At 36.4% G+C, this 144,179-nt stretch overlaps 8 protein-coding genes, 1 non-coding gene and 3 pseudogenes across 11 annotated transcripts; 3 read left to right on the top strand and 9 right to left on the bottom strand.

Moving 5' to 3' along the window:
• The first annotated feature begins 19,191 nt into the window (after positions 1-19,191).
• LOC132641551 (putative late blight resistance protein homolog R1B-12) lies at positions 19,192-23,916 on the top strand. Its single transcript, XM_060358592.1, is given in 6 exon segments — positions 19,192-19,580; positions 20,322-21,670; positions 21,834-22,962; positions 23,264-23,339; positions 23,453-23,517; positions 23,520-23,916. Coding segments are annotated over 5 exon segments (2,478 nt in total). The 5' UTR covers positions 19,192-19,580; positions 20,322-20,528; the 3' UTR covers positions 23,586-23,916.
• Positions 23,917-25,071: 1,155 nt separating this feature from the next.
• LOC132642727 (AAA-ATPase At3g28580-like) lies at positions 25,072-26,442 on the bottom strand (annotated as a pseudogene).
• Positions 26,443-26,448: 6 nt separating this feature from the next.
• On the bottom strand, positions 26,449-28,228 carry LOC132642725 (AAA-ATPase At3g28580-like; annotated as a pseudogene).
• Positions 28,229-53,666: 25,438 nt separating this feature from the next.
• LOC132639798 (putative late blight resistance protein homolog R1A-3) lies at positions 53,667-65,857 on the top strand (annotated as a pseudogene).
• Positions 65,858-70,329: 4,472 nt separating this feature from the next.
• Positions 70,330-72,194, bottom strand: LOC132641552 (AAA-ATPase At3g28580-like). Its single transcript, XM_060358593.1, has one exon. The coding sequence runs from the start codon at positions 72,116-72,118 to the stop codon at positions 70,529-70,531; it is 1,590 nt and encodes a 529-aa protein (XP_060214576.1). The 5' UTR covers positions 72,119-72,194; the 3' UTR covers positions 70,330-70,528.
• A 15,427-nt stretch (positions 72,195-87,621) lies between these two features.
• On the bottom strand, positions 87,622-92,520 carry LOC132641550 (sphinganine C4-monooxygenase 1-like). Its single transcript, XM_060358591.1, has 2 exons — positions 91,677-92,520; positions 87,622-88,416 (listed from the first exon to the last, which is right to left on the bottom strand). The coding sequence occupies exons 1-2, from the start codon at positions 91,908-91,910 to the stop codon at positions 87,862-87,864; spliced, it is 789 nt and encodes a 262-aa protein (XP_060214574.1). The 5' UTR covers positions 91,911-92,520; the 3' UTR covers positions 87,622-87,861.
• A 2,209-nt stretch (positions 92,521-94,729) lies between these two features.
• On the bottom strand, positions 94,730-98,186 carry LOC132641549 (origin of replication complex subunit 6). The gene is made up of 10 exons (XM_060358589.1): positions 97,980-98,186; positions 97,852-97,898; positions 97,001-97,105; positions 96,794-96,874; positions 96,141-96,252; positions 95,965-96,027; positions 95,785-95,872; positions 95,612-95,679; positions 95,154-95,250; positions 94,730-95,062 (listed from the first exon to the last, which is right to left on the bottom strand). Exons 1-10 carry the CDS (start codon positions 98,097-98,099, stop codon positions 94,989-94,991), a joined length of 855 nt encoding a protein of 284 aa, XP_060214572.1. The 5' UTR covers positions 98,100-98,186; the 3' UTR covers positions 94,730-94,988.
• A 1,303-nt stretch (positions 98,187-99,489) lies between these two features.
• On the bottom strand, positions 99,490-101,235 carry LOC132639797 (uncharacterized). Its single transcript, XM_060356216.1, has 2 exons — positions 101,115-101,235; positions 99,490-100,988 (listed from the first exon to the last, which is right to left on the bottom strand). The coding sequence occupies exons 1-2, from the start codon at positions 101,233-101,235 to the stop codon at positions 99,490-99,492; spliced, it is 1,620 nt and encodes a 539-aa protein (XP_060212199.1).
• Positions 101,236-105,009: 3,774 nt separating this feature from the next.
• On the bottom strand, positions 105,010-106,107 carry LOC132639796 (uncharacterized). Its single transcript, XM_060356214.1, has one exon. The coding sequence runs from the start codon at positions 106,105-106,107 to the stop codon at positions 105,010-105,012; it is 1,098 nt and encodes a 365-aa protein (XP_060212197.1).
• Positions 106,108-111,458: 5,351 nt separating this feature from the next.
• LOC132641548 (uncharacterized) lies at positions 111,459-119,822 on the bottom strand. Its single transcript, XM_060358588.1, has 9 exons — positions 119,666-119,822; positions 118,759-118,881; positions 116,961-117,158; positions 115,598-115,676; positions 113,804-113,946; positions 113,444-113,557; positions 112,346-112,477; positions 112,033-112,146; positions 111,459-111,937 (listed from the first exon to the last, which is right to left on the bottom strand). Exons 1-9 carry the CDS (start codon positions 119,717-119,719, stop codon positions 111,887-111,889), a joined length of 1,008 nt encoding a protein of 335 aa, XP_060214571.1. The 5' UTR covers positions 119,720-119,822; the 3' UTR covers positions 111,459-111,886.
• A 12,873-nt stretch (positions 119,823-132,695) lies between these two features.
• LOC132641546 (probable hexosyltransferase MUCI70) lies at positions 132,696-139,414 on the top strand. 3 transcript variants are annotated; one of them, XR_009582889.1, is made up of 9 exons: positions 132,696-132,853; positions 133,495-133,760; positions 134,797-134,895; positions 135,894-136,252; positions 136,664-136,875; positions 136,967-137,223; positions 137,324-137,502; positions 138,706-138,932; positions 139,014-139,414. XR_009582889.1 is itself a non-coding variant. In XM_060358586.1 (8 exons), exons 2-8 carry the CDS (start codon positions 133,538-133,540, stop codon positions 138,781-138,783), a joined length of 1,407 nt encoding a protein of 468 aa, XP_060214569.1. In that variant the 5' UTR covers positions 132,696-132,853; positions 133,495-133,537; the 3' UTR covers positions 138,784-139,414. The 3 variants fall into 3 exon arrangements, 2 of the variants coding, with proteins under 2 accessions (XP_060214569.1, XP_060214570.1); XM_060358586.1 differs by having other exon boundaries at positions 138,706-139,414; XM_060358587.1 differs by lacking the exon at positions 132,696-132,853 and adding an exon at positions 132,978-133,002 and having other exon boundaries at positions 138,706-139,414.
• On the bottom strand, positions 138,354-138,456 carry LOC132642954 (U6 spliceosomal RNA). Its single transcript, XR_009583424.1, has one exon. It is a non-coding gene; the product is annotated as a U6 spliceosomal RNA (small nuclear RNA).
• Positions 139,415-144,179: the final 4,765 nt, after the last annotated feature.

The following is a 144,179-nucleotide window of genomic DNA, read 5'->3' as shown; positions in this document are numbered from 1 at the left end:
GTCATAGGAAGCCAACTCTTAGTCAGCCTAAGATAGAGCAAAACCAACACCCTTTATTAAGAGCACACAATTTATGACCTAGGAGGTTTAATACCCTTGGTGTATTAAGTCCGTTAGATGACTTTACCCAAACGTCCAAGCGGGTTCACGACCCCGAGTGACACTAATCATACTTTATGTGCATGTTTGAAGGATAATTGTGCCTAAATATTGACTATTTGCTCTAATTAATCAAACTTTAAGAGGGAGGGAATGACTAACGTTTCTATGACAGGTATGGATTTGCATTGGAGTACAATGAATGACGAAGATCAATGACATCACAAAACGGAGTTGAATTTTAGACATAGGAAATTGTATTTACTTCACTTAGATTAGGAAACACTCTATGTTGTATTCATTTGACATATAATAAATATTACACTACTTTTGTACTTTATTTTGGGGAAATAGAATTTGTTTAATTAATCAAAGATATGGGATGACGTATTATGGCACACTTTACCTTTCAAACAAACAATAGGCCTACCTCTGGCACAAAGAGGTCACATGCATATTAGGACGCGTTATTGTTTGATATACTTGTTTGACAACTTGGATGAATTATTTGCTACATGCCTTACTTGACTTTACGTGATCATGACTTTACCTAGATATGTTAATGAGACTAACATCATTTACACTTTATGTTTCTTTCATCTTATTCCCAAAAAGTTGATTCGTGTTGACACTCGAGCTGGCTGACCATCCTTACCTCACAAGGTCAAAGACATCATCATTTCCGCGACGTAGTTGGGCTATTCAAGGAAAAGAAATTATTATGTCTGATCCAACCGCATCTATTTCAACTGGTTTGGAAAACATCGTGATCCCTGGTGATCCCCCCGAGACTTGTGAACCCGGAACTACTATTCAACGTGATGAACATATTGCCCGCCTGACTCAAGAGATCAAGGATCTACATGGAGAACTAAATCGGGTTAGAAACATGACCAACTCATCCATTACGCTCCAAAGTCCACCTCCTGAACCTAGGAACGTCGCACCAAACCTGTCTCATTTTCCATCACTTGAACCTTCAGTTCCTGAACATTTTCCTCCACAAAACAATGCACCTACCAACAACAACTTACCTCCAATCACCCTCGCAAATCCACCAAATCCATCACCCGTCTATACTCCTCCACAAAGTCAGCCACCCACTTACACTAACTATACTCTTCCACAAAATCAACCACCCACTTACACTACTTATGCTACTCCTAATCCACCACCCGTCAACCCACCAAATTAATCACTAGGTCATACTCCTTACATTCCTTTACCCACCAACACTAACCCACCACCTATAACTACTCCTCTAAACCCACCAAACCAAGCCATTACATACTTTAACCATCCACAACAGCCTTTCTACCCTTACCACTATGCTGAACCTTACCAAGCTCCGCTATTCCCTTACCCTGTCTACAACATCCAAGCAAATTACCACCAACCTCGAGCACCTCACTATCAAACCCCACCTGTTCGAGCTCCCACTTACCAAAATCGACCACATACCACACATAGAGCCCGTCCAAACCCTGTCATAAAAAACACCCGTAATTACACTCGGTTCGCTGAACCTTTGGCTCAATTGTTCGAAAGACTGAAAGCCGCGGGAATGGCACAATCTATTGAAGGGAAAATTCCCGACCCTATTCCAAAATGGTTCGATGGCTCCAAGTGTTGTGCATATCATTCTGGAGTTGCTGGGCACGCCACTGTGGATTGCTATGGCCTCAAAAACAAAATCGAATCCTTGATTAAGGAAGGAGCAATCCAGCTCACTGGAGCTCGGCGTAACACGGATCACAATCTCTTTGCCTACTCACGAAAATGCCAACGTGAACATGATAATTATCGAAAAGTTAAGAATCTGAAGGGGGCCGTTGCGCCAATTGGAAAGATGGAGAGGGGCATGTCATCAACTTTCGTTGCGCCAGTGGGGATGATCCAAAAACAAGTGCCAGTGAAGATTGCTGCTACAACTACTTACAACACTGAGACACCAACCATCCAGGGTGCAGAACCAGGAGAGACTCTGAAGAATTGGACTTGTACTCCGTCTCTGATTCGCCGGTGGTAGACTGAACATGTAGTGAACTTTTATTTTTAAAGGCTTGAATCATGCAAAACTTTTGTTTGCTTTGCCTCATCGTTTGGAAGTTTAAATTGCAAAAAAACTATGAATGCATTTCTATTATTGTTATTTTCTACTTTACTTATCAAATCTGCCAACTCTACGATTGTGACATGAAATGTACGGATAGACAACATACATCCCAAGAGAGTAACAAAGAAACTAGGGGACAAGACAAGATTCCGCTAAAAAAGAATTGAAATAGCCGATAGGTGATGACATAAGCCTGAAAGCTAGCAATCCAAGAAGAGATCAAAGGACGACATTAGGTAAGACAACCTAGTTTGCAACCTTTCCTTTAACAGACGCTACGAACTACGTTCTGACCTGATTCCCATGGGGGGATACGTAGGCAGCCTACATAGGGTTCGGTTGCTTTATAACCAAAAAAATCCAAAATATCTTATGCGTACGAACTACGCTTGACCTGATTCCTCGGTGGATACGTAGGCAGCCCATACAGGGACTCGGTCATACTAGGTTAGAATTTCTCCCATTTGCATGCATACGAACTACGTTCCGACCTGATTCCTGTGGTGGGATACGTAGGCAACCCACATAGGGTTCGGTTGCGCTATAACAGAAAAATCAAAAATCCTTATACAAGGAAAATCACACAGGGCCTGATTCCCTCGGCGGGACCTAGATAAAAATCCAACAAACCTTTTACCGTTTATATAACAGAACTACGCTGACCTGATTCCCTTGGTGGGATACGTAGGCAATCCACATCGGGTTCGATCCCTTTATCAGAAAATTTCAAACCATTTCTATGTACCTTCCGAACTACGTTCTAACCTGATTCCTTTGGAAGGATACGTAGGCAACCTAAACAAGGTTCGGTCACACCACAACATAAGTTTAGCATACCCTTTTGAACCCAAAACTAGGGCATATTTTGAAAAGATATAGACGAAAGAACGGTTGGACATCGGCAATATTGAGGCTATCAGACAGGAAGTATTATAGACCAATTACTTTAGAAGTGTCACAATCCGAAGTTGGCAGAATATTTTACAACTTACATATATATACATTTACATATACATATTTCACAACTTATATACGCATAGTTACATTTCCTTATACATATACTTACATACCTACCTTTCAAATGAAATACTTTCTTTCAATTATTTCACTACTGTTCATCTACTGAGGCTTGAACGGAGATCATAAGATCCAAACAAACAAGACAAATGGAACGCCAACAACGTCAAGCTTCGAGTCAACACGAATCAACTTCCCCCTCCCAAACTAAGAATTTTTCTTTGAGTGCAGGAACCTAAAAGCGCGAGATCAACAGTCAAGTCTATCAATCATGGCAGAAAAACATCCTTTGGCCCATTGTGGCCTCGCCTCAAAAATCCATACGGCTTTACTTCCAACCTTATTTTAATTTATTTTTATCACAATAATTTTATGACTTTATATACCTGTTTTTGTAGGTTTACGTGTCCTGAATTTGGCCTGTCACGATGCCATCAACATCATAAGCCAAACGGCTATTCCACCACTTTACTCCACACTTTATCAATTACTTTATCATATACTTTACCAGCTTTAACCATTTTGCTCTGAACTTTGCAGGAATCATTGTTAAGTCTCCGAAGACAGCTGGAGGCATCAATATCACACTCCGAGGATAACTACACACTTTAGGCTCGTCCGCCTTTAATAGGACACTTTAGGCTCGTCCGCCTTTAAATATTCTCGGTTTAGCTCATTTTACTTGTCATGTTGTCTTTTGCATGGTTTTTTAAGAAAACGTCGATTAGAATTATAATTTGACTAATTTACCTTATTCATTATTTGATCTCCATTTGATATTTTTTTTACGACATTAATCTCTTTTCACATTTATTAGGGTAAGAATAAAAATAAAAAAGTAATTAAATTCTATCTTACTTTAAAATATAAATATTTTAAGTATATTTATTTTAGTAAACCTAACAAATAAATGACAGGGCAGAATAACAAATACAACAGTTTAATATCTAGATTAGATCTCAGGCTAATATAAAAAAAAAAAAAAATTGTATGGTCTGACTACTTAACCTTTTGAACAAAAACAGTTTCATTTGCTCCTACTAATGGATTGATACGCATGTGGCAATGAATCCATCATTATTGACTTAATGAGATACTTTGGAAATTACATGAATATTGTTTGATTTTTTAATATGGAGTACACTTTTTTTTTTGACATTATTAATTTGCACTACTTTTATGCATATATATATATATATATATATTTAATATGAGGTTCACTTTTTTTTATATTGCGTACAATAGACCCTTGTGGTCCGGCCCTTTCCCGAACCCCGCGCATAGCGGGAGCTTAGTGCACCGAGCTGCCCTTTATATATATATATATATATATATATATATATATATATATATATATATATACACTATGTTCAAAACACGATTAATATAACATTGTAATTTATACTCTGTATCTAAAACTTTATTATATTAGTGTTTACTACAAATACAAAGTCTACACTTTTTTTTTTACATTATTTATTTTTTTTAATATGGGGTTCACCTTTTTTTTTATATTGCTTGATTTGGTTAATATGGGGTCCACTTTTTTTTACCGTGAGTTTGGAGATGGTGGGCTCCACTTTTTTTTTTATATTGCTTGATGTTGTTTAGTATGGGGTCCACCCTTTATGGGGTGCACTTTTTTTTTTTGGACATTATTAGTTTACACTATTTTTATGCATATAATATATATATACATATACTATGTTCAAAACACGATTAATATAACATTGTAGTTTGTGCTCTGTATCTAAAAAAATATTATATTAGTGTTTGCTACGAATACAAAGTCTGCACTTTTTTTTTAACATTATATTTTTTTAATATGGAGTTCACTTTTTTTTTTATATTGCTTGATTTTGTTAATATGGGGTCTACTTTTTTTTTTCCCATGAGTTTAGAGATGGTGAGTTCCACTTTTTTCCTCCTTTTTTTTAATTGCTCGATGTTATTTAGTATGGGCTCACCCTTTTTTTTTAAGGGACAACGGACGACGAAGCATCGGTCTAAACCCATGCTTTATATAGTTTTTTTTTTATACGGAAAAGGGCCAAAATTACCCCTGAACTTTGGAAAATAGTTCATCCATACTCTTCGTTATAATTTAGGACCAATTATATCCTTACCGTTATACAATGGGGTCAATTATACCCTTATGTCTAACAGCTGCCACGTGGCATCATCCCAGCCCTTCAAAATTATTTTCCCCTCAAATAATCTTTTAACCACTAAAATAACCCAACCCGACCCGATTTTTTTTTCCAGCCAAGGGGCAATGGGTTGGGTCCGTATCACTTTGGCTGGAAAAAAAATCGAGTCGGGTTGAGTTATTTTAGTGGGTAAAAAATTATTTGAGGGGAAAATAATTTTGAAGGGCTGAGATGATGCCACGTGGCAACTATTAGACATAAGGGTATAATTGACCCCATAGTGTAACGGTAAGGGTATAATTGGCCCTAAAGTATAACAAAGGGTATGGATGAACTATTTCCCAAAGTTCAGTGGTAATTTTGGCCCTTTTCCGTTTTTTATATTGCTTGGTGTTATTTAGTATGGGGCCCACCCTTATATATATATGTATATATTATATAATGTTCAAACACACGATTATTATGACATTGTAGTTTGTGCTCTGTATCTAAAACTTTATTATATTAGTATTTGCTACGAATACAAAGTCTGCACTTTTTTTTTTTGACATTATTTTTTTTTAATATGGGATTCACTTTTTTTTTATATTGCTTGATTTTGTCAATATGGGATACTATGTATAAAGTACGATTAATATAACATTTTAGTTTGTGCTCCGTATCTAAAACTTTATTATATTAGTGTTTGCTACGAATACAAAGCCTGCACTTTTTCTTTTTTTGATATTGTTTGTTTGTTTAACATGGGATTCACTTTTTTTTTATATTGCTTGATTTTGTTAATATGGGGTCCACTTTTTTTCACATGAGTTTGGAGATGGTGGGTTCCACTTTTTCACTTTTTATTTTTTATTTTTTATTGGTTGGTTTTTTTTTTTAATATTGGTTGATGTTTAATATGGGGACCACACTTTGTTTGCTACGAATACAAAGTCTGCACTTTTTTTTTTTGACATTGTTTGTTTTTTTAATATGGGATTCACTTTTTTTTTATATTGCTTGATTTTATCAATATGGGATACTATGTTCAAAACACGATTAATATAACATTGTAGTTTGTGCTCCGTATCTAAAACTTTATTATATTAGTGTTTGCTACGAATACAAAGTTTACACTTTTTTTTTTGACATTATTTGTTTTTTTAATATGAGATTCACTTTTTTTTATATTACTTGATTTTATTAATATAGGGTCTACTTTTTTTTTCTCGTGAGTTTGGAGGTGGTGGATTCCACCTTTTTTACCTTTTTTTTTTAATATTGGTTGGTATTTAATATGGGGACCACATTTTTTTTAATGCTTAACGGACGACGAAGCATGGGTCTCATGGGTTGAGACCCATGCTTCTATATAGTATAAATAAATATAAATATAAATATAAATTCAAGGGTAAGGTAGTATAATCTTTACTGGTTCATTAAAGAGTAGTATTAAATAAGAGATAAGGATCACATTGGATGTTGAAAGAGCCATAAGTTTTTATGTTAGCTGGATTGCCCATGGAAGCTGAAAGGACAAAAATGTAAAAAGGCTATAATGTAAACAATGTAGACATGTAATTTTGACCCTCCCGTGTGTTTCACTTTATAGTGTTTAAATATTTCTTTTAATTTTAATTTTTGATGTGTCGATTGCATTCTATTTTTATTTAGTAGGCTTATTTGCGAAAATCAAAAAGAACAAAAAATATTTGCTATTTTTAGAATATAAGTTATGTTTTAATTTGCAACAAAAGAACGAAAAATTCCCAAAAAATATGTTTTCTTAGTTTCTAAAGTTCTCACAACTTTTGAGTTCTATAAAATAGTTTTAAGCTACTGTAATAGTGTTATTTAGTTGGGAGAATTATTTTCTTGTCATTTTAATTTCGTTTCAATATTTTGGGTGATATTTTATTTCATTAAATTAGTTAGTATATTTTATTTTAGTTTAAGTTTTCTTTTAGATAATTCAAGAAATATCTCATTACTTTTGTCTTTTTCCCTAACCAACTCACACATGATACCACTCCCATTTTGACACCTCACCTAGAATAATTCTTGCTCACCACTCCACTCTTCCACAAAAATATACCACCTTAACACAAAATGACAAAAGTTATAACAAACCTTATCACAAAAAGGGGAGGGGTCACGTTTTTAGGGAAATATTATTGTTAGGGGTGGAGACCACAAAAACACACAATAAAAAATCAGCCACACTGAGCCCCTTCAGGTGAGAAAAAGAAACCCATTAGTCGCAACATCCAGGAAAATACTCATCTTCCTCGTCACTCATCACCAAAGAGCTACCATTGGAACCTCATCTTTACCACGTAGACCACCCTTCAAAACCGACCCTCTCCTCTGCCTAAAAGTATCCACCATAACATCGCTTAAACACTGCCATTCTCATTGGTTTCTTCTGGTTCGATTGAGGTCTCGTTTGAGGTCGGTCGTCGGCGAATTTTCCGGGCAAAAGGTTCTTGCTTTTTCTCTATTCGAATGTAGTTGCTGTCCATTTCAGCTTTTGTACACAAAGTTTGATGTTTCTTATCAATATTGCGAAGTTTTAATTCGTTTAAGTTTTGGTCCCTTGGCTCTCTTTCCATCATATTTCCTTTTAACTTTGTCTCGTATTTGTGGTGTAATGATTCTGTGATTTATATTAAAAATGATTTTTTGTGGTTCGTTATACCACAGAAATGAAAAGATCATACTAAAATGGCTAACTTGTTGACCCTTGATCATCCTATTTTAATACTAATGTGATTAGAGAGATGAAGATGTTTATGCATTTTAAATGCCTTGTTTCAGTGATTTGCATGCAGACTAAATATATAAAATCATATGTATAGCATCAGTTAAGTAGCCTGCGTGGATATCAATTATATTTGTTTGGCTGTTTATTTCTTCTTTGTTCTCAAATATGAGAAGTGGCCTTTGTTTGGTTTGATGTTGATTAACTTACACTTAATTCTAGTTTCTGATTTTGAAACGTAAGAATGCAGCTTTTCGTGATTTAATCAGGTTTTGTTCTTTTAAGCATGTTTCTCTATAGTAAAATTGACTAAGTTTGAAAAAATATATAAAAAAAATATCTTATTGTGAGTGTGGTTTCTTCTCTATATGTGCATTTTCATAGCATAATGTTTAATCCCTTCACTGTTGCGTTGTAATTTTGATGATCGCTCACAAACTCTGAGTATTCAAGTAACGTAACTATTCTGCCGATGTCCGAAAGAGAGAATTGTATTGGCTCAAACGTGGCGGTGTTTGGTTAAGAATAAAATCCAGGGGAGGGATGCCAATTCAAGCGTTTAAGGACTTATTAATTAATTGTGAGATGAGCGAGACGAGATATGAATTATTTCAAATCTCGTTGTCAAAGAAAAAGAAAAAAGCGGAAAAACCAAATTGTAAGGGAGCGAGATGGGTTGCGAATTTATTCAAACCCATTGTTAAAGAGTGAAAATGACTAAAAAAATATGAACAAATAATTTTAGGTCTCGGATTTTAGAGACAAATAATTGCCCTTAACGCTAGACGAGCTTTAGGCATGTTTTAAGATGTTTGTTTCGATTAAGAATGCGGTTACGCATCTTATTTCGAGACGTTTATAAATAACTCAAGGATGCGGTTACGCACCTTGGCCGAGCTCATTTTTAACAATTAATTTTGTTTCAAGTAAGAATGCAGTTATGCATCTTATTTTGAGACGCTTAAAAGATTCAGAATGCGGTTACGTATCCGGTTTAGGACCAATAAAATGTTCAACAATAAAAGTACGAGCAAATCAAGGCTCAAATACATAATATATTCAAAGATTAATTTAAGCTAAGTATAAGTCGATAAAGCGACCGTGCTAGAACCACGGGAGTCGGGGAATGCCTAACACCTTCTTTCCGGTCAACAAAATTCCTTACCCGGTCTTCTGTTTTCGCGGACCATAATAAAAGAGTCATTTCCTTTTGATTAGGAATTCATAAGATGGCTTGGAACACCAAAACTCAATTCCAAGTGGCGACTCTGTAAATAAAATAATCCCTTTTCAAAACCGTCACTTCAAATGGAAAAACCCTTTAATAATAAAAACCTGCGTACCTGCGCGTTTATAGCGCGGGGGCGCAAAAAAAAAGGGGTGTGACAAACAATAACTGAAAATTTTGCACAATATCGAGTCCGGAACCAAAATAACCTCAGAAAAAAGTTTTTGAACTAAACTACCCCAACAAAAAAAAAAGTTACAAAACTGCCTTTAGCGCAGTAAATTACTGCGCTAAAGCACTTAACGGGGACGGCACCGTTAACTGCTTTAGCGCAGTAATTTACTGCGCTAAAGGGGTCCATGTTTTTTTGTTTGTTTTTGGCCCTTTTGGTTAACCCCTCTTTCATTACACTTTTAACGTACTTTGACCATAGATTAATCATGTTTCGGGACCCCGAAACTTCAATATTTTATATAGAACCCTATTTATTTTTGTGCGATTAATAAGGTAGGCTCAATACATCAAGGATAAGAAAGTCTTTGGATGGCCGTTTTAGTGGTTGAAAAGTGCTCGAACGTCATTTTTGTTTGAAGGCTTGGTGTCATTAGCTTTAAGTTCTTTATGAATACTTAAACTTGTTCATTAATAATAAACCAAAACTAGTAAAAATACAATCATAAAAATAAAAATAAAAACTTAAAATACATTCATCAATTCATGCCCTTGAGTTGAGGAAAAACTAAACATACTAATATTCTTCAAAATAACAGTATCATCATAAATTAAACTTAAAACTAAAATCAGAACATTCTTAATCATCATCAGAATACAAGTTCTCAATATCGTCCTCAGAAAAATATTGGCAGTTTCTTAAGACACATTTTTTTTCAGTAGATGTTAGTTCTCTACCAATTGATGATACTTATTCTTCGGTCAACTTTAGCATGTAAAAACTACATCGTCTTGCCAGCATTCTGTTATTTTCTTTTCTAATCTTTTGCACGGCAAGCTTGCAAGTTTCTGGACCTACTTAAGGCATGGTTATGGAGTACCTTGTTGGGATTGGAGCGTTGAAATTTTTCAAGTCACGAACAAGACGTTCTGATTCGGCAAGCCGATGTGACCATTCTCGGCATAAATTGCAATAATATTCGCGTGGATCTGAATATTTCACACTGTAGAAATCATCATTACGCTTTATAATAAGGTGGGGTTAGCTCATTTAGTTTGAAATCACTGGTATCGCTCGAAAAACTGCTATGATTTGAACTCTCATCATCACTGCTATTTGGTTCTTTTGGAAGGAGTAAAGACCAAGCTGAGTTTCTACTACTCGACATTGAATATGTTATAGTCTAATAACAAAAGAAAGTGTTACTTATATAGTTGCAAACCCCCATGTACTCCTAGTTGGGGGGGGGGGGTGTCTTTATGACCCTACCTACTTACTTTATATAAAAAAATATTAATCTTCATCGGACATCTCACAGTCCGAATCCCACTTGGATCTAAATCTTGTGCTACCATGTACACCATATTCTACCGTAAGGTAACGTATTTGCATCCGATTGTTCTCTTCGCGAAAACGGTTAAGAGCAAAATTATACTCTTGTGGAGTTCCACGAGGCATTGATATAACACGTTTTTTTGGGCGTTTAAGCCTTACTGAAATAAAATAAAAAAAAGTAGTCTAATAATGTGGCCAAGTAATATGAGACGGAGGGAGTACTTCATTTATTAATTCTTAAAGAACTTGAAAAATAAAAAACGAACAAGTAAAAGTACACGGAGGAAATAAATATGTCGGAGAATTAAAATTGAAGTGCATACATATATACGTTAGAAGAGAATAAATTTTTAGTACTATAACATATGTCCACCATGGGATACAAAAATAGTTAATTAAAGCGTACAATTTATATAGCTTTTGGTAAAAGCATTGAAAATTTTTATTATGTGCGACGCTCAAATATGATGTGGTAGACAAAACTTGTGTGAGTCTCCTTTCATATTTTGCCAAGTGAATTTTAGGTCCCACTTCAACAAACATTGGCAAAAGACTCGTCCCTACATAATTACTTGCGTGGAGGAGAAATATAAACATGACAAGTGGAATATGATGGGTCCACTGTCAGCACACTCTCTTTCACTTATTTTCCTTCCTTCTCTCCTTTGTACTTATCACTTGTATGCTGCTTCTTCTTCTTCTTATTATTATTTATTTATTTTTTATTTTTATGATCTTGTCTTCTATTGTAAAATTATATTGATACTAGCCAAAGCTTTTGAATTTTTCTCTTATTTTTCCCAATATTTTCACCGATTGTGTTTCCAATATATGCAAAAGACTAAATTTCAATATATGCAAAAGACTGAACTTTCTTTTTGTTTTTGGAAAATTAAATGTGGTTCTAGATTTGACAATAAATACATAATCAAAAGAAAAATTAGAAAAAGTGAAGTTTCAAGTAATACCAAGAGTTTCTAAGTAGGCATTTGGCCATGAAAACCAAATATTTTTCACTTTATTTGGTATTTTGAAGTTGGAGTTGAAGATAGAGTTGTATTTGGTTAAGTTTTTGCAAAAAATATTTGATTGTTTGAATGTGTTGAAAGTGAAAAAAGTGAAAACAAGCTTTTTGGTGTTTTTCAAATTCTAAATACAACTTCAAATTGTATTTAAAATTTCTATGGCCAAACGTTGATTTTCAAATAAAGTGAAAACGATTTCCGAAAAAAGTGAAAAATTCTCAATGGGATTTTGCTTCATCATTGTCATGCTCATTATATGAGATTAACAATCAGCTTCATTTTTTTTCTTTATGTAATTTTAATTTAAAAGTAATTTACAAGTTTTAGGAACTGAAATAAATTACAACTAAAATCTTGACAGTGTGCACTTATTAGTGAATGTTAGGAATAAAATTAAGAAAACAAAGAATTCTTTTTTAAGGTAGTCTCAATCCATTTTTCTATTTTATTTTAGAGGTGAAGATATGATGTAAAAGTGAGGAAAAATATAAGAGAAGAAAGAAAAATAAATAATAAAATAAAAAAACCAAAAGAAATGGAGGTAACAGAGAGAGTACTGATAGCGGTCCCATCAATTTCACATGGCAAATTTTGAGAGGAATATTACATAATTAATATCTGTCCAGTTGGTGTGCCTCGCTCGTGATAAAATTTCTCACTTATAATTAATGTTGATAAAGTAGTGATGTGCTACACGTGAATATCTAAAGAAATTGGAATCCACGTGGCCTTACATGGCAAAGTTAATAGTACAAGATAATAAAATTGAATAGAAGGTGTAGGTCAAGGGTATAATTGACAAACAACAATGAAATCATTTAATGAACTGGGCCCAATTACACTGTACAATTCACAGACTCTATAACAAAATACATTTCGTGTAACTATTTGTACAAGTTGGTACAATGATATTTAATTAATTTTATCTTGATTTTATAAATGAATAAGTAATTTAGATAATATATTTTTAGTAATGTGGCCAAATAATGTGGGACGGAGAGGGTGAGATGACAAAGATTTAATTAATTTTATCTTAATTTTATAAATGAACAAGTAATTTGGATATCTATTTTTAGTAATGTGGCCAAGTAATATGAGACGGAGGGAGTGCTTCATTTATTAATTCTTAAAGAACGTGAAATGTCTAAAGTGAACAAGTAAAAGGGCACGGAGGAAATAAATATGTGTCGGAGAATTAAAATTAAAGTGCATAAATCTATACATGAACAACAACAACAACATAATCCCACCGTGTGGGGTCTAGGGAGGGTAGAGTGTACGCAGACCTAACCCCCACCTTGAAAGATAGGGCGGCTGTTTCCGAAAGACCTTCGGCTCAAGAGAGGAAAACAAGATAAAAGGTCAGATAAGGACAAGCATATCGAAAACAAGATGAAAACAAGAAATAACAAAAGAGAGAAAGTCATGGTAGAACAGTACGGAAAGAAAGAAGCATTAACTACTATAAATAAATAAGATAATCAAAGTACAACGACCCCACAAATATAAGCAGCAATAAAATGCAGAAATCAAATGGCATTGAACAAATGAGCAGAACTACAACTACTATGGTGGAAGGATAAGTCACCTAGCCTTCTATCATAATCTGAGTCCTCCACAACCTCCTATCTAAGGTCATGTCCTCGGTGAGCTGAAACTGTGTCATATCCTATCTAATCACCTCTCCCCAATACTTCTTCGGCCTCCCTTTGCCTCTCCTGAAACCGTCCATAGCCAGCCTCTCACACCTCCGCACTGGGGCATCTGTGTCTCTCCTCTTCACATGCCCAAACCACCTCAGCGTCGCTTCCCGCATCTTATCCTCCACCGATGTCATTCCCACCTTGTTTCGGATATCTTCATTCCTAATTCTATCCCTCCTAGTATGACCACACATCCACCGCAGCATTCGCATTTCCGCGACTTTCATCTTCTGAACATGAGATTTTTTGACTAGCCAACACTCCGCCCCGTACAATAAAGTCGGTCTTCTCATGCATACATCAATACATGAGAAGAGAATAAATATTCATAACTATGACATATGTCGACGTGGGATAAAAAAGTAGTTTAATAATGTGGCCAAGTAATATAGGGCGAAGGGAGTACTTCATTTATTAATTCTCAAAGAATTTGAAAAGTCAAAAGTGAACAAGTAAAAGTGCACGGAGGAAATAAATGTGTCGGAAAATTAAAATTAAAGTGCATACGTATATACATTAGAAGAGAATAAATATTTAGTACTATAATATATGTCAATCATGAGATGAAAAAATAATTGATTAAAGCGTACAATTTATATTGCTTTTGGTAAAAGCATCTGTTGCTGTGTTAGTCAGAGGACAGACACTTATAATTAATATTGATAAAGCAATGATGTGCTACACGTGAATATCTAAAGAAATTGAAATCCACGTGTCCTTACATGGCAAAGTTTATTGTACAAGATAATAAAATGGCAAAATACATCAAATCACCCTTAAACTATATCCAAAATGTCGATACCACACCTAAACTATACGGACGACCTATTACACACCTGAACATCTAAAAACTGAAATTATTTGCTCCCTGAGAGCTGATGTGACATAAAATGTAAAAATAATTAAAAAATAAGCGCGTTTTAATTAAAATTAATTAATTTTTTTTAATACCAACAACAACAATAACAAAAAACCCAATATAATCCCACCGTGTGGGGTCTGGGGAGGGTAGAGTGTACGCAAACCTAACCCCCACCTTGAAAGGTAGGGTGGCTGTTTCCGAAAGACCCTCGGCTCAAGAGAGGAAAACAAGATAAAAGGTCAGATAAGGACAAGCATATCGAAAACAAGATGAAAACAAGGAATAACAAAAGAGAGAAAGTCATGGTAGAACAGTACGGAAAGAAAGAAGCATTAACTACTATAAATAAATAAGATAATCAAAGTACAACGGCCCCACAAATATAAACAACAATAAAATGCAGAAATCAAATGACAATAAACAAATGAGCAGAACTACAACTACTATGGTGGAAGGATAAGTCACCTAGCCTTCTATCATAATCTGAGTCCTCTACAACCTCCTATCTAAGGTCATGTCCTCGGTGAGCTGAAACTGTGCCATATCCTGTCTAATCACCTCTCCCCAATACTTCTTCGGCCTCCCTTTGCCTCTCCTGAAACCGTCCATAGCCAGCCTCTCACACCTCCGCACTGGGGCATCTGTGTCTTCCTCTTCACATGCCCAAACCACCTCAGCCTCGCTTCCCGCATCTTGTCCTCCACCGATGCCATTCCAACCTTGTTTCAAATATCTTCATTCCTAATTCTATCCCTCCTAGTATGCCTACACATCCACCGCAGCATTCGCATTTCCGCGACTTTCATCTTCTGAACATGAGATTTTTTGACTGGCCAACACTCCGCCCCGTACATAAAGTCGGTCTAACCACCACTTTGTAAAACTTGCCTTTAAGTTTTAGTGGCACTTTCTTATCACACAGCACTCCGGAAGCGAGCCTCCATTTCATCCACCCTGCACCAATACGATGTGAAACATCGTCGTCGATATCCCTATCTCCCTGTATAATAGACCCAAGATACTTGAAACTTTCTTTCTTTTGAATGGCCTGGGCACCAAGCCTCACTTCCTCGTCAGACTCACGCGGTAGGCCACTGAACCTGCATTCCAAATGTTCTATCTTGGTCCTACTCAATTTAAATCCTTTAGACTCCAACGTCTGTCTCCAGCCCTCCAGCTTATCGTTAACTCCATTGCGAGTCTCGTCAATCAGGAATATGTCATCCGCGAACAACATACACCAAGGCACCTCACCTTGTATTTGTCGCGTCAATTCATCCATCAGCAAGGCGAATAGAAACGGGCTAAGAGCTGATTCCTGATCCCTGATGCAACCCCATCATAACAGGAAAGTGCTCCGAGTCTCCTCCTTCCGTCCTTACCCTGGTCTTAGCTCCATCATACATGTCCTTTATCGCTCTAATGTACACCACAGACACACCTTTAGCCTCCAAGCATCTCCATAGGACCTCTCTTGGCACTTTGTCGTAGGCCTTTTCTAGGTCAATGAATACCATGTGCAAGTCCCTCTTCCGCTCCCTATACTGCTTCACCAATCTCCTTACAATATGAATCGCTTATGTAGTCGAGCGCCCCGGCATGAATCCAAACTGGTTCTCTGAAATAGACACACCTCTCCTCACCCTCTTTTGCACCACCCTTTCCCACACTTTCATAGTGTGACTTAGCAGCTTGATACCCCTATAGTTGTTGCAGCTTTGAATGTCTCCCTTGTTCTTGTACACGGGAATCATTGTACTCCACCTCCATTCTTACGGCATCTTCGTTGTCTTGAGAATGACACTAAACAACTCAGTCAGCCACTCCAATCCTACCCTGCTTGCATTCTTCCAAAATTCCCCAAGGATCTCGTCAGGTTCGGTCGCTCTTCCCCTGCGCATCCTACGAACAGCTCCCTTAACCTACTCAACCTTTATACCCCTATAATATCCAAAGTCGCGACCCTTATCCGAGTGCTCCAAGTCTCCCAACACAATGTCTCTGTCCTATCCTTCGTTCAAGAGTTCATGAAAGTATGACTGCCATCTCTGTCTAATGCGGGTTTCCTGTACCAACACTTGGCCATCCTCGTCCTTGATGCACTTCACTTGATCCAAGTCGCGTGCCTTCCTCTCTATCGCCTTGGCAAGCTTATATAGCTTCTTATCCCCACCTCTGTCCTCTAGTTCTGCATAAGGCGTTCAAAAGCTGCCATTTTAGCCGCCGAAACTGCCAACTTCGCCTCCTTTTTCGCCATCTTATACTTTTCCTTGTTCGTCCGCTTCTCTTCATCGTCCTTGCTATTTATAAAATTCACATATGCCTGCTTCTTTGCCTCTACTTTCTCTTGGACTTCTCCATTCCACCACCAATCCCCACAGTGCCCACCACGGCTGCCTCGTGAAACCCCCAATACTTCTCTAGCTGCTTCCCAAATGTAACTGGCCGTCCTATCCCACATACTGCTCGCATCACCACTACTATCCCACGTTCCCATAGCCATCAACTTCTCCCCCATCTCTAGGGCACTAGACAGAGTCAAACTCCCCCACCTAATCCTCAGTCGGTCATCCACGACCCTCTGCTTCTTCTTCCTTCTTATCTCCAAATTCATCACTAATAGTCTATGTTGGGTCGTAAGATTCTCACTCGGTATGACCTTGCAGTCCTTACAAAGGCCTTTATCATCTTTTCTAAGAAGTAAAAAGTCTATTTGCGTCGCAGCCACCGAGCTACGAAAGGTTACCAAGTGCTCATCCTTCTTCGGAAAACTCGAGTTGGCTATCACCAATCCAAAAGCTTTTGCGAAATCCAGGAGTGAGACTTCTCCACCATTCCTGTCCCCGAAGCCAAATCCTCCATGCACCTCGTCATAACCTCTCGAAACAGACCCAATGTGCCCATTGAAATCTCCTCCTATGAATAACTTCTCAGTAGGCGGTATACTTACCACCACTTCATCTAAGTCCTCCCAAAAGCGCCTTTTTACCTCCTCGTCCAAACCCACTTATGGCGCGTAGGCACTAATAATGGTCAGGGTGAATCCTCCAACAACTAACTTAATCGTCGTCATCCTGTCATTGATCCTCCTAACCTCTACCACTTGATCTCTAAGCTCACTATCTACTAAGATCCCTACCCCATTCCTATACCTCGACTTGCCCGAGAACCAAAGCTTGTACCCATCCATCTCCTTAGCTTTAGGTCCTACCCATTTAGTCTCTTGGACGCAAGCTATACTAATCCTCCTCTTCTTAAGAATCTTAACTAATTTTATGGACTTACCCGATAAAGTCCCAATATTCCAAGACCCTACTCTCAACCTAGAAGCTCCCTCAACCCCCTTATCCCCCCAACCAAAGTTATATTTTTTTTAATCCCAACCCTACCCGTCCCTTTCTCTTCATTTCCCCACCCCTCCCCCCACCTGTCCCTTTCTTCTTCAAGACTCAAAACACAAAGTCTTTGGGTTTTCGTACTGAAGAAGAATCAGCATCTCTACTTTGCAGCTCATCAATTCTTTCTTCCTCTTCAGGTACTCTTTCCCTCTAATATATTTGCTTGTAGGGTTTCATTATTTGAATTCTAATATCCTTCCTTCATTTAACATGTACAAAAACACACAGTCCTTTGATTTCTTGGTACCTTTATTATTTTCTTTTTGAACTTATCCATGAGTTCATTCAAGGGCTTCCAGTTGGAATTTATGCATGAGATTCATATAATTGATAATTTGGGATTGGTGTTTAGTTGATTGTTGGGATTTCTGTTTTTTTTTCTCTTTTGATCAAATCAGTTATTGCTGCTACTACTGTAGGAAAATTTTCTATTTTACTCTGGAAATTCTTCAGTTTTCTGGCTGCCTTTTGCTTAGTGTTCATGTTCTTTGATGGGTATTTTTTCCTTTGCACTTTACTTTCTTGAAAAAGATTAGTGATCTGAAATTGGAGGTGATGGTAGATGAAACTAATGGTAATGATATCGTGACTTTTTTGGTGTTGGTGGTTGTCTGAAATTGCAGTGGTGGGGGTGGCGTGACGGTGGTGCTGGTGGCGTGAAGGATTTGGGGGGTGCAGGTGGAGCTGGAGATGAGCGCTAGCCAATGGTTAAGACTTCAGAAAGCACCTTAGCAATTACCAGTAATGCCCCTATCGACCTCAGTCTTGTTTTTTGCTAGCGTGAGTTGAAAGATTTGGGGGGTGGGGGTAGCCTGAAGTATTTAGGGGGTGGGGGCGGCGTGACGGTGGTGACTGGTGGTGTGAAGGAGTTGGGGAGTGGGGGTGGCGTGAAGGTGGAGAAGAAATCGGGGGCGGGGGTGGGGCGGGGGCGGGTGAACTGAAGAAGAAGGTGGAAATTTAATTTTTAACTAAAAGAAAAGAAAAATAATTTAAAATTTAAAATTTAAAAGAAATCTGATTTGGCGCTGACGTGATGCTGATGTGGCAGACGAGTGTATTACACTTTCCATTGTGTAAGTGGTCATCAGTTTGCAGGGGCAAATAATTTCAATTTTTAGATGTTCAGGTGTGTAATAGGTCGTCCGTATAGTTTAGATGTGATATCGATATTTTGAGTTTAGTTTAAAAGTGATTTGATGTATTTTGCCGTAATAAAATTGAATAAATGGTGTCAGTCAAGGGTATAATTGACAAACAACCATGAAATCATTTGATGAACTGGGCCCAATTATACTGTACAATTCACAGACTCTGCAACAAAAGTACATTTCGTGTAATAACTATTTATACAGGTTGGTACAGCGGTCTTCGTCCTCTTTCATCGTTTATAATAATAGAAGAAAAGAAATAGAAATACAGCGTACCGTCATCCCTCCATTGGTAGCTGTCAATTTCACCAAACAAGTTTTCAACCACTTCAAAAAACCAGCATTTTAAACACCTTTTTCAACCATATCTTCACCTCTGTTGAGGGTTATTTTGGTCGGAGTTGAGGAAGTTTTCAGCTTATAAAATGTTCCGCTGAGTTTTTCGAGTGCGTCGACGTTTCCGATGAGGTTCTTCGATGGTGGTGTTATTTACGGTAGATGTTCAATGCTGAATTTGGTTGTATTCTTCTCTACCTGGACAACTAGTGTTTTTCTTTAATAAAAGCAAGGAGGTTTTTGTCTTAAAGGTGCAATCTTTTCCATTTCAATTATTATCTCATCAAATGTCTTCTTATTTTTCCTTCTTTGTAAAGCATTTTGCTTCGTTTGTTGTCTCAGCTATTTGTTAACTTTTTTTTTGAAATACTAAGTTTTATGTTAATAAGGTAACTGACCTTGCTTCAATTAAGTTATGAAAATACAGTAGTTTGACCATTCCCATTTACTATTTGGCTTCTTGTTTAATTGGACGTTTGCAGTGAAATGGTTTTTGATATATTTTTAGGTTTTTAATTGACAAGGTAGTTTATTTTCATATTCAAAAGGTAAAAAATGCATTCTGTGTATGTTCAGTTAATAATTGCAGTTAGTAGTCTCTTAGCTTAAATCAATAATCCCTTTTCAAAATCGTCACTTCAATTGGAAAAACCCTTTCTAATAATAAAACGTGTGTGTTTATCGCGGGGGTTGGAAAAAGGGGTGTGACATCCGCTGCACCACATGGTTAGCTTTTGTATTCTACTATATGAAACATCAGAGTTGAAAAATGGCCAAATTAAAAGCAATGTCTGTGTCTTCAACATTTCAAGTCCACTGTTTCCAAATCCTTCAACTTGATGATTTAATAACGTACAAATGTACCAAGCTCATTGATTCATTATTATTCACAGCTCTCTTAAAATTTGTGTACTTAGATCTACCTATACCCATGTGAAATGAAAAGATGATCTACTTAATTAATAATGATTCTGTATTTAATATGAATGCAGTACAAAGGAAAGGAATCTCCGGTCACATGGATACAGTCATACAGGGAACAAATAGAGCAAACTTATTTACAATAAGTTGACTTGAAGATTGTGCTACACAATTGATTAGCAAAGCATATGAGGTGGAATATGTTGTTGATGCTTGTATAAACAAAGGCGTTCCGTATTGGTGCCTCGAGCGTTGGCTCCTGGATATTCATAAAGGAGATGACTAGTATCAAAGCGGAGATTCAGGGAAAGAACATGGTTGTGGATACAATGAAGACTGTCACTGCTCGTACGTCATCACATTTGGCAAGGACTCCAAGGATTAATGAAGAAATTGTGGGGTTTGAGGATGTAATAGAAAATTTAAGAAATAAACTACTGAATGGAACCAAAGGACAAGATGTCATCTCAATTCACGGCATGCCGGGTCTAGGTAAGACGACTTTGGCCAACAGACTCTATTCTGACAGGCTAGTTGTCTCTCAATTTGATATTTGTGCACAGTGTTGTGTGTCTCAAGTATATTCGTACGAGGACTTGTTATTGGCCTTGCTACGTGATGCTATTGGTGAGGGTTCTGAACTTAGAGAACTTCATGCCAGTGAATTAGCTGATATGCTTCGCAAATATTTATTGCCCAGAAGGTACCTTATCTTTGTTGATGATGTGTGGCAAAATAGTGCTTGGGATGATTTAAGAGGCTGTTTTCCGGACGCCAATAACAGAAGCAGAATCATTCTGACAACGCGACATTATGAAGTTGCCAAATATGCTAGTGTTCATAGTGACCCCCTTCATCTTCGTATGTTTAACGATGATGAAAGTTGGAAGTTGCTAGAAAAGAAAGTGTTTGGTGAAGAAAGTTGTTCCCCTCTGCTAATAGATGTTGGGAAACGAATAGCAAAAATGTGTAAACAACTCCCTCTTTCAATTGCGTTAGTGGCTGGTATTCTCAAAGAGATGGAAAAGAAAGAAGAATGTTGGAAAAAAATCGCTGACAATTTAGGTGTCCACATTCGCAGTGATTCAAAGGCCATTGTAGAACAAAGTTATCAGGATTTACCGTCTCATCTTAAGCCTTGCTTCCTTTATTTTGGAGCATTTTCTGAAGACGCTGTGATTAACATCTCAAAGTTGACAAGGTTATGGATATCAGAAACATTTATAAAAAGTTGTGAAGGCAAGAGTTTGGAGGATATAGCAGAAGGTTACTTAGAGAATCTTATTGGACGAAATCTTGTGATGGTTGCTAAAAGGGTTGATTCAGATGGTAAGGTCAAAGCATGTCGTCTTCATGATGTATTGCTCGACTTCTGCAAGGAAAAAGCAAGAGAGGAGAATTTTCTACTATGGATAAAACGGTAATATGCTAATTAATGGTACTTTATTTATTCAATCAATCAAGTATTTCAAGTTATATGTGAAAATTACTATCATTTTACAAATATATATTTACAGTAATCAAGTATTTCAAGTTCTAATTGAAAATCAATGCTATGGTTTTGCTAATTTATATATTCACAGGGATCAGAGTGCCAATCCTTCATGTATTTACCCTTACACGCAGTATGCTCGCTTGGCCTTTACTGAAGTGCATAATCTTCTAGAATGGAGCTCGTCTTGCTCACTTGCCAGCTCTATACTTTCCAAGAAGGACGCAACATACTTTGCCCATCATCGCTTATCCTCACGCACTTTTGCAATTTCACGTATTTTACAGAATTTCAAGTTTCTAAAAGTGTTGGATTTGGAGCACCACATTGTTATTGATTTTATTCCAACTGAGCTTGTTTACTTGAGGTATTTCTCCGCACATATTGATCAGAATTCAATTCCTTCAACCATATCCAATCTTTGGAACCTTGAAACTCTTATATTAAAACGTAGAAGATATTTTCCGCGTTGCGTGCTACTACTACCTCATACAGTTTGGGAGATGGTTAAACTGAAACATCTGCATATTCCCGACTTCAGCAGAGGAAAAGCAGAAGCATTACTCGAGAACTCCGCAACACTTTTTTATGTGGAAACCCTTTCCACTCCATATTTTTCTGGTTTTGAGGATGCGGAACTGATGTTGAGAAAAACACCTCATCTTCGAAAACTGATATGCGAAGTCGAGGGTGAGTTAGAATACTCTCAGTACCATGTTTTGGATTTTCCAACACCGCTTGAAATACTAAAGATTTATCGTTCAAAAGATCCCTTTAAATGCATCCCCTTTTGCATCTCCGCACCAAACCTCAAGTGCCTGAAACTATCTGGATTTTACCTGGATCCTCGATACTTATCAGAAATTGCTCAGCTGAAGAACCTTGAGGTACTCAAACTGTACTACGTTGAGTTTGGCTACCATAGGGAATGGAAAGTGAGCAATGAAGAGTTCCCTCAACTTAAAGTCTTGAAACTAGTTTGGTTAGCTTTCTTTGATGAATGGATTGTCGCAGATGATGCCTTTCCTAACCTTGAACAATTGATTTTGCGTGGATGCCGGGATCTTAAGGAGATCCCTTCTTCTTTTGGGGAAATCTCTTCTCTAAAGTACATTGAGGTAGAGAATTGCAACGAGGCCGTTGTCAATTCAGCCAGGGATATCCAAGAAACACAAGTTGAAGATTATCAAAATACTATTTTCAATCTCGTCATAAGCAAGGTACCACTACTCAGAAAATACCTTAACTACATTCAGTCTCATTTTCCCTACTATAATAAGTTGCCTTTTACTACCTTTTCTTTTTGTTTCGAAATTTGTTTAAAACTTTATTATTCAGATTTGGAAGTCTGCCAGTGAGCTTTCTGCATGATTCTGAGCTTTCAGAAATCTCCTTGTTCTCAAGAATTTTTGGGGCTTAAACTTTTTGAACTGTTTTCACAGTTATCTTTATTATGAGTCATAATTTATGACACTCATGGCCTCATTTATATCTAGGATTTTCTCCTTTGTTTTCTTGCAGAAAAAGGTGCTGAAATTAGATATTTACGATGATGAAGAGGTATTTAAGGTATTTAAAGCTATATGCGGTATCTCAGGTACTAACTAGACTGATTATCTTTTCTTTCCTTTATTTTCCCTTGACTTGTTTTAGAACACCAAATAACTTTAATTCATCAATGTATATTGGTTGTCTTATTCTATATAACAGGGGTAGAAGCTATTGCACTTGATAGGAAAGAGAAGAAAATATTAGTGACAGGAAATGCGGATGCTTATCAAGTTCAATCAGTTGTGGGGAAACTGAGAAAGTTGCGGAAACTGAGAAAGTTGCGCAACTGTAACCCTTGGTGGACTAAACCATGGCGGATTTGCAGAAAATAAGATTGAAGATGGGAAAAGAAAGAGATCATAAGGTGTAATTTCATTCCTCACATCCCACACCTACGATTTACTGTGATTTTTATATGCTAACAATCTAGAGCTTTGAAAGGGACTTAAATGAAAACTATTCTGAAGTAAGGACTAAACTGTAAACATAACTTCCTAACAGGTCCTAACTTGTCAACACCAATGTGATATAGTCCTTGTGCACAAGTTGAGGTGCCTACTTGTGCACACCCAAAGTTGGAGGGCATAATTGCCAGCTGAGGCCGAGTTTGAGGGCCTATTTCAGTTTGCGTCTTCATTATCATTTGATTTCATACAAATTTACTGAATTTGGTACTCGGCATTGCAACGCTTACTAGCTAAACACTGCAGTGCTGGCTCCTAACTTGTCAACACCAATGTGATATAGTCCTTGTGCACAAGTTGAGGTGCCTGCTTGTGCACACCCAAAGTTGAAGGGCATAATTGCCAGTTGAGGCCAAGTTTAAGGGCCTATTTCAGTTTGCGTCTTCATTATCATTTGATTTCATACAAATTTACTGAATTTGGTGCTCGGCACTGCAACGCTTACTAGCTAAACACTGCAGTGCTAGTTCGTTGGAATGCGCTAGGCAAAATGTGGACTGCAATCTAAAAATATGGTTGCTGCATCCAAACCAGAAGAATGTATCAGGTATTACAGTCATTTCTAAAATTTTAAAAGTGCATGCAATGGAAAAGAGAAGTTCCATAGCAGTTGTATCATTATCAATACTTAAAGAAAGAGTAGAGCAGTGATTAAAGCCAATAGGTAATAGACTTGTCATTCAATAACTGTTCATTTTCGAGATGGATGAAGAGGTAGAAGATGTAAATTGCGAAGATAGGTACACTAATCCTAATTTGAATGCTTTTACAACTCAAAAGTATTAAGAAGATCTCTTATGTAATTATCATTTATATTGCTTAATTTTAACTGATACACAAACATCTTTTCATAAATTTCATCTTAAAAAACGGTTCACCAAATCTTTTTTCTACTAGGATCGGAACACGTGCAGTACAAGTACCTGGATCTTACCGGATTCAGCCCAACAACATATAAACGCAAATACATTTTAGCATTATACACATTTGGACTTTTAACAAATACAAACTCACACAAGCCATATTTCATTTGTTAATCATCAAACCACTTTAAAATCATATTTCACTATGAGTCTGCTACACGTGAACCATATTAAAATGCATAATTGCTGAAAAATGTAACCAGTCCCTTATGCTACTGATGGCTATACATATAACTTATTATTAACCTCACAACTGCGTGAAACCACTTGCATAATTACCAAACATAGACTAGATTTTGTACAAGCACCACTAAACATAAAATAAACTTATTGCAAATACAACTAATAACGCTAATTGTAGAAAATATAAAGCTAAAACACCACCAAAACTTTCATATATGTGTAACTTTAATTCTTATTAATCAAACATTTCCAAAATAAACCTTTGCTAACATCACCATTTTCCTTAGCACCATTACTTTCTGACTTGTCTTTTTCGTTTACACCACCAGCATTTTTGGCTTCTTTAGTAGCTGCTAATTCTTTCTTTTTCTCCTCTCTCTTCCTTCTCCTTCTCAGCCTTTGCTCTCTCTTCTTCTTCTTCTTTCTCAGCCTTTAATTTCGCTTCCTCCTTTGCGGTTTCAAGAGCTTTAATCAATCTCTCGAAGCAAGTGTCTGCATTTTCCTTCGAAGACTTAGGCATCAAATTCTCAGCAATATCAGCAGGAGTCGTATTAGTTTCCCCCAATAAGCGACGAATCTCAGGAAAGTGAACATGAGATTCGACGTCAAGATAATTATTTGCAAGCATCTTGAAGGACTCAAAGCAACAGTAGGATAGCACAATATGTTTATCCATCGTCCCCCTCCGAATTAGAGCAGGATTAAGATTTTCCACATAGTTGGTGGTGAAGACAATAAGCCTTTCACCACCAATAGCTGACCATAGACCATCAATAAAGTTCAAAAGTCCAGATAAAGTTACCTCACTTTGCTTTTCTTTCCTCTTTTCTCCTTGATGGCATCTTTCTCAACTTTTTCTTTATCTTCCTCGCCTTTCTTCTTATTCTTCTCCCTTTGATCCGTAAGGTCAAGGGAGCAATCGATGTCTTCAATCACAATAATAGATTTACTTGTAGCATCTAGCAGCAATTTCTTAGCTCGGTGTTGTCCTTAACCGATGTCAGTTCGAGATCATAGACATCATATTGCAAGATTTACCCGTTCCTGGGGGACCATAAAGAAGATAACCGCGCTTCCACGCCTTTCCAATCTTTGCATAATAGTCTTTTGACTTGCTGAATGTTTCGAGATCATCCATAATCTCTTACTTCTTGTGTGGATCCATGGCCAGAGTATCGAATGTTGATGGATGCTCAAACACTACTCCACTCCACATCCTCCACCCCCTATATCTGTACCCACCACCTGTCTCTCCCTTATTGTTTGTGTACAACTTTCTGTGTCGTTCTCTCACAGATATCGCCTTCCCTTCATCCAACACATACTTCAAGTATGACTCTGTGATAAGCTCGCGATTCTTTCTGTGAAATTTGAGCTTCAAAAACCTCTTGTCATCCTCCTTCCACAAAGCAATTGTCTGTTTGTTGGCTGCTAATTGGCTCGAAATCCACCAAATCTTCTCATATTTATATTCATCGATTATCTCCTCATAATCATGCATGGTTAGGATAAGCGATTGACCATCTTTCACCGTGTTGTCTTTGAGGCGCTTAGCTTGTGTGCAAGAGTTCTTGCTCATGTACCTTTCGATTGCTACGTAAGCTTTGCTTCGCTCGAACCACCCCTCACTTTCACACTCATGACCATTTTCCTTACCGAAATCAACCTTTGCTAACATCACCATTTTCCTTAGTACCATTACTTTCTGACTTCTCTTTTTCGCTTACACCATCAGCATTCTTGGCTTCTTCAGTAGCTGCTAATTCTTTCCTTTTCTCCTCCTTCTCTTCCTTCTCCATCTCAGCCTTTGCTCTCTCTCTCTTCTTCTTCTTCTTCTTCTTCTTCTTCTTTCTTCTCAGCCTTCAATTTTGCTTCCTCCTTTGCAGTTTCTAGAGCTTTAATCAATCTCTCCAAGCAAGTGTCTGCATTTTCCTTCGAAGACTTAAGCATCAAATTCTCAGCAATATCAGCAGGAGTCATATTAGTTTCCTCCAATAACCGACGAATCTCAGGAAAGTGAACATGAGATTCGACGTCAAGATAATTATTTACAAGCACCTTGAAGGACTCAAAGCAACAGTAGGATAGCACAATATGTTTATCCATCGTCCCCCTCCGAATTAGAGCAGGATCAAGCTTTTCCACATAGTTGACTGTGAAGACAATAAGCCTTTCACCACCAATAGCTGACCATAGACCATTAATGAAGTTCAAAAGTCCGGATAAAGTTACCTCACTTCGCTTTTCTTTCCCCTCTCCTCTTTTAATCTTCTTCTTGATGGCGTCTTTCTCATTTTTTTCTTTATGTTCCTCGTCTTTCTTCTTATTCTTCTCCCTTTGACCCGTAAGGTCAAGGGAGCAATCGATGTCTTCAATCACAATAATAGATTTACTTGTAGTGTCTATGAGCAATTTTCGTAGCTCGGTGTTGTCCTTAACCGATGTCAGTTCGAGATCATAGACATCATATTGCAAGTAATTAGTCATAGCAGCAATCATGCTAGATTTACCCGTTCCTGGGGGACCATAAAGAAGATAACCGCGCTTCCACGCCTTTCCAATCTTTGCATAATAGTCTTTTGACTTGCTGAATGTTTCGAGATCATCAGTAATCTCTTGCTTCTTGTTTGGATCCATGGCCAGAGTATCGAATGTTGATGGATGCTCAAACACTACTCCACTCCACATCCTCCACCCCCTATAGCTGTACCCACCACTTGTCTTTCCCTTATTGTTTGTGTACAACTTTCTCTGTCGTTCTCTCACAGATATCGCCTTCCCTTCATCCAACACATACTTCAAGTATGACTCTGTGATAAGCTCGCGATTCTTTCTGTGAAATTTGAGCTTGAAAAACCTCTTGTCATCCTCCTTCCACAAAGCAATTGTCTGTTTGTTGGCTGCTAATTGGCTCGAAATCCACCAAACCTTCTCATATTTATATTCATTGGTTATCTCCTCATAATCATGCATGGTTAGGATAAGAGATTTACCATCTTTCACCGTGTTGGCTTTGAGGCGCTTAGCTTGTGTGCAAGAGTTCTTGCTCGTACCTTTCGATTGCTACGTAAGCTTTGCTCCGCTCGAACCACCCCTCACTTTCATACTCATGAAAAATTACGTGCATATAAGGGTAGAAATAGCTCACGGTTTTATCCATATACCTCCTAATAAGACCACGAAGTTCGTGAGGAAAATAGTTCTGGTACATGGTCCAGGAGAACATGATTGTTGCAATGGCTGGACCCAACTGAGTCCAAACATCTTGCATCATCTTGAGATTAATAGGAGTACAACAGCAATTGAAGAGTATGTGAATGGTTTGTTCAGTACTAAATGATATATGGCCTCTTATATATAGAGATAGAAAACACCAGAGCGTACGTAGTTATCATTTCCTTGGTCACCAAGTTTGAGCGTGCACAATGCGTTTAAGAAAAGACATACTTGTGATGGAAAACAACTCATAGATATTTGTGTGATTGCAAATCATCTCGTATAAAGGCAGCGGGAAGGAAAGTGTTATAAATCATGAATAAAACGTGCCAAGTTCCAGGCGGTTTGTAGGTATTCTACCTTCTTATTTTGATAGAATAAAAAGGAAAGTACATCGTATAAATTGGGACAGAGTCAATATTTCTTTTCTTTTATAATTTGGGTATGCTCATGAGTCATGACCATATATATATATATATATATATTCAAAGAAACTGCTTTGTAAATGCCAAGACGTTTCTACGGCCAATGTTGAAATACTAGTCTTGTACTGATCAGGAGGCTTATTCATTATATAGATATATATATATATAGGTCCCTAGAGAAGTAGGAAGGTTAAATTAAGATAAATTAAGATTCAGAGTTGGATCCACTAATATACTAATGCATATGGACATTGTCTTTTTCCAAGGTGATAATATATATACACACACAATATATGTATATACCATCTATAAGGTGTCGTTGTGCTTACGCATGGGAGAATGACTAATGATCATATATCATCTAAGATGTCATTATGTTTAAAGGAAAAATTACAGCCAAATACCATTCGGCCATCTAGTTTACAAAATATGTACACAGTGCATAGGTAGTGTATAAACTATACTAAATATACATATAATCTACATACCTATACAGCCAAAGTGTATAGGCAATGTATACTTCGGCCATATTTGATAAACTTGATGGACAAAGTGTATATTTAAGTGAATTCCCCAATTACACTATCTGGTATTCGGTATAAAAAATTCACGGACTCTATTACTAATACAAATTCACACTTAAACGACCAAACAGAGGGTCACAAGCATTAGAAAATTAAGGTTATGTGGTTCAGGAACAGAGCATAATGAGGACTACTTTAGATATCAAGAGGAACAATTGGGAGGAAAATCGAACCAAAAGCCTTCAACAAATTAAAGTACATTTGTTTGTTGAACCAAGTCTCTCAACAAATTATTTTATCCTTAATAATTAAGCCACCTCTTCGTTGGTACCTTGCATAAAGTAGTCCTCATTATTGTCTTTGTTTATTACATAAGACGACCTTTGTGTTTAGGTGAAGGCACGCCCGCCCACATTATTTAATTCATAAGTTTACAATTATTTTCATGTCGAAATTTCCACTCTTAATTCACAATTGTTAGTACTCATATTGTCTTTGTTTATTACACTAGTGTTATTTGGCCCGTGCTAAACCCGGGTCCAAAACTAATATTAAAATTAAATTTGCAATTACTTTTTTTCTCACTCTTTGTGATATTAAGTTATTGAAAGATTAGTTCGACTTTTTCAGCAAATACCTAAAAACTAAAGGCTCTCCAAAAATTAAAATTGCACCCAAAGTATTTAAAAATTGAATAAAGACTTTTTTGTCCTTATTTTAGAGTTCTTTTTAGCATTATTTATTTATTGAATTTTATTTAGATCTAGACTTTGGAAATTTCTTGAAATCCAACTTAGCTGTAACATTTGTGTGATTAAAAACATCCATTATGAACTACAATGCTTTCTTTCAAAAAGAAGAAAAACCATTTGGTTTAAGAGACATCAATTATATATGCTACATTTATTCTTATAATGAGATGTTAGTAGATGTTATTTTCATTTAAGATAAGATATACAAATTATAATGAAAATATGAAGACAATTAATGACTTTTCTTAATACAATTAAATCCTTTTGCTTTCCAAAACTTATGTGATGAGGAAATGGCATTTTTTTTCCTTTTGATTGTTTATAAGTGGCACATTATTTTATAAAGTATACATTCTAATCATTTTTTAAACAAAAATAAAGCTTCAATGCTTCATGCTTAATATAATCATGTGTCCCTATGCTAAACAAGCACCGCCTAATCCTTTTTTAACCCCCGCCCCCCGCCCCCCAACCCCACAAATGGGAAAAAAAAATACTAAAAAATCTTAAATATGATTGCACCCTTTTGTTACAATTGTTTGATACTCCTTCCGTCCCAATTTAAGTATCTTACTTTCCTTGTTTATTTATCCCAAAAAGAGTGTCTCTTTCTATATTTAGTAAGTTTTTGGCAAGTTTTAGACCACTAGATTTAAAAAACTACACATATCTTTAATTTAAGACCACAAGATTTAAAAGTCTCCCTTTATTTCTTAAATTTCGTGCCTAGTCAAACTAAGACACTTAAATTGAGACGGAGGAAGTATTACTATTGTTTGGAAAACTAAAAATTATGTAATATTTAGGTACACAGGCATAAAAGATGTCATTCTCTTTAATTATACATATCAGTTATAGTTGGAACGATTTTAAGGATTTATAGGTTATTGAGGCTAATGCGTGTGTGTGTGTGTGTGTGTGTATATAGGGGATGACATATTTTAAATAGTTAACTTATATATGTAATAGACATTTGAAAATACACACAAAAGTATTTTTAAATTTTAAATAGAAAATGTCCAACATAAACATATATATTATCATGTGTTCGGATACTTAATTGAAATAAATCGTAATTTATATGTTCATTTAAAATTTACTGACAAATTTTTGAAAAACTATTAAGCCAATAAAGCAATATATAGTAGAAGAAAAACGATTCATATAAAAGAAGGTATAATACATTCCACATCACCCTCTCAAGTAGATAAGCAATAAAGGACAATTAAAAAATTGAATTTGGAAGAGACACCTTTTAATGTTGACATATTGTTCAATCGTAATTCTTTTTTCCACAAAGCACATGGTCATATATATATATATATATATATATATATATATATATATATATATAATATATATGAGTTTTGCTAACTTACAACACGAATGTTGTAGGATAGCAATGTACCCATCTTTTAATTCAAAAAAATACCCCTACTAGTTAATTAAAATAGGGACTTTCAGGGGCCATTTTGGTCTTTCCATCAAAATTCCTAATTTCCCTCCAAACATTCTGACCCAATCTTCCACACCCCCATCCCGGTGTTCATCCTTACAAGCTGGTCCCCCAAACGAGTGAATCAATACTAAATCGATTCACTTAAAAAATCCAAATTTCCTCCGCACAATTCCAAGACCCAAAAGTCCAAAACCGTAGAAACAGTGATTCAATGGGGCAATTAAGCAATTCTCCAATATATATATATATGAAGAGTATTTTGTGTTTGAACTTTGATTTTGTTATTGTGTATTGTTGTTAGCATTTTCACAGTTTGAAACTGTTATATAGAGGTGAAGTCTGGAACATGGAAAAAAGAAATTTAAAATATTTTGGTTCAATTTATTATTTGTATATATTTTGTTAATCACATAATTTACACCAATTAGAGGAAACCAAACCTCTAATTGGTCCTGTGTGAAGCTTCACGAGATAGAAAGTAAATTGCAGAGATAAGAGGCAATGGACCGAAATGGTTTCCAAGAGAGATAAAGTAGTGAGTGAAGGAGGAGTGAGAAGATTCTGAAAATTGGCGGAATTTGGGGTAAAAGACAAGAAAGCCCATATATTTATGAGGTGGCAGGGGTATTTTTGTGAACCAAAAGATGGGTACATTGTTATCCTACAACTTTCATGTTGTAGGTTAGCAAAACCCATATATATATATATATATATATATTATCATCCTCATTTGTAATAATTAATTATTTACGGAAGGTCCGTGCTAAATTCGAGTCCAAACTTAAAATATAAAAATAGAAATTCTTATTAAATACGTATAACGTGACACATTTTCTACCGCATAATTAATTTAATGTATTTGCAAGTTAATGTTATCTTATTGATAAGTTTTATAATTACTAAAGTTTCTTCGCCACACAATTAGATGATTATAAATGAAAAATTTATTTATGAGGAAGAAAGTTAAGTAGAAAAATTAGCAAATCTCAAAGGGACACAATGACTCGATATCCTATACTAACATTGATTATGATAAAGTATGATAATTACAAATTGCAAAGCCCATAAATCAAAAAAAAAAAAATTCATCTTTTTGTGAATTTGTGAGCATGTGATTTTATTCATAGATGAAAATCGATTTGTTTTTACATTTATTAAAATTTCATTCATTATCTTGCGTCAAGGGTTTATGCTTGTTAAATGTGATTTTTCACCTTAGTTTCAGACGAAATTCAAGAAATAACCTATATTTATTAAATTGAACCTCAAGATTCAATAAAATTTAATTCTTCATCTATTCTCTATACTAAAAAAAAAATTAAATTTAGTTAACCAAACAAGAGATTTTAAAGATAACTCGATCTCAATGGATGACATTGTCTTTATTTTCAACACTATATGACATCATTTAAAAAAATTACTTTATGTATTTATAATAAATTATAGATTTCAAAGGCGACATATACAATTATCTATAACTTTTTTATTAGGCTAAAATTACATTCTTAAAAAAATTATCTTATAAAATAAAAAAGGGCCTAAAAATAATTAATTGAAAAGTTTGACATTAATTTGAAAACTTTTGTGAGGGCTACAAAAGTCCTTTGATTATCCCATATATATAGTAGTAATAAGATGACACTTTGTGTTTAGGTGAAGGCGCCCCCTTTTTCCGCCCTCATTATTTAATTCATAAGTCTACAATTATTTTCATGTCGAAGTTTCCACCCTTAATTCACAATCGGTGGTCAAAATACAAATATTCTTGAAAAAGAATGAAGAAAATAAAAGTTGTAATGCTGATGTATGCATATCTTCGTTTCTTTAAGGAGATTAAGGGTAAGGTAGTATAATCTTTACTGGTTCATTAAAGAGTAGTATTAAATAAGAGATAAGGATCACAATGGATGTTGAAAGAGCCATAAGTTTTTATATTAGTTGGATTACCCGTGGAAGCTGAAAGGACAAAAATGTAAAAAGGCTATAATGTAAACAATAACTGAAAATTTTGCACAACATCGGGTCCGGAACCAAAATAACCTCAGGAAAAAGTTTTTGAACCAAACTACCCAAAAAAAAAAGTTACAAAACTGTCTTTAGCACAGTAAATTACTGCGCTAAAGCACTTAACGGGGACGGCACCGTTAACTGCTTTAGCGCAGTAATTTACTGCGCTAAAGGGGTCCCCTTTTTTTTTGCCCTTTTGGTTAATCCATCTTTCATTACACTTTTTAACGTACATTGATCATAGATTAATCATGCTTTGGGATCCCGAAACTTCAATATTTTATATAGAACCCTACTTATTTTTGTGCAATTAATAAGGTAGGCTCAATACATCAAGGATAAGAAAATTTTCGGATGGCCGTTTTAGTAGTTGAGAAGTGCTCGAACGCCATTTTTGTTTGAAAGCTTGGTGTCATTAGCTTTAAGTTCTTTATGAATACTTAAACTTGTTCATTAATAATAAACCAAAACTAGTAAAAATACAATCATAAAAAAAAAACTTAAAATACATTCATCAATTCATGCCCTTGAGTAGATGAAAGACTAAACATACTAATATTCTTCAAAATAACAGCATCATCACAAATTAAACTTAAAACTAAAATCACAACATTCTTAATTATCATCAGAATACAAGTTCTCAATATCGTCCTCAGAAAAATATTGGCGGTTTCTTAAGACACATCTTTTTTCAGTAGATGTTAGTTCTCTACCGGTTGATGATGCTTGTTCTTCGGCCAACTTTAGCATGTAAAATCTACATCGTCTTGCCAGCATTCTGTTGTTTTCTTTTCTAATCCTTTGCACGGCAAGCTTGCAAGTTTCTAGACCTACTTAAGGCATGGCTATGGAGTACCTTGTTGGGATTGGAGCGTTGAGATTTTTCAAGTCACGAACAAGACGTTCTGATTCGGCAAGCTGATGTGACCATTCTCGGCGTAAATCACAATAATATTTGCGCGGATTTGAATATTTCACACTGCAGAAATCATCATTACGCTTTATAAGAAGACGGGGTTAGCTCATCTAGTTTGAAATCACTAGTATCGCTCGAAAAACTGCTATGATTTGAACTCTCATCATTACTGCTATTTGGTTCTTTTGGAAGGAGTAAAGACCAAGCTGAGTTTCTACTACTCGACATTGAATATGTTGTAGTCTAATAACAAAAGAAAGTGTTACTTATATAGTTGCAAACCCCCATGTACTCCTAGTTGGGGGGGGGGGGGGGGGGGGGAGTCTTTATGACCCTACCTACTTACTTTATATAAAAAAAATATTAATCTTCATCGGCCATCTCACAGTCCGAATCCCACTTGGATCTAAATCTTGTGCTACCATGTACACCATATTCTACCCTAAGGTAACGTATTTGCATCCGATTGTTCTCTTAGCGAAAACGGTTAAGAGCAAAATTATACTCTTGTGGAGTTCCACGAGCCATTGATATATCACGTTTCTTTGGGCATTTAAGTCCTACTGACGATAACTTTTGCTCCAGTGCTGCAGCCTCCCTAACATGCCAATCCCACTCCTCTCTCATTTTATTATTGTATTCTCGATTGAATCTGTTGTTAGGATTGTTTGAGTATTCAAAATCTTCACCCAATTCCCATGTCCTACCCATTGCGTCGAATATGTTTTCTGGAGTGAACGATATAACATGACTAATATCTCTAAATTGGTCAAAAAATGACATGGTAACTCAATTTTGTGTGGAATTTTGTGTGGTTGGTAACTATTCGTCAAATTACGTTATATAACACTTAAAGTTTGATTTGAATTAGGACGTTTTTCTGTATGATAGTTGAGGTGACAACATATTGCAGTTGTATAGTGCAGTAAAATACTGCGTTATGACAGTATAACGCAGTAAATGACTGCGTTATATACGTATAACGCAGTAAAATGCTGTGTTATAACAGTATAACGCAGTAAATTAATGACAGTATAACACAGTAATTTACTGCGTTATACGTATATAACGCAGTCATATACTGCGTTATGTCAGAATAACGCAGTATTTTACTGTGCTATTCTGCCAGGGATTGACATAGCGTGGTTAATTCATGCGTTATGCAACACTCCATACTTAATTTGATTTGACGTAACACTGCAAGACACACTAATTGCATGCATGCGTTGGTTCAATAATCAAACTTCAAATCTTATTAATACAGAGTTTGAATGAGAGAAAAAATTCTAAGTTTCATCCAATTTTTAACACAAATTCTAAGTTTCATCTAGTTTTTGCATTTTATATTCCTCCTAAATTAGAGTTTCTTTATTCTGGGACAGACAAATTATATTCGAGGAAAATAATTTGTGCTATGATTCTCCCCCAAAATACCATGTTATGTTTCCACTTGACTTAAAATTCTCAAAACTATCCCAAGCCTTGTATAATAGACTACAAGTTAGTAGGAGTGATTTTGATTTAAATATAATTGGAAAATATCCAATGTCATTTACGCCGCAAGGTGTAACTGGTTATGGACAGTGGTGCATTCAAGATGATGGTTTTTTGACTGATTATTTGAAGGCGCCTTATGATTATAGGAAATGCATAACTTTAAACATCCTTGAAATGTACATAGAGAAGGTCCCCGTTAATCGACTTGAATTTATGGCTATGGCTCTTCGGGAAGCCCGAAATAGACGTCGTCGGAAAGCCCCGTCTAGAATTCAGGCCGAAGTCACTCAAGCGGAACTTACTTATGAACACAATTACCCTGACATGAGTACTTATGGAGGCATTTTGACGAGCCAAATGCCTCTGGATAGTTTAAGTCAGCAATTTGATGGGCAGTGGTAAATATTCATTTTTTACAATATTATAATTATTATTATATGTAGTGGCACTTGAATGCTACTAATGATGTCGATTATATTATTTAGGGGTAATACACCTGATATGGATCATATCGGATGGTCTCCTCAATCGGGATGGATGAATCAGATTGGAACATCCTCAACCTATCCTACTACTCAAAACGATGGTCCTTCCTTAAGTTTTGGTGCAGTTAATTACTATCGATACGTCTATTTTTTTTTAACATCAATAGTATTATTTGATGTGTAGTAGTTAAAATACTCTAATTTCTTATGTAGGGAGAATGTGGTGGTTGCACCAAATTATTGGCAAAGACTTGCTATGGATGGTCCGGATTATCTGAATTATATAGTGACATCATCCAGCGATAGTGAGGAAATACCTAATGCGGAGGAAAGTGACGATGAGGTTGAGGTTGGAACTAATCCTCAATATCAAGTAGAACTGTTGCAAGACATGATGAACAGTCCGACACATCAGGAGGAATTGAATTCACAACAACTATTTGAACAGCAAGAGTCTACTCCGGTTCAGCCGCAAAGCCAATTTCAACAGCAAGAGTCGACCCCGATTCAGTGGCATTCCTATCTTTATCATATTCAAGATTGCCCAGATGCCTTTGTCTTTACTAGGGACGATGATCATATTCGGTGAAGTTTGTAGAAAGAGCCAGTGGATCTTTTAAAACAAAAGGCTCATATTGAAAAAGGCATGATTTTCAGCTCGAAAAAATCATTGCAAAGGGCTATTAGGATTTATTGCATCCAGGGGATGAGGGAGTTTAAAGTTGACGATTCCACACGAAAACTTTGACGATTGGTCTGCAAGCGAAAATATCAAGGCTGCGAATGGATGCTCCGTGGTAAGGAAACTGTTGAAAAGATGTGGACTATTTCAAAGTTCTACACAAAGCAGACTTGTGATATGGGTGACCTCCCAGATGATCATTGCAATCTAGATACCAATATGATTGCTCGTGTGTTAGTTGGCAACATTGGAAAAACCCCAAGGTATCCCTTTCGCCTATGTTTATTTTATTTTTGGTGTTATTATAATGTTCCTCGTTTCTATATGCTGATATTTCAACTTTTTCAGGTTCCCTATTAAAGATTGTATTACAGTCGTCCTGAAAGTATATAGCAAAATTGTTAGTAGGAGGAAGGCATATCTTGGGCTTAGGTGTGTACATGAGATAGTCTACGGCAATTGGGAGGGCTCTTTCAAGATGTTTCCGAGATACATGGCGGCTCTACAACACTTCAATCATGGTACTATTGTTGAATGGAAGCTCAAATTGAAGCCTGGTATGCTCGGTAATATTTTTGAGTTTGTGTTTTAGGCATTCAAACCATACATTGATGGTTTTGCTAATTGTCGGCCTGTAATATCAATAGATGGAACACATGTGTCCGGGGTATACGACATAAAGCTGCTAATTGCAATGGGAATGGATGCAAATGGAGCTATATTCCATCTAGCTTTTGCAATTGCAGCTAATGAGAGCATTAGTACGTGGGGTATGTTTTTGGACTACTTAAGGCAACACGTTATTAAGGATCGCATGGGAATATGATCTCAGACAGAAATGCTGGCATATTGCTCAATATGTTCAATTTGCAGGGGTGGTAGCCGCCCTTTGCCTACCATCGTTATTGTTTAAGGCATTTGAAGGCAAACTTCCAAAAGGCATATCGAATCCCATCACTTTGCAATTGGATGTAGGCGGCTGCAACAGAGCATCAGGAGAAGAAGGTTAACCTACAAATGGACATTATTAGGCGGGCGAATGAGGGAGTCTTCCACTGGTTGAATGCCATTGATAAAGACAAATAGGCAATACACCAGAATAAAGGTAGGCGATAGGGTATGCTGACAAAAAACAACTCTGAGTCATTCAATGACTTGTTGAAATCTGCACGGGGACTACCCGTCGCCGTAATTGTGAGAATGACTTTTAAGCAGGCTGTGGAGCGGTTCGTCATTAGATCAAAAGTGGCCAAACCACATGCAGCAGCAGGTATAAGATGGATGCCAAAACCGTCACAACTGTTCGAGTACCACAAATATAAGACTCAGCAACATGACCATATGGAGTACAACTCTGCAGAGCGCATATTTGAACTCACAACAAATGTGCACCAAGGTAAAGGAGGTAACGCCCACACAATTTGTGAGATTCCAAGAACATGCACATGCGTCAAGTGGCAATCATATCACATGCCATGTTCTCATGCCTTCAAGTGTTTTATCGCAATGGGAAAGAACACCTCCGAGTACATGGCTAAGGAATATACAGTTGAAAATTATGCAAGAATGTATGCTGGAAGGTTCTACTCACTTGGTAGTAAGAGTTATTGGCCACCGGATCCATTTTCAATAGTTGCAAATAAAACATTTATCCATAAATTCAAAAAGAAAGCATGCTCCCGTATTCATAATGAAATGGATGTTTCGCCAGGGAGATACACTCGAAAGTGCTCATTTTGCAATTATGTTGGTCATGATAAGCGCAAGTGTCCCGTACGGCATGGTGGTCAAACTACATATCGCGGTGGAAGTACCTCTCGTGGTGGTAGATCTAGCAGTGGTGGCACATCCTGCGATGGTGGCGGATGATCAACTCAAGGACATCAATTGATGAATATTTTTTAAGTTTTTTTTCTTTCTTTGATGATTGTATTTTAAAAAGTTTGAGTTTCTTGTTAATGAACAAGTTTCAGTATTTTCATATTGTTATGAATGATGCAATTTAATTATTTTGAGATTTGCATGAATGCTGCAATTTTGACTAAAAAACAGTAAACTTAAATCTAAATTTAAGTATTCGTAAAGAACTTAAAGCTAATGACACCAAGCCTTCAAACAAAAATGGCGTTCGAGTACTTTTCAACCACTAAAACGGCCATCCGAAGATTTTCTTATCCTTGATGTATTGAGCCTACCTTATTAATCGCACAAAAATAAGTAGGGTTCTATATAATATTGATGTTTTGGGGTCCCGAAGCATGATTAATCTATGGTCAAAGTACGTTAAAAGGTGTAATGAAAGAGAGGTTAACCAAAAGGGCCAAAAAAAGGGACCCCTTTAGCGCAGTAGATTACTGCGCTAAAGCAATTAACAATGTCGTTACCTTTAAGTGCTTTAGCGCAATAATTTACTGTGCTAAAGGCAGTTTTGTAACTCTTTTTTTGTTGGGGTAGTTTGGTTCAAAAACTTTTTTCTGAGGTTATTTCGGTTCCGAACTCCACAACATCAGCACCCTATAATAACTATTGGAAGATGAAACAATTCTTCCCATTGATCCGATTCAACGTAGCATTTTGTTTTTTTCTTGTGAAGGGTAGATTTTTATATGACTACTTTAGTCTTTTAACTTTTCTCGTTGAGGCTTTCTACTTTTTCTATAACACTTGTCTCTGGTTGCACGTGTATCCCATGCTAATCAGTATAAATATTTTAAAATGGTATAACTAATATCATCTGATTTTCTTTTGATTAAAATTGCTAGTAGTTTTTTCTCATTCGTAACATAAATAAATTGATGTATTATCCAAACTCCCATGTTAGGAGAACCAAGAACAAAGATATTAATATGAGTAGCGAAGAAAAAGGTTGCACAAAAGCACCATAGAAAGCAACACGAAGAAGACATAAACTCTTCGAAGTATCTCATGAGACAATTCCATGGTTTTGCTCTTCTCTGAGAAACCAAGAACCACCTAGTTCATCATCAATGACTATTCTCACCTAGATCCAATATTATAAGACTCTGAGGATTAATTAGCAATTACTCGTCCACTTGATTAACTAGTTAATTAGATTAAGTTTTCTAAGTTATCTTTCTATGTTGATTTGTCGTTACATCAGGATGAGCCCTTCACTACAAAAAAATCTCTATTAGATGCATCAGACTTTTAAATCTCATCTCGTGTTATTATGTTATGTTGATATTTTCATCTTCTTTAAGCCTAATCCGCAAAATGGATGGAAAAAGGGAAAACAGCCAAATATACCCCTGTACTATTAGGAAAGGGACAAATATATCTTTCGTTGTACATTGGGTCCAATTATACCGTTGTCGATAGGCTTTATCAGATAGCAACTGTTTTTTCAGTTGAACCATCTCAACATAAAGCGTTATAGCAAAGAAAACATACAGCTACTCAAGATTCATGAGACGTGGCAAGTGACCCAATGACCAAGTTTCAGAAGGAAAATTTGAAAGTTGAGGTCCAGTTCTATTGCTAATTTTCATCAAAACATTTAAAGGAGCAATATGTGTTAGTAGGTTGAACTAATGTAGTAGCAGACCTGTAACTGGCAGTGGCAGAATCAGAATTTTCACTAAGGGGGTTGAAAAATATTAAGTAGTAAACAAACGAAGAAGCTAAGGGAGCTCAACATCTATTATATATATATAGAAAAAAATAATTTCAACCTTGTATATACAGGGTAATTTTTGCCGAAGGGGGTTCCAATGAACCCCCTAGCCATTACCTGGCTCCACCCCTGGTAACTAGTCAGAAAAGATCATAGTAGAAAGAGTCAAAGACAAGCTCATAGAATAAGCATATTTAGTCTAAGTCGGTCTTAAGGTCCAATTGGTGGTAATAACGGTAGAGGGTTAGTGGTGGAAGAACAAATAGAGGGGAGGGGTATAATGGTTAGGGGTGCTGAGGTGGCATGCCACATGGTATCCACCTCATCAAATGTTAGTGTCATATAGGATTGGATGTCCACCTTGAACAACTTTAACGGTGAAAGGGTATATTTGAACCAATAGCATAACGACAGGGGTATATTTGGACTCAAAGTATAACGAAGGGTATATTTGGCCTTTTTCTACTAAAAAAAGTGGTACAAAGTTCGTAAGAGAGGAGTAAGGGCTGTAAACATAGATTTCTTACCACTCTTTGATGTCCTAAAATCAACTCAACGTGCTATTAGTTGTCGGAACATCCATAATCAAAAGATTACATTCAAACTATACTCAATTTAATCCCAAAACTTATTTTCATAATCAATCCATAACCACAACTTCATATAATCCCTTATACCCTCGTATATGACAATTCCTTAACATCATTATTATCCCTCATAAAATATTATGCTCAAAACGTACTGATAATTATAACTCAAGTTAATTCACAACTCAAAATATCATCAAATGTATATTTGAACTTTTCCTCCAATTTTCTTCTCCTCAAATCTTAACATAATTACCATACAAACTTATAAACATGCAACTAAGATGAAATCTTACCTGAAAATTCAAGAACACTTCAATTCCATGATTACTCCACCTTAAAATACTCACCCAAACATCTTCAAGAAGATGAGACAAGTGTAGACCTCAGTTGGAACCCCTAACCACTTTAATATTTACTTTGATCCTTGGTTTAGGCTTGAAAATATGTTGGAATATGTTTGGAGAGGCTTCTAGGACTTGGGGTTATGTTAAAAATGAAATAAAAATGACCAAAATTGTCAAATAGACTTATAAGAATATATGTGCATGTTGTGGAAGTTGGGGGAATGTTCTAAAGGATTTGGGATATGTTTTTTTGGGGAGGGGGGGGGGTTTGGATGTATAAATAAGGGTTAAAACCCCTTTTACCCCTTTTATAGTGCTCTAGAGCCAGTTGGCACTGACCTAGAACTTTCCGCGCACTGTAGCTGCGCGTTTCTGCTCTGCCAGCCTGACTTGTAACGTCCATAATTCTCTACTTCGATGTCGTATCAACGAGCGGTTTGTTGTGTTAAAACTAGACTTCATGAAATTTAATTTAGTCTTTTTCTTTACTTTAAAACTCCTCATATACTAAAATATATTCTTTCCCCAAGTTAGCTCATACTTTGTTGTTCAAAGTAACGTTCATCTTTTTCCAAAGTCATACCAACTCAACTCCTTCCACTCAATTCCTTATAGGACCTTCAAGAATTCCTCATATGAATTCTTTACTCATAAAATATAATTAATAATGCTTCATCCCTTATACTCCAAAGTTGTTTTACTTAGCCATAGTTCAACATACTTATGCTCAATTTGATCACTGCTTCTCCGCAAGTACGGGGTGTAACACTCTTTATCACCATTGTTGATATGGTTTCTTAATTCATCTAAATTCAATGCATTTATTATCGTCTGTAACTTGACCACCTCCTTACTGTACATCACTGAATTAACTACGTTTTTATATGCTGGTGATAGTGAAAACACCATAGTGCGCGCTAGTTCTTCATCTCCCACTTTAATATTAGCACGAGTAAGATCCATAGCCAATTCATTAAAAGTATCAAGATGATCCTGTAAAGTTGTACCTGTCTTCATATTGAAGGTGTGTAAACGCTGCCTTAACAACATTCTAGTTGTTACTGATTTCTTCTGGTAGAGATCTTCAAGTTTCTTCCACAAACTCGCAATTGTTTTCTCGGTACTGATTTCACATAACACGTTGTCTGATAAAGATAATTGAATTGTGCCAAACGCATCTATCTCAATCTTCTGCTTCTCGTCCTCTTTCGTATTTTCGGGATACGAGTCGTCCAACGCATAAATTGATCTTTCTCTCCGTAACAACGCCATGATTTTGATCTTCCAGATGTTGAAGTTATTGCTTCGCCCATCAAAATTCGCTACCTCAAACTTCATAGATGTTATAGTCTCCTCGTCTCCTAGATCTCACGACTTGTAGGCTTCTGACACCAATTGTGTCACACCCCGACCTTACTAGGGTGTGATGGGAACCCGACCCTTACTTAGGGCTGAGCGAACCCTCAGACTCTTGTTGCGCATAAAATCACGTCAAACTTTTTAAATTAAATGAGATAAGATACATAGTACAAAAAATTTCTTTCAGAAATATTCTTTCTAGTAGCTTCCAAGCCGAACAAATCTATGATCATACAAAATTCAGTACATAATGCAGACCGACATATCGGCTGACGGAGCCGCTTACAGACTGACAACCAATACCCACGACGCTGTCTGCAAAGTCTCTAACATCAATCAGAAACCTTTACATATGTACTCTGACTCGGCAGCGCTCCAGTAGCAAATGGAGCCTGCCAACTCCGCTGGATCATCTTCTATAATAACTTCATCTCATCTGGGAGTACCTGCGCGGCATGAAACGCAGCCCCCGAAGAACAGGGGGTCAGTACGAAAAATGTACCGAGTATGTAAAGCGAAAATGTAACAAATATAACCATAATCCGAACCAGGAGTACAGAAATATAGCGGACAGAATCGAACCCGAATCCGAAACAGAAATACAGAGTGCATGGACAAAACCACAATATGTATCGTACGTACGGGGTGTAGCCGACAGAGTCGTGATATGAATTAGAGGTACAGAGTTTAGCTGGCAGAATCATCGTACGGATCAGGGGCACAGAGTGTGACTGACATAATTGTAATGAGAGCTAGAGGTACAGAAGTGTAACAGACTGAATCATAGTCCGAATCAGACATACAGAAGTGTAACAGACAGAACCATGCATGCAGAATCATAAGCTTACACAGATACAGATAGCATATATATGTATCAGATCCCGACCCTCTAGTGAGGGGCGCGGTAAACAATGCAGTGGAATGTGCACGAATAACCAGAATACCAAAGTGTTACATCTGACGTACAAATCATACATAAGAGGTTCCGGCAGACAAATACGCAATCAGAATGCCAAATTGCTTTGCTTTATTTTGAAAAACATTTTCGTTTCATACACATAGAAAATCAAACACACAATTGTCGAGGCCAAAAGTCCAGCGGTCACTATCACACATACCGCGGCCAAGTACCCCGCGGCTAACATCCCAAACCCGACATACCGCGGTCAGGAGTCCAGCGATCAATGTCGCAGATACCGCGGTCAGGAGTCCAGCGGTCAGTGTCACAAGTCCGGCATACCGCGGTCAGGAGTCCAGCGGTCAATGTCGCACATACCGCGGTCAGGGGTCCAGCGGTCAATATCACATAGTGCGCACAATAATATAACCGGCCCGGGACTTGGAAAAAGAGGTAATAACAGAATGCCAAATTTATTACCTTCCAAACATAAATCACACATGCCAGGATCATGCATCACACAAGATTCATGTATGCCAACATCGTATATCAGAAAAATACAGAAGGTAAGTAGCTTATCCAGAATATCAGAATAAGATTTCCAAAAACGTTCCAGATGTCGAAAATATTTTATGAGGCTCTTGGAGGTAGTCATAACACTTATCGCATAGTAACAGAATAATAACCAAAAGCTACCCGTGAATTCCGGACAAAAATGAGTTGGCTAAAGCCATACAGAAAGTATCAGGATTTGTGGGCCCACCTTGGGCCGAACCGAGGTGGCGTACGTAAATTATGGATCATAGGTCTTATGGAGTCATCCGTGAGAGTCTTAGGGCATTCCGACTTCATTTGTGAAAGTTGCATACATATAGGTCATTTTACCGACGAAATGTTAAGAAACCAATTCAATCTCATTGAATGAAATGGAGCCAATTTCAATCTCGGATTTCTAGGAACAGGGTCGTATCTAAGGCTCGCGACCGATCCTATTATGTTTAGAACATGCCAAAGAATGAAGGGCAAGGCTTTACATACCTTAGCTGCGCCTTACGCTCGCTCAAATTCAGTTCCCGTTTCGCCCAAAATCTACAAATGGTCATATTTACCAATTGTCAATAGCAAGACTTTTAGCATTCAAATCTTTAGTTCATTACTTATCTACAAAAATTTGGGCAGCATTTCCCCTAATTATATAGCATCCCCGAGACTTAGCTCGGCTCAATATATCAACAACAACAACCCAATAATCTAACAACATCAACAGTTATCACAAAACGCACTATAACATAAATAGTCCTCTTTTCTACGTAAGGCGACAACTTCCGTTCCAACTTCACATTATCAAACTAATATCGACATTTTCCATATCCATTAACTAATTCAAGATTATTCAAACATATTCCACGAACTTCCCAAACAATATTCATGAATTCAAGTGTTTCCGCCAATTCCATATTCCACCCGAAACTCCTACGAATGCGACAAAACTACTAAATCGCATTGTCTTCTTCCAATTTCCACAACAATAACATCAATTCACATTCTAGAGTCCTACTTTCATAATTATATCAAAATCATATAAAAATCACATAATTCCCCATAATGACATACAACCATTTTCAATACCAACTTGATTCATTAAGCCCTTATCTACTTCCCAAACACCCCAACAACACAACTAACAAACTAAATGGAATTTAATCCATCACTTTCCAACATCACCATGGCGCACGGCCATGCACCTACTCACACACACACACGGCTTCACACACATACACATCACAACTCCATAATTCTCATCTAATTTCAATCCTTACAACATATATGCTTATTCCATAACACAAAAGAATAGATTCTTACCTTTTTATTTAAACTTCAACTTGCCACAAACATTGCTCTCTCACTTAACTAATTATATCACGTCGAAGAGCGTCTTTGTCACGCCCCGAACCATGGCCTGGACGTAACACGGCACTCGGTGTCTGACTACATGTGACCGAGCGAACCACATGACTTGCTGAATCATCATGATGCATAGCATAAGCGGAATATAACGTGAATGCATGATGAGCCTTTGTAAAACATAATAATTCATAATACTTAATAAAGTACTTGTTTAAACATGAGTGAGCCAAAATGGCTATGCGACTCCGATTAACTGTCATGACATAAATGTTTGTTCTAGTCTATGAAACCTCTATCATAAGTCTGACTGAAAAACATACTTAATGGGACAAGGCCCCCAGCATACCTTTACATGCAAAACTAAATAGAGAAATACAATGCTTAAAACCCCGAATGAGATGGGGCTCACCAATAAGCTGGTACGAGCAAATCCTAGTGATCAGAAGCGTCGTCCTGTAAATCCGTACCTGCATCGTGAAATACAGGCCCCCGGGCAATAAAAAGGGGACGTCAGCACATTGAATGTACTGGTATGTAAAGCAACCGAAAGAAGCAACATGGGACATGGAATAACATGATAAGAACTGAAACTGAAAACTTGGACATGAACATGAGCATGAGCATGAGTATATATACATATATAACATGAAAAAACATGATAAGTAGGGAGAGCATTTCATAAACCGACACATGATATCACCACGTGGATACGTGGAGTCTGGTACCTCGCCGGACCAGCAGAGCCCCTATACCTTGCCAGGGTATAAGGTAATAATGTACCTGATGGAACCATTCAGTGTGAAATTAAGGTATCGTCCTAACTGGGCGGAGCGATCCTTGTCCTATGGTGGCTACATAGTTTCAGGCTATCTGAGCCTTCTCGGTAATTCGTGCAACTCCCAAAAACATGAACATAATATAGTTGGCTAAGAAGCCCATGAATTTCGTGAATTTACTTGTACTTGTCTTGGAATCATGATTTCACGAAATAACTTGTAAACATGGTTTCATGAAATAGCTTGTAAACGTATTCTTGATTTATGAGAAATACAATAGTTCAAAATTATATATTTGTAGTTGACTTGAAAACATGTTTATAACTTGTAAAATAACTCGTGCAGTTTCATATGAACATAATAAGAACACATGAGGAAGAATTCATGATTCATGGATTAAGCTAGGATTCCTAGTGTCCGTAATGGAAAGTTAGGAACACAATGACGAGCATATATATACGTAAATTCATGTACATACATACATAATCACGGGCTACCAATATGTTGGGTTTAATGCCCTAGGATTTGAACTTCATAGGTTTTACGAAACGGAATCATGGGAAAGAACATAGAGGTTCCCACATGTGGATGGAAGTTCTACATACCTTAACTTCCCACTTTTGAGTGTATCACAATGTCCTTCAATCCCTTCAACTTCAATCTATGGCAATACAAGTCATAGGGATTCTATATTAGCAACAATATTCATGTTTTGGTCATCTAAGCATTTTATCAAACACTTGGTGGGCATGAAGCTCCACAACCCTCATTAATGGTGTTTTCTTCACCAAATCCCCATTCTATTACAACTAGCAAATTCTAAAATCTCAATTAGATGTAATTAACATCATTTTTCATCACCCATATGAATACAACAATCCTAAGTCAACAATCCAACAACTCTAGCATAGTTCATATAATTCTCTTTATCAAACCCATTTACTATTCTCCCAAGAACTCATCAACACTTTAATCATCATGAGAAAGTCATGAAACTTACCTTAGATAGTTGTTGAACAAGTCTTGAGTGGAGTTACTCCTCTAGCACCAAAACCCTACTTCACTTCCCTTGGGTTTTCTTGAATTAGATGAACTTTGGCTAGGTTTCATTCACTTGGGTTCATGGATTTGGTGTTATTGATCATGGATTCCCCTTGAATTTTCGTGTGGATGAATGTTAGAGAGTATTTTAGAGGTTTTCTTGACCAAGAATGATGAAAAATATGATTTTGGTCGAGTTGGGTCTTTTTTAAAGTAGTCCAGAAAATTATGGACAAAATCTCTCTGGCACACTTTGCGTCGGAACTGCGGAGCCACATGTCGTGTCTGCGGGCCGCATCTTGAGCCGCATAGTGTGACAGAGGGTGATATTCTGCCGAACAGTCTGTAGTAAAATGGTCATAACTTTTTGTACATAGCTCCGTTTAAGCCCCATAATATACCGTTGGAAAGCTATTTCAAAGGGCTACAACTTTCATCAAGGAAGTTTTCCCAAATTTTCAATTAATAAAGGGGTTATGGTCGTTGGAAGTAAGAACTTCTATAAACTCACATGTAAACATGCCCCGTAGAGTGGCTTCCCACTTTTCTTTGCCCAAAGACATTTCTTATGACTTAATTGGTTTTCAAAACACTTCTTATACCCCTCATATTGGTTCCATTATATTATCATCTTATGAGTCAAACTTTCGCCCGAAGCTACGAGGTGTTACAGTCTTGGACTTATTAGGAATTCAAGAAGAAAGAGATTTTTGGATTGAAGTTAAAGGGCTAGGAATTTTTTTTTTCTCATGGAGGGGGCCGAAACCCCTATAGCTCTTGCTCTCCATTTTTTGTGTTCTTGAAAGTTCTTCCAAGTGAAGACTTTGACCTCTTACCAATATTTATCTCATGAATTTAATGATTCATGGGCTTGGGTCTTTTTTTTGGTCCATGGCCGTTTGGGCCTCTTAATTTGGCCTAAGTTTTTCTTGTAATTTTTTTGAGCCCAATTCCATAGAAATCTTATTTTTTTGTAATTCCCGAAACTAATTTCCGAAATTCCAATTTTCGCCCTTGGCCTTCCTTCGTATTTCCGCATCAATATCTTTCATGAGTAACACACACATATTGGCTAGAACCAAAATATGGCCTCATTTCTTACAAGCCAAATTTATTTCGAATTTTTCGAATATTCAAAATTACGGGATATAACATCCTCCCCCCCTTTAGAACATTCGTCCTCGAATGTTAAACTGACCTTATGGGGTCTTTCACTACATCTGGGGAGGTCCCCGTCTTTCCTTCGAAGATTTCCAAATGTTACAGTTGCTATCTCTTTTTCTTCCGTTTACTTGCTTTTCTCTTCTTCCTTACTATTGTCGTATCAGAAGCTTATACCCTTATTGTAGCGAGGTCAGTACTCGTTTACTTCATAACATCTCTATATCACACCTTTTACTTGTCTCCCAAATTCCGTTTAGCTAACATCTTTCATGTGTCGCAACACTGGACAGTGGGGCCCACCGCGGATCGGTATAGTCATAAACAGGATATCATAGGTATACTTATGCTTTTACTACCATTTGCTCATAAAACATTTCCAAACGCTTATTCAAATTTACTCTGATTCCAGAACTGCATTGCGTTTCCTTTCTCTTTCCCCAGCCGAGTCTGCCTTGGCCTACCCGACCTATTTAGGGTTTCTGATCATTCAGTACATTCTAATTTCCTTTGGGTTACCCCAGATTTCCCATCTGTCTTTTTATATTTACATTTGTGAAAGTTTGGGTATACTTCCCAGGAGGGTCACCCATCCCAAAATTACTCTGGCCCTAGCACGCTTAACTTCGTAACTTTCACACATTTTAACACGTCAATGCCGATATAATTGCGTCGACTGCCCCGCACAACCTTTGTCACATAATTTAAGGTAAGTCGGGGTTCTAACAACTTTCAAAACGTTATCGTAGCGGGTTCCACCCCGATCTAGAGAGGATTCTTTTACTTTTCTGACTATATAGTTACCGTGTCGCCCCCCTGTAAATTCTCAATATTCACCTTCATGTATATATATAGTTCTAGACAGCCCGCGAGTATAAGTTTTTATTCCCCTGTAAATACTAGTAATTCATTTATTCAAGTTAGACTCTCACAAGCTCCAATAGCAATTTCATATCTCGTTCTCCTTTTTATATTTCTGAAAAAATTTGGGCAGAGGTTCCTCTGTATTTCTTACTATCCCAAAACCTGCGCACATGAAATACCAACCATGCCTCACAGGGCCAACACATATACGCATATATATATCATATCATATTGTATCATAGCCACACAGGGCTAACAATTTCAAATAAAAGTGTAAAGACGTCGAGACTTACCTCACATGCCCAACTCAAACGGCACCGGTGACACATTCCTATTTACTTTCCTTTTCAATTTTCAACCTTATGTTTCAATCATACTTCAAATACCTTACCCGGCATACGTCTTTCATACCATTGCTTACCTGTGTACTGTGTAGCTTCCAATATCATCAATCACTGCCTTACGTCGATACCGTTCTCCAGCTGAAATCAAGGGTTAGTAAAAAGAAATTCATTTCCTATAGTTGGATCTATCGCACGGTCTAAGATTCAAAGAAGATCAATAATCCTTGGATGCTCCGTATTCTCCTGTTTATAAATGTGGCGCGCTACACACCATAAACAGGACTCTACCGGACACGACTTTGCAGAAAACCCCTAGGACAGACCTGCTCTGATACCACTTTGTCACACCCCGACCTTACTAGGGTGTGATGGGAATCCGACCCTTACTTAGGGCTGAGCGAACCCTCAGACTCTTGCTGCTCATAAAATCACGTCAAACTTTTTAAATCAAATGAGATAAGATACATAGTACAAAAAATTTCTTTCAGAAATATTCTTTCTAGTAGCTTCCAAGCCGAACAAATCTATGATCATACAAAATTCAGTACATAATGCAGACCGACATATCGGCTAACGGAGCCGCTTACAGACTGACAACCAATACCCACGACGTTGTCTGCAAAGTCTCTAACATCAATCAAAAACCTTTACATATGTACTCTGACTCGGCAGCGCTCCAGTAGCAAATGGAGCCTGCCAACTCCGCTGGATCATCTTCTATAATAACTTCATCTCATCTGGGAGTACCTGCGCGGCATGAAACGCAGCCCCCGAAGAACAGGGGGTCAGTACGAAAAATGTACCGAGTATGTAAAGCGAAAATATAACAAATATAACCATAATCCGAACCAGGAGTACAGAAATATAGCGGACAGAATCGAACCCGAATCCGAAACAGAAATACAGAGTGCATGGACAGAACCACAATATGTATCGTACGTACGGGGTGTAGCCGACAGAGTCGTGATATGAATTAGAGGTACAGAGTTTAGCTGGCAGAATCATCGTACGGATCAGGGGCACAGAGTGTGACTGACATAATCGTAATCAGAGCCAGAGGTACAGAAGTGTAACAGACTGAATCATAGTCCGAATCAGACATACAGAAGTGTAACAGATAGAACCATGCATGCAGAATCATAAGCTTACACAGATACAGATAGCATATATATGTATCAGATCCCGGCCCTCTAGTGAGGGGCGCGGTAAACAATGCAGTGGAATGTGCACGAATAACCAGAATACCAAAGTGTTACATCTGACGTACAAATCATACATAAGAGGTTCCGGAAGACAAATACGCAATCAGAATGCCAAATTGCTTTGCTTTCTTTTGAAAAACATTTTCGTTTCATACACATAGAAAATCAAACACACAATTGTCGTAGCCAAAATTCCAGCGGTCACTATCACACATACCGCGGCTAATATCCCAAACCCGACATACCGCGGTCAGGAGTCCAGCGGTCAATGTCGCAGATACTGCGGTCAGGAGTCCAGCGGTCAGTGTCACGAGTCCGGCATATCGCGGTCAGGAGTCCAGCGGTCAATGTCGCACATACCGCGGTCAGGGGTCCAGCGGCCAATATCACATAGTGCGCACAATAATATAACCGGCCCGGGACTTGGAAAAAGAGGTAATAACATAATGCCAAATTTATTACCTTCCAAACATAAATCACACATGCCAGGATCATGCATCACACAAGATTCATGTATGCCAAAATCGTATATCAGAAAAATACAGAAGGTAAGTAGCTTATCCAGAATATCAGAATAAGATTTCCAAAAACGTTCCAGATGTCAAAAATATTTTATGAGGCTCTTAGAGGTAGTCATAACACTTATCGCATAGTAACAGAATAATAACCAAAAGCTACCCGTGAATTCCGGACAAAAATGAGTTGGCTAAAGCCATACAGAAAGTATCAGGATTTGTGGGCCCACCTTGGGCCGAACCGAGGTGGCGTACGTAAATTATGGATCATAGGTCTTATGGAGTCATCCGTGAGAGTCTTAGGGCATTCCGACTTCATTTGTGAAAGTTGCATACATATAGGTCATTTTACCGACGAAATGTTAAGAAACCAATTCAATCTCATTGAATGAAATGGAGCCAATTTCAATCTCGGATTTCTAGGAACAGGGTCGTATCTAAGGCTCGCGACCGATCCTATTATGTTTAGAACATGCCAAAGAATGAAGGGCAAGGCTTTACATACCTTAGCTGCGCCTTACGCTCGCTCAAATTCAGTTCCCGTTTCGCCCAAAATCTACAAATGGTCATATTTACCAATTGTCAATAGCAAGACTTTTAGCATTCAAATCTTTAGTTCATTACTTATCTACAAAAATTTGGGCAGCATTTCCCCTAATTATATAGCATCCCCGAGACTTAGCTCGGCTCAATATATCAACAACAACAACCCAATAATCTAACAACATCAACAGTTATCACAAAACGCACTATAACATAAATAGTCCTCTTTTCTACGTAAGGCGACAACTTCCGTTCCAACTTCACATTATCAAACTAATATCGACATTTTCCATATCCATTAACTAATTCAAGATTATTCAAACATATTCCACGAACTTCCCAAACAATATTCATGAATTCAAGTGTTTCCGCCAATTCCATATTCCACCCGAAACTCCTACGAATGCGACAAAACTACTAAATCGCATTGTCTTCTTCCAATTTCCACAACAATAACATCAATTCACATTCTAGAGTCCTACTTTCATAATTATATCAAAATCATATAAAAATCACATAATTCCCCATAATGACATACAACCATTTTCAATACCAACTTGATTCATTAAGCCCTTATCTACTTCCCAAACACCCCAACAACACAACTAACAAACTAAATGGAATTTAATCCATCACTTTCCAACATCACCATGGCACACGGCCATGCACCTACTCACACACACACACGGCTTCACACACACACATCACAACTCCATAATTCTCATCTAATTTCAATCCTTACAACATCTATGCTTATTCCATAACACAAAAGAATAGATTCTTACCTTTTTCTTTAAACTTCAACTTGCCGCAAACGTTGCTCTCTCGCTTAACTAATTATATCACGTCGAAGAGCGTCTTGGACTTATTAGGAATTCAAGAAGAAAGAGATTTTTGGATTGAAGTTAAAGGGCTAGGAATTTTTTTTTTCTTTTCTCATGGAGGGGCCCGAAACCCCTATAGCTCTTGCTCTCCATTTTTTGTGTTCTTGAAAGTTCTTCCAAATGAAGACTTTGACCTCTTACCAATATTTATCTCATGAATTTAATGATTCATGGGCTTGGGTCTTTTTTTTGTTGGGCCATGGCCGGTTGGGCCTCTTAATTTGTCCTAAGTTTTTCTTGTAATTGTTTTGAGCCCAATTCCATAGAAATCTTATTTTTTTGTAATTCCCGAAACTAATTTCCGAAATTTCAATTTTCGCCCTTGGCCTTCCGCATCAATATCTTTCATGAGTAACACACACATATTGGCTAGAACCAAAATATGGCCTCATTTCTTACAAGCCAAAGTTATTTTGAATTTTCCGAATATTCAAAATTACGGGATATAACAAATTGTTAGCGCGAAAATGATAAAAACACAGTAATTAATGTGGTTCAGATCGATATGATCCTAGTCCATGGAGAACGACTGACACTTTTATTAATATCAAGGGAGAAAGTAAGTTACAAGATTGAATACTCTTAGGTTCTATATTCTGTCTTTAATAAATTCTAACTAGCATGTATTTATACAACTAGGTCTAATCCTTTCCTAAAAAGGATCTAAATACCAATAACACTCAAAAACCATCAAAGAAAAAAGTTTCCTTTTATTTCTTTCCGCTTTTGAGTAGGAATTGACTAGAATATCTTCTCAACTTCACATTATCAGATACAATGAAGACTGGCACTGCTCATACTTCATTACAATTGCCAAGAACACCAAGCGTGAACGAAGAAATTATGGGGTTTGAGGATGTAATAGAAAATTTATGAGATAAATTACTAGGAGCAAGATGTTATCTCAATTCACGGCAGGCCGGCTCAAGGTAAGATGACTCTGCCCTACAGACTCTACTTTGACAGTTCAGTTGTCTCTCAATTTGATATTCATGCACAGTGTTGTGTGTCTCAAGTATATTCATATACGCAGAGGCGGAGCTAGGTAGGTGTCACACCCCGACTTTACTAGGGTGTGATGGGCACCCGACCCCGTATTCGGAGCCGAACGAACCCGCTGACTCTTATTACATACTTAACCTCTTTGGACTCTTACATCAATAAGGAGTGGAAAACATAGTAAAGCTTTCAATTTTTTTTCATCGTACTCAAATCAAATATAATCTGTTATCATATGGACTCTATAACATAACATAAAATGACACATAGGCTAGTAGAGCCGTTCACAATACCGACATCCTGTACCCACGACTCTGTCTGCAAAGTCTCTAACATTTATCACACATCGTAGCACATGTACTTTGACTCGGTAGCACTCCAGGAACAAGTGGAGCTTGCCAACTCTGCTGGAATATCTTCTATATTAGCTTCAACTCATCTGGGTGCACCTGCGCGGCATGAAACGCAGCCCCCGAAGAAAGAGGGGGTCAGTACGAGCAATGTACTGAGTATGTAAGGCAGGAATAGTAACATAGTAAGAAATGAGCGTATGAACAATAAATGCATGGAAACATGGAACATGTCATAGGATAAAAGAGTAACCTGTACATATGAGTGCCCCTGGGCACGAATGCCATGCATGCTTGTCTGGTCGTATCATATCATGTCATGTCGTATCATATCATGTCATATCATATCATGTCATGTCATATCATGTCATGTCATATCATATCATGTCATGTCATAGCGCCGAACAACGTCGGCTCGCCCACATAGCGCCGAAATACGTCGGCTCGCCCATATATCCCGCGTCCGGGATGATAACGCTAGCTGACCAGGTGGCAATGCAACATATGTCCCTTCCCCTTCCCCATATATCCCTTCCCCCCACCCCATGTACATATACATATCTCATATACATATGTCATATAAGCATGCAGGAGAGCCCAAAGAAAATCATGTGTCCATCGGAGTGACGTAAGGTCGGTAACCTCCGATTATATTATGGAATAGCCATGGACGTCGTGTCTCACCTTGAAGGGACAATTAATATAAGGCGAGACTATCAATGGAGAGTGTCATCATGAGAAAACATAGAACCGGGTCATAAGGCATCGTTTCACATACTTGGAACCTTTAAAATAGTCCTTATCCATAATAGAATTGAGAAATCAAGAAATAACTTAACATTTTCATATTGTCATATTCATGGTAGGAACATATCGTCAACATATCTATCATAGACATTTTCTCATATTTGACTTCATCGTTGTCATTATAAGATCATATTCATCATCTTAGTCATAAGAGCTTCCAATCTCTTAAAACTTGGTTTTCGAAAAAATATAGGCATTTTGAAGAAAAACAATTATGAAATTTTAGGAAAAGACTTATACCTTGGAGTCATAGACTTATAGCTTTTGCAAGTAAAGAAGATATATAAAAAAAAGACATTTGAGACATTATGACTTGGGGATCATGCCTTTGAAAGAAAAGGGACGAACCTTAACATACCTGTTCCACGTCCTATTAGCTACAGTTATGTGTCCGAGCTTGTAAGTCTACATTTAAGATAATTCACACTAATGTTAGCCTTTTCATCATACACTTGTACCATAATTCAAATTATACTATTTTATATTCTGCCGAAAATCGGGCAGCATCTCCCCTGTTTATATGCCTAGCCCAAATTTTTAACTCAGCAGCCAACAACACAATAACAGTACCAACATCAATAATATCTTTTTTTCCATATCAACATATTCCATAAAACAGCCCACACGCTGTTTTCCAACTTTTATAAGTAATTAACTCAGTATACAATTACTTAATCGCGCCTTCTTCGTAAATAAACTAGTATTAACACAAATAGGAAGAGATTCATACATTTCTCCTTTTAATATTGTTGTATCTTCCCTTTTTGACCTTATTTTTATGCCACAGCGCACCGCCATACGATTCTACAGTGAAAACTATACGCTATCCAGACTGAAATTGGGAAATTATACCTGGTTTAGGCTAAAATTTGGTGGTGGAAAGTTGGGAAATTTTCTGGAATATTTGGGGTGTTTTTCGTGGTTTTGGATGAAAATGAGGGGGTCTCCCCTTCTTTATAACCATTTTGGAAGCTGCCAGAAGCAGCTGGAAAAGTGTTCAGCGCGATCGCGCTGCCTTCTGGCGCGTTCGCGCAGAGTTAATTAAATTCCTTCTGCGCGTTCGCGCCCCCTGTGGGCGCGTTCGCGCAGGTTTAAAATTTCTGACTGGATGTTCGTTCAGTAAAACGGTCATAACTCTTGATCCCGATATCGTATGAGGGCCCACGACCTATGGTTGGAAAGCTCTTTCAATTATCTACAACTTTAATTTCTGGGGGTTTTCCCAAATTCCAAACTTATAATGCCGTTGTTTCCCTTTCAAGTCAGATCATCCGAAAACGTTTCCTTAAATCGTCCTTGTGGAGGGCTTATGCCCATTTTTGGCTTATGGGTCCTTCTTAGGACTTGTTCAACTTTCCATATACTATCCGTATGTATCTTCATATGTCATTTATAAAACTCCGACATCTGGGCCCCACTTAGCTTGCAGCAACGAGGGCTTTTCGTCAATTAACATATGAACTAATTTACACCATATGGTCTCCAAATGTCATATATATGCTATTATTACCTTCTTATAACACAACCTTCATTCTGAAATTGATTTTCAGATTTTTGTTCAGTGCGTTCGCGCTGTATTGGCCCTTTGGCCCATTCTAAGCCGTCTACAGTTTTTGGTAACACGAAATTTTTCCGGGGTGTAACAGTAGGCTCCAGGGGGTTCACCCTCGGTGAAAAAATTACAGTGTATATACAAGGTTAAAATTATTATATATATATATATATATAGTAGATGCTGAATCACCTTCGCTTCTTCGCCTATTTACTTCTTCATTTTTTTGAACCTCCTAGATGAAAATTCTGGCTCCTTCACTGCATATACAGACTTATTATTTGCATTGCTACGTGATGTTGTTGGTAAGAATTATGAATGTAAAGATGCCGATGAATTAGCCGATATGCTTCGCAAAACTTTATTGCCCAGAAGATACCTTATCCTTGTTGATGATGTGTGGGAAAGTAGTGTTTGGGATGATTTAAGAGGTTGTTTTCCAGAGGCCAATAGCGGAAGCAGAATCATTCTAACAACGCGACATCATGAAGTTGCCAAATATGCTAGTGTTCATAGTGATCTCCTTCATCTTCGTAGGTTTACCAAGGATGAAAGTTGGAAGTTGCTAGGAAAGGAAGTTTTTGGTGGAAAAAGCTTCTCCCCCCTCCTCATAGATGTTGGGCAAAGGATAGTAGAAATGTGTGGACAACTCCCTCTTTCAATTGCTTTGGTGGCCAATATTCTCAAAGAGATGGAGAAGAAAGAAGAATATTGGGAAAAAGTGGCTGAGAATTTAGGTTCTCACATTTAAGGTGACTCAAAGATGGTTATTGAACAAAGTTATCAGAATTTACCCGATCATCTTAGATCATGCTTTCTTTATTTTGGAGTAGTTTTAGAGGACAGTGTGACTAAGATCTCAAAGTTAACAAGATTATAGATCTCAGAAGGATTTGTAAAAAGTTGTGAAGGCAAGAGTTTGGAGGATATAGCAAAAGGTTACTTGGAGAATATTATTGGAAAAATTTAGTGATGGTTGCTCAGAGGTCCAGTTCAAATGATAAGGTCAAAGGACACCACCTTCATGATCTATTGCTAGACTTCTGCAAGGAAAGAACTACTAAGGAGAATCTTCTACAATGGATAAAACAGTAATATGTTAATTGATTATGGTTTATTTATTCATTTAATCAATCAAGTATTTGAAGTTATATTTGAAAACTAATGATATGATTTGACAAATTTATATATTTTAAAGGAATAAAATTAAGAAGAAAGGATTGAGATAAATTTTCTCTGTGTATTTGATCACCATCACTGTACATGTATTTATAGCTATTTAAAAGAATATTTCTATTAATAACCTATACAGGTGTCCCACTCCTATTTGTATGTGTGTAGCTGACTAATATTTACAAATACTGAGAAATAAAATAATAGGCTAAATATTTACATAGATGAAACATTAGGAAGCTTCTGGTTGGTTTCTTGTGTATGATGAATGGACCTGTATGAATAAAATGGTCCCAAACCACTTTACTCTTTTTCATTTTCCATGAACAGCAAACCGAACACACCTTAACTCAAACACCTTATTCTTCATTTCTCCATGGTTATCGTCTACTCCATTACCCCCCCGCCCTTCAAGTTGGAGGCTGGTGTACGAACCCCCAACTTCTTCAAAAGAAAATGATGAGATCGACCCGGATGTGGTTTTGTAAACAAATCTGCTAACTTGTGATGAAGAAGGGATGAAAGAAAAAAGAAATGAGACCATAGAGATATTGTTGATGGACGAAGTGACAATCAATGGAAACATGCTTTGTTCGTTCATGAAAGACGGGATTTTTTGCGATATGTATGGTAGCTTGGCTGTCTGAGTCAAGAGAAATAGGAAGTGAGGGTGAAAAGGACATATCTGAAAAAAGACGAACGAGCCAAGTTAATTCAGCAACTACCCTACGCATCGATCTGTATTCGGCTTCCACCGATGATACTGAAATCGACGACTATTTCTTAGACTTCCAAGAGATGGGACTACCACCCATGCTAATAAAAAATCCGCTCACATAATGTCTGGAGTCTTGACAAGTGGCCAGTCTTATTCGCAAAAAGCAAGCAATTTGAAGGATGGAGAGCTATTTAGAAAATTCCTAATCTAGGGTTGAAGAGTAGGTAACGAAGAACATTCTTAGTAGCAGCAAGATGGCCATGGTGTGGAGATCGCATATATTGACTTAGATATTATACTGAAAAGCACAGATCTGGTCGAGTATGTGTCAAGAAGTTCAATTGCCCAATCAATCGACAATAAACAGTCGGATCTGGTAACGGAGAGTCCATCTTGGCTGTCAATTTCTGAGTAGGGTCCAAAGGAGATGAAGCAGGATTCAGATCGTGACAATGGTATTTATCAAGGAGTTCCAAAATGAACTTCCTTTGACTAAGTATAAGACCCTGGGGTTCACGAATGATCTCAATCCCCAAAAAATAGTGTAAGTTCCCCAAATCCTTTATCTTAAACTCTTTGTCAAGAAATGATTTTAATTCATCAAGTTCTTCTTTGTTGTTACCCGTGAGCAAAATATCATCCACGTAGACTACTATAAGAGAAATAGATGAACCAGAACATTTGTAAAACAATGAATATTCATTTAAAGAATGATGAAAACCCTTGTAGCTCAAAGCTGACGTTAATCTTGAATACCACTGTCGAGAGGCTTGTTTGAGCCCGTATAAAGACTTCTATTATCGACAAACGAGAATAGGATCACTGACTTGTAACCCATCTGGAAACTTCATGCACACTTCTTCGTCTAAATCCCCATGTATAAATGCATTATTAACATCCAACTAATAAAGTCCCCATCCTCTTTTAATGGCAATTGCAAGTACACATCTAATTGTAGTGATTTTGACTACTGGAGTGAAAGTCTCAGTAAAATCGATACCTTCCTCTTGTATATCACCACGTACCACTAATTTGGCCTTTAATCTCTCCAAAGTACTATTAGAGTCGAGCTTAGCTTTATATACCCATTTTGAAGGCAATACCCTGTTTCCAGTAGGCAGGGGTACAACTTCCCAAGTGTCATTTGTGATCAAAGCCTCGAGTTCCTTTGTTATAGCATCTTGCCAACCAGGGTATAAAATAGCTTGAGAAAATTTTGGTTCAAAATTTGAGAAATAGAGTTATGGTAATTTTTGTTAGTTGGAGACAAGGTATTAAAAGAAAAATGAGAAGGAGAAACAGAAGAATTAAAACATGAAGAAGCAACATTGGAAATATGAATGGTATTTCATATGTAATCTTGTAAATAAGCTGGGGTATTGACTGATCTGAGTATATCTCCTTAGGGAAGTTTCAGACTCAGGAATAGGTATAAAAGGATCAGATGTGTTAGGGTCTTGAGAAGATGAGTTAGGTGACAAAAGCAATGATGTAGGAAGAGTAGTAGGAGATTGTGGTATGAGTGATATGCTGGGTGGTGAACTAGGTGGATCATGGGAATTGGAATCTGTAGATGGAATTGAATGACTAGAAAATGTGGGAATATCTAGTGTAGGACTGTTAACTGTGTCATGGAGAGGAAAAATAGGACTGTCAGTGTGAATGGAACTAAAAGGATAGATGTTCTTATGAAATACCACATTTCTAGAAATTAAGAATTTCTGAGATTGTAAATTGAAGAGCCTGTATCCTTTCTGTCCAAAAGGATAACCAAGAAATACACAAGCTTGTGCTCTAGGTTTTAGTTTATTTCTTCCATTGGATAATGTGTATGCAAAACAAAGACAACCAAAACATTTCAAATGAGAGTAGGAAGGAGGATGATCAAATAATTTCTCATAAGGAGTTTTAAAAGATAAAATTCTGGTAGGACACCTATTAATCAAATATGTGGTTGTCATAAGGCAATCACCCCAAAACTTAGGTGGTAAGTGAGATTGGAATAGTAAAAGCCCTACATACCTCTAACAAATTCCTATGTTTCCTTTCAACTACACCATTTTGTTGTGGTGTGGCTACACAAGAGGTTTGATGAATTATTCCTTGAGTGGATAAAAAATAAGATGTTTCTATACTAGAACCCAATTCCCAAGCATTGTCAGACCTGATTGCTTTCACTTTCTTAGAAAATTGTCTTTCTACCATGACAAGGAAATATTTTAGAATAGGGAATGCATTAGATTTTAGTAGATAGAAGGAAAGTCCAAGTACACCTACTAAAATCATCAACTTTGGTCAAAAAATACTTATAAACATCATAAGTAGGTATCTTATAGGGTCCCCATGTATCAATATGTATAATATCAAAACATTTCTTGGAAGATATATGGCTATTAGGAAAAGGTAATTTACTTTGCTTTGCTAATGGACAAACAGAACAAGGAGTCAAAAATTTAGAACAAACGCTGAAAGGAATTCCATTAATATTCTTCATATTTGACAAAGGCATATGGCCCAATCTATGGTGTCATAATCTACTCTTAACATCTGAAAAAGAAATACAACTAAAATTGGATGATACATCCTTTAGGGAATCAACAACATAACTAGGTGACTTAAAACTAGACCTAGGCAAGAGTGGAGTTTTTGGATTCCTATTGTTGAGCACATATAGTCCTTCTAAACAGTGAAAGGGAGAAAAAATAATGAAGTTAGAAAGTTGTTGGCAAAGTCTATGGACAAATAAAATATTAAAATGAAAACTAGGAATAAACAAAACATTGTAGATAGTCAAGTTTGAAAACAACTTGACAGAACCAAACTGAGAAACTGAAACTCTTTGAAAATTTTGTAATTCAACATAGACAGGATAGGGAAGTGATTTCATATTGATAAAAAATTCTTTGATGTAACTCATGTGTTCTGAAGCCCCAGAATTAATTGACTAAGTTTTGTTAGTGATTTTTGTAATATCAACCTTAGAATTTAAAAAGAAAGGGCTCAAGCTTATACCAGCACAGTTTGCATTAGCTATGACATTAGAACTGTTGGATTGATCAATTGTTTTCACCTATTGTAGCATCTGCATGATTTGTGTCAATTTCTCAGGACTAAGAAGTTTTCCTTGCTCACTAGACTGAGCAATGCCAAGAAAAGGCTCAACAGATTCATCATTGTAGGACACTGCATTACTCTAAGCTGATTTCTAGTAGTTTATTTGCTTAGTAAACTTGCAATTAGGAGGAAAACCATGTAGTTTATAGCATTTTTCAATAGAGTGGCCAGGTTTCTTACAGTACTTGCAAACAAGTCCAGAATTCTTGTTGTCATTGTATCCTCTTTGAGCTCTGAAATCAGTGGTAAAAGTCCTTTGTCCTGTGATGTTCAGTTGAACAGCAGCAAAAGAGGAAGATTCACCAGGGAATCTAGGAGATTTATGCATCTCTCTTTGTTTTTCCTCTTGAATCAACAATGCATAGGCATTAGCAATGGTGGGTAATGGTGAGATCATAAGTATGTTTCCTCTAGCACCACAGAAAGAGTCATTAAATCCTATTAAAAACTTCGCTAGTCTTTCATCTTGTTTGAATTTGACATTCTTTTCTTTTTCTCCACAAGAACAAGCACAAGAACATGGGATGAATGAATCCACAGTATCCAGTTCATCCCAGAGTCTCTTGATTTTGGTAAAGTCCCCAGCCACATCAGATGACCCTTGAACAAGGTCACTCAAATCCTTCTGGAGTTAATACAATCTAGTCCTAGAACTTTGTCCAAATCTGGTTTCTAATTCAGTCCAGATGTTCTTAGCAGTGTGATAATAAAGCACACTGTCAGAAATATCCCTGGAGAATGAGTTTAATAACTATGAAATCACCATGTTATTGGATCTAGACCAAGCAGAATGAAGGTCAAATCCAACAGCAGGTTCAGCTATAGTTCCATCTGCTTTGTTTTTAGCAGTCAAAGCAATCTACATTGCCCTTTTTCACCCCCTAAACTTTTCCCATCAAAAATAGTGTTAACTAAGAGAGTTCCTGGGGAATCTGAGGGTGAAATAAAGAAAGGATGAAGATTTCTCACCCGTAGTCTCAGAAGTTTGTTCACCCATTTTCACGAAGAAACAAGATGAAGAAGATGAATAGAGAAAAAAAAAGTGAATACTATCACTGCTCTGATACCATAAAGGAATCAAATTAAGAAGAAAGAATTGAGATAAATTTTCTTTGTGTATTTGATCACCATCACTGTATATGTATTTATAGCTATGTAAAAGAATATTTTTGTTAATAACCTATGCAGGTGTCCTACTCCTATTTGTATGTGTGTAACTAACTGATATTTACAAATACTGAGAAATAAAATAAAAGGCTAAATATTTACATAGATGAAATATAAGGAAGCTTCTGTTGGTTTCGTGTGTATAATGACTGGACCTGTATAGTGGCCACGTGTCTGCTTCTCCTTGTATGAATAAAATGGTCCCAAAACCACTTTACTCTTTTTCATTTTCCACGAACAGCAAACTAAGCATACCTTAGCTCAAACACACCTTATTCTTCGTTTCTCCATGATTATCGTCTACTCCGTTATAATTTCAGTGATCAAGTAACCAAGTTATATTTGAAAATTAATGTTATGATGTTGCTGATTTATATGTTTCACGGGGATCAAAATGCTAATCCTTCTTTCTATGTTCACAAGAAACATGCTCAATGTCGCTTGGCCTTCTCTAAAGCGGATAATATTGTAGAATGTAGCTCGTCTTGCTCACTTGTTGGCTTTGTACTTTGCAAGAATGATGCAGCATACTGTGCCCCTCATAGACCATCCTCACACACCTTGTCAATTTCGCGCATTTTACAGAATTTCAAGTTTCTAAAAGTGTTGGATTTGGAGAATTACGTTGCTATTGATTTTATCCCAACTGATCTATTTACTTGAGATATTTCTCTGCAGGAATTGAACAGATCTTAATTCCTTCATCCATATCCAATCTTTCAAACCTTGAAACTATGCTATTAAGATGTAGGAAAAGAGAATTTAAAATTACAGTACTACCTTGTTGAAAACAGTGCGTCCACCAAACAGTATATGGAGAGACCTGGTTGTCTACCAGTTCTCTCAGACGTTGCAGTAAGTAAATAACATAAGATTTTACCGTAGAAAACTTCTTGCTCAAGGGATTAAAAATCCCGACCTACCACGTAGGATTTCAACTCCACTATCACCGAGAAACTTCAGATTACAACCGTTTGCAATCTAGGAATTTAACTCACATAAATCCTTCACCCTTACAATACACCTATTGTAAGCTACACCTCTTGACTACCCTTAGCCAAGCTCACAACCACGTTTGACTAACTCTAGCCAAACCAACTAATACACTTGACTAACTCTAGCTAAGGGTACCACTCGATCAATAGATTGAATAGGTAAACTGCCTGACAACTACTGAGAATTTACAACACCTACAATAGCTTCTTGAAATAAGAGTAGGTTTATAGTTTAAAGAGCAAATGAACAAAGACTCACAACAACCTAAAGAACTTAGACATAATCTGATGTCTGGATCAGGTTCTTCAGCTTGTAAGTGACTTTGTTCTTGAGAACACTTCAGAACTTGTGGCGGCAAGAATTTGCACAAGATAGTTTAGGTTTTCAAGTGATACCCAATATGTTGGAACAAGTTGTATATATATTGAGGAACATGTGGGTGAGATAGAGACCACTCATGCCATGTTTGACTTGACGCATGGGCCGCAACATTGTTGTACAGTTGTGCAGTTAGCAGTGCAGCTTTACAATTGTTGTTGCTGACTGTACGACATACAGAGAAAGCAGATCGCGAACCAAGTCTCTCTCTATTTCACTCACAGTTTGACAATCATCAAAACATAGAATGTGCTTTGTTTTATCGTACCCGGTACAGTTTGGGAGATGGTTAAACTCAGACATCTGCATATTTCTAACTTCTCCATAGAAGATGCAGAAGAATTACTTGAGATAGTTCACGATCTTGAAACTTTTTCCTGTCCATTTTTTGCTTGTGTCGAGGATGCGGAACTGAAGCTGAGAAAAATGCCTAATCCTCGAAAACTAATATGCACATTCGCGAGGGTCTCCGACTTTCAGCACCATGTATTGAATCTACCGAAAGGGCTTGAAATATTAAAGATTATTCAATTATATTTCCCTAAAAATATTCCCTTTTTTTATCTGTGCACAAAATCTAAAGAACTTGAAACTATCTGGCTTTTACTTGTATCCTGAGCACTTGTCAGAAATTGCACAGCTTCAGAACCTTCAGGTACTCAAATAGTACTTGGTTAAATTCATGAATATGGAATGGAAAGTGAGCGATGACAAGTTCCCTCAACTCAAAGTCTTGAAGCTAGATAGCTTAACTTTCTTTGAGGAATGGATTGTCATCGATGCTGCCTTTCCAAACCTTGAAGGCTTGGTTTTGAGTGTTTGCCAGGAGCTTAAGGAGATCCCTTCTTGTCTCGGGGACATCTCTTCTCTGAAGTCCATTGAGGTAGAGAACTGCAACGAGTCTGTAGTAAAGTCAGCTAGGGATATCCAAGAAACACAAGTTGAAGATTATCAAAATACTAATTTCAAGCTCATCATCAAGGTACACTACTGAGAAAATACAACTACATTCAGTCTCATATTCCTTACTATAATAAGTTGCCTTTTACTAACTATTCTTTTGTTTGAAACCTTGTCAAAAGATTTATTATTTATTATCTTATTTATTAGATAGAGTACTATCAATAAGAAAAGACCAAAATAAATGAAGTTTTTAGCCATGAAAGTTACATGAACTCGTAAAAGCCTATTACTTAACTACGAAATTCCATCCTCATATATATTCTTTGGTCAAAACAAAGCTTAGATGGTTGGTTCTGGTGATGATTTTAAAAGCAAGGTCGTGGGACTGGTTACTGAAGCTAGGACCTGCGGTTTTATCTATATTCAATTGAGATTTCTGTTGAATGATAAATGAACAGTAAGGCATATCTAGTGCAAAGTAAAATATCTATGAGAGATGCCATTTTTCCTTATCTATTGGTCTAGAACTGTAAAAAGTATATTCCTCAAGGGAAATACCTTAATCCAGAAAGAGAAAGAAAAACTTTTCTAGTCATTTATTTATGTTTTGTAGCTCTAAATATTACAGTTCATACTACTTTTGAACCATTAACTCATTGAGCTTCCTTTTGACAGAGTACGGACGGTAGCAGGAGCAATTTGGGAGATCAACATGTAACTTTTTAAGTAGCTTTTTTCGTTATTATACACAGTAAAATTGTCCATCTGCTGGTTGCATTCAATGGAAACTATATTTCAGAGCTTAACAATTTGGAACAAGTAATTCAGTCAATCGTTAATGTTTGGTTCAAGTTATTAGAGTTTGTTTCTTAAGGTGAATGGTTTCAGCTTTTTCTTTTTGTCTTACTAGTTTTCAGGCACGTGCAACTTACCTCATATCAATTGTCACAACATGAGTATCCAAATGTTGATGGTCACACTCGTACAAAATGCCAACATTTCTATTAATTCTATAAGAATTGAAGAATTCAATTCCTAGCACTTTCTATGAAGCTTCCTCCAAATTTATGAATGACAAGGGAAGCTTCATAGCACCTAGGAGTCACCTTCCTCTCACCCACCATTGAAGCTTCCTCCAAGCTTCCTCACACCTTCCTCCTAACTTCCTCCTACCTAGTTTTGGTCCTATAAATAGAGAAGCTTGTAAGGCTTTCTATCATCAGACATTAGATCATCACAGCACAACCAAGAAGAGTTGTGTAATATCCTTGAGAGATTTGTGAGGTGTCTTTTGAGAGTTTTTTGTTTTTGTTAGAGCTTGTATGTCTCTTCTTTCTATTCTTGAAAGTAATAAAAGTATTTTTCTCTCATATTAGCTCGATACTTTAATTCCCCCCAACATGTTTCTTAAGGTGAATGGTTTCAGCTTTTTCTTTTTGTCTTACTAGTTTTCAGGCACGTGCAACGTACCTCATATCAATTGTCACAACATGAGTATCCAAATGTTGATGGTCACACTCGTACAAAATGCCAACATTTCTATTAATTCTATAAGAAATTGAATCAGAGAAGAAAATAGAAAATTGAAGACGTCGATACAACCGCCACAAGTGAAAGAAATTATTGTCAATCTAGCATCAAAATCTCTAATTTTTCTCCATCATCTTCCTCCCATTTTTGTCTCTTGATCTGACAATCCAACCAAAGAGGAGTCAAACTCGCTGAGTTGTTTTTTACTATCTTTTTTTGAATTTTAGCTTCCTCTCTTATTTGATGGTGTGAAAATGTGAGAATTGCCTCATTGAATTTGCATCTGACCAGATTAAGTAGCTCCTTCCTTTTGACATATCTTTGTACTAATCTATAAAAAGAAAGCACGAGATTATCATTTCAAATTTAATAGAGAGGATCTACACTAACTAAGATTGCACCAGAAAATAGAATTATGCATAACATCTACTTACAAATATAAAATTATACTGAAAAAATATAAGAGTATGTATACGTTGGGTTGATGTACCCATTCGAATCTCATACGCTGGAGATATACGTCTAGTTATAGTGATGTGCCCTTCAAATACAATAGAAGTCTTTTTTCATCCACCCCTTCTGATTCCATAATTCTGTGATACAGTCTTTTAAGTTTTCAAATTAATTAATTGTCAGAATATGATCATTTCAAATTAATTGAATGAATAAGTTCAACCGTTGCTCCCAAGAAAATTCAGCTTACGTGAAATAGCTTTGTTTATGATATTATATGTTTTCCAATTAACAGCTCATTATAGCCATTATCTACCATTTAATAGTATGCTCATTTAATAGCTTAACTTAATTCCATGTGCTTTAATGCGTTCAAATGATTAATGACTAAGAACAACCTAGAATAATTAGAAGGTGAACAGCTCTTTCTATTAAGTGATAGGTTGTGAGAGGTAACTTTACTTGTTGAACGTGTAATTCAATTAACAGGTAATTAAAATATTACCATTTAATATTTAATTAGATGTTTTATTGAATTTGATTTACTGCAAGAGCAAAATTGTAATCTAATTTTGAAGGTTAGAGCTTTTCACTTTTAGTATTATATGATGATGACGACTTATGTCACCGCTATGCATCTTATGATTTCACCAAGATGCAGTGTTGTTACTCTGCTAAAATATTGTTTTTGCACTGTTCCGTAGACCTGTTTTTTCAAACTTAATGCCAGTTTATGTCCTCAACTTGGAAAATCCTTCTTAAACATTATTCATATGTTATGTCAATTTCCTGAAGAACATGCAACAGTAAGGAATCTTTTTTTTTTTTTTAACCCCCACCCCCAGGAGTTCCCCCTTTTGCCTCCCTTGGTGGCTCGAACCCACAACCTTCGCAACTGTAAGGAATCGGACCTGAATCTTGGTGACTTTTTAAGTGTCAGTTGAAGCATATCAAGAAACAAATCCGGAGTAGCCGATGTGGTAGATGAACTTATCCCACCAAGCTACTGGCTATAGCCGAAGGGGAATTGAACTCAGCCTTTCTCTACTAGAGAGCTTAACGGAAACAGCCTCTCTATCCCACAAAGGTAGGGGTAAGGTTTGCGTACACCCCACCCTCTCTGGACCCTACTTGTGGGATCACACTGGCTATGTTGTTGTTGTAATTGTTGTTTATGCTCTGTTGAGAAGTTTCATCGTTTGAAAAAAAAAGGTGTATATTTACCTACCAGACATCTTACACATGATCAGACTTTCTAGACTCTTGAAACAAACATTTGGGGGTGATGGATAAATTCTGGATAGCATTAGGCTATTAGCGATCTTCTTATTGATAGATAGTTAGATACTGGTCTGCTTTCCGTGGTCACAACAACTTTTGAAGCATGATACGTCAGGACTATTTGATGATACAAATACAGCTTCCCGAGCTTCGTTTAAATAACTTCGCTTCTATTTAACCAGGATTCCCAACATTTCTTTTGGGAATATGCCTTTAATTCAAGTAAATATAGTGTCTGTTTGTCCGACGACTGCAAACATGCTTTATTTCTTTTCCTTCTGATTCCATCTAAGATCTCTCCTGCATTGTTCTTTCAGCTATTTAAAGCATTCTTCTCGGGTCTGGATTCTATATCAAGAACAACGGGTACCTACTTCAGGGCCGGCCAAAGCGCCAAGCCACTAAAGCGGGGGCTTTAGGCCCAAAATTTTGGGGGCCCCATTTTTTTAATCTGGTGTTGGATACCTGTATTGAATTTTTCGATTTCGAGACATGCAAGGCCGGTTAAAGAGGGAAGCATACCCTAGCAAGATTTTTTTGTTCTGAGTCTCGAACCCAAGACCTCTAGTTAAGGGAAAAGAGGCCTAATTTTTACCTACAATAGATTTATAGGTTAATTTTTCTTTTAAAGAATATTGAGCAAAAAAAATAAGATCCCCCGTTAAAGTTGGCTTTAGGACCTCGATCTTATTGAGCCGCACCTGACCTACATTTGCGTAAGAAAGAAAGCATAAGTTCCCAAAAGTTTTAGTCTAAGCATTTTGCGTCTTGAGAAGTAATTTGTCCAAACTACAGTAACAAATTGGAAGGATTAAGTGAATTACTTAGAGATAAACTGATTAAGTCAATTCGAGTCCTTTATGCAGTAGTCTTTTCCCAATGACTAGATTCCTTTTTGAAGTACTAATGAGGACACTGTTGAAGATAAACGGAAACCACAACTACATGTAAGAATTTACCATGTTATTATCATTTGATTTAATACAAATATAAACAATTTGGTACTGCGCACTGGAACGCTTACTAATTAAACGCTACAGTGCTGGCTCGTTGGGATGCGCTAGGCAAAATGTAGACTGTAGTGCTAAAATTTGGGCATTGCATCCAAACCTGAAACTTTATCAGGAATTACAGTCTTCAGAAGATTTTTGCAACAGAAGGAAATAATTGTTCATTATGAAGATGGATGAATCAGAAAGATAGTGTACACAGTTTGTCCTAATTTGAATCCTTTTACAGCTCAAAGTAGTAAGAAGATCTCTTATGTAATTATCACTTATAGTACTTACACCAGTTCTAACTAATACAAAAACATCTTTTCATAAATTTCATGATAAAAAAACATGTTCACCAAATCCTTTTTCTACTAGGATCATAACACGTACAAGTACCTGGTTCTTACCGGATTCAGCCTAACACCATATAAACGCAAATATATTTTAGCATTAAACACATTTGGACTTTTAACAAATACAAACTCACACACAGGGGCGGAGCTAGGTAGGCTCTAGGGGGTTCGGATTAAAATTATTTTTTTATGTATATGTGAGGACCCACAGCTGGGCGCTGACCATACTGTGACCCTTGTGCCAGCTGGGCGCTAACCATACTGGACACCATGAACATGATCTGCATGACATGACATACTCAGGTATTGTAGCAGTGAAATCACACATAGTTCGCTACGCGCTGCAGCACTTCGAACCCGTGACCTCAGGCCTTTTGTTCTCCCGAAGGAAACGACTTTCACCAATTGAGCTGCCCAGTATGGTTAGCGCCCAGCTGTGGGTCCTCACAGTATATATAGTAGATGTTGGACCCCCTTGGCTTCTTCGTGTATTTACTTCTTCATATTTTTGAACCCCTAAATGAAAATCCTAGCTCCGCCACTATTCACACAAACCATATTTCATTTGTTAATCATCAAACCACTTTAAAATCATATTTTACTATGAGTCTGCTGCACGTGGACCATATTAAAATGCATAGTTGCTGAAAAATGTAACCAGTCCCTTATGCTACTGATGGCTATACATATCACTTATTATTAACCTCACCAACTGCATGAAACCACTTTCCTAATACCATACTAAGACATAAAATAAACTTATTACAAGTACAACTAATAAAGCCAATTGCAGAAAACATAAGGCTAAAACACCCCCAAAACTTTCATATATGTGTAACTTTAATTCTTATTAATCAAACATTACCGAAATCAACCTTTGCTAACATCACCATTTTCCTTAGCACCATTACTTTCTGACTTCTCTTTTCCGCTTACACCATCAGCATTCTTGGCTTCTTCAGTAGCTGCTAATTCTTTCTTTTTCTCCTCCTTCTCTTCCTTCTCCATCTCAGCCTTTGCTCTCTCTTCTTCTTCTTTCTCAGCCTTCAATTTTGCTTCCTCTTTTGCAGTTTCAAGAGCTTTAATCAATCTCTCGAAGCAAGTGTCTGCATTTTCCTTCGAAGACTTAGGCATCAAATTCTCAGCAATATCAGCAGGAGTCATATTAGTTTCCCCCAATAACCGACGAATCTCAGGAAAGTGAACATGAGATTCGACATCAAGATAATTATTTGCAAGCACCTTGAAGGACTCAAAGCAACAGTAGGATAGCACAATATGTTTATCCATCCTCCCCCTCCGAATTAGAGCAGGGTCAAGCTTTTCCACATAGTTGGTGGTGAAGACAATAAGCCTTTCACCACCAATAGCTGACCATAGACCATCAATGAAGTTCAAAAGTCCAGATAAAGTTACCTCACTTTGCTTTTCTTTCTCCTCTCCTCTTTTAATCTTCTTCTTGATGGCGTCTTTCTCATTTTTTTCTTTATGTTCCTTGTTTTTCTTTTTATTCTTCTCCCTTTGACCCGTAAGGTCAAGGGAACAATCAATGTCTTCAATTACAATAATAGATTTACCTGTAGTGTCTATGAGCAATTTTCGTAGCTCAGTATTGTCCTTAACCGATGTCAGTTCAAGATCATAGACATCATATTGCAAGAAATTAGCCATAGCAGCAATCATGCTAGATTTACCCGTTCCTGGAGGACCATAAAGAAGATAACCGCGCTTCCACGCCTTGCCAATCTTTGCATAATAGTCTTTTGACTTGCTGAATGTTTCCAGATCATCCGTAATCTCTTGCTTCTTGTTTGGATCCATGGCCAGAGTATCGAATGTTGATGGATGCTCAAACACTACTCCACTCCACATCCTCCACCCCCTATATCTGTACCCGCCACCTGCCTCGCCCTTATTGTTTGTGTACAACTTTCTCTGTCGTTCTCTCACAGATATCGCCTTCCCTTCCTCCAACACATGCTTCAAGTATGACTCTGTGACAAGTTCGCGATTCTTTCTGTGAAATTTGAGCTTGAAATACCTCTTGTCATCCTCCTTCCACAAAGCAATTGTTTGTTTGTTGGCCGCTAATTTGCTCGAAATCCACCAAACCTTCTCATCTTTATATTCATCGGTTATCTCCTCATGGTCATCCATGGTTAGGACAAGAGATTGACCATCTTTCACCGTGTTGGCTTTGAGGCGCTTAGCTTGTGTGCAAGAGTTCTTGCTCAGGTACCTTTCGATTGCTACGTAAGCTTTGCTCCGCTCGAACCACCCCTCACTTTCATACTCATGAAAAATTATGTGCATATAAGGGTAGAAATAGCTCACGATTTTATCCGTATACCTCCTAATAAGACGACGAAGTTCGTGAGGAAAATAATTCCGGTACATGGTCCAGGAGAACATGATTGCTGCAATGGCTGGACCCAATTGAGTCCAAACATCTTGCATCATCTTGAAATTAATAGGAGTACAACAGAAATTGAAGTGTATGTGAATGGGTTTGTTCACTACTAAATGATATATGGCCTCTTATATAGACATACAGAAAACACCAGAGTGTACGTAGTTATCATTTCCTTGGTCACCAAGTTTGAGCGGGCAAAGTGCTTTTAAGAAAAGACACAAAGATATATTTGTGATATAAAACAAGTCATAAATATTTGTGTGAATAGAAATCATCTCATATAAAGGAAACGAAAAGGAAAGTATTAAAAATCATGAATAAAACGCGCTAACTTTAGGGCGGTTTTAGGTATTCTGCCTTCTTATTTTGACAGACTAAAAAGATATTTCTTTTCTTTTATAATTTTGGTGTGCTCATGACCATATATATTTTCTAAGAAACTGCTTTGTAAATGTCAAGGTGGCACTGACGTTTCGACGGCCAATGTTGAAATACTATTCTTGTCCTGATCAGGAGACTAATTTATTCATAAATAGATAGGTCCCTTGAGAACTAGGAAGGTTAAATTTAGATTAATTAAGACCCAGGGCTGGATCCACTCATATCATCTAAGATGTATTGTGCTTACGTATAGGAGAGTGAACAATGATCATATATCATCTAAGATGTCATTTATGTTTTAAACCATCTGGTATTCGGTATACAAAATTTACGGACCCAACTAATACAAAATCCACACATAAAAGACCAAACAGAGGGTCATAAACATTAGATAAGAGTTTGATTTCTCAGATAGTCACTCAACTAATAGTTATTATCTCAGAAAGTCACTTTTTTGTTAAAGAAATTAGAATTGAGAAGAAAAGTGACTTTATAAGATAATCACTATCGATTGAATCATCAGGAAAATAACCCCGTTAGATAATTAAGGTTAAGTGATTCAGGAACAGAGCATAATGAAATCGAACCAAAAGCCTTCAACAAATTTAAGTATATTTGTTTGTTGAACCAAGTCCTTCAACAAATTATTTTATTCTTAATTAAATTATTTTATCCCAATTAATTAAGCCACCCCTTCGTTGGTACCTTGCATCAAGCAGTCCTCATTATTGTCTTTGTTTATTACATAAGACGACACTTTATGTTTAGGGTGAAGCACGCCTCTTCCTTCCCACATTATTTAATTCATAAGTTTACAATTATTTTCATGTCGAACTTGTCACTCTTAATTCACAATTGTTAATCCTCATATCGTCTTTGTTTATACATTATACGACGCTTTGTGTTTAGGTGAAGGCGTCACAATTGTTGGTGAAAATACAAATATTCTTGAAAAATGAAAAATAATGAAAGTTTTCATACTAAGTTGTGAATATCTTCGTGTTTCTTTAAGGAGATTCAAATACAATGCAGTAGAATCTTTACAGCTAGCCGATTAAAGAGGGTGGGAGTATTAAAGAAGAGTGAGATTTCATATTAAGTTTTTATTTCACCAAGTATTAAAGAAGAGTGAGATTTCACATTTTCTATTGCTCATATTTCTTGCTCTGTAGAAACTATACAATCTTGACTTGTTCCATTCATTCACCAAGAGAGAATATATAAAGGATACAATCTTGAACCCTAGTGAAACAAGAAAACTAAGATCCTAGTGAAACAAGAAAACTAACTAATATATGGTAATTAGTGAAACAAGGAAACTAACTAATATATGGTAATTATCTCCCTACAAATATGCTACCAAATAATATCAAATAATATAAAGATATTATACCGCAATACCCCCCTCAAGTTGGAGCATGGGAATCAAAAATGCCCAACTTGGAAAGCAAGTGTTACGTCCCGTATTTTTATACATTGGGACAACCCGGATTAACTATGATAATTTAAGGCCAAGACTAATCCGGGATTTGAAGTCGGGACTTTTGGCCTTTGATTTTATTTTAAGACATAAATTATATATGAAATTGTTGGTATTAAACACTTAGGAAAAATTGGGACAAAAATTCACATAATTGGAATTAAAAATCTTGCACAATAAAGGGCCTTTGGCCGTGTGGACTTGGAATGGTCCCACACATTGTGTGGCCAATTTTAATTGGTCCAACACATGTGTGGGCCATAAACAAGTGGAGATATTTAGTGTGGCTTAAAAGATGACTTTCAAGTCATTTTTCTTCTTTACACTTAGCCAAAAGAAAAGACCAAGAAGTTGGAGAAACAAAACCCCAACCTCACGGCCAAGACCATGGAAGACCAAGTCCATTTCAAGCCACCCCAAAATTAATTCTTTGGTATAAACCCACTAATTAGAGGTCCCTAAATAACGTGGAAGCATCGTTGGAGCGATCAAGTCTTTCATTTAAGAGATTTGCAAACCCTAGCTATTTGGTGGAAGTGAAGAACAAAGGTAAGTTTTGCTCTTGTTTATGTGTTGTGGACGTTTTATTCATGTTATGGTATATTAATATGGATAGAAATCATGAAATATGGAATGTTGAAGTTGGGTTGTGTGTTTGGTATGTTGGCCGTGTGAAGTGGGTGTGTGTTGTGTGGTATTGGATTGATGAATTTACTCTTGTATCATGTTAAATTGTTGTAGAGTGGAGAAGAGAATACAATCGTCAATATATGTATATATGTATGTGTAGTGTAGCCGTATGTAGCTTTTAATGTGTGACGAAGGATGAATTAATGTCGTTTAGCGTCGTAATGGTTGTTGTGATGACTTGTAGGTTGGAAATGAGAATTTAATGTCCCAAGTTGACATAGTAAGCGTTGCGGACTGATTTGGAGAACTTTGTGCATTTAATACAATTCTTATATATGAGAACCATTAACATATATGTATGTGTAGTGTGGACGAATGTGGGTCATATAATATGTCGAAGATCGCATTAATATCGCTTAACGTTTCAATTGTCGTCGTTATGAATTCTAGTTGGAATTGAGCAATTAATAACTCAAGATTTGATGTTGAGAATTTGTGGGCTGAATTGAGGATCATTGTGCGTTTGATGTAATTCGTATATCTATGAAAAGTATATCGTTATATTGTGAATTGTTGATACAAAACATGACTTGAAAATGAAGAAAAATGAAAAGAGGGCTGCTCGGCTAAGGGGACTGTTTTCGGCCAACATAGAAAAAAAAAATTGTGGATTGTTGAAAATATTATGTGAATTGTTTAGAATGTTCTTGAATGTTGTTAGTATGGGTTTGGGTTAATAATCGAATGTACGAACGATATTGTAGCTTTAAAGTAAGCCATTAAATTGAATAATTAGAAAGTTGTCGAATGGTGTAAAAGAGAGCTACTAATGTTGTTTTGCCTTTCGGATTGATTATTGATGATACTAGGTTGGTTATTGTGGTTGTTGTTGTTGATTTTGGGCGAGTTAAATTCTCGGGATGGCCTATTTACAGGGGTAATGCTGCCGAATTTTCTGTAGAATTGAGAGTTAGTTTGGAATGAATAATTACTTAAGTGCCTATGGTTAACATTGGATATTCATTGGCATATTTGTAGACCTTGGGAAGCCCGAGGCGTAGATTTGGATTAGCGTTAGATTGTCTAGCTTGGAGTGCGTACAAGGTATGTAAAGCTTATCCCTTCCTTCGTTTGGCATGCTTTAGTTATAAATAGGCTAGACTACTAGCCTTAAGGAAATCCTAAATTCGAAATCCGAGTTCGCTATGATCTTTACATATATTCTTTGGCATTCCTATGTAAGATGTGATGAAATATGAACTGTTATGCCTTTGAAGAAATTGATTTCCAAACTTTGCACAAAAAGTTGTTTTAAAAGAATTCCGAGCTATAAACGCCATATCTTCCTCCGAAAGGTTCGGATTGCTTTAATATTTTTGTAAGAGCTTATATGGCATATGATGAATACATTTCCTATAGGCGGGCCCGACTCGGGTCAATACCCTTCCATGGGTCCCACGACTTTCCTTTATGTAATTCGGAGAACTTTTGAAAGAATTTGATATGACTATTATTTCGATTTGCAAGTATGATTATTTTACTTATGTTTGAGTTTATGATAATAATGTTATGCATATGACTACTCACGACTCTATTCGTGCATTTTGTTATTCCCTTCGCCGAGTCCCGGGCCGGTTCTGTTTTCGTGCGTGCTTTGATATACTCCGGAGTTATGCTGTGTTTATGGTTCTCCGAGCTACTCGCTAATGAGGGTCGGGTTCCACTTATGTTTGGTGTTATGCTGTATATGGCGTGATGTTGGGTTATGATTGTAACACCCCGCATCTTGAAACTGAGTTTAAGCTCATATTATTAGAGTTCTAGTGGAAACATTGAAGGTTTGAACGTTTTGCGAAAATGGTTGATAGGCCTAGTTCGGGCAGCAATAACTCCTTGATCGGTTTGGAATTTTGGAAGGTACTATCAATGAAGTTGTAGTACGTAGAAATACCTTTCTAACGATATAAGGACCAAGCCAATCAGAGATCGGAGCAAGGAGATATGATCGTCTCAATATGGCTAATAGTAAGGCACTTGAAATCCTATAGAATCGGCTAAGTTTTCGATACGTCTGCCTTCCAGTCAAATTTCATGAAACTAAGTTGGGAATTTGAGAAAACTTCCTTGATGAAAGTTGTATCCCTTTGAAATAGCTTTCCAACGGTATCTTACGGGGGTCAAACGGACATCTGTGCAAAGAGTTATGCCCATTTTACTGAAGCCTGTTCGCTGGAAATTCTGCCAGCGTAACGGTGACGTTACGGACCGTAACACGTGTTACGGGCCGTAACAGTGAACCGTAACATCCCGAAAATTTCCAGAACCTCACTGAAAATTTTCACCAAGGTACGGTACCAAGTTACGGTCCGTACCTCGTGTTACGGGACCGTATCTTGGTCCGTATGTACGTTTCGGGTCACCTGACTTCGGGAGGCCATAAGCCTATCATAACTTGGGAATTTGGGAAAACCCAAAGAACGAAAGTTGTATATAATTGAAATACCTTTCCAACCATAGGTTGTGGGTTCACAGGCGACATCGGGATAGGGAGATATGGACGTTTTAAGACAGAAAGGTCCCAACCCGTTTTCAAGTTGGGTCAAACCTATTTCCCCTTGGTATATAAGGGAAATGTAACCCTAGCAGCCCCATTTTTTCCCATAACTTCAGATTTTAGAGAGAGGAAGTGAGAGAGAGGGGAAATTAGAGAGAGAAAGTAGAAAATCAACCAAGTTTAAGGCCCCGAATCCCGAAGCTCGTGAAGGATAAAGTGTAGTACAAGTTGTTGCCGTCATTCTAAGCTAAGGATCGAACTTGGGGGTGTTGATTTCGTGATTACTACTCTTGAAAGGTAATGTTTCTACTCTCTAATCATTTATGGTCTTGAATTGATGAATTCTTGGGAGAATAATAATTGGGTTTGATGAAGAGAATTATATGAACTATGCTAGAGTTGTTGGATTGTTGACTTGGGATTGTTGTATTCATATGGTTGATGAAGAATGATGTTAATTACATCTAATTGAGATTGTAGAATTAGCTAAAAGTAATAGAATGGGGATTGGGTGAAGAAAACACCATTAATGAGGGTTATAGAGCTTCATGCCCACTAAGTGTTTGATAAAATGCTTAGATGAACAAAACATGGATATTGTTGCTAATATAGAATCCCTATGGCTTGTATTGCTATAGATTGAAGTTGAAGGGATTGAAGGACATTGTGATACGCTCAAAAGCGGGAAGTTAAGGTATGTAGAACTTCCATCCACATGTGGGAATCTCTACGTTCTTCCCCGTGATCCGTTTCTTGATATCCATGAAGTTCAAATCCAAGGGCATTAAACCCAACATATTGGTAGACCGTATTTATGTATTTATGTACATGAATTTTGTATCTATATTCGTTATTTAATTCCTAATATTCCATTACGGTTATTAGGAACCCCAGTTTAATCCATGAATCATGAATTCTTCCTCATGTGTTCTCATTATGATTATATGAAACTTATTGATTTTATCTATCAAGTACAAGCATGTTTTCAAGTCAATTATATATATATGATCACGAACTATTGTTATTACTCGTGAATCAAGAACATGTTTGGAAGAATGTGACAAGTATCTTATGAAACTACACTTCAAGTTATTTCATAAAACCATGTTTACAAGTTATTTCATGAAATCATGTTTTCAGTTATTTTCATGTTCGGGAGTTGTATTAATACCGAGAAGGCTCAGATAGCCTGAAACTACGTATGCCAACGTAGGATAAGGATCTCTCCGCCCAGTTAGGACGATTCCTTCATATTTTCCCCATTGAGGGATTTTGGATCCATTCATGTCATGTTCATGTCTCGTGCCCCGGCAAGGTACGAGATGGCTTAGCTGATCGGGCAGAGATCAGACTCCACGTTTCTCCCCGTGGTGGTTCATGTCGGTATTACAGACTATTACAGATTATCTCATGCTTACAGTACTCATGATTATGTTCAGTTTCAGTTTAAATTTCATGTTTAGGTACTCATGCTCATGCTCATGTTCATGTCCAGGTTTTTTTCAGTTTCAGTTCTTATCATGCTATTTCATGTCCCATGTTATTTCATTCAGTTGTTTTACATACCAGTACATTCAATGTGCTGACGTCCCCTTTTTATTGCCCGGGGGCCTGCATTTCACGATGCAGGTACTGATATACAGGACGACACATCTGCTCAGTAGGACAACATTCGTATCAGCTTATTGGTGAGCCCCATCTCATTCGGGGTTTAGTCAACTTTTATCTTATGATTAATTATGCATCTAAAGGTATGCTGGGGGCTTTGTCCCAGTAAGTATGTTTTCCAGTCATACTCATGATAGAGGTTTCATAGACTAGACAAGTCAGTTATGTTATGTCAGACATTCGGAGTCGTATAGCCATTTTGGCTCACTCATGTTTAAACAAGTATTGTATTAAGTATTATGACTTACCATATTTTATAAAGGCTCATCATGCATTCACATTATAATTCCGCTCATGTATGCCTCATGATAGTTCAACAAGCCATGTGGTTCGCTCGGTCACATGCAGTCAGGCACCGAGTGTCGTGTTACGTCCAGGCCATGGTTCGGGGCGTGACAATGATATGTGACGGGGATTCGGAGAATTGAAACTTACATCTGGTGTTATGCTGTGTATTGGCGCCGTTGACAGGTGGGCGGCCATATTCTTCTGTACCCTATGCATGACTTACATATTTTTTAAAGTAAACAAGTTTTGATATGTTGGATTTGCGCTTATGTTTGATACTTCCATTTTGCTTATGTCTCATAATTGCTTTCTGTACATTCTGCTTTGCATACTCAGTACATATTTCGTACTGACCCCCTTTCTTCGGGGGGGGGGGGGGGGGGGGGGGGGGCTGCGTTTCATGCCCGCAGGTACTGACGCACAGTTTGGTGATCCACCGGTTTAGGACACCCCCTTTTGCTGTTGGAGTGCTCTTCTCCTTTCAGAGCATATCTTTTGGTATATACTTTTGTTCGCTATGTATGTATGTATTCGTTCAGGGGTACGGCGGGGCCCTGTCCCGCCATATGACTCGTTTGGTCTGTTTAGAGGTCTGTAGACGTATTTGTGGGTGTGTGTGCCTACTTTTGTACAGTTGGGTTTGTATGATCTCATTGTTATGACAGCCTTGTCGGCGTGCATTTTGTATACGTGTTTTGGGCCATTGTGCCATTTGATAGCCTTGTCGGCTTTTTGACATCTTTGATAGCCTTGTTGGCACTTGATACATTTGACAGCCTTGCCGGCTTTGTGATATATATATATATATATATATATATATATATATATATATGTTCGCACATGGTTGCGTTGAAATGTGTCTGATACAGTTTGATATAGTTTGAGACGGCATATAGTATTTGTGGCCGTACATGCTATTGTATGTGATTCGATATGGATAGGTATGTCAGGGTGCCCAATTAGGGCACCAGTCACGGCCTACGGGGTTGGGTCGTGACAGCAAGAAGTCAAACTGAGTTTTGCCGAGAGTTTTGGTAAAAATGTCTGCCAATTGTGAAGATGTTGAAACGTGTGACGGAGAAATCAAACCTTCATTAATTGCATCACGAACAAAGTGACAATCTACCTCAATGTGCTTTGTTCGTTCATGGAAAACCGGATTTTTTGCGATGTGCAAAGCGGACTGACTATCACAAAACAATTTGATCGCCTTGGGATGTTGTATACCTAAACTCAACAACAGACCTCTCAGCCACTTCAACTCACAAGTGACTGCAGCCATGGACCTATATTCAGCCTCTGCAGAAGATCTAGAAACTGTGTGCTGCTTCTTTGTCTTCCAAGAGATGGGAGATTGACCTAGAAATACTAGCCAACCTGTCAACGAACGACGAGTAAGCGGACAAGCCACCCAATCAGAATCACACCATCCCTACAAAGTCAACTCACTGTCGGCACGTAACAAAATACCCTGTCTTGGTGTGCCTTTCAAATAACGGATCACTCGTAAGGCCGCTTCCCAATGTTCAATCTGGGTTCTTGCATGAATTGAGACAAAATATGAACAGAATATGCCAAGTCCGGTCGAGTGACCCCCAAATAAATCAAACGCCCGACTAATCTACGGTAGACCTCCGGATCCGACAACAAATCTCCATTTGCAAGGCCAAGTTTATGATTTTGCTCAACAGGGAACCCACTTGGCTTTACACCTAACAATCCTGCTTCATAGATAATATCAAGAGTATACTTGCGTTGACACAAGAATAACCCTGATGAACTACGAGCTACTTCAATACCCAAAAAATATTTGAGAGACCCAAGGTCTTTCATTTTGAAACAATCACTCAAATAGGCTTTGAAAGTTGCAAGTGCAGCGGAATCATTCCCAGAAATAATAAGATCATCAACATAAACCAAGATATTAATCTGAATATTCCCTCTCGTAAATGTAAAAAGAGAATAATCAGAATAAGATTGAAGGAAACCGTACCCTTTCAAAGCAGTCACCAATTTTGCAAACCAACATCTAGGGGCTTGTTTCAACCCATACAGCTATTTGCGCAAACGACACACCAACGTAGGATCTGGACTTTTAAACCCGGTAGGGAGCTTCATATACACCTCCGCATCAAGGTCACCATGTAAAAAGGCATTATGAACATCCATTTGGTAAAGTTCCCAATTTTTGGATGCTGCAATGGCTAGGAAGGCTCGAACAGTAGTCATCTTGGCGACCGGAGCAAAAGTTTCATTGTAGTCAATCCCTGCTTGTTGATGATTTCCCAATACAACCAAGCGCGATTTGAGCCGTTCCACATCTCCATTTGACAAAAACTTAGTCTTGTACACCCACTGATTACCAAGTGCTTTCTTACCCGGAGGAAGATGTTCCAAAGTCCATGTACCATTGTTTTCCAATGCACGTATCTCTTCTTTCATTGAATGTCTCCAACCTTCGTGTTTCATGGATTCTTTGAAGGTCTTAGGATTCTTACCCGAAATAATAGCTGCAAGAAACTTACGATAATTTACAGAAAAATTGTCACAATTAATATAGTGTGCCAAAGAATTAGGAGTACTTGAGGATTGATTGTTAACAGGAGTTGTAGAGGACGGACTATTAGCAAAAACTGGGTGTGTCACATAATCACGAAGCACAACAGAGGGAAATTTCTCCCGAAAACCACGCCCCAAGCCACCTTCCACATTTGTGACTGGGGTATGATGTTGCTGCCCCCCCCCCCCCCTCCCTCGCTACCAGCGGGCACTGGGTTCCCAGCGGGCTGTGCAGTGGCTGTTGGCAGCCGCTCAGCCTCGCTGCCAGCTGGCGCTGGGTTCCCAGCGAGCTGGACAGTGGCCGCTGGCTGCAGCTCGGCCTGGCTGCCAGCAGGCGCTGGTTGGGCAGTGGTTTGTGGTTGCCGCTCGGCAGCCTCCGAACTATCAACTTCGCCCCCTAATTCATCCCCGTACACCATAATATCACGATCAATTTCAGCACCCTCATCAAAAAAACTAGATGAAATATTAACATCTTCCGGACAAGCAAAAGGAAACACATCCTCCACAAACTTTACATCACGAGAGACAAAAAATTCCTTCGTATCAAGATCAAACAACTGCCACCCCTTCTTACCAAATGGATATCCCACAAACAAACACTTTCTGCTCCGACTAGCAAATTTGTCACTCTGAGTTTTTTTATTATGAGCAAAGTACAAACACCCAAAAGTACGAATAGCATCAAAAGAAGGAGGTTTATTGAATAAAATTTCAAAAGGTGTTTTATTTTCCAATTTGGGTGTGGGGGTACGATTTATGAGATGAGATGCAGCAAGAACACATTCACCCCAGAAAAAAATAGGCAAATTGGCCCGAAATCTGAGAGCCCTCGCGACATTCAACACATGTTTATGCTTCCTCTCTACCCTCCCATTCTGTTGCGGAGTACCCACACAAGAGGTTTGAAACAAAATACCAGTGGCGGAAAAATAATCGATCAAACAATTAAATTATGTACCATTATCACTTTGTACAACTTTAATTGTTTGATTAAATTGTCGATCAACCATAGCAACAAAAGCCATAAACATCGGAAACACTTCTGTTTTATCAACCAACAAGTAAATCCAAACAGCTAGGGAAAAATCATCAACAATTGTTAAAAAATAACGAGCTCCACACGACGAAACATGGTGATATGGGCCCCACAAATCACAATGTATTTTCTCAAATATTCTAGATGCATTATTATCACTTAAAGGAAATTTGTCTCTAGGATGCTTAGCACGTAAACACACTTCACAATCCTTTGCTAAACTACTCTTATCACTACTGACATGAGGAAGCAACTTAACTACTCTCTCGGAAGGATGCCCCAATCGTCGATGCCACAATTCCGATGCGGACGTTGCCACGACAGTAGACACATGTTGCACCACGTCCGGTTTGCTAAAATAGTATAGTCCGTCCGGTTTGCTAAAATAGTATAGTTCGTCCCTCCTAACTCCCGTTCCAATCAGCTCCTTCAGTGGGTCATGAATAGCACACATATAAGAATTAAAAGAGACAATAGTATGTAAATTATCAGTAAGTTGGGGGACGGAGAGTAAGTTGCAACGTAAATAAGGCACATAAAGGACATGATGTAAGGTGATTTTATCTGACAGTCGAACAGAACCTTCCAAAGAAGCAAGCACCTTTTCACCATTAGGCAAACTAATAGGGCAATCAACAGTATGGACATCAAACAACCAAGATTTCTCACCGGTAACATGATGAGTAGCACCAGTGTCAATAATCCAAGAAAAAACATCAAACTTACCATTCAAGCGATTTTCGGGAATTGTAGCATTATCAAAAAATCCCGTAATAGCCTTCCATTGATCGGGAGTAAAGTGCTGACCGACGGCAGCGTTATTTGATGCGCCCTTGAAACGAGTAGGCGTGATATAGTCCCCGGGTCGGTCTTGAGGACCGAGAAAATAGGGAGAATTAGACTCAATTTTGGGTGGTGGTGGAGGAGGTATGGCGTCACCAGCCATGGAAATTTATGATGAAGATAAGAAAAAAAAACGTGTGGCCTGATACCATGTAGAAACTATACAATCTTGACTTGTTCCATTCATTCACCAAGAGAGAATATATATAGGATACAATCTTGAACCCTAGTGAAACAAGGAAACTAAGATCCTAGTGAAACAAGGAAACTAACTAATATATGGTAATTAGTGAAACAAGGAAATTAACTAATATATGGTAATTAGTGAAACAAGGAAATTAACTAATATATGGTAATTATCTCCCTACAAATATGCTATCAAATAATATCAAATAATATAAAGATATTATACCGCAATATGCTCATCCCCAAAAAACAACTATCATGGCATCCTACATGGCGTTTCGCGGGTGTTTATGGGGTAACTTAAACCAAGTTGAGGTGTTTAGATATGCATCCTCAAAGTTGGTATTTACTTGTCAGTTGAGGTCAAATTAAGATGTCTATTTATGTACTATGCCTTTAATATACATGATGATGATATATCACTAACACTACTAAAAAAAAAATGTCTCGTCTACCTATAATTAAAACTTGAGTCTCTCTTCCTATAAGTATAAAGACTCAAATATCTCGTCATTTAAAATACTCTCATGGAAGTGTGAAGTATCTTGATTTACAATGGTCATAGTTGTTACTATTATTAGCAGTTTCCTTGAAGCTGCTCAGGTAAAATATTGTTAATGAAATATAAATATCTCTTGACTTACAATATTGGTCTTTCTAAACTATGTACTTAATCAAAGACTCAATGTAAAGGAAATAACGGCATGCACGGTGCACCGTAGTATTAGGTAGGTAAGTGCCATGATAATGTGAAATACATCGACTTACATCAGTGTTTGACAACAATATACTTAAAAATCAAATTACAATAATTTTACTAAACCCCTAGAAAATAGAGCATATGCGTACCGTTAATAACTACTCCCTCCGTCTCAATTTGTTTGAAGGTTAACCAGTTTGGGGAGTTAAACAACTTCTTCTTTGACTTAATTTTAAACATAGATTCTTCGAGTATTTATAGTAATAAAATTTACATAATTGAAAACTACATAAAAAGTACTATAAGTTTGCATAATTAATAATTCATAATATATAAAAAAAAGTTGGAGAAAATCGTAATCAAAGAAAGAGCTATTTGGCTCCTCAAACTGATCAACCTTCAAACAATTGGAACGGAGGGAGTAGTAACTATTCATTTAAACGATGATTGCTAAACCTGGATGCCTTAAAGCGCAGAAATAAATCATTTCGTTAAAGGAGAAAACAGGGAAATTAAGCCCTATTGTTGTTCATTAGCTAGCAATAGACAGGTGTTGTTTTAGATTTCCGGCCACCCCAAGACCAAATTAGTCATTTTGGAAAAAGTTAATGGTCAAAAACACACCTAAACTATCGTCTTTTTCACGAGTTTCATACCTCAGCTATCCGTCGTTCCCTTTACCTACCTAAACTATCATTCCCTTTGTGTTAAACCACACCTTGATGCTAAGTTGGCCTCCACACGCCTATTGTCGATTGCTTCAAAAATATTTGGCCAACTCAGCGTCAAGGCGTGTTTTAATACAAAGGAGGTGATATATAATTTAGGTAGGTAGAGGGAACAATGGATACCAAGGTATGAAACTGACGAAAAAAGTGATAGTGTATGTATGTTTCTTACCATTAAACCTTTTGGAAAGTTGAACTTTGTATACATAATAGAAGGATTAAACTCGTCTAGGGCAGAAGAATTACTTGAAAGCTCCTCAGAACTTTATGATTTGGAAACTCTTTCCACTCCATATTTCTTGTTTCAAGGATGCGGAATTGATGGTGAGAAGAACACCTAATAATCGGGAACTGAGAAGCAAATTCGAAGGTGTTTGCTCTCCATTCCCTGTATTGGATTTACCAACGGGAACACAAGTTGAAGATCATCAAAATCCTGATTTCAGGATCATCATCAAGTAATCCGAATTCACGTACACTACTGAGACAAAAGAACTACATTCAATCTCATTTCTAAACTCTGTTAAATGCCTCTCCCTTACTATAAAAAGTTGGGTTTTTCTAACTATTTGTTTGACACCGTGTGAACACTTAGGCATGCCTGATACAAAGTAAAATATCCATGAAAAAGATCAGTTTTTATTACTGGTCTAAAGCTGTAGAAAGTGTATTCCTCAAGTGAAAAAAAATTACATCAAAAGCAGAAAGGTCATAACTTTGTCTAGTCATTTGTTTTTGTATGCTTTGTGTACTAACTTTTTTAGCTGTTAACTCATTGGTTTTTTTTTTTTTAACAGAGTATGAAGAGTATGTAAGCTGTAGCAATTTTGAAGATCACTATGTAATCTTTTCGTATTAGTTTTTTCTTTAATAAGTTCTGTGACAGTCCGTTGGTTGTATTCATTGTAAGCTGCATTTTAGAGTTTAAACGATGGAACAAATTATTCATTGGATCCTTAATGTTTGGTGTAAGTCATCAGATCTTTACGAGTGTTTTTATAATAAGACCTACTAAGCCAACCTACTTATTGTGGAGTTTCTAATTAGGATATAAGATCATGCACTAGAAGTAGTTGATTACCTTTAAGTATGTTCAGTACGAAGGAAAATGGTTTTCATGAAAAATGCTTTGTGAAAATGTTTTCCAAGAAAATAAGTTGGTTTCTTACTTATTTTCTTGTGTTCGATATGTAAGCAAAATCTATTATCCTAAAAGCATTTGTATAAAATCCAAACAAATATTGTGAGTAGGAGTTAGGGGTGTCGGGTGATTGGGATGGGGCTACAGGGGTGGGGGTGAAAGTGAAGTGTGTCGGAACAAAACTTCTTGTTCCTACTTTCAATAAGGACATCGTTTTTTCTCTTTTTTTCTAAGAAACTTGTTTTCCTAGAAAATGTATTCTAAAAACTTGACCACCCGAGCATGGGAAAACTCAAAAATATTTTCCCGAAAATGTTTCCTCCGTACCGAACACACCCCTACTCTTGATTACATGCTTGGAGTTGTTAAAGAGAGGTCATGATACCTTTTACCAAAGGTGAGATAATAAAGTATATCTGCTTGGAACTTGGAAGACGTTTGTAAAGAACTAATCATAAGCATGACATGCTCATACAATGCTGCAACTTTTTAAGTGGCCAGTCCCCCTATAAAAGTTTGAGAGTCGAACAATTGGACTTTTAAGATGTCAAAGTTTCTTGAAGCTGTTATATGTTGACTCATAGATTAAGATGATGAAGGATCATGATATAAGTTGGAGCAAATAATAGAAAATCTTCACATTTCCTTATAATGGGTCCTTGCTAGTACTATATTTTTCCGGTCCTTTTGACAAAATCCTAGCAACCTTAATCCCACCCTAAGTTCTAGTTTGTAATAGTCCTATAGCATTATAATAGGATCAGACTTGATTTGGTATCTACTTCAGTTGGAAGTGATTGACCTTGATCTAAATCTACATGGTCCATTTTTTCCCTTGACAAGGAGAGAATCACTATTAACAGATCATCTTTCATACTAAAACTCTATTTTTTGTCAAGAGCAATCCTTCTTAACTCTTGTTCAAAGAAGAGGTATCTAAATACAGATTAAAATAATACCATAACCACCATAACTATATTTGGAAAACTAAGCAGGTCCTATCCTATCCAATTTCCCAAATTCCAAAACTGAGTCTAGAGCATGACACCAAGATTTTGACCAACTCAACATAGCTCCAAATCAGAGCCCTAACCAGAGCTATGTCAGAATTAATGAGAAGGTTGTGGCCTAGTAGTTAATCAATGAAGAGGTGAAACAACAAGGACGAAAAACACTAAGTGATTCCTCCTCTCTGTCTAAGCCTCGATAAGCAGGTACTAGAGTTATCTGGTACCAGTGTTGATTGGCGGCAGCAGATACTCAGTTAAATAGTACCAATCCAAAAAAAAGAACAATGAGAAAGTCACAACACATGTCCAGGTGTCTTTGAACAAGAAGTGAAGGCACACAATATATTTTAGGAAATTTTATCTCTGCCTGCAGTTTGATATACCAGAAATCAGATCTGAGACAATGTTTAAAAAGGAAACTATTACTCCTATTCCTTTTCCAACCTCGAAATCAACACCAGTTATACAACAATATATGCAGAAACCTTTAACTATATACAAAATAAATAAGTAACTAAGCATTTGAAGAAGGCAAAAATTGCAGTGGTACATACTCTATGACAAACATGTACTAACAGTATTGTCAATGCTCCTTGCAATCTTTAACAGGCTTAGCTTCAAAACCTCCTTCTTGTCTCTTCTCAAGTTCATATGGCATGTACGTCCCAAATATCCTATCCCATGTCACAAAGAAGGGCTGTGAATAGTTGAACTTGGTCCCGTAAAGCTGGTGATGAATATCATGGTAAGCCGAGTTGTTTTTAAAGAAGATATGGAAGAGGTTTCCGGGCAACCATAGTCCGCAATGATCATCAACCGTCTTGATCGTAGCAAATGAGAAAAAGAAGATGGAGGTACGTGGTGACATGCCCGATACAAGGAAAGCTAAAGCCCCACCGACTGTGTCGAGAATCAGGCCCTCTAAAGGGTGGTTGTACAAAGCTCCAAATGCATACGGAACAATAAGCCGGTGATGTTGAGCATGGATATGCTTGTACAAGAACTTGTTTTGGTGCATGTACCGATGCATAAAATATTGCCAAGTATCTAACATCACCATGGCAACAAAGAACTGCCTTCCAAGAACAAAGATGGAAGCATGTTGATCCCCATCAGATTCACCATCATTTCCTGTGACCTGCTCAAAATTAGTAGATAATCAGACACCAAGATTTAGTCAACATACAAACATAAAATTTGACATGACGTGGAACAAGAATATGAGAATCGAGTGCATGAGATACTGAAAGTACAAGAAATTTGAAAAGTGAAACTCCACATGGTATATACTTAAATTACTTATCAGAACATACAAAAGGTGTACAATTTGTACCTCATTGATCAGAGATTAAGTGTGATGGTATGAGCTAGCCCTCCCTATTAGACTTATCAATTTCCCTCTCAGGGTCAGAAATGCTTACAGTTTTTGCTATCATAAATGAAAAGTCAGGTGCTGATTCGTGGGTCCCAGAATCACATGCTGGCTTACCAAAGTGAAAGGAAACAAAAGCAGTGCAATTGAGTTTAAGACTCAAGAGACCCAATTAATCACCACATGACAACCACAGATAGAGAAGTGCCAACAAACGAAGTAAGTTTAAAAAAGTACAGTTTTCAAGGGGATAGATATGAGCGCTTGAAAGTCAATTTGCAAATTAGGTTACACACATATCAACGCTAGCCAAAGGAAAGACAAGACCACAGCATCTCCTTTTCATATCTCTTCTTTGCAGGTTAAAGAAACGAATTTATCCCTCAATACATCCAGGCTCAGAAATTGAGCTTGAAAAGATCATCTCATTACTTTAGTCTTTCCATACCTCCGAACACATCGAAAGTTGCACGAAAAAAGCTTTATTAGGTCATGGATACCCCCAACACCATTCTCAACTATTACTTCTGGCGTCAACTAACTTTGCAATACGTACGGACACCAAGAAAAGGGCAGACAACAGAAATGCAGAAGAGTATTTAAGACTTTTTTTATAGGGAAGTCTTCCTTTGTCAAGCAGGGTCTCTACTTTTTGTTGATTAACTTAAAGAACAGAAGATTGAGCACATATCCCATTACCATGGGAACCACCACCCCAGAGCTGGGCCCTTCAATTGAACAAAACTCTAATTATTCTGTCCTAATATTTCCCACGAACCTCACAATACTTGAATAATCATTAGAAGCAACGAGCAAATTGACACGGAATAATGCAGTCTTTAGAAACTTATTTTGAACCGCAGAAACCCAGATACGACACACTCCATTTAAGAGAGAAGCAGTAAAACATGAAGTTTCTGACCATCTCAAGCATCGGCATAGACAGCTAAGATCAAAACAATGCCGATTGAGCCGCTTTTACAACCTATTGTCCTAGAAGAACTTCAAAGTCAGTCTTTCTTTATAAAATCAAACAACTCAATCCGATGGTGCACATTTTGCATCTGATTATTAGAGAACTCTTACTTCCCTACCATTCAAGGAAAATCAAACCTGCAAATTTCAGAATTTCATATATATATATTTTTTTTGGGAGAAAAAATTTCATATAAATTTCCTTATCAAAAGAAATCCATATGAACTTAAAGATGAAATTTCTGTTCAGATAACAGAATCTATTATCACTTTTTAGGTTCAAGAAACCTTGAGACTTTTGATAAAGAAAATTTAATCTATAGATATAAAACACTACGGTACAGCTGCAGAAGTAGCCTAGAGGCGAGTCAAGCCAGGAAAAAAATTGCACATTTTGTGATTGACATAAGCAAGAAGTCATACTTCTCATTCTGTGCATGAAGGAATTCATCCTAAATGATGAGTAATACAAGTAACTACGGATTAACATCCAATGAAGCTTTTGGTCATAGTTTAATGTGATAGATGAGACTCCTTTACCAAAAATGTATAATAAATATAAGAACACGCTAAGGTACAGAACAATTTTACCATCCAGCTGTCAGGAAATTCTAGGAACACACACGTAGACAAGCATAAAAAAGCTCCTCCCTTTTGTCAATGAAAATAATTCAAAAAGTTGAATTTTCCTAAAACAAATACTATTTGGGCAACAGAATTATTATTACCGCCATCGCTTCCTCAGATTCCCCTTTCCATCCCACCCCACGTGGTGATACAGATCGTCCAATTATGAGTTACACATACCATTCATGAAATCATATATTCATGAATCAAATAATTTCTAATCTTAAGCTGAAATTAAGAATGTTAAGGCATCTATGAAGAAATTTCCGAGAAACATAGTGATAAAGGTAATGAACACATCCCAGAACATCTATAGAACATCAATAACCTCCCAAGGAAAAAGAAAAGTCAGACAGAAGCATCTAAACCCAATCAAAACAAGACCAAACAAGTATATGCATAATAAGTTACCAACATCAACTAAGCCTCAATAGTTAAACATATAAATCCTCCGTAAAAATTACGATGCACAAAAAAATTTTAAAAAGAAAAAGAAAAAAAATGACCAAACAAGCATATGCACAATAAGTTATCATATCAACTAAGCCTCAATAGTTAACCATATAAATCCTCTGCAACCATTATGATGCACAACAAAAAAGCCAAAAAAAAAAAGAAAAAAGAAGACCAAACAAGCATATGCACAATAAACTATCATATCAACTAAGCCTCAATAGTTAACCATATAAATCCTCTATATCATTATGATGCATAAAAGAAGACCAAACAATCATACACATAATAAGTTACCAACATCAACTAAGCCTCAATAGTTAACCATATCAATCCTCTATATCATCATGATGCATCAAAAACAAAAAAGACCAAACAAGCATATGCATAATAAATTATCAATATCAACTAAGCCTCAATAGTTAACCATATCAATCCTCCATTTCATTAAGATGCATCAAAAAAAAAGACCAAACAAGCACGTACATAACAAGTTATCAATATCAACTAAGCCTCAATAGTTAACCATATGAATCCTCTATATCATTATTTTATTATAACAAGGGTACCCACAGCCGCTACCCTTCGGGTGCGCATAGGGTAAACCCCGATCCTGTGCAATAGCAAATAGCAAACCACACAGGAGACATAACCCGCACTAGGCAAGCCCCATGCGACGAGCTCCATCCAGAAGGCAAATCCCCTGTTGTCGTAGGCAGGGGGTTCAAACCTGAGACCTCCATTATGAAAGTCCCATGCTCAACTAACTCAGCCACCCTTGCGGGTGAATCCTCTATATCATTATGATCCATAAAAAAAGACGAAACAAGCATATACATAATAAGTCATCAATATCATATAAGCCTCAACACCTAACTATGAATCCATCCATAATGATGCATAATAATTCTCAAACCAAATAAAAAGAACCAAACTTTACATCAATTTAAAGATGATCAAAGTAAACTAACCGCGAATAAAAGCGTGGCAACAACAGCCTGAACAACCTGTTGAAGAAGAACACCTTTAACCACCTCTTTTTTTGACACTAAATTCTTTTCATCCTCATCTTTCTTTGAATGTAACCTATAATTATCCATACCCCCAAGCATTGTATACAATCCTGAATATACCCAATATACAACTATTGGTAAAAATGTTCCCAACACTTCATCTGACACATAATTATTCTCACTACCCATCATATCTGTTTCTCCTTAAAACTAGCCTTAAAAGTACAAAAAGAACACCAAGATCCTTTATTTATATCTTCTTGAAATTACCCTTAGTTTAAAAAAAAAAAAAAAAAAAATTGTTTCTTTTTATATCTTCTTGAAATTACCCTTAACTTAAAAACCCGAAAAAAGAAACCAAATTAGTTCCTTTTTATATATTTTTGAGATTACCCTTAAAAGTACAAAAACCCCACAAAAGAAATACCAAGATCCTTTATTTATATCTTCTTGAAGTTACCCTTAATTTAAAATTAAAAAAAAAAAAACAAGAAAAGAAACCAAATTTATTTCTTTTTTTATATCTTTTGAGATTACCCTTAAAAGGAAAAAAGTACTAAAAAAAATAAAACTGGGATTGTTTGAAACTCTGAAAAAGATTCAAACTTTGTATAAATGGAAAGAAACAGAAAATTAGGGTTAGGATAGATGATTTGATTGAAATTCTCTTCCAAATAGAATTGGAAGGAATTTCAAACAGAAAATAAAAGTAGAAAAAAGTTTTAGCAAAAATGATCAATTTCTCTTTTACTTTATGTGTTTTTTGAAACTATTAGAGAGGATATTATTGTTTTGCAAAACAGATATATGTATAACTCCTATAATAACGATCATCAAATAATTTTTTAATTTATAGTGCTTTTTGCTTTGTCTTTGCTATTGCTATTAAATAATTAAATAATAAAAAGGAAGAAAAGAGGATTATTAGGCCACTACTTTTAAGCGGTGAAGATTCCGCCAAATTTCCTTTTTTTGCTTTCATTTTCTTGTAGAAAAATTGACACATGAATGGTTTGTCAATTTTGAAGAGCGTAGAAATTGACCAAATTTATCAACTAATTTTAAATATTGGGCACAATTACAGTACTCGTCCGTCTTATATTACTTGACGATTTTTCTTTTTTAAAAGTCAAATTATATAAATTTTGACTAATATTTTAAAATATATTTTTTCACTATATTGATATGAAAAAAATTACAACTTGCAGTATTTATCTTATAATTTTCGAATATCAGATTATAATTTAAAAATATTAAACCGATTTATAGCAATTTCAAATTCGAAGATTGTTCAACTTGACTCGAAAAGCGAAATAGAACAACTAATATGGGACAGGGGAGTATGTTAAGGCTCTTATATTTCACTTCTCAAATTAAGAATCATTATTATGACGCTCAAATAATATGTGATATTGTTAAGTTTACGTGGTATATAAACATGAGTGAATAATAACAAAAGTTACATCTAAAAGTAAACAGAAATACAAGTGTTAAGTCTCTTATGGAACGTTTGAATACAGGATGACACGTACAAATTCAAAATTCATCAAGAATTTATAACCTAAGGATTATTAAAATTTTAGCTTTTAAGTTGTTATATAATAGTATAAAATATGTAAAATTAATTTTAATTAATTATGATTAAATAACATCATTAATCATAAAAACGGGTGAATTTCTTCTTAAGAAATACTCCTTCCGTCTCAAATTATTTATCGTGATTATTAAAAATAATTATCTCAAATTATTTATCGTTTTAAAAGTTCAATGCACGATCAATTATTTTTTCTCATTTTACCCTTAATAAAAATTTATCATTAATGTAGAAGATACATAAATAGAATAAACATTTAATATAGAAAAATTATATCTTAGACATAAATAAAAATAAAAATATCTTAATTAATATAATTTTTTAAGGGATGTGTAAAACAAAAACAAAAAGATTTATAATTTGAGACTGTGATGTGGGGCTGCTGGAGTGCAGGTTGATATTTTCCATGAAAGGTTGACGTGGCAGACAGATAATAAAAATAAATCGATACAGCAAAGTCATGAGGTTTTTTTTTTTTTTTTGGTGTTGGATTCATCGTGGGTTATGAATTTTATAATCATTGGATATTTTTTTAATAGACATATGTTACATTGGGGTCATCCGAATTTGACTTGGACTTTTGGCATCTTTCCTAAAATACAATGGGCCGCCTACATGATTGTTAGCCCCCACCCACAGTTTATACATTATCCTAAACACTTTTGCATTTTTACTGAAAAGAACAAATTATATATTGTCTATACGGATAATGTCAAAATGTTTATATTATTGACATATTATTACTGGCTATATAGGTTATGCATGCAATTAAGAGTTACCTACTATTATAAATAAATTCAGACACCTCTGCTCAATTCTTTTGTTAGATGATTTTACGTTTAGTTTGACAAAATGAAGTAAAATGCCTTGAGATTGAAGACAGATGATTGATTTTGGCAAACATTTGATTAGAGATTGATTCTTTTATATCCTAATTTTACTTCTCTTTAGTAGATATTTATTAAATTTTCAGAACAATTGTAATTGAGTTTGTCTTGGAGAATTACAACTACAGTCTACAGCTCAGCCTCAATTACAAGAGTTTTTCTTTAAAGCGAATTTATACCATAGATGCATTAGACCAAGTCATAAAAGAAAAAAATCCAACTTCACACTAAAAAGGTCAGTTGCGTTGTGGAATTTTGGTCTTCTAGATGCTGAGATTTACTTTGATATTTTTCTTTCAAATACTAGGTCACCAATTGCGAAAGTATCCTTTTCTATTTTAGCTTCAAAAAACAAGGTCCTCAATTATGGAAGCATCTTTTTCATTTGACCAATTCGTGAAGAATAAAAGATGGATGACTAATTTAGGATAGGTAATACATGATAGTTATTGTGGAACAAGGACTATAAATATAATAAGAAAAGTGATTTTAAGTATTGGTGAAGAATAAGTTCACAACAAACACAATAATTGAGCTTCCAAAAGCATGTGTTGTGATAATTAAACAAGAATAATCTATATATGTACAGAGAAACTTTGCTGTTAAGCAGAACATTAATCCAAATGGACATTCATTTAGTGGCTTACCACCATCTCTTTTTTTTTTTTTTTTCCTTCTTCTAGTAAACTATGCTATCAAGAAACCAAAAGGAAGTTTCTTCCCAATCATGTTCTCCACTGTATTCAAAAATCAACTAAATTTTGTCTAATTGAAAAGGACAATTGAGAATTATGTTGCTTGCACTTGTGTTTCAGGAACTTTCTTCATGAAGTCCAGCCGGGCTTGTTTGGTTTTTTTGGGAGCTACAAGAATAAACAATCTCCATAAGCTAATGTTGTTACAAAATGCTCGCTGAACACTCTTATTTATGGATAGGATATGCATTTACTGTACCTTTTTGGCCAGTTTGATTTTTTGATGCAAGGACAGTAGATTTCCATTCCTCATATGCATGTTCGTCCATACGTTTGCGCTTCTTGTAAGCTGATGACTGCACAATGGAAGGTCTCAAAAGTCAGTAATTAACAACTCAAAACGAGATGTAAGAACAATAACTATATAACTGCATCACAAAATTTTCAAAGATTATAATGGCAGAGATTATTAACTGCATTCAACCATGCTTTTGTTTATGGTGAAAAGGACAATCCAGTAACCAGTCAAGTTCATATTTTTTTCTAATCTATGGTTCAAATAAGCATCCATGTAGGTTGCAACAGACCCTATTCATCGCATATGCACATACAGATTTTTACATCTGAATTGATAGCTTGTGTGTTCCTTATTTATGTTGATTAGTGTTATGGAATCATTAACTAGTAGCAAAATTCAAGAGAGAGCTTATGATTTACATTATCATCCTCAGATGAGTAGCCGCCATCTTCAACCCTCCTTTTTTCAGGTAATGCATCTAGCAGCTCTGCATATGCAAATTACTATGTTAAAGTACCCATCATATGTGTCTTGAAAAGAGCTGAACCACATTTTGCTTGAAATAAAGAGGAACTTAATCAGCATGCGTTACCTCGGTTTCCCTTCACTGTCTTGGGATCTTTTTTCTCCTTTGATGTACCAAAAACATCGAAACAAAGATCATTCATCGAGGTAGAAACCTGTATCACGTCAATCCATATAAAAATATTAGAACCATTGTATATCAAACTGATAGCTTAAGTAAATAAATGAAAGAAGCATAAGGCCTTACATTAGCAAATTCAGATTCTGATGTGCCACAAAGTTCAATTAACTTCATTTTATCAACCTTGAGCTGCAAAACACAGATGAAGAGAACTATGAGGCAGTTTATACCAAATTATAATGCTGCTACAACTAGTGCAAGAAAACAGGACTACCAATGCTTGAAGAGTAGATAGAACAAACCTTGTGCCTTTTCGCGCATAGATAAAACGCAGCAGCAGTGAACACAGGCCGGCTGAAATCAGCACTTGCCCTTCGAGAAGGTGGCAAGGATGCACGAAACCTGTCCTTGTATCTGAATAATAACAAATTGGACTGATCAAAATCTAACTTATAACCCATCGAACTAGTATCTCTAGCATGCTGAAATTCAGAGAGAACAAGCCCAGATAGGTCACCGAACATGCCAAATCAAATCCCAGAGTTGATTTCTTAGATAGTCACTCAATTAATAGAGATTATGCAATTAAGTCACTTTTCTTTAATTTGTAACAGAAAAATCACTCTCAACTCTTACCATTTCACACAAAAGGTCACTTTTCTTCACTTAACTCTTACCATTTCACACAAAAAGCCACTCAACTTTCCGTGTGAAATGACAAGAGTTGAGTAATTTTTCTGCTACAAAATAAAGAAAAGTAACTTTCTTGAACAAATTCCATTAGTTGAATGGTTGTATGAGAAATCAACTCTCAAATCCCATATATAAAGCAAAACAAATGCAGCTTATTCTTGTCCAATTAGGCTCCCAAACACTAGATCAAACATCATAGGCAGAAAAATCAAAGAAACACAATCTGTAAAACCATGAGTTCAAAGTAGATGATCAAACTTACAATGATAGACCTTTTGAAACAAAAGGAATGAGCCTGATACACCCAAACTGAATTGCCAATTCTCTAATATCAAGCTTGTTTCTGCAATGTAGAAATGTTCACATCAGCAAGAATCTAACATGTAACAAAACAACATTTGGCTCCAAAAGGCATGTACAGATTCACAAAAGGAAAATGTAAAGTGAAATAAAAGATTTAAGAACTTACTTCACTCCAATTCCATTTTGCATTGAAGTGAATGATCTGTTGTAAGCCTTCTCCGACATCCCACTCAATTTTATCGCTGCCTGACGATCAAACACCACGTCCATCCTACATTTATCATCACAACATATTAGAAATCATAGACAGATATTACTCTTATCCCACATTTTACAACAGCATCACTACTTCAAGTAATTTTGTCTCGATCATTTCTAACAGGAGTACATTCTTGTCTTATTTTTATGCAATACTATAAATAGACCATTGAATTTCCCTACAAACAAAATATTTAGTACTCCCTCTGTCCCAATTTATGTTGAGGTGTTTGACCGGTCACAAAGTTTAAGAAATAAAGAAAAACTTTTGAAACTTGTGATGTTAAATAAATCCAAAATATTGTGTGGCTATAATCATCTCATTAAAGGTAAAATACGTAGTTTAAAGTTAAATTGTTACTAAATATATAAAGGTGACATTCTTTGTGGGACTTGCTAAACAAGAAAGAGTGTAACATAAATTGAGACGAAGGGAGTAATATTTATACGAAATTAGTACTATCAAATAGAACAGACTTGCCCAGTTGCTTGATTCATCAGTAGTACAAATTGACATCCAAAATGAACCCATTGAAATAATCTGACTCTACTTAACACCAATTTTTATTAATCAACCCAAAATTGAAATCTAGGATTCAATAGTCAATCCCAAAACTTATACAAACAACCCCCAACAAATTATGAATACCCAGAATTGATTGATTGGATCTCATCAGTCATCACCAGTGAATCCCCCAATTCACATTGGAACAGAATTCACTCAAAAACGATTGGAAAAGAGAACAAAAATGTATATACCTAGAAGCAGCAATCTCTAAGCAAATTATAGCCTTGCATATCTCCCCCTACAAAAAAAAAAAAAATCAATTCAACAGTTCAATTCAATTCAATTAAAACAAAAAAGTCATTATGATATCGTCACTTACGACACCAATTACAGATGAATCGAATTGGACATCAGCGAGACGACGTAGCTCAGCAGCTTTACGTACGATGTGTTTGGTTTCGGAGAGGTTGAGTTTTCGGGCAATGTCGGAAAGATCCATTTGAGTATTTCGGGTTTGGTGAGTGAAGAGGAAATGGGGAATTCGGGTCGCATTTTCGTGAGGGTTTAATGGATATGGAGATGGCGGGAATTGCATGTGTTTTGGTATTTTTCATTTTCGCGCGCGCGGGGTGAAGATATTAGAGAATCTTATATGTTTGGCGCCAATGGCTTTTTTTTTTTCTCTTTTACTGTGGTAACAAAGGAATACGTGGGAAGTTAAAAGCTACTGATTCGGAGGAAAAAAGTTAAATACGTACAAATGATATCTATAGTACACATTTGGCATTTATGACTTTTTACGAGATATCTTTGTTTTTTATACATAAAATATCTGAAAAAGTCATTTTTTTTTATTAAAATTGTAAAAGACAAAAAGATTTTATTTTCTCGTACACCGTTTACAAAAACTTCATTTATACCATTAGGTAATAATCTAAAGGATATCTATAGGTAAATCTCATTAAAATATGAGGTTTAAAATCTTGAAAATAAAATATGTTAATACTTATTATCAGTGATGGAACCAGGATTTTCACATAAGGAGTTCAAAATATAAAAATGTAAGCACACAAAGAAGTCAAAGGGGGTTCAACATCTACTATATATAAACATAAAAAATAATTTTAACCATATATAAACATTGTAATTATCTGCCGAACAAGGTTCGAATGAATCCCCTGGGCTCCACCTGGCTCCGCTCCTGCCTATTATAACGGGTAATGATGACTTGAGATTGTAAAAGCTATGAAAAATATCTACTTATAACTTTCGGTGTATAATTTATAAAGGGACATGTTCAATTATTTCCTCATGTAGTATGAATTTATCAATGTTAAGCAATAAATCTTGCTGATAATACAAATATTAATTAGCCGCCCGTAAACATGTATAAGCATTTTTTTTTTTTTTGTAAATTACTATCTTATACTCCTATCTAATATTCATTAGAACTATTTCCTTCCACTGAACTCCGAAATAAAAATAACCAAAAGAATGTAGAAGGGAAAAAATTCTTACCCTTTTCCTATTAGGAGTGAATCATGTAGCGTACTATTTACCAGAAATAGATATATTCAAAGATCAAATTTTTAGTAATTGATTTTAGTACAAAATTAGATGGTGTACGATAAGAGTGAAAAGCGACATTCGATGCGTAGTGTTGATGGTAAATATTTTTTTGGTAAATAAAGTAACTTTTATTACCAAAGTGCATCGTTTATAGCTCAATACATCACCAAAATAGACGAAAAATCAGAAACTCTGGGATCTGGACATCGTCCCAGTCCTAGTTGCATCGCCTAGTTTTAACATATTGTAGGTCCATCTATCTGCCACGGTCTTACCCGGTCGTAGCTCACAAGTCCCTTACTGTTTAGTACCTCCTTTCATCATGGATAGAAATTTAGTTTGTCCAGATTTTTCACTAGCTTCGTCTTCATCCTACCTCGCGCGCAAATCTTTTGAATTATCCCTCTCACTAGCTGCTCAGCAGGTCTTCTTTTGGACTGAAAGATGCACTGGTTCCTCTCGTGCCATACTTGATACACGCACCCAGTTAGCGCCATTTTGTAAATTTCCTCCCCCGGTCTTCTGCCCTTAATATGACTGCATGCCCAAGTCAATTCATGGTTCCAGGTCATTGCTTGTCTATGAATTCCTTGCCATACCAGCAGCTTGTTCCATACGCCTGCAGCATAAGCACATTCAAAAAATAGATGGTTGATGGATTCATCATGTCCATCGCATAGTGGACATACTAAGTCATTTGTCATGCCCCATTTCTTCAGTCTGTCCCTGGTGGCCAGTCTACCATGGGCAGTGAGATTGAAAATAAATAGCCATCTAAGGAGTCCTTCGTTGTGACAGAATATTCTCCACCAGTGCACTCTTGGAGCTTCACCCTTCAACTTTTGATACATTTCTTTAATAGAATAGTACGGCATAGCACTGAATTCATCTGGCCTTATACCCACTGCTTCTATATATTTTTTTGCCTTAAGAATTTTCTTTATCATCCATGAGGCCTGTTTTACTTCCTCGTCCCACAGATTCTTATGTTTCCCATAGTATGTGTGCACCCATTGAACCCAAAGCTTATCCTTCTTGCTGTGTAAGTTCCATAGTATCTTGGTTATGGCTGCTCTATTCCATATTGTAATGTCAAGAACCTTCCATCCCCCAGCTTCTTTTGGGCCGCATATTTTGTCCCAAGCTAGTAGAGCCTTTTTTGATACATCTATACCCCCTGTCCACAAAAAAGTTCTGCAGATTGCTTCAATCATCTTTATCACTTTCCTAGGCAGCACAAACAACTGGGACCAAAAGACTAGTATGGTGAATAGGACACTCTTTATCAGTTGCATTCTTCCGGCGTAAGACAGAAATTTGGTAGTCCAAGAGGTAATTCTTCCCAACATTTTTTCAAGTAGGGGCTGGTATTGGACTACGAATATTCTTTTAGCGCAAAGAGGGACTCCGAGATACTTTATTGGTAATTCACCCTTAGGGATACCCAAGAAGCATAGTATTATCCTCTGGTCTTCATTAGGAACACCACCAAAATATATGGAGCTCTTGTCTTTATTTGCACTAAGCCCAGAAACGCTTGAAAATTCCTGGAATATTGTATACATCAACTGCACAGACCCCAAATTTCCCCTTGTGAATAGTAATAGATCATCCGCGAAACCCAGTTGTATTATTTGCATCTTTTCACATCTCGGGTGGTAATTGAAGTTTGGGATGTGTTGTAGTTGCCTCAAGTTTCTGCTCAAATAATCCATTGCAATGACAAACAGAAAGGGGGATAATGGATCTCCTTGCCTTAGGCCTTTCATTGCTGGGAAGGGATCACTGGGAGTACTATTGATAATTATAGAATATGACACTGTGGTAACACATGTCATTATCCATCTGATGAAACTAGCAGGAAAATTCATACCATTTAGCACCTACTCCAAGAAACTCCATTCAACCGAGTCATATGTTTTTTGCATATATAGTTTAATCATACATCTTGGTGATAGCCCCTTTCTTCCATAGCCTTTAACCAGCTCCTGACTCATGATTATATTATCAGATATCAATCTCCCGGGTACAAAAGCTGCCTGACATTTGTCCATCAACCCATCCATTACCTCTTGTAATCTGCTAGTAAGTATTTTTTATATTATTTTGTAAAGCACTGTGCAGCAAGATATTGGCATGTATTCCTTGATGGTCATCGGATTCTTCACTTTGGGTATTAGAGTGACCGAGTGTCACGACCCAGCCCCGTGGGCCGCGACTGGTGCCCTGCTTGGACACCCAAACAGACATACAAACCAAATCGTCATTTTATCGCTTAACTCGGACTTCATATTCATCATTTTAAACAGAGCTAGAAACAAATATTATCTTACGCGATTTCACGTACAAAATATCATATCAAAACCAAAAGAGTTGGCGGAATATACATCGCCCACATTTCAGCACAACCAGATGCGTATACATATATCAAAAGCCGACAAGGCTATCAAATGACACAACGGCCCCAAAACATATACAAAATGCACGCCGACAAGGCTGCCATAACGAGTAGGATCATACAAACACATCTGAACAGAAGTAGGCACAACCCATATGTACGTCTACAGACCTCTAAACAGACCAACCGTATCATATGGCGGGACAGGGCCCCGTCGTACCCCTGAACAAATATATACATATGCAAAGACCGAATATATATACCAAAATGTAGGCTCCGGAATAAGAGGAGCACTCCAAACAGCAGAAGAGGGTATCCTAAACTGGTGGATCACCAAACTGTGCATCTGTACCTGCGGGCATGAAACGCAGCCCCCCCCCCCGAAGAAAGGGGGGTCAGTACGAAATATGTACTGAGTATGCAAAGCAGAAGATACAGAGAACAAATCTGAGGCATAAAAGAAATAGTAGTACAGAACATAAGTAGAAATTCAACATATCAAAATGTTTACTTTCAAAATATAAGTCATGCATAAGGTACAGAAGAATATGGTCGCCCGCCCGTCAATGGCGCCATAACACAGCATAACACCAGAAGGTTTCAAATCTCCGTATCCCCGTCACATATCACATCACAACATAACGCCATACACAGCATAACACCAAATATATGTGGAACCCGACCCTCTTTTGCGAGTAGCTCGGTGAACCATAAACACAGCATAACTCCGGAGTATATCAAAGTGCGCACGATAACAGAACCGGCGAAAGATATAACAGAACGCACGAGTAGAGTCGTGAGTAATCATATGCATAAAATCATTATCATGAACTCAAACATAAGTAAAATGATCATACTTGAAAATCGAAATAATAGTCATAACGAATTCTTTCAAAAGTTCCCGAATTACATAACGGAAAGTCGCGGGACCCACAGACGGGTATTGATCCGAGTCGGGCCCGCCTATGGAAAACACACTCATTATCAATCATACGGACTCCTATAAAAATATTGGAGCAATCCGAGCCTTTATGCAAAAGATATGGCATTCAAAAATTACGAAATTCTTTAAAGTGAAACCTTTCTATGCAAAGTTCGGAAAACGATTATTTCAAAGACATAATGGTTCATATTTCATCAAATCATACATAAGAGTGTCAAGGAATATATAAGGATCATAACATGCTCGGATTTCGAATCTTAGAATTTTCCTCAAGGCTTATAATCTAGCCTATTGAAAACTAAGGCATGCCAAAAGAAGGAAGGTTGGAGCTTTACATACCTTTAGCGTTTAGTCGTATTATAACTTGTACTTGCTGCCCAATAGTACTTATCCTATATCAAGATATCAAGAGTTACAATTAGCCTACAAGGGAATTCAATATGTATTTTAGCGTTAACAATCCCTTTCAAACATTTAGACGACGTTTCGTTCGCATTCAAACCAACTACATACAACCAATCCAACATCAATAATCATATGTTCAATACCAATCCGGACAGCCCACATAACATTCCAAATAGCCCACATTCACAACATTCCATAACGATTCACATATTTTCGTTTTAAGGCTTTTTATTATCTAGAGACTTAACGAAATTCGGGCAGCACTTCCTCTATATATTCGCCTGTCCCGAATTTTCAATTGCTCTCCTGTTGACACAGAAATACCAACAACAACATATGGACACAACCATATCTTCAATTCTTTTAATTCAACAAGAACAACAACATGTCAAAACAGCCCCCAACTATAACATAACGATGCCCGAAATTCTTACGAACACTTACAATACACCAAGCAGCCCATATACACTTCTTATACCTTATTTCATGCAATCTTTTCAGCAAATTTAATGAAATACTACAGCAGCTACACCACAACTACATCATCTATCCATATGCAAGTAAACCACATTATTATCATTATAATCCCTATAACAACCCACCACAAATTTAACTCCAACTCTAACCATTAAATTCCTTCATTCTCATCACATAATTCATGATAACAACAACAATAATCATATGAACATAATCATACCCTTAATCCTTTCAATTCAACAAGGATAACAACATGTCCATAAAACAACACAACTTTAAATTTAACCATTTAATTCCTCCATAATGCTACTAAAATCAATTCATCATTCTTACTCAAAACATCCCCCTTACACGGCTCAATTTATAATTCAACATCAATACACATAACCTTTTACTTTTAACACATAATTCACAACAATAATAACAACAACCACAATCAACCAATTTCTAACTTAAACAACTTCAATTCTGTCCATTTCAACACCAACACTTAATCATGAAATTTTCTTACTTCCAATTTCACTTCATACAATTTTAATCTTTCCATTTCCACACCATTAATCCAACTATATCATAAAGTGAGAAGATCTTACCTTAATTTAATCGGAGCAAATTCTACACTCGCTTGCACCAATTGCACCGCCTCTTCTTTCTTCAATTTAAATCCTAACTTGCCGCTTCCTTTGGGACATTTAAATCACCTTGGAGATTAAATAATTTTTTTTTTTAACAGTGGCGGCCGTGAACAGTGTGCAGCCATGAATAGTGGCGCCGTGAACAGTGCGCCGTGAACTTCTCTCTCTCCTTAAGCTTGAGAGCTCCTCTCTCTATCTCTAGGGTTTAATGTTGTGGAGAAGATGAAATGGATTATGACTATGTAATTAGTCATCCATTATACTTATATATGTTGCCTTATAGAGTGACACATGTCCCACTTATAGCATGGGCCAATCAAATTTGGCCATGCCATGGGTGGGGCCCACGACCACTAACACTTAATTCATGACTAATTAAACTTTTAATCCCATTTAATAATCTAATCATGGTATATTAATCCCAACTTTCCATTAATATTTTTACACTAAGTAAAATTTATAAACAATTCATGTTCTCATAAAAACTGGGAATTAAAGATTTCTACTTCGTGCCCGAAAATGATCTCGTCTTTAACTTGAGTCGATTCTTTTGCGAATAACTCAACCTATAAAATTACGGGATATAACACCGAGGTACAGTTGATAGCTCTGTACATCACTGATGTGCTGAAAAATTCTTTGACGGCTTGATTGATATCCCCTCCTGTTATGGACCATGTTCTTTTGAAGAATAGAGAATTATATCCATCACAGCCAGGTGCTTTAGAGCATTCTATGTTGTTCATTACTTGTTGTATCTCATCACTGGTGACAGGCCTGATAAGTTATAGTTGTTGAGCTCTATTCAACCTAGGACCATTCTTCATGATATTGGGCCTTATAGCAGGTATTTGATTGTTTGCAGCCCCAAGAAGGCCCTTGTAGAAACTCAGTATTTCATCTTCTATCCCCTGTGCATCTTGTATTATATCTCCTGCGGCATTCTTTAGAGATTTTATACTATTCTGTGCATATCTGTTCTTCATACACGCATGGAAGTATGAAGTATTGGTATCCCCCATTTTAAGCCACTGCATCTTGATTTCTGCATAAATATACTTTCCTCTACATTGCTCCATTTCTCTAGTTGAATTTTTAGATCTTTTTCAATATCACACAGGCTCGTATCACGTGTCACACTCCTCATTTGCTCCTGCGTATCTTGCAACATTACTCGCACTTCCTTCACCTTTGCACTTACTTTGTAAGAATTAGTCGTTGCGAGTTTTTTCAGCTCCGCTTTCATCATTTTCAGCTTTTGCCAAACCTTTTGCATACCAGTACTTGCCATCGGTTTTGCCCAAATTTTCTGAACCGTCACCTGAAACTCGGGTAGATCAGCCACATAGTTGAAAAATCTGAATGGTTTGGGACCGCCATCTGTACAATTATTAAACTGAATTCCAAGGGGCGTGTGATCAGAGAATAATGGGTCCATAACCATGACTTCCAGCTGCTTCATAGTATTCATCCATGCTGCATTGACAAGGGCCCTATCTATTTTGCTATGTATATGAGAATTAGTCCATGTGAACTCTCGCCCAAAATATTTGAGTTCCACCATATGGGTATCGCACAGAAATTCCTTGAAATCCTGTACTTCGTTGTCCTGTATTTGGTTTCCATGTATCCTGTCATCCGGATCAAGTACTGAGTTATAATCTCCCATGGCTATCCAGGCTTGAGTAATGTTTTGGTTTAACCCCTTCAGTTCATTCCACATTCCTCTTCTATCCTGTATTGTATGCAGCCCGTAGACTGCTGTAAATAAGAATCTTAGCCCAATAGAGTGTATGTAAACCTCCCCATGTATCAACTGACCATGTTTATGCAGCTTTCGAAAATCCACCAGGTTTGGGTTCCATAATATCCATATCCTGCCTTTGGGACATGAGTTGTAGTTATTGCACCAGCTCCAACCAGGTACCAGCTTCTTGATGAGCTTAGCAGCTCTTATTTCCTTTACTCTATGCTCTGCTATGGCAATTACACCTACTTTATTCTCTTTAATAAAAACTTTAAGCTCTCTATGCTTATAAAGCTTATTTATGTCCCTAACATTCCATGTAATCACTTTCATGTAGGATTATGGTTCGGGGGTGGATCAGCACTGGGCCCTTCCTTACTATACTGGCCAGTTTCTGGCGCAATATTGGCACTGCCCTCCGGATGTAGTGGACTAAATCCATTTGGAGACGTGACACCCACAGTATCTTCTCTGTTTGTTTGGATATTTTTTATCGTTCCTTTAGCTGCTTGCCATCCTTCTTTGTGAGATTGGTTCATTTGTGGTTGTGGAATAGTTGCCTTCTTTCCAACCTCTTTTTTCTGTTGTCCCAACTGCTGCTGGCCTTGCACACCGTGTATCTGCCTGTTCATATTAGGCTCCCCTGCACCTTCTCTTGACTGCCACTGTTGCTGTTTCACTATAGGTGCTCTCCTCATATGTGGTGCTTGTTGTTTAGCCTCCATTTGCTTACACATATGGCCCAGTTTCATACATTTGCTGCAGTAAAGAGGTTTCCAGTCATAAGCGACCACCTGATCAAACATTTTACCACTTGGGTTCTTCACTCTTACTATACTCGGGAGCGGCATAGTGACGTCCATTTCGACCAGAATCCTAGCATAGGATATCCTTTCCTTGTTCGTAGTACATTCATCCGCGTACAATGGCTCACCTATTCCACTCCCAATCCTACCAAGAGACTCCATTCCTCAACAACTGAGTGGTAAGTTTGGTAATTTCACCCATAGAGGAATGGTCTTCAGTATTTCATCACTAAAATTGAACTCCGCAGTCTACGCTTTGGTTATCACTGGTTTGCTACCCATTGTGTGAGGCCCCGAGTATAGCACTGCATCTCTGTCCTCAATGGAGTTGAATTTCAGAATGAAATACCCGTCATTATGATAGTACGCAATGGGTTTCGCTGCAAAATTCCATTGGCTTGTTACAAACCTCTCCAGCGCCCCAAAGCTGGGTGAATCTCCAACAACATACAAGATCAGCGAATTTCTCCATTTTTCAGCTTCCTTTTCCACTTCGGCCTCTTCCAGCTCGACAACTTTAACTCCATTAATTATTTTCGGGGCTTTATAGCTAAGAGTCATACCTCTTTTGGAGAATCTATTTCCTCCTACCATGTTTTCCCAAGAACGATTAGTTTCATTCTCAGCAAGAGAAGCTTGATTTAGCTCTAATTTCTTTTTTTGCTGCCTCCGATTGGCCTTCGACCCTATCCAATACCTCTTTATTCGTTTGCTTTACCCCTGTTGCATTACCGACTGTACCTGGGTCTGCCGCCACCAAAGTCATAGGGTTTGGGCTAGTCTCAGATCTTGGCTTTCCCCCTTGTACTGGCACGAGTATTGGCTGCGCTGGCGGAGTACGAGGTGCTCCCCGACTCTGGTGTAATGAAAGCCACTCAATCTCGGTTACCGTCTCGCTCTCCGTTGCTACTTTTCCTAGGCCGAGCTTCGCAGTTATCGCTGCTATTTCCTGGCTCGTATTATTCGCATCTTTCTTTGGCCGGCCCCGAGCCATGGTCGGTGGTCGATGAAGGTTCAGGTCGGCTCAGTCTAGAAAGGGCTTTTTAGAGAGAGGTTTTGTAGTCTTTAATTTTTGTCCTTCTGTTGATGGTAAATATTTATACCCTGTTTGGCCAAGCTTATTTATCTCTAAATATTTTTATTTTATTCAATAAGTGCTTATTTTAAAAAAAGTGAGGTGTTTGATCAAGCTTTTGTGAGAAAATAAGTGCTTCTAGGGAATAGCTGAAACAGTTTTTCAGAAGCTAAAAAAAAATAGTTCTGCAGAAAAACACTTTTTTGAAAAGTATTTTTAAGAAAAATACACTTGGAAATACTTTTTAAAAGCTTGATCAAACACAAATTGCTGCTCAAAAGTACTTTTTAAATTAATTAACCAAACACAAACTGTTTTTCTCCAAAAGTACTTTTTTTTATAAGCATATTTCAAAATAAGTTAATTTAGAAGCTTGGCCAAACAGGTTATTACCCTTACACGGTGCTTCCATGAAAAATGTATATCTGAAAGAATTTTTTTGTATTTATTTAGTTTGGTGTGACCAGATAAAATTTTATCGTGTTTGGTTTGGTGTTTGGAGATACTGTATTAAATATTTACGTGTCGGTACAAACAAATAGTACTATGTAATAAAAGTTGAAATACTTGCTGTTATATTCCGTGTTTTCGCACATTTGGAAAATTGAAAATAATTTTGACTTGTAGGAAATAAGGTCATAATTGATTTCATTTAACACATGAGTTGTTTATGAAAGAATATTATTGTGGAAGGGTTGAAGAAGGCCAAGGGCAAAAATTGGAATTTCGGAAATTAGTTTCGGGAATTACAAAATGTGATCCATAAGTCATTGGGCTCAAAATAAATGATGAAAAATTTAGGCCCAATACTAAGGGGGTGGCCGGCCAAGCCAAGGCCCAGCCCATGGTTTTAATTAATTCCCATGTGCCAATTTAATATAAGGGGATCATTATCTAGTAGAACATTCAAGAACCAAAGAGGAGAAAAACAAAACACAAAGAAGAGCAAAAATTAGAAGGCCATTCGGCCATAGCTAGGTTTTTCACCCCTCAAAAATCTTGATCCAAAAATTATTATCTTGTGGTTTTCCTACTAAATTAAGGGTCCTTTACAACTTGGTGTAGTTGTCTTGGAAGAAAGGGCACTTGGTTCATCAAGTTGACAACTTGGTCAAGTGAAGAAGATTGGAGAAAAAGGTAAGAATCAATTCCTTTTTATTATGTTATGAAGGTTTGTTTGTGTTGTAGTATGTGGAAATGAGTAGAAATTATGGAAATATGGAAGTTTGCAAAGTGGGTGTGTGTGTAAGTATGTAGCCGTGTGTGTGCATTATTGTGTAGTTAAGATGAGTTGAATTTTATGTTGTATTCTAGTTGTGGTTATGGTGGGATTTATATTGGAAATTGAAAGTTGAATGAATTTGGTTGAAGATGTAAAATGGGCATGGAGCCGTGTGGGTGGAGATAAGAATGGCAATGAATTAATTTTGTTTAATATGTTAGTTGTGTTGTTGTGATCCTTATAATGTAAATGAAGGTTAAATGGTTTAAGCTGGTATTGAAATGGAATGTAGAAGATTATGTCACCTTAGAATGATTTTGTGATATTATGGAAATGAAGTTGTTAAGGTGTAACTTATGATTATGGTTGATGAAATTGGAAGATGGAAATATGTTATGAATATGTATGTTGAAGATTAGAAGTTTTGGATAGATTATGGTTTTGGTGGAAAGTTTGTATATTTTGTATATCTTGTGAATATATTGTAGAAATTATATGAAATGCTTTCGAATTGTATTGTAATGATCTTGATTAGTAATGAATGTGAAAGCATTGAGATTGGTTTGGAAATGTGAAGTTGGACTGAAAGTTATTGCACTATGTTGGAAAGAGGAATAGTTATGCTATATTGCGTTTTGTAGTGATTGTTGTTGTTGATTGTTTTGGCCGAGTTAAATTCTCGGGGATGCTATATGTATAGGGGAGATGCTGCCCAAATTTCTGTAGACAAATATGAATTAAGATTGAATTCTTAAAGACTTGAAATTGATAATTGGTAATTGTGACCAATTGTAGATTTTGGACGAAACGGGAATTGAATTTGGAAAGGCGCAAAGAGCGAATAAGGTATGTAAAGCTATCCCTATTCTTCTTTTGGCATGTCCTAGGTATACTAGGATCGGATTTGAGTCTCGGAAAGTATTTTGTTCATAGAAACCCGCGTCTGAAAATATCCCTTTTTCATTCAATAGAACTGAATTCTATATGTATGTTTTGTTGAAAGAATTGTGTAAGCCCTCACAAATTGCCTAGAAAGTTAAGGAATGTCCCTAGGACCTCTATGGATGACTTTATAGACTTAATATACGTAATTCGCGCCCATCGCTTTAGTGGACCCGAGGTGGGCCCACTATTCCCAATTTGTCTCTTAATGTACTATTGTCTTATTTTCGAGCAAAATAAAATGAAACGATTTAACTGTCCTTCTAACTACTATATAATAATTATTTTAAATATTCCCTTGAGTCTTATAAGCTATTTTGGAACTTGGAAACGATCCCAGAAAGATTATTTCTCTGTAGCTCATATGACATCCGAAATACACTCACTATGATTCTATCCGATATCATTATTACGATTTGTCCGTCGATATGTATTACTGAGTCTCTGGAAATATATGGTATTTTATATTGCATTTAGTTTCTCACTACTCCACTCGTGGATGCCTCAATGTTTCCCTCACTGAGCCCGGGCCAGGATATGTTGTCAAGCGTATTCCACTGCATTGTTCGCCGTGCCTCGATGTGAGGGGGCAGGTTTACTTGTACATGGGTTGTGGAGTATGCTGTGCCATGTACACACATTCTGATATGACATGATATGATTTGATATGGCCATCTGATATGATATGTTATGTTACGGGGTTATTCCCTATTCTGGAGCATGATGTGTTGTGGCGCCAGTGTCGGGGTGGCGACCACGTTCTGTTCACCGAGTCCCTTGGCGGGGCCGGATATGATATGGCATATGTTTCTGCATACACTCTTTATGTTCTGAAAATATGCATTTGATAATCTGGACATTACACTCATTTTCTGTACGTTCTGTTCCGGTTACGATTTTGTTTCTGTGCTCCAGGCTTTACATAATCAGTACATATCTCGTACTGACCCCCTTTCTTCGGGGGCTGCGTTTTCATGCCGTGCAGGTACAGACGACAGATTTGCTGATCCGCCTGCTTAGGACTATATTCTGCTATCTTGGAGTGCTCTATTGTTCGAAGCCTATGTTTTGGTACAGTCTTTTGCCATTGTACATATGTATACTGTTCAGGGGTACGACGGGGCCCTGTCCCGTCTTATGATTCTGATGTGTTCTGTAGAGGTCTGTAGACATACATGTGGGTTCTGTATATGTTTTGGGTTGATATGATCTGTGATAGCCTTATCGGCTTCTACGTGCTATATCTGTTCATCTGTGATAGTTAGTGACGCCATTTGACTTTTATATCTATACATTCTGCTAATATGCCGGTTTGGGTTATGGGGTACGTCTGGGTGTCCAGCACGGACACTAGTCACGGCTTACGGGGTTGGATCGTGACACTTGCAGAGCAAAATGCTTCACTCCAAAAACGGATTTAGTTTTCCATTGTTTCAGTGTACAGCATTTTCTTAGATGAAAATGTTTATCAACAATTAAGGATGTTCAACAGCAAAATACAATTTAATCAAGAAATATTTCTCACAGAGATTTTTACTCCGTACGAAACCAAATTGAAGTATTACTCATAAATTAGTCGGTACTTCTGCTTTGCTTATATATTTTTTACCGCTTTTACCTTTTAGATTTGGATTGAAGGTAATCAAGAAGACCAGCAACAGTTTTTACATTGGACTTCAGAATGTTCACAGAAATTTGGAGCTACGAAGACTCTGTGACAACTGACAATCAATAACACTGCTAAATCAGTCAAACAATATAGAGATATCTGAAATCAAATTTCTAATCTTATATCATTCCTTCAGCAGCAAAAGCCCTGCCTTGTAAATATAGTAATAAGTTACATCCAATACACCACCCCCGTCCCGACATAGCATCCTTCCGAGGACCATCACCAACCCCGCCATTAGAAACCGCCAAATAAAGAAGAAAGAACTTAAGATACTCTTGAAACCACTGCCACTTCTATAGGACTTGAATACTCCAAGCAACCTGCAGTTTCTGTCTGGATTGATTGTTTGAACTCATTGATATCGCAGTATCAAAACCAGCAAGAATACAAGATGTCTACGACGATGTCTCCGTTGATTCTTCATTGAGGCCACCCTCTTGAATCAGCTGTTAATATTAAGAAGAATTAGATTGGGACAGTTCAAGATATATCTCCTATGACAGGACAGATTTGACGGATGATAGGCTGGAGTTGGAAATACCAAGGAGCCAGCTCGCTCATATGCTTCCATTGCTTTAGGATCATCCTCATCTGCATAGCCAACTTGCAATATCCGGGGACCATTCACTGACCAAAATGCTCTTCTGCCTGCTTCCTGCAATCAATTCATGATGTCAATGGAGCACGTCATACAAACGCCTGCCGAATCATCCATAGTGGAGCTCCTATCTCAGGTGGCTGGATATGAACTCCGAACTTGAAACACTATAATATATGCTGATTATTATCACAGCTGGAAGGGTTAAGATAAGCAAATGAAGCACATATAAAAAAAAAAACAGCTCAGATTAGACCTGTAATATGAGCAAATAAATAGCCTCTAGTGCCTGTACACGAATTTCAGGATCAGTAACGGGTTCTCGCTCGATTGAGAGTGCACATGCAAGTTCTTGTGGCATTTTCCGAGTGTCTTCCTCACTATAAACCTGTCAAAAGTCAGCCCATTAGAAAATACTCAATCCAGATGGAAAGGAATATGGAGAACTGAGAAAACATATTTGTAACGGTGAGCTATTGATAATTGGGAAGCAGAGAAGCAAGAAAGGAAAAAATATAGAGTGCCAAAAAAGTAAAAAGAAGATACTTTATGTTGGGACACAAAGGATATCTTGAACTTGATAGAAATTTCGATCAAGCCTTTTTAGCCTTTACCAAGCAGGGAACCAAACAGAAACGATTCTCAGCTCCACCTGCGCCTCTATTCCCATTTGAAATTTTGTTCTCTTTTCTCCTCACAAACTTTGTTTTTCTCTTTACCAGGCTAATGCTTAGCACACTCGTTCAGCAACACCATAATGTTACTGGTTAAATCCTAAAACAAGTAGTCCTTGAGAAGTGAACAACTAAAATGCAGCTCCTCTGTACTTGACAGGATAAAAATCTTAACTATAGCAGATATTAATCAGCATATCCCGGCAGATAAACCATTCCCTTTTGCGTTATGTTAAGTAATGTTACGCACTAATAACAAGAATAAACATAGTAACTCTCAGCATACTTGTTGAGAGAAATCTTTGTAGACAGTCCTTAAATAAAGATGGAAGAACCATTCACCATATGGTCTCTGAATGAATTTTTGATAACAAACAACATTTCTTAGTTCTCAGATTTCACATTATCTGATTCATTGAACTATTTCAATCAGAGAGAGAATAATTAAATGATAGCTCTCCATCAAGCATAATAACAATGACTTTGAGATGCTGGAAAAGAACCTTACATGTCTCTAAGGTGTTTCATGAAACAAACAAATAAGTGTCGCATATGAGAGTAAAAAGCAAAGACACAGCCATTCTTTCAACTCTCAACTACAGAAAGATTTGAAGAATGCTGCAGAAATGCAGAAATAAATAAATTATCATGGACATCTTCCTTATATAAGTACAAGTCACCTTATTTCCAGCAACAGGCAGGAGCAGAGCTGGCCATAAGAATTCAGAAATCAGAAGCAAATTTTGCAGCTGATTCTCCGCTTCAAAGCAGCAGTTGCGGATGGTTCCTGCAACCTATACCCAAAATCATTGCACAATTTTATAGCTAAACTTCTGCTAATCACGTGATTGTAAAAGAAAGGTTTAAATATACAGTAAAAAAGCTGGATCAAGCCAAACTGCTATATTCGTGCTTGATGACAGAATTTTAAAACATTTCCAATTTTTTTTCAGTTGACATTCACATACATAATTTTAAAGCAGAAGGCCATATATACATGAAAAAAGCCATCTTGAACTGAAAAATATCCTACTACATACCCCTCTCTTTCGCAACAAGCTCTTAGAATCTTGCCGGACTATTAGCTTTAGAAGGGATCGTTTTTGATCAAGCAGAAGCTTTCTCCCCTGTTCCTTCTTAGAAATGTTAACAAGTATAGAAGCCACATGTTCAAAGGGATCAACTGACAACAAGGAAAAAAGAGATTTGTGGTAATAACAGGAATAAAGATAATAATACTGCAGAAAGTTAAGCCAATATTTTCTTGTTTGAGTTAAACATGCATCAACTTAAGGAAATATTAAGTTTATGCAAAGAGTACACCTTCACTAACAACTTAAACTTTTCGATGAGATGGTCAGACACTTCAACACAACACATGTCAAAAGATACATTTTTTTTACCAATACATGCCAAAAGATAGTACTTTTTAAGTACTAGAATCTTGAAATAATACATTTGATATACCTTCAACTTCGCCTAAGCAGGCAAACATTGAAAAAAAGATCTGTTAAGATTGAAGGCAGAAGCCCAGGGCAGAATCCAATTAGCTTTATCGTATGAAGGAGGAAAGGGTCTCTTCTTGGAAAATTGAACAGACAGACTTTACACAGCATTGCTCAGCCACAGCAGAATATCTTCTAACTAAGTCTTATAGCACCCAAAATTTGGATTGGAGCTGAATTACTATGTCCTAACTTATTAAGGACAAAAGTAAAGCCAAACTATAAGACCAGACGATTTGCAAAACAAATCAGATTTGTGCCTAAAGGCCACCTTAAAGAATTCTATGCAGCAACGAAATTGGTAGCTACAACATGAAACGTCAAAACGACAACTGAAACTTGCTTAAAAACTGTCTTAAGGTTACTACATTATAAGGTCGACCATCTCAAGTTCATTCAGTGTTATCACTAAACATTAAAGTGAGCAATTTTCTGTGACATATAATATGAAGTCAGATTTTATAATAGTTTGTATCATAAAAAGATTCTTCTTCCACATAAAGTCTGCAGTAAGTTTCTTGCTTCTCCGTCGAGGATTCACCTTTTCTCATTTTTTTTTTAGTAAGTGATTCACCTTTTCTCATTAAAGCACAAAAAGTCACATCTGGTCAAGTTTAAAGCTCACTGGACCAAATTTGTGGATAGAACCTGTGCTTTGGGTTTCAAGACTTTTGGGTCAATCCTTAGAGTAGATGAGAAGATCCATGAAAATTTACAGTACTAATTTGTTGACTAAGATTTATGTTAACATTCTCAGAAAAAATAGTTGTCAACTTAGAGCCCGTTTGGATTGGCTTATAAGTTGCTTATAAGCTGTTTTCAGCTTTTTTGAGTGTTTGGCTGGCCAGCTTAAAGTCATTTTGTGCTTAAAATAAGCTCAAAAAAATAATTGGGCCCATTTGACTTAGCTTATCTAAAGCAGCTTATAAGCTGAAAACAGCTTATAAGCCAAAAAAAAATAAGTTAGACTACCCCAACTTATTTTTTTTAGCTTATAAGCTGCAAAAAGCTTATAGGCATAAGCCCATCCAAACAGGCTCTTAGATTTGTTTTCCATCTTAAATGGAATGAGGTGAATTTAAGTCGAGTTCTCTAGCTAGTTAATCAATTCAGGTTCAAGTAGCCAATCTGGAGGCTTGATCAGGAAAGAACCACCCTCCTGATTCTCACTTTTAGTGTACAAGCTAAGCAGGGACAGGGATTTGTCTGGGTTCAGCTGTAATCAGTTCATCTTCGCTCTTAGTTCTAGGGACTGAAGTATCACAGCACTTGAAACACGCAAAACAATCAATCTGGATAAAAGGGAAATAGAATGATAATTAAACATACCTTCACTCTCAGAGGAGGACGAACAAAACGATCTCACAAGCTTCATGACATATAAGCCATGCATCTTCTCATCTGCAGACTGCTAATCAGGGGAAGCAATCAGCATAATAAGCATAAGAAACTGATACTGTTTATGACGATGATTAAGAAACCGGTAGCCAACTTATCCATATTAATTGAGGAGAATCAACGACAACAACGTGACAGCAGATTTAAAGTGTATGACGTGATTTAAGATATTTATAGAACTCTTGTTTCTTTTGTGTGTTTGTGTCTTTTTATTTCTTCAACTTCTGTACAAGCATCTTTTTCTTTCTTTTTTCAGCCATTCAATGACCAAAGAGGAGAAATGCTGAATTGACATTTTGAAACCTAATATTTGCAAAGTTGTCCATTATTGATTTAAACTTAAAAAGATACAGGACGCAATTTTGTAATTTATCTCACAACAGCGTTGCCAAAGGCGCGCTTAAGCCCCTAAGCGAGGCTCAAAACATGTTGAGCGTTGTGCGCTTCAGCGTCGTTACGAAGGCTCTAAGACATACTTTTCCTTGCCAATGAGCGTGTGGGAAGAGGCGACATTAAGCAATGGATATTTCACTTTATCGTAATTTTTTTTTCAATTTCTCTGTCCATATATTTGTTATTACAACAACAAGATGCCCAGTTGAATCCCACAGTGTGGGGTCTGGGGAGGGTTAAGTGTACGCAGACCTTACCCCCACCTTGGAAGGTAGGGAGGCTGTTTCCGAAAGACCCTCGGCTCAAAATATTGGTATTCATGATTATAATTATTACTCTTGAACTAAACATATATATATTTGTATTATTTCTCCATTTATGCATTTTTATTAAAGCCCACGCATTATTTTCTCTTCGTGCTTAAAGCCCCAATGGACCTTACAACCTTTTTTGCGCTTTTCGTTTGCTTTTGATAACACTGACTCACAAGTTTGTAAACAAGAATGTTGACACCTATTGGTAGCTTCAAATTTAAACTTGGTGTAAACGAGAACCTACGGAGAGTTGATAAGACCATCAAGAAAATCTGGGTGATGACCCCTGCAGTTATGTTTTGGTGTCTGTTGACTGAAAGGAATCGAAGATGTTTGGTGGAACTTCAAGTCCATATCATTCTATGGAAGCTAGAGGTTTGCTTCATCTTGTTTGTTGGACTAATTAGCTTGACCATTTTTTGGACGGACTTTGTTAGCTCCCTAGTTTTAGATTGACACATTGTACAGGGGCTAAAAATCTTGTACGTTTGTTCTCTTGTATTTTGAAACTTGTTGATGCATTTTTAATGAAATATCTTACTTAATCAAAGAAAAAAACTTGGCATAAAAAAAAGACGAGAATTAACCTGAAGCAAAGAATCAATACCAGCATCCAGCTGTGTGAGATTAACAAGGAGCATAATCAGCAGAGTTGTGATTTCACAATCTTGCTTGTACAGGGTCTCCATCGATGTCTTAACCATATGCATCTCAACCATCTTAGCTGCCAACTCTGGCTTTTGTGACAGATTTACCAGTGCTTGAGCCGCAGGTTCAGAAACCACCTGAATGAGTTTGTTAATACAAGTAAAGAAAATTAAAAAGGCCTTCTGGAGGCTACTGCACAGTATAAGTATCAATACAAGAAAAGAAGAATAACAAACATGTCATTAAATTGAGTTTGATAAAAGAACTCAGGAAGATAGACCATGGTCAGGTTGGAATTAACCAACAATAAATTTGTAGGGTTTTTGCACAGTTAGTATGGGAAAAAAACAAGGGTTTCACAAGAAGAAAGCAATTCGATATGTATATCCACCAACTTGGACAGGTTCATACTTTCAAGAGATCTCATCCAGCTTTATCTTTTTCTGGCTCATTATGTTATGCTAGGAAAGATTTTCATAAAAGGTTTCATGCACAGTTTAATTTTGGCATGAAGTCTTTCTAAAATAAAATTCGAAAAAAATGTTTGCACAATGAACTCTTATATGGTAAAAGTAAGTGTTTGCACAGTGAACTTTGGTATAACATAGTGTTTGCTTCTTTTCTTTTCAAAAGATATGTAAAAAATCATTGCTATAGCCTAATAGCAGTGAGTTAGTGTTTGCACAGTGAACTTTGGTGTTCTCAAAAGCCTTTTTTTTTCTTTTCAAAAAAAAAGGGAAAAGAAAATTTTCTACATTGTTGCTCTATCACCATGTTAGGATATGGATGGTTACGCCTAGTGTACACGACTATCAAGATTAACTAGAGCAGTTCAAGTTTATGCGGATAAGGAACTAATCCCTCTTTCCAAATATCTGATCTATTTTGACTCGTAAGATTCTTTTAAATGCTACAGGAAATATTACAAACATCCAGACATTATACAGTTATTGAAATATTGTTTTTGTTTATGATTTCTGTTCATTTTGGGACAAATCTTCAATTTCAATATCAAATTTTCAAAAGTTAAAGTGTTACTTATAAATCGGAACAGTAATTGTTTAACTTTTCTTGTCTCAAGCACCCATAATGTGAACTTTATTGATGTAATCACACCAGTATTGTCAAAGGCGCGCTTAAGCCGTGAAGCGAGGCTCAAAACATGTTGAGCGCTTCGCCTCCATTTATGTGCGCTTCAATGTCGTCATCAAGGCTCTAAGACATACTTTTCCTTGCCATTGAGCCTCTCTTGTTGATAATTCACTTTATCGTAATGTTTTTACAATTTCTTTGTCCATACATTTGTTATTCATGCTACCCGCAAGGGTGGCTCAGTTGGTTGAGCATGGGGCTTTCATAATGGAGGTCTCAGGTTCGAAACTCACTGCCTACAACAGCAGGGGATTTGCCTTCTGGGTCAAGCTCGTCGCACGGGGCTTGCCTAGTGCGGGTTACCTCTCCTATGTGATTTGCGAGCTATCGCACAGGAGCTGGATTTACCCTGTGTGCACCCGAAGGGTAACGGTTGCGGGTTCCCATGTCATCAAAAAATATTTGTTATTCATGCTTACTATTATTAGTAAACACACATCTATTTGTAATTTTGCACCATTGCGCTTTTTTTCACTAAAGCCCACACTTTATTTGTGCTTTGCGCTTAAAGCCCCATCTAACCTTAGAGCTTTTTTGCGCTGTTGATAACACTGAATCACACAAAATTTTAGAAGACACTGCTACCTTTTCTTCACCAAGAAGGCGAGACAGAGAGGGAAGCACAACGTCAGAGTACTTGCCGAGAGATTCCAAGCCATCCTCAGAACCAGTATAATCACGAACAATATCAACCGCTAGTTTTTTCACCTAAAATCATTGTTCAAACATACATATACCAAAAGAGCTCAATAAGACTACCAAACTCAAAGCAATTAGCTGTAACATAAAAATGGTTTACCACCAGTTCAGTTTGCACATTGAAAACTTCTAACATTTTTTTTTTTTGGGGGGGAAGGGAACTCGCACACCTATAGCATTGTTCAACATACACAGTGGACAATTAAAGAGAACAAACTTATCCACAATTCTGTTCCACCTTATAAATCTAACAAAAGATTCCTACTTTATTTTGACAGCTACTTTTTGCACTTAAACCATTGTTCAAACATATACCAAAAAGCTCAATAAAACAAACAAAAACTAAAAGCAAATAGTCTAAGACGAAAAAGGCTCACCACCAGGTCAGTTTCTTAATTCTATTCAGCTAAACCATTCTTTAAAGTTTAAACATACATAGCAATAAGTTCACCATATGGATAAAAAATCAAACCCTTTTAATAAAAGACGAAAAGGGTTCAACCCCATTACAGTCCCACGTTAAAAAAAAAAAAAAAAAAAAAAGAGCTACTTTTTTACCAAGAATCATTGTTCAAACATACATAGCAAGAATGATTAGTAATTAACCAAACACGAAAAGGGTTCATCCGAATCGGTTCAAATTTAAATATTTTAAGAAAAGATTCTTTCTTTACATCAATCAATCCAATTGAACACTAGCAAAAAGGAAAATAAAAAAACTCAAAGAAAGTGTACTCAAATACATTAATGAGTTGAATTATTAATACAAAGGGTATAAAGTTTTGATACATACTGGAGAAGAAGGGGAAGAGAGAAAGCCAATCAATTCTTCTAACTCTGTTGCCATTTAGATGGTTTTGCTTCTCTACTTGGCGGCACTGGTTGCTTTTTGGCTGGTTAGCTCTGTTTCAATATTTTTTACATTCAGGTTTTAGGGGTACGACGTCGTTTTGTCCGTAGGGGTCGTTTCCTAACGGATTAGAGTTAGGGATGAGGAGGAATCCGCGACTTAAATAGCACAAAAAATAAAAAGTTGAACCAAACTAGTACCAAAAAAAATATATATATAAGTAGTATTTACGCACGAATTTCGACAAATTGCAAAAACGCAGTCTTGGCCTTTCACGCACGAAATTCGTGCGTGAATGGGCATAAAAAAAAAAGGAACATTAGTAGTCACGCATAAATTTTGTGCGTTAATGTTGGGCCTTTTTTTTTTTTTTTTTTTTGCGTTACCTTTCCAATCACGTTTTTTTCCATACTTTGGGCAAAGATTAGTCATGTTTTAAAATCCCAAAATATCAATATTTTATATAAAACTTAATATCTTTTTTTGCGTACAATAATGTCGGCTCATTACATGAAGTCCACCTAAACGTATGGATCGTCGTTTTAGGAGTTCTAAAGTGCCCCGAAGCAAGTTTTGAAACTTGTAATATTTATAGGGTTTTGATTTAAGTGTTTTATTATATTTGAATGTACAAATTTAAATATTTGATTTAATAATAATTCATCCAATACGAGAGGTCTATACTAATTAAAAAATAATTCATTCCATTTAATTACAATACTAATTCAAAGCAATACAACAATAAATTACAATAACAATACAATCTTCAAGTTCTAGAGGCTCTATTACTTCGAGACGTACTTGTACTACCACGGCCTTGTTGCCCACACGAACGCTTGTCATGGCCATATTGCTTACATATAGAGCATTTGCGAGAGTAAGTTCTTTCACTAACATCCATTTGATTGGGTCTACGACTCCGTGAGTTAATGCCTAATTTTCTAATGTAATCCTTGTTAGCAACCATCGAAAACGGCTCGTTTGGCCAATAAGCTTCATTACCAAATGGGTGGAATTGGCCGGAATATGCTCTAAGGTAACTGTGGACCTTGTATTCCCCCGCCACATAATTTGTTACCGTTTTTCTCATTCTCTCGAAGCACTTGACAGCATGAGAACACGGCATGTGGTACGTTTGCCACTTACCACAAGTGCATGTTCTTGTTGCCTCATAAACGGTATGCACGTTTCCACCCTTACCGTTGTAATAACCCGTCCTAACTTCATACACATGTTGAATTGGGTCATACTCGGTCATTTGGTGACGCTCACATTTTTTCCTATAATGCTCCATAGTTTTGAAGGGCTTTGGCATCCATGTCCCGCCGTCGGCTAATATCGCCCTGGCCTGCCTTGTCCTAACAACAAATCGCTCCACCACCTGCTTGAAAGTCATTCTCACCATTGCAGTGACAGGTAGTCCTCGAGCAGATTTCAGCAAGCCATTGAAAGACTCTGAGCTGTTTGTTGTGAGCATGCCCCATCTTTTTCCTCCATCAGCATGAATCGTCCATTTTTCAACATCGAGCTTCATTAACCAAACGTATGCGGGTTCACTCACTGACCTGATCAGATCCATTTTTGCAGCCCATTTTCGTTGTTGATGCTCCATCGCAGCCCCCCACATCAATTTGTTTAGAGTGCCATTGTGAAACGTTGATTGCAAATTTGCCTTCAAGTGCCTTAAACAATAGCGATGGTAAACAAAGGGAGGCTGCCACCCCGGTAAATTATCCATATTGTGCAATATGCCTTTATGACGATCAGACAGCACACATATGCCGGTACGATCCTTAATAACATGAGTTTTCAAATGGGTCAAAAAGATCCCCCATGTGTCGTTGCTCTCGTTAGCGGCAATTGCGAAAGCAAGAGGAAATATTGACCCATTGGCATCCATTCCTATTGCAATTAGGAGCTTGATGTCGTAGGCACCATATACATGTGTACCATCTATGGATATCACTAGTCGGCAGTGAGCAAAACCATCAATGCATGGTTTGAATGTCCAAAATACGAAGTTGAAGATTTTACCCTCTATAAGTCGCCACTCTACAACAGTACCATGATTAAAATGTTGTAGAGCTGCCATATACCTTGGCAGCAATTGAAAAGAAGTATGCCAATTTCCAAAGACCATCTCAAAAGCGCGTCTACGCCCGAGAAATCCCTTTCTGTTGCTTATAGTTTTTCTATATACGGCTTGAACGTTTCGAATACAATCTTTGATGGGGAACCTGCACAAGTTTAAACAAACAACATTTAGTAATGATCTTTCAATTGATATAAGACATATAATGTACTAGGTAGGATAAGTTACCTTGGCGTTTCGGCAATGTCTTTAAGTAACACTTGAGCAATCATGTTTGTATCTAAATTATAATGATCTGCTCGATTTTCTTCCATATCACAAGTGTGTCTTTCGCGGAATTTTGTGATAGCCCACATACCATCAGGCTTAACAATTCCCCGAAGCAGCCACTCACAACCTTGATACCGTCGTTTACAAACTAGCCTCCATATCTTTGAGGTTGACAGATGAACCTTAAACTCTCTCATGTCCTTAAAACAATAAATTTTGACAGCCCGTTGCAAAGCTTTTTGGATGCGAACAACATTCCCTTTGCAAGGTAGCATCGATCTTTGTTGAGATCCTTAGGTTCAATCCAGGTTTTTAAGCGACTATCATAATCTTCTCTTGTGAAGACAAATGCATCATCATGACCCTGCAGGATATCAAGATAAGGGATATTGTTAGAATGCCACTGAATTGGGCTTTCAGAAGTTGGGTTTTCAGCCATCGATGGTGGTATGTGGTGGTGTATTGGTTCTTGTTGGTTTTGGCTTTGAGGAATATTGTTGGTCATACCAACTTGAACATCGTCATCGTCTTCATCATCGGTTACCTCTGCATTATTAGCTATTTCATCGTCATCACTTGATGATGACTCATAATAATTAGGAAAATCTTCATTATTAAGTGCATTCATCCTCCTACATGAAAAGTAACGTATTTTAAATACCAACATCATACATATATATAGATAAATTAATATCAAGGTGATGAACTTACTGTTGTTCATAAGCACTGTCATGGTGTGGAGAATGATCAACTCCACCGAACTGAGAGGATTGACCAACATCCATATTTGGTACCACTGGTGAGTTTTGAGAATAGTTCCTATAAAGATTTGAAAACTGGTTATTTACCAATTCATACAACAAACACATGCTACTACACATAATAATAATATAAAAAATTCATATTTACCAATTTTCATTGTAAGCTTGATTAAATTGTTGGCTTAGATTTTCCAGCGGCACTTGACCACTCAAAATGTCTCCATAAGAATTAAAGTCCCCATATGTGTTACCACGAATAGGCTGGACTTGAGGGATTTCTTCCCGAGGTATCTTTTCAACATACATCTCAAGAACATTAATGAATACTAAATCACGATATTCTTCCGGCGATCCCAAATAATCACTCAAAGATTCATCATCATTGATATTGTGCATGCCATAACGCACTACACCGTTTGATATTGTTTGTGGATATCTTCCAGTTATTGAGATTCCAAACTCAGTAGGTGTAGTTTTCATTCTTTCGTGCATGTACATGACTAGTGTTTCATAATCTAAAGTTGTTGGAAATTTAACATGGGCTTTTGGTTTGGTACTATAACGAATGGAGTAATTGTCCTCGACGATATCTCCATCCCAAAATAGTGAAACCTTAACAGTTGAAGCATTTTGAGACATTTTTTCAATGAAGTTTGATTTTTTTTTTATGACTTGTAAGACTTAGACTTATGCAATTGATGAGTTTTTTCATTCGTCAAGCGTTCAAGTTAAATAGATTCCTGAAATCGTCATGCGTGGTGTGTTGTCAAATCAATACTTATAGTGCGCATTAAAATGGTGCGCAATACAAAACAGTCAACTATTGCAACAACGTATTGTCATAACATCCTATCTCGGCGAGATCGTCGATATACCGAAGATACCTCAAGCTCATATGTGAACCCGAAGTGTTCGGGAATAGGATGGGCCCGAATATGATGAGTAGGTATAGACGCGCACGTCGATCAACATCAGCCTGAGGCGTGTCCTCTCCAATCGGATGCTGCATGTCTGTGAGGCACAAGCGAGCGTAAAGGGCCGACAACAAAAGCCGACTCTGGCCGGAAATATGACCATCCAGAGCCGCGAAACCGGTGAGCCTAATCAACTCATCTCGATAAGGCGGCAGCACAGGAGGCTCCTCAATATACAATGGGCGTCCATCAACCTGTAGCCCATAAATGACCTCCACATCCTGAAGGGTAATGGTAGCCTCACCGGTGCGGAGATGAAATGTGTGTGTCTCCGGTCGCCACCTCTCAATCAATGCCGTCACTAGCGACCTATCGTGCTGTACCCTACCAACTTCGACGCACCTGCAGATACCTCCCCGACGTAGTATATCCAGGACACGAGGATGTGGGGGGCGAGCAGCTAAGATCTCCCATGCTGAGTCCCCTAACCGGGTACGGACCTGAGACTCAGGCTGCAGGTCGGATGTCCATATATGTTGCGACCTATGCTCGGGCTGAAGATACAGTAACTCTCGGTCGAATGGCCCCGGATCAAGAGGGTGGTGATCCATCTATTTTACGCATTTTAAATAAATCATTAACAAGTAGTATTAGTATTAGTTATGTAATCTTTTATCGAATATTTTATTAAAGATTGTGGTGACCCATCTCTTTTACGTATTTTAAATAAATCATTAACAAGTAATATTTGTTATGTAATCTTTTATAGAAAATTATATTAAGGGTTTTTAATCCTAAGCTACGGGTTAAGAATCCTAAACTAAGTGTTTTCATTCCTAAAATATAAAGATAAGTCAAATAATTAACAATTAGTTAGCATACAATTAGTATAAATAATTAATAAATAAAAAAATATCTAATTAATCAAATAATTAACAAGTTATTATCATATATTTAATAAATAAACAATTAAGTAACTCATCAAAAAATTAATAAATTATTATCATATATTTAACAAATAAACAATTAATTAACTAATGAAACAATTAAGAAATTATTAACAAATAAACAATTGGCTTAACAAAAACAAAATAAATAATTAGTCAGTCTAACAATTGAAATAGCTAGTCTAACAATTAATAAATACTTAAGTAGCTAATCCAACAATTAACAAATACTAAATAAACAAGCAATAAATAATTAACTAATTAACAATAGATAAACAAATAAAAAAAACGAAAAAATGGGCAGTCCCAACAGTGCACGGACTGCCCAAAAACGCAAAAGAAAAAAAAATAAAACGAGTAATCCACCACAGTTATACAATGATCATGCTTAGGGTAATAATATATTTAACAATGTAATAGAAAATTCGTAGTGAAATACCTAGATTGAAGCTTTTTTTGAGTTTTTGAAATGTGTTATATGCCGCTCTATTCCGAAATCCAACCTCAGAAACTTGTTCCTACACTTCAAGATACCAAGAATATTGAGGTTTGGATTGAAAAATAACACGAAATTACCGTTTTAAGGGGGGTGGGACCACTGGAACGGGGCTTTAATGGCGGTGGGGAAGGGAGCAAGTCGGGTCAGGTGGGGGACGATGGGGTCAATATATGACCACCCCATTCACGCACGAAATTCGTGCGTGAAAGGCCAAGGCTGGGTTTTTGCACTGTGGTCCTTTCACGCACGAATTTCGTGCGTGAAAGGCCAAGACTGCGTTTTTGCAGTTTGGTCCTTTCACGCACAAAATTCGTGCGTGAATACTACTTATGTTTTTTTTTTTTTTTGTACTAGTTTGGTTCAACTTTTTATTTTTTGTGCTATTTAAGTCGCGGATTCGGATGAGGAGCTTAGTAGTTACGAGAAAATTTATGTATTTTTATTTTATGCCGAATTAGTTATATAAGGTATAGGCACTTATGAACTACTTCCTTCCGATTAAAAAAAAGTGTTTACTTAGCTTTTTTTTAGTAAAAAAAAATGTTCACTTATCAAATTAAAAAATAATTAACCTTTTTTTTAAAAAAAAATTGCCCCTATTAGGTGTTATGTGATCAAATCTCAATACCTATTTAATGAGAGTCAGTTTAGTCAAATTACCTCTTTTTGTCTTGGAGTTAGTATTTTCTTAAGGGTTGTGCAAATGGCTAAGTGGACACTCTTTTTTATCCGTAGGGAGTATTAATTATTTCACCTTCTATCCTACATAAAATGATTCAATTTCTATATGTGTTACTTATATGGGTTTCTAAATTGCAAACCAAATACCATATTAATTTTATATATGAATAACGTATCTCCTAACTTTCTATTAAGCGTGATATTACTTTTGCAGGATTTAATAGCTGAACACTTTGTTTGGATGGTTGTTATGTATTATCTCATAATGTATTGTATTGTATTGTATTATACTGTATTGTGTTACATCGTATTGTACTGTTTGTACTGTTTTGATGAATATAATGTTTGGACAGATTGTATCGTTTCCCGTCATTACATAATGTTTGACATCAACAATTTGAAAGATAAACCTACAAGAAAAGTAGGTTACGGCGTAAAAGCTATCATAAAAAGGTATACAACAACAACAACATACCCAGTTGAATCCCACAGTGTGGGGTCTGGGGAGGGTTAAGTGTACGCAGACCTTACCCCGCCTTGGAAGGTAGGGAGGCTGTTTCCGAAAGACCCTCGGCTCAAAAGAAAACAAGGGAAAAAAGTCAGATACCGACTAGTAAATCAAAGCAATGCGAAAATGAGAAATAACAAGAGCAAAGAAGCCATGATAAAACAGTATGGAAAGACAAGACCCAACACATAAAAGCAGGAATCAAAGGGCAATAAAAAGTAGAGCAAAACTACGCCTACTAGTGTGACAGAAAAGCGAGACTGCCTACTAGCCTTCTATCTTAATCTGAGCCCTCCACAACCTCCTATCTAAGATCATGTCCTCGGTAATCTAAAACTGCGTCATGTCCTGCCTAATCACCTCTCCCCAATATTTCTTTGGCCTTCCTCTACCTCTCCTAAAACCGTCCATAGCCAACCTCTCACACCTCCGCACTAGGGCATCTATGTCTTTCCTCTTCACATGCCCAAACCATCTCAGTCTCGCTTCCCGCATCTTGTCCTCCAACGATGCCACTCCCACCTTGTCTGGGATGTCCTCATTACTGATCTTATCTCTCCTAGTGTGCCCACACATCCACTGCAGCATTCTCATTTTCGCGACTTTCATCTTCTGCACATGAGAGTTCTTGATTGGCCAACACTCTGCCCCGTACAACAGAGTCGGTCTAACCACCACTTTGTAGAACTTGCCTTTAAGTTTTGGTGGCACTTTCTTGTCACACAACACTCCGGAAGCGAGCCTCCATTTCAACCATCCTGCACCAATACGATGTATGACATCATCGTCAATATCCCCATTTCCTTGTAAAATAGACCCAAGATATTTGAAACTTCATTTCTTTCGAATGACCTGGGTACCAAGCTTCACTTCCACGTCAGCCTTCTGAGGTACGCTACTGAACCCGCACTCCAAGTACTATGTTTTGGTCCTACTCAACTTGAATCTTTTAGACTCTAACGTTTGTCTCCAATCCTCTAGCTTAGAGTTAACTCTGCTACGAGTCTCGTCTATCAAGACTATGTCATCTGCTAACAACATACACCATGGCACTTCACCTTGAATTTGTCGCGTCAATCCATCCATCACCAAGGCAAATAAAAATGGGCTAAGGGCTGATCCCTGATGCAAACCCATCAGAACTGGGAAGTGCTCCGAGTCTCCTCCTATAGTCCTCACTCTGGTCTTGGCTCTATGATACATGTTCTTGATCGCTCTAATACACGCCACAAGTACACCTTTAGCCTCCATGAATCTCCACAGAACCTCTCTTGGCACTTTATCATAAGCTTTCTCTAGATCGATAAATACCATATGCAAGTCCCTTTTCCGCTCCTTATACTGCTCCACCAATCTCCTAACAATATGAATGCCTTCAGTAGTAGAACGCCCGACATGAATCCGAACTGGTTCTCTGAAATAGACACGCCTCTCCTTACCCTCATCTCTACCACCCTTTCCCACACTTTCATAGTGTGGCTTGACAGCTTGATACCTCTATAGTTATTGCAACTTTGAATGTCACCCTTGTTCTTATACAAAGGGATCATTGTACTCCACCTCCATTCTTCAGGCATCTTCGCCGTCTTGAAAATGACATTAAACAACCCGGTCAGCCACTCTAAGCCTGCCCTGCCTGCACTGTTCCAAAATTTCCCAGGAATCTCGTCAGGTCCGGTCGCTCTTCCCCTGCACATCCTACGAACAACACCTTTAACCTCGTCGATCCTTATACTCGTACAATAACCACAATCGCGATGCCTCTCAAAGTACTCCAAATCTCCCAACACAATGTCTTTGTCCCCTTCTTCGTTCAAGAGTTTATGGAAGTACGACTGCCATCTCCATCTAATGAGAGCTTCCTCCACCAACACTTTGCCATCCTCGTCCCTGATGCACTTCACTTGATCCAGGTCGCGTGCCTTCCTCTCTCTCGCCTTGGCAAGCCTGAACAATTTCTTATCCCCGCCTCTGTCCTCTAGTTCTGCATATCATAAAAAGGTATAAAATATAATTATTGGATAATAACTAAAGACAAAATGAAAAAAAAGGTAACGATGCGATAATATCAAATTGGTCATTACATAAAATGAGACTTTTTATCGTTACTTGTTTGGATGGTTGTTACGTATTATGTTACACTAAGATTAAAGTAATAATCAAAATAAATATTGTATTTAAACTAACAACATAATACAATACGTAACAACCATCCAAACAAGTTGTCAGTACTACGACCCATTGTTCGGTTTGTTCACTTCTTACTGCCGACAAATAGAGAAACATACAAAGTTTCCCCCCAAGAGGGATGAGACGGGATGAAAACGTCCCTTCTTTCCTCAATCTATGTCGGTAAATATTCTATTGTCCAATTAGATCAGTTATTTACACCAATCATATGAATTAATTATTTATACCTGTACAAATATTAATTCTTTTTATTTTAGATCATAAATATTAATAATATATTTTCATTATATATAAGCGGCTTGGGGGGACGAACACGGCTCCCCAAGCTTGTACCAACAACTTCACGAATTGTACCCGCATAAAATTCTTGTATCATGAGTTATATAATTTGTGCACTTTATCCAACTATTTTTATAGCCCATGTAGACATGTCATAGTACTTAATGTTTATTCCCTTCTCATGTATAGACGTATGCACTTTAAATTTAGGCCAAACCCATCGATAGACACCTGTGGTCGTTCGGTTCTTTCAATTGAACACCTCAAATAAACCTTGTTTCATTTAGACACCTGATGTAGGATCCAACTGTGTCATTTAGACACTTTTCGCTGAATCAGCCAAATTTACAAAGTGTGTGCAATACACTCACAGCTGATGTGTCAAATGACGAATAAAATAAGGACATGTCTCTTTTTTAATTTAAAAAAAAAACTATTTAAAAATATTTAATAACAAATTAAAAGTAATACTCTAAAAAAGAAAAGAAAAAACTTGATTTACACCCAATCAGAAAAGACACATTATTAACAAAAAGAAAAAGAAAAAGAGGACACATTGAAAAATCTGAAATGAATAGTTGTTCTTAGGGTTCTTCACCATCTTCATGTTGTTCTTGTTACAACCACAATTTTAATCCAAATTTTCAAGAGAAACTCCTCCAAATTTGTTATAACTTCAGCTAAAGATTCCCACGAAGACCCAAAGGCAATCCAACATTAATTTCTCAAAATTTTCATCAAATCAATTAACCTATTTTAAACCTTCAAGCTTTCTAAAGACTCCATTAATGGCAAAAACAAATTTTAAAAAAAATAATTTTGGGAATTTTTTTTCTTTTGTTTATTAAATAGATTTATAAAAAAAATCATCTTTCTTGTCCTGTAAACGCTTAGGGAGAGAGAGGGTGGTGGCGGTCTTGATTTTTTTCAGTGAACAAGATAGCAATGGCGGAAGTTTTGTTAAATGGAGGAAAAAGAGGAAAAATAAAATAAAGAAGAATAAGAAGGAAATAAAAAGAATTAAAAAAAATTATTTTTTGGATTCTTCACGCGCCAATTTGGTGTGAAAATCACACAAATTGCTAAATCAGCGAAAAGTGTCTAAATGGCACAACAGGACCCTACCTTAGGTGTCTAAATGAAATAAGGTTTAGTTGAGGTATTCAAGTGAAAGAACCGGACGACCACATGTGTCTATCGATGGATTTGACTTTAAATTTAATTATCTGACACATTTATTTCCTCCGTGCACTTTTACTTGTTCACTTTTGACTTTTTGTGTTCTAGCTGAATATTTATTATCTTCTCATGTATAGAAATATGCAGTTCAATTTTAATTCTCCTAGGCAAATTTATTTCCTCCGTGCATTTTAATTTGTTCATTTTAGACTTTTCACATTCTTTGAGAATTAATAAATCCCACGTGCATATATGCCATAGTACTGGATATTTATTTTATTTTCATGTATACACGTGTGCACTTCTATTTTAATTCTCCGACACATATTTATTTCTTCCGTGCACTTTTACTTGTTCATTTTAACTTTTCACGTTATTTAAGAATTAATAATGAAGTACTCCTCCCGTCCCATATTACATACCCACATTACTATACTTGACTTTTCACGTTCTTTAAGAATTAATAAAAATGACGTAGACATGTGTCATAGTACTTAATATTTAATTCCCTTCTCATGTATAAATGTATGCACTTTAAATTAAATTCTCTGACACATTTATTTTCTCCGTGCACTTTTACTTGTTCACTTTTGATTTTTCGTGTTCTAGCTGAATATTTATTCTCTTCTCATGTATAGACATATGCAGTTCAATTTTAATTCTCCTACGCAAATTTATTTCCTCCGTGCACTTTAATTTGTTCATTTTTGACTTTTCACATTCTTTGAGAATTAATAAATCCCACGTGAATATATGCCATAGTATTGCATTTTTATTCTCTTCTCATGTATACATGTGTGCACTTCTATTTTAATTCTCCGACACGTATTTATTTCCTACATGCACTTTTACTTGTTCACTTTTGACTTTGCACGTTATTTAAGAATTAATAAATGAAGTACTCATTCCGTCTCATATTACTTGACTACATTACTATACTTGACTTTTCACGTTCTTTAAGAATTAATAAAAATGAAGTACTCCCTTTGTCCATATTACTTGGCCACATTACTAAAAATATATGTCTATTTTTCTATTCTATATTTATCTTCTTTTCTATTTCTATTATCCCCGTTTTCCTTCTTTGTCAATACTTTAAACGTGAAGAGAGGACGAACAATAACAATGCAAATTTGTACCAAAAGTTATTTTAATGCTCCTACACATAACTTGTTCACTTTTGCACGATCTTTGAAAATTAATAAATAAAGTATATATTTTATCATAATATCTATATTTATTGGTATATAGTCTTAATAGCCTCAGAAAATGATTTGAAAATGAATAATTAATGTGAAGGGTAAAATAAGAAGAAGATTTTTTTTTTCCTTGATATGTTAACATCGACAAGTAAAAGTAAAGGCAGGGAGTGACATTTATCCCCGTTTTCCTTCATTGTCAATACTTTACTTATTTACTCTCCTTTGCAGTCTTTTGATTATTGTTTCTTTACATTTATAAAATATATTACTTTATATTTTCATTTCAGAATTAAAATTTGGGGATTAATGATATAACATTTATCTTTCTAATTTTGATTTATTTGTAATAATTAATATAAAAAATTATAATATATTTTTATAATTAATTTAATAAAAATATTTTAATCCAATATATACACCAAAATGGTTCTTATGTTTGGATCTGAACAGTTACTTAATTGAAATGGATATCAACCTGTCGGTATACATATAAAATATTAAAGAATTTAAAAGAAAAAAATTAGAATCAAAATATTAATTTTGCCTGATATTCTTACTAATTTTTTTTTACATCAATGAACAACTTTCATTGTCATGATAATCATAAAAAAGTCTGACTCTTTCCATCTCAAAGACTTTTAATTACAACTAAAGTGATGGTACATAAAGTACATTTTGTATATATAATAACAATTAGAATGTTTTTAAAAGTTATTTTCAAAATACAAATCTTAAAGACTGGCTAATTAAAGTGAATAGACATGTTCGGCGCTTGCATCGCATGGGCATGTATTGCTAGTATTTTTAAAACATGTCACATAAACTAAAACAGATGAAGGGTGTTTTTGGTATGAAAAATGTTTTTTTTTTTTTTAAATTTCTCATGTTTGATTGGTCAAACTATTTTGAAAAATGATTTCTTTGAAAAAACAAATATTTTAAAAATAAAAAAAATGACTTTTCTAGGTAAGTGAGAAAACAAGTTTCATAAATGACATTTTAAGTTCATCCTCCCACTCATTCAATGCCCCCAACACCAACCTTACCATCCCACCCCTTAGCCACCCCGACCCTCCATTTCTACTCAGACACTTGAAAATTAGTAAAAAATGCACTTATTTTTCAAAAAAATATTTTCTAATTTTCTTTTTATACAAAATATTTTTCTTCGTACCAAACACACCCAAAAGTAATAAAATTCCTACTACCTTTGTTTCAATTTTGTTTATCTGGATTTGGCTTGACACGAATTTTAAGAAAATAAAGAATGACTTTTGAATCTTTTAGTCTTAAATTAAACATAAGCAAATTGTACTAAACTGTTTTTTAACTATGCAATCTTAAATATGTCATATGAAAAATTGAAATTAAAGAATTGACAAAGAAAAAACTCATTTTTTATAAACGGATTAAAAAGAAAATTAAAACAAACGCACTAGATTCTAAAAACAGACAAGTTTAAAAATTATTCGGAGCGAACCCACCGACGAACTCAGATCAGTACTCAGGAATTATTCGATGCACACATTTCTCTCTCGTAAAATCACCCACATATGAAATTCAATTAACCCAATTATATTCACTGACATTTTTAAATGGAAATGAATAGGTAAATCCTTATTTCACCTTTAAATGTGTACACATTTCTATGTATAATAATGTCTCAATTTATTTGCCTACAATGAATATGATTCTTGAAACTAATTCCTAACATTTTCTTGATCAATTTGATTTTGGGCAAGACTTGTTTTTTATAAGGTTAAAAAGTTTAAATATGATAGCATTTTATCTGTTTCTTGAATTTTATTATTAATGCTGTTTATTTTTATACTAATTTTGCTGTCAGTATTTTCTTTCTGCAATATATTTCATCATTAGCTTATTTACATTTTTTTTAATCAATTTGATTTTTGCCCACATGAGGATTTTCATGTTTAAGGTTTTGGACATAATTTGATTTGATAAATTCTGCATTTCTTTATTTTTTTTTTATTAATGCTGTTTATTTTTACTAATTTTGCTGTCAGTATTTACAATTTTTTTTGATCAATATGATTTTTCCTGGAATTATTAATTTTATTCTCTAGTTCCAGATTGCAGTCTTATGATATTTGTAGTTATTAAACTGAAACTTGTTGCATTTTGGCAAGACTTGTTTCTTTTTATAAGGTAATAAAATATTAAGATTCTGTGTAGTTATTGAAACAAACAAATTACTAACATTTTTTGATAAATTTTGATTTTGCACAGATGAGGAGTTTGATGTATAAGGTTTTGGAGGGATGTTGTTGTAATGGGTTTGTATAAGAAGAACAATAATACTGAACTACTCTTCCAAGAGAGAAGAGGTATTGTTTACAAGTTTTTGGATCAAATCAAGAACAATTTCAGAAGTTCTAGACGAGGACGAAAGTTTAGTCGATTTACAAACCGGGGATTACTGTTTTGGGTATTTTCACTTGCTGTGCTTTGCTTCATTTCATTGGCTGCTTTTGGCTTAGGGATGCACTTTCATGGTGAGAAACAAAGATACTATTTTTAGTAGTATCTATTTAGTAATCGCGTAGTTTCTTATTCTTTAATGTGTATTACTGTCTGATGCTTCATTTACTTTGTATCTTGCTATTTTCCTGTCATATTTTTCTTGCAACTCTGCTTCATAAACTTTCTTTTGAGCTGAGGGTCTATCAGAAATAGTCTCTCTACCCCACAAAAGGTAGGGGTGTGATTACGCTGGGTATGTTGTTGTTGTTGTCTAGTCTTCTTATGCCTGGAATAATTCATTTCATTTTACAGTATTGTAGTGTTATCATATGTATAGTTATTTAACTGAAACTTGTTGCATTTTGGAAAGACTTGTTTCTTTTATAAGGTATGGAGTAATAAGTTTTATTACTATTGGGGCAAAAAAGTGCCCGAATACAAGAAGTATACCAAAAAGCTGTGTTGCTTGGACTCTTCAAAATATTGTTCGGTGTGTGTCGGATCCTCAAGACGTTTTGCATTTTTGGAGAATCCGAAAGGGTCGAAGCACCATTGCAAAAAAAGTAGAAAAACCTAAATAAGAAATGCTTTTCTAGAAATAGACATCCACTCTTCTGTAATCTATACATGAGGTTTCGAAAAAGGAAATAAGGGATAAGAAACTACTCCTCAATTGTGAAATGGGTAATTTGATTTCTATCTCAGGCACCTCTTTTTTGCTTTTCTTGACCAAACTTTAAGTTGTAAGCTTTAAACTTGTATGTTCTGTATCCTCTAGTGCATTAGATGTTATCTTTTAAGATTGTAAATATTAGTAATATTTAACTCATATAAATTGCTACGTTTTCTCGTTGGGATTCTTACACTTGTAGATGAGTATACTACTGCGAGTATATTATGGGCAGGCGGCGTCCCTGTGGCTTCTTTAATATCCTAGACATTAGTTGAAGGATAGCTACTGGGTTTTGCTCATACTACCTCTTATATTTTGAGTTTATAAATTCCTTCATAAGTTTTTTCTTAAGTTTAGGTATTATTTAAAGACATATTTTCCCATTTTCTTTGCAGATAAACTGGAACACGGCATGTTGCCTTGGAGAGAAATGCAAGAAGATTATATTGGGCATGATGTCCCTGACCGCCCAACAAAGAAACCCCGTAGGCAGCGTAAGACTTACTTTTACTAGCTTGTGTATACCTTGAATGAGTTTATGTCATTAAGAATGGAGTTTCCAACAAGCAGACAATGGGAAGAAAAGTTATACTTATCTTGGCCAAAATAGATAGTTATAACTAATATAATGGACATTGTAGCAAGAAGTACTGCAGCCTAAATCCTAGAACTTTGTAGTCAGTTTGAAACACTTGTCTGCAGTTGTTATAAGCAGAGAGATACATCTGGAGAACTATAGTTGAGCATTCGCTTTCTACCTGTTTGTTCCATGGTTCTGTGTGGTAATGTGAGAGTGTTAGTGCAGATATTTGAGTTGTCTCTATAAATCCTGAAGTAAATCCTTTAGAAACTATGTCGTTTATTACTGTTAATGGGTGCCAAAAGGTAACAATATAACAATTTCAAGAACTTCGGCTATGAATGAGCTCTTTGGTGTTATCTTCAAAATCACACCATGTTGGCTAAGTGATTAGTAGTTGGTTTTATCTTTTTGATACCTCTTCTTTGCAGCACATATGGCCTGCTAAGCAAGATTAGATTATTGCCCGTCTTATCTAATCCATCGAAGAATTTTGAGGTCGAAGCTCAAAACCTTTTATCTTATTGAGGTTGGTGGCAACCGAAGTTTAAACATGCTTTAAATGTGTTTAATCCAATTAATTCTGGAGTGCCTAGATATGCATTACAGCTTGCCTTATACAAAAGCTTCATGTTCTGTTATATACTCTTCACTTCTTTTTTGTACCTCCAAAAGTGCCAAAAAGAGTTGTCAAGTGACAAACCCTATTGTCCATGGCACAAAATATTTGTTATCCTGCGGCTATGCTGAACTCCCTAACATTGTAGAGATCAGTTAGAGCAAGTTAATCCTTTTTTTGACATCTCTTGGTAAAATGCTATATACAAAGCTAGGATGTTAAAGGAGCTATTCCAACATAAGCAGAAATATGGAAATCTGCAAATCCTCATTTGTTTCTACTTGGCTTTTCAGGTTTTTTTCCTTGTGAGGTAGCATTTAGGGACTCTGTCGATTTTCTTACTGAACCCAAGGACTTTTTGAATTTTACTCAGTTTTCCTTGGGATATATGGAAACAGAAAAGAAAGCTTCCCATATTGATGCTCATGAACCTAAATTTGGTGGACATCAGACCCTTGAAGAAAGAGAACAATCATTTTTTGCTGTCAATCAAACAATTCATTGTGGTTTTGTGAAGGGAGCTGAAGGGTTTCCAAGTACTGGATTTGATTTGAAAGAGGTGGATAAAATATACATGAATGCGTGCAGGGTGGTTGTATCATCATGTATTTTTGGAAGCTCTGATTTCTTAAGAAGGCCGACAAGCAAATTGGTAATGATTTGACCTACATTTTTCTATATATTTACTTTTCTTTCCTTTAATGATATTCGTTGAGATTGTTTGATTATATCCATTCTGTAGTTGTTAACCACCTGGAAGGCTGGAAAATTCCTTTTTCTCTACAATCTCATTCTAATGACATTCAACTCTCTCTTTGCTCTTTCTCTATTCTCAGAAATGGAAATTGCATAAAAAACTTGTAAATCAGAAACTTTGAATAACTCCCTGAAGATCAAAGACTTTCTAAAACATGTATCCCGGATACATCAGTTTTCTCTAATAATAAGTGACTCAATTTAGCAATATTCTACAGATTTGTCAGATGATATCTTTGAAAAGCCCTGAGAGCAGGTTAAGATATAGCAACATGTGCTTACTTTGGATAGATCCTTGCCTTTTCAGATCAGTGAGTATTCAAAGAAGAATGTATGTTTTGTTATGTTTGTTGATGAGGAAACTCTTTACACGCTCTCAAAAGAAGGAAACACACCTGATGATGGTGGATTTGTTGGTTTGTGGAAATTAGTTGTCGTCAAGAACTTACCATACACAGATATGCGTAAAACAGGGAAAGTACCAAAGTTCTTGACACATCGCCTCTTTCCTTCTTCAAGGTGATTTCCATTCTCCTAGCTAGATTTTCATTCTTTATGTTGCTTACTCCAATTGAAATTGAATTTGTTCTTCTCTTGTGGCAATTATTAGGTACTCTATTTGGCTTGATAGCAAACTGCGGCTCGCAACTGATCCAATGTTGATAATTGATCATTTCTTGTGGCAAACTGGCTCTGAGTATGCCATCTCAAATCATTATACTCGGCACTGTGTTTGGGAAGAAGTACTCCAAAATAAGCGTCTAAATAAGTACAATCACACTGCAATTGATGAACAATTTTCATTTTACCAATCTGATGGTCTTACCAAATTTGACCCTTCAGATCCAAATTCTCCTCTACCGAGCTGTACGTGCAATGTCATGCTTACTATTTATCTTATTCTTCATTGCCTTCTTCTTTTATGTGCAGTTTGTTGAACCAATTATGGTTTTCTGGCGTTCTGCAGATGTGCCTGAAGGTTCTTTTATTGTCAGAGCACATACACCAATGTCAAATTTGTTCTCTTGCCTCTGGTTCAACGAAGTTGACCGATTTACTTCACGTGACCAACTAAGCTTTGCATATACATTCCTAAAACTAAAGAGAATGAATCCAGACAGACCATTCCATTTAAATATGTTTAAGGTAAGGTGTCTTCAGGTGACTTAATTTTTTTTTATTTACAGCTCTTGCCAAACTAACAAACATTGAGCCGAGGGTCTTTCGGAAACAGCCTCCCTACCTTTCAAGGTTGGGGTAAGGTCGTACACTCTACCCTCCCCAGACCCCACATTGTGGGATTCTACTGGGTATGTTGTTGTTGTTGTTGCCAAACTAACAAACATATGTTCTGTTGAATTATCTGCTTGCTCATGAAAACTAACTGTATTAGATATGTTTCTGTAGTTACGATAGTAATTGAGAGGTTCACTAAAATAATAAAATTTCATGCATATTTTATGATTTTCGTGTGAACATTGCAAACTTTTCCATGCGAAAATTTCTAAATATCACGCAAATTTTATGATTTTCGCATGAAAATTTCAAAATAGCACGTGAAAATCATCAAATTCTCGCGCAAGTATAATCATTTTATGCAATTTTCGTGCAAAAATTGTAAACTATCGCGCAAAATTTTATGAAAGTTTGCAATTTTCACGTGAAAATCATAAAAATTGTGAGGAAATTGCAAACTTTATTTACGATTTTTTTTTATGATTTTCACGTGACAATTGCAAAATATTGCGTGAAAATCATAAAAATCCACGCGATATTTTGCGTAGGCCAAATTACACCCATCTCATTTGTGATTCGACTTTGCAACCATGTTTTGTATCAATTTGAAATGTTAACACCATTCTTCAAAATTAATGGTTGACATGTTATTGAGGTCAGACAACTTGTGGTCACTTGTGCTGCTCTATCTTGCATTAAACCTGGGAACAGACCATGTAAACACAATGCTCTCAATGTTATTATTTTGTTATTGTATGTGGACACCAACTCTCCGTTTGTGCTTGTCACTTGTCATTCTTTCACAGGGGCCGTGCTAATCTTCTCTGCATTGTTCCAATTTTTATCAGATGTCCCTGATGGGACATTTAACTGATATGTTTTGTCTGCTTGGAACAAAAAACACCAACTGATGTGCTTGTTTGCTTGAACAAAACACTAACTGATGTGTTTTGTTTGCTTGAAACATAAGTGTTCCACTAATTGCTCAATTTTTCTGCTGGGTTGTGAAGTTTTGATTTTCCAAAAACACTGCACCCAAAACTTGGTGTCCTTTACCTGTGTTAAAGCAAGTCTGTGGAACTTCATCATATGTTTGAATGTATGCGTCTGCAGGACTGTGAGCGTAGGTCGCTGGTCAAGTTATTTCATCACAGAGAGTCATCTGCTCCACCTCCTCCAAGAATAAGTTGATCTTCTTCATTCTTTACAATGACTTGGTAAACTGGACAGCTGGTTCGTCCCATTTGAACTAACTTTCAGATTGAAGATGAACTGATGCATTTCATTGGCAACTAGAGATTATACATGTTGGGACAAGGAATTATTTTAAGCTCTACTAAGTAGGTGATAATACTTCTCTTGAATATCTTTGGTTTGTCATTTTGGGCCAAGAGTATGGGGCTAACTCATCTGCCTTTTAGCCACCATTCATGTGATTGAGGACGGAGTAGGAAGTTCGTGAAGTGCCACTGCTGCTTGAATTATCACAACTGTTGGATATTTTCTGAGACTTTTTGTGGGTTCAGAACCAAACCAGTTTCATAAAGAAGTTTGTAAAAATGTATGCAACTGTGATAGATGCTCCACTTAGAGGAGTGAGGATGCTTGTACATTGAATATTGTATCTTCTCATATCCTGTCAACATTGATGAAATTAGTCGTTTCCACGATATAGAGAACTATTACTTTTCATATAGCCGATCCCAACTTGTTTGGGATTGAGAGGTAGTTGTATCATTGATGATGTTATTGTAGTGAAATGCTCTTAGCATTGACAGTATAGTCTATGCAATTGAATTTTACATATTCTCTTTTCTAGTGATATCTTGGTGCCTAGAGCAAGTTGGTAGTTCTGTGGTTAGCATGAAGCTTTTTCTCCAAACTGGTGGTTAGCATGAAACTTTTCCAAACTGGTGGTTAGCATGAAACTTTTCAAAACTATCTTGAGGCTAATTGCAATGAACTTTTTCTAGAAATGTAAGCTAAAGGAAATTTTCCATTTTGTTACACACCAAATGACAAATTTTAAAAACACTAAAATCCCAAGATGAAACAGAATAAAAATTATTAAAATAAATAAATAAATAATAAAACGTAGTAGTCGCAGGACGCTCATATAATTTGCAAGCATAGTAAGTAAATATTTTCTGCATGTTCAAGAACACTAATGTAAAAGAGAGTGAGGGTCATTTTAAGAATATTATCATCCATAGGGCTTTAAACAAAAAATTATTTGTGACCATAGGCTTTTTATTATATACTTCCAGTCTTCCACAACCCATAGCCATGACTAGATTGTGCATTTCCAATGCGAAATTCGTTACCTCAATAGTTTACCATAGGCATTAGGCTGCAGCATTATATACTTCATACACTGAAAACTACTTGCTTATACTCCATATATATACTAAGTCACATTAGTTTACCATGGTCAAGTGACAGATTCAAGTGATAATAATATGCATATGATAAAGGTGCATATAAATGACATATGCCAATTGTTCATGAGTTCAATTTGCTGTAAACATAATGTATGTTTTTCATTTCGCATGTACAAATGATCGCTTGCTTATAATATATGTTGGCGACTTGTTAGGTCAACTATAGAGAGGAGATTGAAGAATCCATTAGATGTTTTTATAGAAGTAATAACATTAAAAGTTAGATAAAAGACCTTATGCCAAATATAAAATATTTAATGCTTGAAAAGAAGTAACCAAGAGCCTTAAAAACATAGAGTGTTTGGCTTGATAAATACTAAGTATTGAATCACCAATATTAATTTAGTTTTAGGGCAAAACAATCCTAACTTAGTTAAGCCCCTACTGAAAATTTACGAGTTCATAAGATATATTCTTGCCAATTTTGTAAGTCATTATAATTGGTATTTGGTAGATTTAATTACCATTCCATCTTCCGTGTAAATATGTGAAAATAATTTTATTTGTCTCTTCCTAATTAGGAGCATTCAAGATTCATTTATTTAATATCATAAACTCTTTCTTGTAAACGTTTTCGATTTATGAGCAATTTTTTTTCTGAAAGCAAAAAACATATATGTTAGAGAACAGAAATAGAAGAAATGGAGGCAAAGTAGAAAACAGAAATATTACTTATAATACTTTTCGCGAGCACTAGACAACATCATCAGAGTGGCGCAGCGGAAGCGTGGTTGGCCCATAACCCACAGGTCCCCCAGGATCGAAACCTGGCTCTCATATTTCAATTTGTTCTCACTTGTACTCACAATGTTGTTTGGTTTGATGGCCTAGTTAATTAGAGGAAATTTACTTGTCATATGGCTACTTCTATGACCTATTTATGAATAATAACACAAGTTTCTCTTTTAAATTGATTTTCTCTCACCTCTCAAATTTATTTCTCCCTCACCCTTCTCTTTCTCTCTCTCTGTTCCCTCTCCTGCCCAGGAAAATTGTTCAAGATTGTGACAGTGGAAGTGTCAGAATGACAAGAACTAGTAACAGAACTCTTCTTGATGGCATAGAGCACATAATCTCTGCAATCCTCGTCGAATTTTTGAAGAATAACACTAGAGAGCTCGTACCCCTTCTCGATTTAGTTATGGAGGCAACTCTTCACTGTTGATGTTGCTATAAATCAGATTCCTTTGAAACTTCTAAGTTTCTCTGATTTACAAATCTCTGAAGAAAAGGAGTGACGTTTTGGTTTGTTCTTTACTTTTTCAACACTGCCACTTCTTCTCTGCGGTGGCAGCGGTGGTTCACCGGTGGTTAAACGCATACTCCACCTCCGATGAGATTTGTGGAGCTTCATGCTCACCAAGTGTTTGATAAAATGCTTCAGTATATTTCAGTATATTTCGTTGTATTTCAATGTATTTCTAATTTATGAAACAATTTTCTAATATATTTCATTGTATTCCATTGTATATATGCATACTACAATTTTATATTTCTTAAACAATCAACCATATTTCATTGTATTCCAGTGTATATTTTTCTGTATTTGGAAGTATTTCTAAAAGTTTGGAATGGAGTAATTTGGAGAGAGAAACGTGGGTTATTATGGAACTTCAACAGTTATGCGTGATACATGGTTGATTTAATTTGACTTACCATTTAAAATGAAAGAAGAGAATCTGTTCCATAGATACAACCTATTTTGACTCTGCCAGATTTTGTATTTCAGTGTATTTCAAAAATGCTAACTCAGCCGAACTTTGTATTTCCGTATATTTCCCTGTATTTCAAAAACGCGAAATACAACAGAAATATAAGAAAAACTAGCTACGATTTGTAAATATAAAAAAAAGTAGCTATAAATTGTTAGAAGCTGTTAAAAGGTAGCTGTTTATGTAAATTTCCCTTAATTAAATTGTTTTTAATGAAATATTTCATTAATGATTTCGACATGTTCTTGTGTTTTATGTCACACGTGTAACATGGAATGTATTGCTCAGATGTACATGGCCATTTCCTCCTTAAAGAGGAAACAGGGACAGATAATTGAGATGAGCCCTCTATTATAATCAGATCACTTATAAAATAACTAGTTACATGAGGCCCGTGTTAAGTCCGAGCTCAAACTCTTATCAAAATTTCTCAATCCGCTAATTAAATAAATTTTAACCAAAAGATTATAGGAGAATTAGCAAATCCGAAAGGGAAACAAGTAACTAGACATTTTTTAACATAATGTGATTTAAATGATGTAAAATAATTACAACTTGGTGAAAATTATAAATTGAAAATATTGGTATTTTTCTGAATGTGTGAGCATGTGATCTCTTTATTTACGGAAATAAATTATTATTTTTCTTGCATTTATGCTTTAATTACTCTCGTGATATTTCATGTGGTAAGAGTTTATGCTAGTTAAATGTGGTGATTTAAGCTTAGTAATTTAGATGAAATTAAGAAAGAAACTAACATTAAATGAATCTCAAGAATCAATTTTGCCTTCATATATAGTTTACGCTTAAAAATAATAATTATCAGCTAAATTTCAATTTATATTACATTTTTTTAGTTTTTAATTATCAAAATATCAATTTAAAATATTAAGTTGATCTAATTCAATTTAACTTCAAAGTTTAGTTAGATTGACTATTGTGAAACGAAAAGCGCCACATAAATTGAAACGACGGAGAATAATTAGTGAGATCGAATAAATGCTCCAGTTGGAAATGTAAATGTGACTCCAAAGTTGCCTAAATTTTGCCAAAACTTATAATGACAAATAACGTAAAGGGCAATCTAATATCTTCTTCAGTCCATATTATATGATGTTTTAGCTTGGACACACCCTTAAGAAATCACTTATATCCCTAAAAAGGAAGAAGTGTTTTCACTAAATACCCGTAATTAAATACAGTCAGACCTCTCTATCATGGCATCCGCATATAACAACACCTCTCTATAACAACCAAGTTTTTTTGGAACCAATTTTTTATGTTATATTTTACTTCTCCATAACAACATTTCACTTATAACAACAACAACCAACTTTATAACAGTGCGCTCTTTATAAAATTACCCGCATATAATAGCTATCATTTTTTTCTTTTGGTAATATAATAATTAACCATCTTATAAAAATAGAATATCGATGATTACCAATAATAAGTGTAGAGATTTTGACAAAATATTTAATCATTTAATACAATATTTATGACTAAAAATGTCACATGTATATTCTTAATTTCATCATTAAAAAAATTTCCTTCGTTATACAAAGTGTGATTAAGCTTAGAATTTGGGAATTAAAAATGAAAAATTAGATTTTATGTATCTTTTTTGCCGACAACAGTGAAATATTATTTAAATGTTAATGTTAGAGGTGTATAACAGCCATTCTCTATAACAGCCAAGAAATTTTAGACCCAACGATGCTGTTATAGAGAGGTTTGACTGTAGTCTCAATTATATATGGATTCTTGGTTATGTTTTTATTCACGTTTCCAAATAAGAGTAAATTTGAATAAAATCATAAATAGCTTCTTGATTACGTGAAAAATATTTTTTCGAACCAAATATAAAAACTAAAATTATATAGAATATGAAGCGGAGGAAGTAAAGTGCAAAAAAGATTCATAAATAGTTACTAACAATCAGAGGAGGATCTAGGATTTAAATTTTAGGGGTTCAATATCTTAAATTTTTAGTACTAAATCATTTTATTTCTAAAGTTATGAATTTATATCTACTATTTATTGTAAATTTGGGGTTCAATTGAACCCCAAGTTATAGTGCTTCATCTGCCTCTGTTAATAAATAAAGCAATAACTAATTACAGATGTCCACGGAGGAATGGACTCAGGAGTGCAAAATTAATTAGCAATAACCACGTGTGTACCACAATCACCATATGATGAAGTTATTATAGTACATATATCACGTCACCCGCAAAAATTGGACTAAGTGCCCAAGTATTACCACAAAGGACTTGAGAGTGCTTTGATTTTTGATCTAACACTCCATAATAAATGAAGTAATAAAGAACAAAAACTGGGGCCAATTTGAAAGAGAATGCCTTCTGGTTGCTGAGCCTTAGTTGAAATTCAACTAAGGACGACAAAAACTTTTGTTTGCCCCTTATTGCATATA

This window comes from Lycium barbarum, chromosome 5, assembly GCF_019175385.1.
Source record: "Lycium barbarum isolate Lr01 chromosome 5, ASM1917538v2, whole genome shotgun sequence".
Classification (NCBI taxonomy): Eukaryota; Viridiplantae; Streptophyta; class Magnoliopsida; order Solanales; family Solanaceae; genus Lycium; species Lycium barbarum.
This window is presented reverse-complemented; position numbering and strand designations above follow the sequence as displayed.

Coding starts and splice junctions, on each gene's coding strand:
- LOC132641552 (XM_060358593.1), bottom strand. CDS start 72,118: ATGATGCAAGATGTTTGGACTCAATTGGGTCCAGCCATTGCAGCAATC.
- LOC132641550 (XM_060358591.1), bottom strand. CDS start 91,910: ATGATGGGTAGTGAGAATAATTATGTGTCAGATGAAGTGTTGGGAACA. Junction 88,417..91,676: donor TTGCCACGCTTTTATTCGCG/GTTAGTTTACTT, acceptor AATTTTGAGCAG/GTCACAGGAAATGATGGTGA.
- LOC132641549 (XM_060358589.1), bottom strand. CDS start 98,099: ATGGATCTTTCCGACATTGCCCGAAAACTCAACCTCTCCGAAACCAAA. Junction 97,899..97,979: donor ATTCATCTGTAATTGGTGTC/GTAAGTGACGAT, acceptor TTTTTTTTGTAG/GGGGAGATATGCAAGGCTAT. Junction 95,680..95,784: donor GACAGTGAAGGGAAACCGAG/GTAACGCATGCT, acceptor TTGCATATGCAG/AGCTGCTAGATGCATTACCT.
- LOC132639797 (XM_060356216.1), bottom strand. CDS start 101,235: ATGGATGGGTTGATGGACAAATGTCAGGCAGCTTTTGTACCCGGGAGA. Junction 100,989..101,114: donor AAAGGGGCTATCACCAAGAT/GTATGATTAAAC, acceptor GTGTTACCACAG/TGTCATATTCTATAATTATC.
- LOC132639796 (XM_060356214.1), bottom strand. CDS start 106,107: ATGAAAGTGATTACATGGAATGTTAGGGACATAAATAAGCTTTATAAG.
- LOC132641548 (XM_060358588.1), bottom strand. CDS start 119,719: ATGGCAACAGAGTTAGAAGAATTGATTGGCTTTCTCTCTTCCCCTTCT. Junction 118,882..119,665: donor TCTCTTCCCCTTCTTCTCCA/GTATGTATCAAA, acceptor CAATGATTTTAG/GTGAAAAAACTAGCGGTTGA. Junction 117,159..118,758: donor GCCTTCTTGGTGAAGAAAAG/GTAGCAGTGTCT, acceptor AAACTCATTCAG/GTGGTTTCTGAACCTGCGGC.
- LOC132641546 (XM_060358586.1), top strand. CDS start 133,538: ATGGGTTTGTATAAGAAGAACAATAATACTGAACTACTCTTCCAAGAG. Junction 133,761..134,796: donor CTTAGGGATGCACTTTCATG/GTGAGAAACAAA, acceptor TTTTCTTTGCAG/ATAAACTGGAACACGGCATG. Junction 137,224..137,323: donor AAATTCTCCTCTACCGAGCT/GTACGTGCAATG, acceptor GGCGTTCTGCAG/ATGTGCCTGAAGGTTCTTTT.